Source organism: Alosa alosa, chromosome 12 (genome assembly GCF_017589495.1).
Source record: "Alosa alosa isolate M-15738 ecotype Scorff River chromosome 12, AALO_Geno_1.1, whole genome shotgun sequence".
Classification (NCBI taxonomy): Eukaryota; Metazoa; Chordata; class Actinopteri; order Clupeiformes; family Clupeidae; genus Alosa; species Alosa alosa.
The window spans coordinates 4,495,841-4,635,832 of record NC_063200.1 but is presented as its reverse complement, the minus strand read 5'-3'; the positions used below and the strand labels follow the sequence as shown (position 1 = coordinate 4,635,832).

The 139,992-nt window shown below is 43.5% G+C and overlaps 2 protein-coding genes and 1 long non-coding RNA gene across 3 annotated transcripts; 1 reads left to right on the top strand and 2 right to left on the bottom strand.

Annotated features, from left to right (window-relative positions):
* The first annotated feature begins 322 nt into the window (after positions 1 to 322).
* LOC125305055 lies at positions 323 to 19,214 on the top strand. The gene is made up of 3 exons (XR_007195327.1): positions 323 to 386; positions 1,213 to 1,274; positions 18,868 to 19,214. It is a non-coding gene; the product is annotated as an uncharacterized LOC125305055 (long non-coding RNA).
* Positions 19,215 to 25,081: 5,867 nt separating this feature from the next.
* Positions 25,082 to 46,382, bottom strand: fgf10a (fibroblast growth factor 10a). Its single transcript, XM_048259210.1, has 3 exons — positions 45,188 to 46,382; positions 27,447 to 27,550; positions 25,082 to 26,205 (listed from the first exon to the last, which is right to left on the bottom strand). Exons 1-3 carry the CDS (start codon positions 45,591 to 45,593, stop codon positions 26,002 to 26,004), a joined length of 714 nt encoding a protein of 237 aa, XP_048115167.1. The 5' UTR covers positions 45,594 to 46,382; the 3' UTR covers positions 25,082 to 26,001.
* Positions 46,383 to 75,638: 29,256 nt separating this feature from the next.
* Positions 75,639 to 131,700, bottom strand: rai14 (retinoic acid induced 14). The gene is given in 19 exon segments (XM_048258806.1): positions 75,639 to 76,916; positions 77,099 to 77,164; positions 77,505 to 77,663; positions 78,246 to 78,520; positions 78,523 to 79,750; positions 81,304 to 81,405; positions 82,204 to 82,332; positions 82,615 to 82,704; positions 84,308 to 84,394; positions 84,881 to 84,909; positions 85,254 to 85,441; positions 85,792 to 85,898; positions 91,006 to 91,076; positions 92,224 to 92,281; positions 97,916 to 97,980; positions 98,269 to 98,357; positions 111,061 to 111,191; positions 130,569 to 130,638; positions 131,372 to 131,700. Coding segments are annotated over 18 exon segments (2,988 nt in total). The 5' UTR covers positions 130,605 to 130,638; positions 131,372 to 131,700; the 3' UTR covers positions 75,639 to 76,838.
* Positions 131,701 to 139,992: the final 8,292 nt, after the last annotated feature.

Below are 139,992 nucleotides of genomic sequence, written 5' to 3'. Positions count from 1 at the left end.
TCCTTGAACTTTGAGTGACAGTTTTAATTGGCTAGAAGACTGCATGAGACATCAGTCTACATTTTCAAAGTTGTGTGAGTAGCCTAAAACATGTTTATGCTCAGTCTAATGGTGAAGCCAGGTGTGGCAGCATTTTAGTTAGCCAGCTAACGTGAGTGGTCAAGTCAAGTGTGAAAGTGAAATGGGTTATCCACTGTGAAAATTTAGGCTAAGGACTTGGCTAAATGTTTTCATAGAGAATAGTTTTCTGTTCGGCAGGCTAAGACGAACAAATTAGCTAGCTCGAAGGGAATGATATCCTAAGAATAAGATTCATGTGTGTGCAGGAGGTTGTTAGGCTATTTTACTCTACTTCAACTGCATGAGGGAACTGCAGCTGCAACAAGGTAGGCTAACGTCAATTGACATGCCATTTTTGTTTGCCTGCAGTGGGCCTTTAGGTTTGGACAGTTGAACTGAACTGGCTTTGCACTTGAAGTTTGTTGAGTGTAACATCTGCAAATGTGTACATTGAATCTCACATTTGTATTTTCCATTTGTATTACCAGTGCGAGGCTCACTCAAAGTAGGCTAATCTATTGTCAAGGGCCTTTCACATTGTACGGGAAAGAGGCAGCGTTGTGCAATGAAACCCATTATTGTCAATGGCTTGCGCGCGCAAGAACTGCCCTGCAGCTGCGCTGAGGAAAGCGCATTTTGCCGCTTTTGGTGCAATGTAAATCAAAAGTATTTTTCGCTGAGCCCAGCGGCAAGCACAACAAAAATCTTTGGGACATTACCTCAACCAAGAGCAACCTAGCTGCGAGCAAAGCGCATGCCACGTGTAATGTTACTGTAAGTCCCCTTCAAAGATGAAATAGGTAGGCTAATTTGTTGCACATGAACATTGTGTTGGGTGATAGGCCTACTTGTATCGTAAAGGGAAAATAAGAGATACTTTTATATATAAATATACATAGCTTACATATATTTTTTGGAACATTTAAGATTTGTTTTTTTCATTATAAAAGCCTACCTTTTAAAACCTAATAGATAGCCTACGATATCAAACTCAGAGCGCCCTAAATAGGCATAGAATTTGGTTAGAGTGCCATGCCCATTACTGTGGCATGGGGCGCTACATGTGTGGCGTGAGATATGGCATTGAGCCTTGGTGGAGGTCTACGCTGAGTGTCCATGTTGTAGCCTAATTGTTCTCATTGTTTTTTGCAGAACATATCCATCATGAAGAAGGAATAGGCAGTTTGAAGTGTCTGCTTCCTCAATGCAAGTCTGTGAGTCCCATCTTGTTTTTTGCAGGCTATAAAGGGCAACTGCAAGTTACTGTAGCTGCTCAGGTTCAGTAGCTACAATTTAAAGAGATGCACAGAAATCGAATGTCGGCTCAGCTGTAATAATTTAAGATTAGCTCAGAACATTTTTGGATTGAAAACAGTTCAGTCCTCTTCCAAATTCTTGTGTTGTTCAAATAGACTAGCTAGCATTATCACTATCAGAGGTGAGTTGACAGATAAAGCTTGAAGTGTTGCTAAATCATATGGCATTGTAATGTAATGTAATGTTGATTGATCTCGTCCAAATAATGCAAAGATAAGCTGGACTCCTCTCCAGTGGTGAAATGTATTAATATAATATTTTTTTAAAAGAAACAGTAACATTCCACTGGCAAACACGATCGACCTTCCTTTTTGAACAACTGGAATTTGCAGGTTCTGTATTTTATGACATTAGTCTCATAGACAGGAAAGGGAAAAATGTAGAGGTAAATTATGGCAAAGCTTTGGTTTACTTTTCCCAGCCTTGACGGAGACCAGAAATCAAAACAAGATTTGAATTAGTTTTGAAACGGCACCCCTCCTCCCTTTCCCTCCTACTTCAGGTACTGTAATTACTGAATGTGCCATGATGCTTCCATTACCCCTTCAAACTAGCTTTCCAACCCCCTACCCCCCACACACATTCCTAGCAAATTATGCCTCCCACATGAGTAGGTAATCAGTCCCCTAAACAAGGCTCTCAGGTTTGTAATAATATTCTAATAGCCAGTCACTTGCTCTTTGGAGTGTGCCCCAGCTCCTTCAACTCATTATAATTAAGCGCCCCTAAATGAGAGAACGCTAGACCACTTAACCAGGCCCCACATCGTGATTGAAAAACAAGAATCAGCTAACGGCCTTTAGACTAACCCAGTCTAAAATTACCTGTGTCTGACGTGGGATGGTCACATTTCATCTCATTTTGCTTGCTGTCTTTCTGTCTCTCAGATGCTCTCTGTCTCTGTCTGTATCCTTCTCTCTTTCTCATTTTATCTTCTCTCTCTCAATGTCTTTCGTCCTCTATCATAACAGTTGTGTCTTTTCTCTTGTCGTCTGTTAGTTGTTTTTGGGCTCCTGTTCCACAGTCAGTGTCATTCTTGAGGTTGCTGGAGTGAAAGTAACATACTGAGGATTCCAGGGCTGTGCGGTTTTGTGCTGGCTCGCTGCGTCTCTCAGTTGTGATTGTAACTCGATGGGATACCCCCACCACCACCACAACCCCCTCTGTATAAATACCAATATAAAATAACACATGCGTGGGGCAGAGGTATGAAGAAAGCCGCTTTGCCATTGTGTTTTACACAATATGTTGTTCATGCTGGCTGGGCTTGAAACAGCAACATTTCCCAGACAGGAAGAGTGCTAGAGAATGTGATGTTCAAGCACTCAGCTTCCCAGTTTCCAATGTGAGGTTTATAGAAAACAGCACATGTTTCAAATTGACTGGAACTTAATGTCAGATTGTATCAGGGCCCTTCTCATGTTTAATGACCCAAGATGGTGGTTTTCTAAAATCGTCAATCTATAATCTCACAATGCACTTCCAACACCACACTATCTTGTCTATTGTGTGAGCCCTTTGTGTAAAGAACACCTTCCAGCTCACACATGAAACTCCTGGCTTGTTTTCACAGTTCATTCTTTGGGTGGGTGGTGGTGGTGGTGGTGGGGGGGTGGGGGTAAAGAAGAGTGTTTTTTCTCTCCTTGTGTGAAAATGATTTCAGCACTCTCTGTGGAGACGTCCTGCTCTCTGTTTCGCTTTTTTCTCTCTCTCCGTCTCTCCTCTGTTAGTCATGCTGCTAATTTGTGGTGAAAAGGGTAGATCCAGCCATGTGGGAGGCCATTCCTCTCATTCCTGGCCGCTACGGCCATTCCAATACACAGAAAAGTTGCAAATTTGTCAAACCCTGAGTCGAACACGTGTTCGACATTGTGATCTGTTCTAAGTCCACACTCTCTCACACATGTTTATGCCATACAACCATACACACACACACACACGTGTATGTACACAGGTCTGCAACACATACACACTCCATTAATGTGCTCACTTCAATCTCAATTCAATTTATTTGCCTCCTAACATTAGCAAATGAGCATTCCCTAAAGACCATAGGGAAACAAGACCAGATGAGTTCATTGGTATTCTGAATCTACACACACCACAGTCTCGGCCATATCCTGACTCAAGCCGTTTTGCTTTGCTTTTGCTTTGCTTTGCTTTTGCAGAATAGAACGGAGTTATGAGATGAGGGAAGCCGAACAGGGTCTTAAAAGAGAAAGGCGACCCGTGTTTGTGGGCTGTAATTGCCTTGAAGTGGTGGTTATGGTGGTCTGTGTGTCAAGACTTCTCATGCGGGGGTCATGCTAACTGTCGAAAAGTGGAGCTGAGCAAGAATCAGTTGGAAAAAAATGTCTATAAGCCTGGAAAAGCCTTGGTTTGCCTTATAAGAGAAGTGTTTGATTTAATGCTGTTAAGCAGAGAGAGGACTTGATTGAATGCAACCTCCCCTCTTCCCCAAAGCGTTCTGGGCACTGGAACAAACAGACTTATGGGTAGAATATAGAGTGCAGTCCTGGGTGGGCTTTGACAAGGGGAACAGACATGAGTATGGGGGTTTGGTTGACTTCATTTCACTTAGGGGAGAGTGGGTGGGTGCCCTTACGTAATTGTGTTTGTTTGCTCTCTGTGTCTAGAGATCTATGATTGTAAAAAAAACAAGAAAACAAATGAAGGAAACAGGTGCTGCAGACACACATGGTGCCAGCTTTGAAAGCCCTCCATTGCCAGAGCTTTGTGCCCAAGTGTTCATTAGCACGTTGTTAGCTGTTTGTGCATTGTTATTTTAGCAACCCGTAACCAAGGGAGAGAGAAAAGCTGTGGGGTTAAGGACTGTTTGTTTTTCACTTCCTTCAACACATGTACTGTAGTGTGCTAGCTTGTAACTATGTGTTTAAAATGACACTTTTGTAATAGCCATTTTTCCACCGACAGCGAACCCATTCTTGAACCGGTTCCGTTCAGAATCCTTTGAACCGTGGTGCTATCTAATGAACCAGCCCGCATGTCCACCCGTTTTGAACTCAACCAAGGGTGCGTCATCATCAATGGGTGTTGCATGCAAAACAAAAGTTAATGAGATGCATGAACGGGAGAATGATATGACAGTTGTCCCGTAAAAACGGCAGAAATTAGCTGTGTCTAGTTACTAGTGCTATTTGACTAGTTTTGTTTACTCATGGCAACAGTTGACAAGGAGGGAAAACGCTTGGTTTAAAGCCTTCTCTCCTCTGAACGGTAAAGTGACACCCCCACTGCGGTTCGCAGGAAAAAACAACTATTTTCTGGTTTAAGCTCCGAACCAAAGTGCCAGGTTCTGAACCGTTTTTTGTTTGGTCGCAACACTCAAATGTTAGTTCCCGAACGGGAACGAAGCCGGTTCTCTGTTTGTGGAAAAGACCTAAATGAGATGTTTTTGTCCAAGACTACAAATTAGCTAATAATATAACCCAGTACCACATGTCTTTTATATATCCATGTAATGACATAAACTGGGAATGATAAAGGCTTGGATATTGCTGTGACAAAAGTTTTTTTTACAAACATATAAAACATATACAAAAAAACAATTTCTGTTTTGTAATTTTCTACAAACAAATAACTAAAAAGCCAACGCAAAACACATGTGTTTGCACAGAGGAGCTCCATGGAAAAGTTTTTTTTTTGTAACATCCATATCGCCAATAAAATGTGATGGTATGGTATGATGCGAATGATTACATGGAATTTGAGCATTTGCTATTTTTGGCTGCAAAAAATGCACAAAAAATGAATTATCATTCATATAATACAAATGCCAAGGCTTTTCACTGGCGTTATGGATGTGACAAAAAGTCCATTTTCCTTGGAATTGCCCTTTAAGTAAGTGCTTTTTTCGTGTGAGTCTTCCACCTGTCTGGCACCGGTAGACTGGAGAATAGCAAGGAAAAGGGTCAGATCACTCATCATCATCCTCATCAGGCCTCTCATCCTGTGTCATGGAACTGTTGCCACTCCCAGACTGGAAGTGGAGTTCGGTGTCTTTCATTTTCATTCATGCTCCGCAGTGTGGTTTTAATCACGTCCTTGTGTGTGGACTGGCCGGGGTGGGGCGCGGAGCAGCGCGGGGAGGGTGGCTGGGCCTGGCCAAGCTTGGCCTGGCTGACAGAAGAGTAGATGAGCAGGGCCTCAGTTGGTGTAGGAAGGCCCCTGGTGAACCTGCTCCAAACAGAGATGTCCTGCCTCTCTCTCTTTCACTGTCTCTCTCCTGGATCCTCCCAGGATAATGCGAAACATCTGTTGCAGTCCTCGCGTGATACACCGAGACACCAATTAATGGGGAGGGAGGACATGTTGACCTACAAAACAGCGAAGCACAATAAGCTCTCATAACTACTAACAGCTTTTGCGTGATTTTTTTTTCTTTTGTGAAGAACATCCATTTCATTCAGAAAAATGAATAAGAGGAGTAGATGTAGGAGAAAGCATATGAATTTCTTTTTATATGAAGAGTTCAGATGCAAAAACAGTTCAGTTCAAGTCCATCTTCACAAATGTGCAAAATACATGTTGTTTTTCAGGGCTTAAATTTCACTGCGGGATTGCGGGTATTGCGCATAATTTGTTCAAGTCCCGCAACTCTAGCCATCATAATGCGAGAAATTCCCGCATACACTTTTACAGCCTGTCTGATTACGTTAATATAGCCTAATCATTAAGTGGCGTGAATGCGGTGCTATTGACCGGACTGATCAACTACCGAGTTGAATTGAACATAGCCTCATGCAGACGCACACACACAGAGAGAGAGAGAGAGAGAGAAAGAAAGAGAACCACTTTGCGCTTACGCCAAATAGGGCTACGCTTACCATGGCAAACTTTACATCTGGAAAGAGCTCCTTGGTAACTATCCTGCTAGCTCAGTCAGGTCACGTCAACACTTGATCCCAGAAAGATTGTCTTCGACATGTTAGTTTTTTCAACATTTATTGTATCTAATGACATAGAAAACATAATGATTTGCATACACATACCGCACTGTGCACAACTTTTATTCACTAGCGACTATAGCCTAAAACCGTCCAGGTTGAAGGGGGCTAATTACTCCATAGAATTAATCTCATTATTTTCTTAAAGTGACAGGCACTCAATTACACCTACTCATCAGCAATGTGCACTCAATTGGACCTACACACCACATTAAAGATATGCCTAAGTGTTATAGGTTAAAGCGTCAATATGAGGCATTCAAATTACTAAATATGTTTAGCTACTAGTAATTACTAGTAAAATGCTATACTTTAAAAAAAAAAAAAAAAAAAAAATGCAGAATTAAATAAATGCACTCTATATGAATTCAAAAATATATGATAGAAACATATCACATAAGCTATCATTTTCAGTGTGTGTTTGTGTGTGTGGAGAGAGTCAAGCAGAATCTAGGATGTCCACTGTTGTGAATGATCCCACTACAGTATATATTACTGATGACGTCAGGGTGGTGGGGGCCCCAAAATCAAACACTTTTTAAAAAAAAGTATCGAAGTATTGAAATCGCAATTCTTGACTTGGTATCAGAATCGACCCCCCCTCCCCCCCAAATTGTGTAAATCCCCCTACATGAATAACCTAAGGGGGGAATTCCCCCCCATTTTGAAAAATGAATTTTAAGCCCTGTTTTTATTGTCAATTCCAGGTCATTTCTGTCAAACTGCCATTTGGTTGTTTTTTAGGTTTTTTAAGTAAAATAAATCAAATCAACACAGTTTGACTGATATCAAGTTTAACAAATATAAATGTATTTATATTTCTGTAAATTCATCAAAAATGGACTTAATTGGTTTTGCACCTGAACCCTTCATGCATATACAGCTCTAGAAAAAAATAAGAGACCACTGTACAGTGACATTCAAATGACTTGGCTGTCATATTCAAAATTAAGAGACCACTGCAAATTTCAATATGACCGTCAACTTATTCAGCAACCGTAGGATGACATCAGAAAAATGTGCAGTGGTCTCTTAATTATGACAGCTGCGCTAGCGGAGCGTATAGGATTAGTCTGAGTTTTTTATTCTTCAGTGAATTTCTGTCACTGATTCCCGGGGAATTCCGTTGGAAGTTCCCGGCAAGTTTTTATATATATATATATATATATATATATATATATATATATATATATATGTATATATATATATATATATATATATATATATATATATATATATATATATATATATATATATGATGTATGAAAAAATGTTATAGTGACCAAAATGATCACGGTTTTGGTATTATCACGGTATTTCTAAAAGTGTGTTCAATATGTTCAGAAAGCACTGATAGGCCTACACAAGATGAAATAGTTCAAAAAAAAGTCCGTTCACTTTTTTCTTCATGTTTAATTGGCTATGTGCTTATAGCTTAACTTACCCCACCATAACTTGGAGTTTGCTATTTCTGTTATTTGGATGCAATGAGTGAGACCAAAGTAAGCGTTCAAAATAAAACTTTAGGCTACTGTATTCTCCTGATAACGTGAGTGGAATGGATTTAATGTGGACGCGAACATCAAAAGACGCAGAGTGGCTACAGGATAATGTGTGTTTGTGTGTGTATCTGTGTGTTTATCTGTGTGTGTGTTTGTGTGCGTGCACCCAGACTACTATTGACATTTTTCTTATTCTTGTGCGAAAACGTCAGTCACTTACCTTTTTTTGGTTTTCTGGCTGTTCACCTAGTTGGCACTCTGGCTCTTTTCCTACCTGTAGAGTGGCTGACTTTCCCCCCCAGATGGGCAGCTGAAAGATTTCTTGCTGGATTCGTTTTTCAACCGCACGGTAATGACATGAAAGCATGCATGAAAGTCTAAAAATAAGTGAGCCATGTAAATTTGTAAGATTTCTCGGAGTGGGATCTATAGCCAATACATGCAGGTCAGAAAGTCTTTGAATCAGCAAATCTGTCGGGGGTTATTTCTGAAGGCGAAATGAAAATTTCCTTCCGTGTTTGATCTCAATTATAGTTGGAAGTGTTGGATAGCCTACTATGCCAGCCATCTAATTTAAGTTGATGCTGAGACAATGGAATGTGACAGACTCCTGAATTAATGTGCCGTAATACATTTATCCCCCATTTTTCCCCCTCTGAGACTGCAAGAACAGATTACCATTACAAGACTTAGACATGCCTATGTTTTACGAGATTACATTATGACTTTATAATCACATCGCGCTTGCATCTTTCAGAAAATAAAACTATCTGTTTGTATTATTGAGATAAACAAATTTCCATGCGCTCAAGATAACCGATGTTTGGGAACTTGTTTGGAATATCTACACTTACGAGCTCCATGACATTTTCGATTGGCTCAGTTTAGAAGATTTACAGCTTACAACCAAACTCACAGCTGCAAATACACCACCTGTGACCCAGGCTATGGTCAACACTGGCCAGACACCACCTTTCCCTCCCCAGCTACCCCGATTCTTTCTTGTGTTTCGGTCCAACCTTCAGACCCAGATTCCTTTGGTAATGTGGGCACTATGGGTGGGGGGACAGGGAGGTTTTGTGGGTAGATGTAGCAGTATCAGAGACTGTGATTTTGTTATTTTGTTATTAGTCTCAAGAGAAAAAAAACACTCTGGCTTGATCCAGTCACAGATGCTATAGCTGGGTGGGATGCCTGGAGCTGGCTGTGATATCTGGAGACACGTGTGCTATCTGCAGGAAATGTCTGACTTGTTAACGAACCTCTAGATCCCTCTGGCTTTGCATGCCTGTCTTTTTCTCATCTTCGTAGTATGAGGTCTGCATGGCGAGCACTCCAACTATTAGGCGGATCTTTAACAATGTTTGGATCATTCTCCAGGTTATTTTCCCTTTTCCTCCTTGGCTGTTTTTTTTTTTAGAGCTTCAGTCTTTACAGACAGGCCGAGGGCCTTTCCACTCTGCTTGCATGTCTGCTTTTGACAAGAAAATGCAGTAAAACTGTCAGGGGAGCAGTTTTTACTGTGCTTGCATGAACACAGGGATGCACCACGGCCAGAAATCTCCTACAGTACATTACCTTGGTCTTTCAAAAGCGGAGATTTCCCCACTCATTCATTTGTCTCGATAAATGGAAAAATAGTCTGACCTGCTGCTTATTTGGAGAATAACTTTTGGTCTGGACTTCCCCTCATCTTTCTCCGTCTTATTATGACCACTGCTTCAGATGTTTTTTTACTTTTGCGCTCTTTGGTTCTGCCAAGCAGTCGTCTTAATTTTCTCTGGAGTTATTAATGAAGTATTTAGGTGCTACGTCATTGTGTTAAAATATTACAGCTGAGACCTTTACAGTTTGTCTTTCAGGCAAGAGTAAGACTAGGTTTGCTGGCGCCCACCAGAAAGGGAGGTTTTGTATTGTATCGATCTATCACAATTTTTTTGCCTCTCAAAGCACATGTTGTAGAGCCCAATAAGGAATGCCATTAGAAACATAAAAGAACATCCGTGTCTCATCGAGCAGGCAAAATAGGATATGAAATGAGTACTCTGTGTAATCAAGTCTTACCTTTCTGGCGGGGTCTGGTTACGCCGCTAATGTCAGACCTGCCTGTGGGCTGCATATCTGACAACCGAGCAAAATCAGAGGAGAGAGGCTGCACGCCTCACAGGTAAAAATTCCCTAAACACCTTTGACCTTCAAACTATGTAAAAAATGCACCACCAACTATGTATCTATTTATATGGAATCAATAGAATATAGCTAAAACTTTACAGATAAAACTACAGAGTTCAGCAGCACAATTTGTGGAGGCTACATTAAAAATAAACTCACCTCTGGCAGGACACCGGAGGTAGCCTTCCAGCTCTCCCAGAGACTGTGGGAGAGGGGAGCTGCTGCGCGTCTGTGCTCAGGCCCTGCAGCAAATGGGCTCTGACAGGCCAAGCCTGCTCAGCTGCCATCGGCAGCGCAGGGCCCACAGGTTATGGCCAGGGCACCCCCGGAACACCGGTGGAAGCTAACCCCATTAACCACATGCCAGTCTTTGTCCGCGGAGGATATGCACTGCGGGAAATGTGGGGGTCTTTTTTTTTTGGCGAGCCTGGGGGCAATGAGCCACTCGTGTCCAGGGCAAGGAGATGCCATTAGAGGGTTCTGGACAGCCATCATCCATCAGCGAGTGTGCTGGCAGCCATTTGCATGTCACAGTGGTGAAAAATGGGGGAGGACATATTTCAAACTCAGGGCTTTGGATGGAGTATTTGCGGAAGTGTCTTATTGTTTTTCTTTGTTCAAGGGAAGGTACACATCATAGTCGATTTGTAAGTACACTGACTTGGGTTGGGAGCTGATTGTGCTCTTTTAACGCACGAGAGGCTGCATGGTGGGGACATATGAGTGCCTTTTGAAGAGGAAAGGATAAATGGCACCAAACAGAGTCTCAGGTTTGCCGAGGCCTCTTGCCTGCCCTTCCCTCCCCCAACCCCCCACTTCCGATTCGTTGCTTCTCTCTCTTTTGATGTCAGACCCTCCACGGTTATTTGGCTTGTTTGAAGCTGGGGTTGAGGACATTGGCTTTTAAAGCACCTTGGCCAAGGTAAACTTTAATTTGTATTGTGTACATACTGTATGGTTTAAAAGTGCCTTTCCTAGAGAGAGAGAGAGAGAGAGAGAGAGAGGCAGAGGCCATAGGGCCAGCACGAGGCTGAGTCAATTAAACAGGACGAGGCAGACGCTTGCGTGAGGAAGCGTCGCAGAGCCACAGCTGGAGGGCTCTTATCAAGGCCTAAATGAGTGGAGGTGAGAAAAGACAGAGCCGAGGAGCTAGCAGATCCACATTGCTCGAGGAGGGGGGAAGAGGAGTCTCAAGTGCCGGCTGCAAAATGAGGTTGTTAAAAAGAAGTTTCGGAAAAGAGAGGAAGTGTTTAACAGTGCAGAAAATATACTACCTTTGCTCAGTGCAGAAAATATACTACCTTTGCTCAGTGCAAAGGAAGGAGTGTCAAAGACAAACTGGTAACAAGTCTATTAACAGCTTTAGCTTCACTATGAAAAGATCCTAAGGAAGCTTTTATGTACAGAGACCTGACTCATGTGAGAGCAAAAACTTCTAATTCAGTGGTAATTTAGCCTATTGATCGTGATCCAAGCTTTGTACACAGATCACTTAAATGGTTTCTGGGGCTTACAGAGTTTAGTGCAAAACAAAAAAGGCCTGAGGGATGTATGGTAAGCAACACTAGCTTTGTAGGTATTTCATATGCTGGAATGACTCTGCCGTCCATCCGTGGAAGGAGCCCCCCTTTGAAAGCTTGCTTTTCACGGAGACCACGCAGATCGTTGTTATGAAAGACACATGCAGAAGGTGATTGGGCCAAATTGTCTGTGTTCACGTGAATCAGAGAGGAGGCAAAGGGGAATAGGGGGGTGGGGTGGTGTTTGGTTGGGGTCTCGGAGAGCTGGAACCAACCAAGTCCAATGAGTTGATCAATCTAATGCAAAAAAGGTACAGACCTATGAAGACATATGGAATATGTTACCCCAGGAGAGACAGTGAAAAAGCGTGCTAGCTTTTGAGTGCAGGGTGCCCAGACTGGAAGATGAAGGGGGGTTGTGTGTGTGTGTGTGTGATGGGGGTGGAGGGGAGCAGGGAAAGTGGAACGAGGATATTGGAAAGAAACCAGAGACCCGAAGAGATAAGGAAATTGAACGCAACGAGAGAGACCCAAGGAGGCTTAGAAGCCCTTTCCTCTGTCTCATTCTCTTATTTTCTCTCAAAACAAACCCGTCGCAATGCCGTCTTTAAGCAGGACTTGATGAAATACGCCTCGAACCCTTTTCTCAGCCTCGTCTGCTCATCAAAATATCTTCTCTGACCCCACCAACCGTAACAACCCACAGTGCACATTATGCATTCACTACTTGCCATAGTGAATGCAGTGTCAGCAATGCCTCAGACCCAGATGTGTGTTTATCTGTTCAAGTGTGTTGGGGACTGATCAAATCGAACAGCTTAACAACTCAACAGTTAAGATAAATAGCAGTCACTCTTTTTTGGGGGGTACTACAACAGATGCCACTGCAAATACGGCTCCGCTCCAAAGACCACACAGCAAACATGCCACTGATTAGGAAAAAGACATGACTGACATGTTGGTCAGCAGTTCTTTGTTTTATCCGTCTAGACCAGAGTCTTTGTCTTTTCTTGGAGTTAAATATGCAAAACTGTTTGTGGAAATCTCCTGGGCTTTTGTGGTTGCTTTCAGACAATCTAGCGCTACATCGTGGATTCTGGGGAACTCTGGGTTTGTTCACTCCTCATGTAGGCAAGTAAATAATAGCGCAACAATCCATCAAAAACTTAACAGGGTGTCTGAGGCGGCCAAAAAATGAAATCCGACGACACTTCTGAGACGAAACACGTTCAAGGTGGCAGCATATCTTTCCCCCGTTGTTTACATTAAAACATAGTGCTCCATTTTATGATACCTTGTGGCTGCTGGGTCAAAGAAACCAAATCTCTAATTACATATTACTGGTATTACGATAAATGTTTACACATGACTTTACTTAGAGCACAGTTGGTGTGATCTGACACAGTGACTTGTTTTTTTACATTTAACCTTGACTAAAAAATGCCCAGCTAAACAATTAAATGCAATAAATGTGTTTTTAGTCATCATTGTTATTATCTATGCTTGTGTTGTGTGACGGCTAAAATTGGGGACAAGGGGCCAGAAAATGTTCATTGCTTACATATGTGGAACGCATGTGTTTTATATTTGCTGAAAGAGGCTTTTAAAATGTGTACACTCTGGGTACTTTTACCATTGAAGTATCTCGGAGCAAGACAGTCAGTTTAATGGGAATTACACAAATATCCGTGGCCCTTTCAGCTATGGTGGGGAGTAGAAAATGTTTCACATTAAGGCATATATGGACCTGAGAGAATAATTAGCAAAATGTTCTTGCCATTGTGGAAGAAAGCCCACAAGTGAATGTCTAATTGCAGAGATACTTCCGAGTACTTATGCACGAGACCTCCAAATAAACAAACAAAAAAGGGCATCTGCCACCACAATTTATTTTATTAATGGAAAAGAGATAAAGAACCTTTTGCCATTACACTGTACATGTAAGAGAAAATGTTAATTTAGCCTCTTTTCCCATTTTTTAACTGAGGCACTTTCCAATAATGATGTATCACAAGCAAATAATAACTACTAATAAATAATAATTACTTTTCCCAGTGAAGTAATTTCATGTCACAATGTATTTCAAATGTTGGTTATTACCAATATTTTATGCTAGTATCAGACTTGGATAGTGGCATAATCCTTCACACCCTTTCTCCCTTATAAATGCAAACCATCTGTGTTGTCAGGCAGTATGATAGAATTTTGTAATTTATTTGGCAGGATTTAGGATGACAGTCCGCTTACTTTTCATTTGAAGCCACCCAGTCAGCATTATTGGATTCCCCTATTTCATCTATTGGAACCAATAGATTCCCCACTGAAATGTTTCCCTACGAATTCATGCAGTGAGATTACATGTTCACTTCAAAAGAGCCAGAGACTGCAGCTTTGTGTATAGTCTGAAAGGGGATGATAGGGAGAAAGAAGGTGTTGAAACTCTCTTTCATTTTACACCTTGAAACCTCTGCCTTCTTCACTTTGGAGGGAAAAAAAACGATTTTCTTCCACGCAGTAAGCAATTAGGCGAGTGGGCAGTGCATGTGTCTGTTTGAGAGGAACCAGACTTGTTTTTCCCCCACAATGAGCAGGTGATAAAAAGGAAATATCATGTCAAGGCCAGATGGCCACAATGGCGTTTGGTGATGACGCAATGTGGCCCTGAGGAGAAGAGAGCTCCCAGACCCCAGACTGAAAGAGCCCGTAAGCCAGCTCACACACATGCACACGCACACTAACACACACTCTGCATACATGTGCATGCAAACACGCGCAGATGCACCGGTGCCTAGACAGCATATGGCCACACACATGCACACACAGACACATGCACAAATACACAATACCCTGAAAGGAAGTGTTGGTAGACTCACCTAAAGGCATATTCATTCACAGGGACCTGTAAGCACACACTCATGCACAGATGGTCACGCACATACACTTAGGCACACACATGCAGATGATGAAACAAACAGCACACCCTCAGTTCAGATACATCCATCTGTACAAAAGAGCCTGGCAGTGTCCGGAATAAATACTAAAATTGTCTGCTGTGTTTAAAAGACTTTGATTAAAGAACACATTGCGCAGGTGTAGTGTCATTTGAACCATATGTCACTGAATACGCAAATCTCTGATTACAATTTATAAAAAGAATATTTTTGCAATTGAAGGGCAATTTTAAACAAACTATGTAAACAACAGATTTCATAGTTTATTGAACAAAATTTGACTGAACGGAACTCTTACATCTTCCTGATGATGAATGGAGTAATGTTGTAATATGTGAATAGTCAGTCATAATGTCATTAACATGTGGCCAGAAAATTGCAATCGGTGCATCTCTAATAATATAGACTCAATAGAAGATGTTGAGGGAACCCAAAGAAATTTTATGAAGACAGTGAAATGTGATGCTCTAGTTGGTACTTCTGACTCCATTGTAGCATCCATTTGAGGAACAGAGAGGCGAAAGGGTCTGCTGTAGCTCTCTATTACTGGTCAATTAGGTACCATAATAAATATGTATTAATTTTGCTTTAAAGGAATTATCCGGAGTAAAATGCACTTTAGATCAATTTACGGATGATTGGGAGTACATACGTTGAGTTGACATCAAAATCATGTCATGTGTTTTGAGAAAGTTCGATTTTATCGTTTTTAGTCAAAACTTGTTAGCCTGGAAGTGACCCGGGCATGTCATTTCGCTGCTACAAAACGCTATTTTTATACCTCTTCTACAGTTCCAAACAACATTACACTTACGTGGTAGTGAGTAGAGGGTCCCTAAAGCCAAACCGAAGTATCCCGAGGTCTTTATGTGGTCGGATAGAGAGTCCAGAATGAATTTCATCAAGCCAGTACCTTTCCAGAAATGTTGCTGCTGCAGCTGGTGTCTTTAGGGGAAAGTCCGTAGGAGTCGATTGCCGAGTGTGGAGTAACACGCTCTGGAAATTCACAATTTCGTCGCCGTTTAAAAAAAAAAAAAAAAAAAACATAGTCCAGTCCATACAACTCTCGCGGTTGCATCCATTACAAACAAACATGCAATGTGAACGTCTGGGATTGAGGAGAGCACTAAATGCTCTACTGAATAAGCACGAAGTCAAGCCTTTAAATGAAAAAAAACAATCAAAAAGTAAACGCTTAATGTGACCATCAAAAATCGTTTATCGCCTGTAACTCCTTGATAACAGGACGTAACAGGAAGGCATTTGGCTGAGCAACGGAGGTTAATATGCTCTATATTTTGTCCAAATGATGTCTGTCTATCATCGTTGCACTTTCGGAGAAAACCAGAATGTTTAATTTGTCCCATGCGTTTCTTCACGGCTGCAAACGGGATTCACTCGAAAGTTAACCAAATATTTCTTTATTAGGGCAGGGGAGTCATATTTCTGGCTATTAAATTATTTCTAAACCAGTCTGCTAAAGTCTGTAGTGAAGTCTGTGTAGGGTTTTCCAGGCTCCATTTCTTTTTACGAGACACCCTGCTCACTCGAGACATCTGCCGGTTGTTTGGGTTTTTGCAGCGCCGTTGCAGCCGCCACTGAAAAAATACAAATTAAAGTCGCAAGGATATCAAGGCGGATCCCGCGGGCGGACCGCGAGGGAAGCTGGCCAAGTCGAAGCACTGCCCACTGTAATAACAGCACTTGGCATTTTATTAATAGTTCAATGCATGCTTTGTTCATGTTCAATAACACATGAACTAATGCTAGTTAAACTTAATGCAAAGCATGAACATTACCAAGTGAGCCAAGACTAAACCCCTCAGTCTAGTTAGGTTGCACAATGCAGCTAATTAACTATTCAATACTGCTTGCTGATTGAATGAAAGCAATCAGCTATATGGCAGGCCCCATTGTAGATCATTAAGGCTGAGCTGTACGGAGTCCTCCATTTGTCTTTTGTCTTCATTTATAACAAAGCACTTAGATTAGTTTAGTACAGATTAGTTTTAGGCCCTTGCAGCCAATATGTCAGAAGCTGATGTATTTAATCGGTCACATGTGGCATGACATCGCAGAGCTGTCCATGGTACTGAAATAGCCATTAATCATGGAGGGAAAATCAAGTTCACCTCAGGTTCAGAGGTCACCAGACAAAAATATGGAAACTTTCCTTCTCAGGATACCTTCAGTTTCATCTCATGAATCACAGAAAACTAGCCGAGGACAAAATACTGTTGTGTCCCTGAGATTGGTTTGCATTTTGTGATGCCATTCCTTTCAATTCCTGGTGGCAGTACACCTGTACATAAACATCCAACAGGTGATAAAATCCATAGCCAGAGTAGGTGTGTGACAATGACATGCAGACAGATGTAGGGACATAAGCGCCATCAATAAATAGTCCTTTAACTATCATCTGACTGCTCCATGGAAATATGTATTGTATGTTAATGTTGACATGTGGAGAACAGTAAGCAGTTAGCTTGACAACTTTTCTGTTGAAAGATCCAATAGGAATAAGTGGGGTAAGTCTCCAATATCAGGCAGTCATGTTTGTTCTTTATATGAGCACAGTTACTGAGAACCCTCAGTCACAAACCGTCAGTCTGAATCAGGCCCGGTAATGAAGAGTTAAAAATGTGTGTTGTTTTATTGGACCTGACTTGGACCTACATCAAGCCAGCAAATAATGATCATTCCTTGGGAGTAATTAAGGCAGGACTCAGAGCCAAGAGGAGTTGTCTGAGGTCCATTTGAATTGGAGTTTCTTTCTCTAATCAAACACATTCACCGGTTTTAAAACAGGATTATGGCTGCAATGCTATTAATTTGGTTTACTGACACAATAAACACCAAATTTATTGGGAGACAACGTTTGCCATGCTTCATCTGCCCTTGCACTGCTTTTGCTTAAATGTGTGATATCAGGTATCTTTGTGTGCGTGTTCAAGGGGTGGACCACTGCTTGAACATGCGCACAAGAAGAACAAAGTGGTTGGTTCGCTCGAGAAGAACAAAGTGGAGAAGGGGCGTATGGCAGCATTTATCACATAAATTCTTCTTCAAGAGAGGCCTCTTAGATCATCTGAGTGCTTTATGAGTTTGAGGGATCTCTTCATTTGGATCATGTTTCCCCCACCCGGCTTCATGCTCGTGGAGCAATATCTTATAAACACTAGTGACACCAATAGATCAGTGCTGTGTGCCTTCGTGTTACTTTAAATAAACAATCCATTTCATAGGAAAAGATGAAACAGGTGTTTGCCAGAGATGAAACGCCCATTGCATCACTATGGTGAGGAATGAGCTGCATAGAAAAACCTTGGAGGGCACTAACATTCCAATATACTACCAGGTAGTGGAAGTAAGGATGTAAAAATTCAAGCCAAAATACTATACACACTGTCTCCAGATTCTTTACAGCTTATCTTAAATGCATGCGAGCATCACAAAGCATTAAATTCTCTCTGTCCACACACTGAATCTGTTAAATATGCTGTTCTATTGTGTCATGTTTCTTGCTAAATATAGCAGAACAGCGGAAGCAACAGAAAGAAATTGGTGTCTGACAAAAGTTCTGCGTCAAACCGTTGCACCGCATTGCGCTGCACAGCACTGCTTCGCTCACATCCAGTTTGACAAAAAAGTCATCAAACTGATTTTGTCACTAACACTTGTGTTGCATGCCGTAAGGACATGGTGTTGGGGTTAGAACACAAGACCTAACTTCAACCTCTGTCTCTAGAAAAGGCATTTTCATGTTATGCAGGCCCAAATTAAATAATTTTCTTCTTCAGCTCAATTACATGTGATTTGCTTATGCATATTGCACGTAACAAGTGTCTACCAAAATCATACATGTACACAAAATGGTCAGACTTAGCCATTGAGTCGTGTTGTCGAGAAGTATTTCACGGATGGATGGTAAAGCACATTGCATTCAGATGAAAACTCAGTGAGAGTGTTTCCAGCCCTCCCTTCTCTTGGATGCTGTTGTGTCTGGTGAGAGACTTGTTGGCAGGCTTTTTTTTCTTTCTCCGTCTCTCCCTCTCTCTCTCCCTCCCTCCCTCCCTCTCTCTCTCTCTCTCTCTCTCTCTCTCTCTCTCTCTTCTCACTCACTCTCTCAGTGAATTGATAAACACATGCCTCATCTTGGTCAAAGCCAAGGCAAATGTTTGACACACCTGCTGCGAAGAAACTGGAAACCTCTGGAGATCCTTGAGTTGATCCAAGACCTGTCTGGGTCAAACTGACTCAGTCCTTAATGCATGCAAGAACAAATCTGACTATATATAGCAATGATGGCTGAGTAATCAAAAAGCACCTTGTTTAAAAAAAAAAAAGAAAACAAAGCTTTTGTTTTCTCATGCTACAGAATCGGACATATTGACTGCTGATGTTCAGAACACACCTCCCTTCTTGGAAGCCGGTGGGCGCCATCCCAACTTCTCCTTTTGCGTTTGACCTCCAGAAACAAACCAGGGTCACTGTCCTTGGTCCTCTGGGGCTGTTCAGACTTTTGCCAAGTCCTCACTCAGAAGCTTCCATGGCTGCAATGTGAAATCCTCCCAGCTGCCACTGCGGTTTGGTCAACAAAGCCACATATTCTAAAGGGCAAAGAGTTTTAGAAGCTGAGAAGGCCTTGATGTATGTTTCAGTTTACATGAACACATGGCCACATTAACACAACAGATATCCATGCTGGTATTTGAACAGCACTCTGCATACAACCCCTGGTGTATAGTTTTTACTTGATGTTTATTGAGTGCATTACATTGCACATGGCTTATAAGAATATTACATGTAAGTGCTTCTACTATTAATGGTTTATTAATACATTAAAAAAGACTTGTTAACAACTTCTCTAATACTGCTTTCGACATAAGCCCTGAAAACCATTTTGTAAACATCTCGACATGTTGTGTTTTCCTGATTTTATTTGGCAATATGAGGCAAAATATCTTGTTTACATTTTAATTAATGCTGTATCAGTAAAGTTGCGAGTGAAGGTTGCAACGTCATAGCATGGAAAAAGCAGCTGTTGTATTGCAATCACAAAGGTTAGAGATCGCTGCTTACTTGGAAAAAGAACATTGTAGTGTCTTGAATCCATTTTAGAGTAATTGTACATGAAAGGTAGTTTATGGAACACTCACTAATGCAGATAAACAAAGCATAAATTCTCCCATCACTTGAAAGAGGAGGAAGTGTAGATTACTGTGATAAATCCAGACACAATGTAGTGGATTTTTTAATTCCATGGTAGATGACTGTCATATTTCTGAGCTTACACGCCTCTCTCTGTGGCCATGGACACACACATTCACACATATGCACACAGGAAGACAAATAGAGGCATACATGCACACACACACACACACACACACACACAAGCTGAAAAACAAAGAGTGGCATTACATAGCATGTGGTCAGTGTTAGACAGTGATTGATCGGGTTGTGAAAGCAGCCCAGGGGTGGCTGCCCATGGCTGCCTCTACTCCCCTGTCTGATCCTGCCTTTAGTCCCCTCTCTGATCCATGTTGCTAATGGCTGGAACTGATCTGGGGAATCAAGAGCAAAAAAAAACAGTAACCACATGACATCATACTTAATTAGAATCAGTCCATAAACAACATTCAGTATTTATGTTACAGCACATGTCCTTGCTTCATTACTGACACTTTACATGAGAGAAGAGAGGAGAAAAGGTGAGGGGGGGATGGTGGAGGAGTATAGACCCTTTCAAGAGAGTTCCATTATCAGCATCATAGTTGGGCCCACAAGACTTCCTTTTTAACATTCCATATGATATCTTGCAGAGGAAGTAGATTAGGAACCAAATAGAATGTTCAAGCATTGTTTTTGTTTTTATTGTTGAAAGGGCATTGTTTTTGTTTTTATTGTTCAACAATAAAAACAAAAACAATGCTTGAACGTTCTATTTGGGCCCCAATCTACTTCCTCTGCATTAAGATAGCATATGGAATGTTAAAAAGGAAGTCTTGTGGGGCCGACTATGATGCTGATAATGGAACTCTCTTGAAAGGGTCTATACCATGTGTTCAAGCTGTGTTCTGCCATGTTAGGGAAAGGTGGGATTACTTAACCTCCCGGTGCAGAGTGTGTTTTCATGCTCATGTACCTTATAAAGATGTTTAGCTGTTAATAGCAGGGGTGTTCAAAGTAACCAGTGCAGGCCGTAACCTGTCTTGTGTCAGACCTGTTTTATCAATGTTTCCACCTAACCAATGCTCTGCGTGACTCTACCAGAAACAATGATCATGTAATTACAACATAGTTTTTTATAAAACAAGTATTAAATCCCTAACCTTAAATGATGTGTCATACATAGGGATGTAACGGTATGAAAATTTAACCTCACGGTTATAGTGACCAAAATGATCACGGTTTTCGGTATTATCATGGTATTTCTAAAAGTGTGTTCAATATGTTCAGAAAACACTGATAGGCCTACACAAGCTGAAATAGTTTCAAAAAGTGTCCCGTTCACTTTTTTCTTCATGTTTAATTGGCTATGTGCTTATAGCTTAACTTACCCTAACAAGACTTGGAGTTTGCTATTTCTGTTATTTGGATGCAATGAGTGAGACCAAAGTAAGCGTCAAAATAAAACTTTAGGTTACTGTATTCTCCTGATAACGTGAGTGGAATGGATTTAATGCGGACGCGAACATAAAAAGACGCAGAGTGGCTACATGATACAGTGCACATTTTGCGGTGAAAAAGTTCCGCCTTTTAAAATCAGGTGTAGCCTAATCCGAATCGTAGTTAAAACCATCAATTAGACAGAATCAGAATCAGTAGGGTACCAGTTTTGTTCCATTGTACCAGGCCTACTGTATGTCAAAACCAGGCTTGGATGAAGCTGGGAAGGATTAAACACACGGTTTCCACACCGCGGTAATCAACAGTGATAATCATGATGTTTGAAATGAAAACGGTAATTATTATCGTCAACATTTTATCGCGGTTTACCATTATACCGGTAATCGTTACATCCCTAGTCATACAAATATAACACATAGAAATCATACTTTACAAGCTCTGGAAAAAATTAAGAGACCACTGCAAATTTTTCTGATGTCATCCTATGGTTGCTGAGTGACATTCAAAGAGTTGACGGTCATATTCTCTTTTGCAGTGGTCTCTTAGTTTTGAATATGACCGTCAACTCATTTGAGTCACTCAGCAATCGTAGGAGGACATCAGATGTGCAATGGTCTCTTAATGTTTTCCTGCATACTGCTCCCAAAATGAATAAATTAACCACCACATGTGACATTTTGGACCAAGCCCTTTCCTTTACGTATTAAGTACACAAGTATATAGTGCCTAAAATATGCCGAAATAAAATAGGGTTGTAGTAATTAAATTGCAATGTAATAGTCCTTGGTTTGAACTTAAACTGAGGCTTGTACGTACTGCTCCCTTTGCATCCCTTTAGCTGGAGAGGTTTGAACTTAAACTGAGGCTTGTACGTACTGCTCCCTTTGCATCCCTTTAGCTGGAGAGAGAATTGAGTTTGAATGCCATTGACAGTGGAAACGTTAACATTCAGCAGACCAACGAATGCTGATACTCCACTGGCATCCACAAGCTCTGGCTTAGATATTCTGCCATCGTCGCCCGCCTCCCCTTGCCGAGACAGCTGCCTGCACTCACATGTTTCCTTTCATTTCAAGCTGTCCTAGCTTTCGCCCTGCCTGCGCCGTCTGCCTGCCTGCTTAGCGCCTGGCTCCTGCAGTGAACCATCCCTGCATGTTTGTCTATCCTATTCATCCTCCAAACAGACTTGCCCCCGACCTAAGATGAATGAGTTCCCCTTGTCATCCAGTCCAGTCCGCCTTTTTGTTTCCAGGGTCATCCCTTGTCATCCGGGGAGTTGTTCGCGGCCACAGATGCCCCGGGCCTGTTCTTGGGTGCCTGAGCTGGGACCTCCACAGAGAAGCCTCATGACGGTGTCTGTCATGAAAGGCAGTACAGGATAACTTTAAAACAGATTTAGAATCGAAACTCAACTGAACTGTGTATTAATTTCTCGTACCCACCCACCCTGCACACACACACACACACACACGCCAAAATGCTATAGATGGTTCATATGAAACACACAATATATTTGAAGTGGCATTAGCATATTTTTTGCATTTCTTGTCGACATTTGCATATTTTGCAGTCTGTGAACTTTCCATGCACATGTGTTTTTAGTTGCTTAATTGTGTCGCTGTCTATATCCCTGTCATGGTGGGCATTTTACCATTCGCAGCCATTAAATGCTTGTGGTTGTAACTGTAGACGGCCTTGTCAAAAGTATTGTTGTGTTATTTGTACTCTTTGGTGGATTAGTTATCTTAACAGGCTTTTTGTAAGGTGCACTCAGGGTTCTGATTGCTTGCTGCTCAGTGTGTTCCACGATATTGAAACAACAATCAAGGACCACATTCAAAGTTTGTTTTTTCCCCCATGCACGTTTGTTCAATTTAGTCCTCTGTTCTTTAAAGGAAGTGGATTTCTAAATCTGTGTTGGACTACACCACATTTATCCAAATACAAACTTATTTGATTTATGTTTTGATAAAAGTCCATGATTTGTATAATCAGCTAAAATCATTTTTAATTCCTTTTTCCCTTTGCATGGTAATTTGTACTGGCTGCATTCTTTGATAGTCTGTACTGTTCATTATGGCCTTGCTGACTGGCTGTTGTGCCTGTTTATAGCATGTGTTTACATAGCTTCATTCAACATACATGTAAACTTTGGATCCTATCCCTACTCCTAGTCAACAACATTGAAGATGTCCAAACACAAAGAATGTGAAACAGGCAGGTGTGGTGTGTGTGTATATGTGTGCATGTGTGTGCCTACGTGCTTCAGAAAGACCATCAACTGTCAGCAACTGCATTTTAAATAGGTTTCTCACATATCAAATCCTCATTTTAAGAAAATACCGATACACTGACGCCAGGTATGTGGCAACAGAACCGTTTCTAGCCAACACGTCTGAATTTCATTCCCCATCCAATGTCAGATATCAAGAGCAACCCAGACTGCATGAAATCAAACCTTAACATGCCCCAATCCTGCCCATTTTACTCTGACGTGTGTTTAGAGAGTCAAGTCTGTGTCTCATACATAAAATTGTTTACTGACATTGGATTCCAGTTGAATGGCGGGTGAAACCTAGCACTATACTAACCCACGATGAGTGTGCTAGTACAAATCAAATAGCATGATATGAAGACCATAGGCAGTAGCTAACAGAGCACCTTTGGGATTCATCCCCATATGCTTTGTTAATGGCTAGCGTTCTCTGGGCAGGGTTTGCCTCAGCCAAGTGCAAACTGTGCTCCAGAAGAAAAATTATGCCACTAAAATATTTGCTTTTCGCCAAGGCGAGCCAAATGTTTTTGCAACTGTTCATGTGCCTGAGTTATGTGTACTGTAGCTTATGAAATGTAATCCAATTTACATATTACTGATTCCTCAGGGGCCAATAGGTGCTGTGTACAGTGGACGGCTTGCATGGAAATCCTCTTCCCCTCCGTAAATGAACTCTGCCACCACCTGCACCCTCTCGCTGGGCAGAGCGTCCACCCCTCCGTTAGAGCTGCTGTCCTGCGTCAAGTAGTTTTGTGTGTTCAGCTGAAGTCCACAAAAATATATTTCCTTCTGGTTATCCTTTCATGAAATTTATGAATCTCATTAGCATGTTATAATTGGTTCCCCTGGTGCTTGACTGGAAGGGTACTACACAACCAATGCCAAGGTCAGAGGTGCCACTGAGTGCAAACACTCATAATTATAAGTATATAGGCTATATAACTATCTTAAATGTAGTTTAGACATACAATATGTGCTAAATACATTGGTGTGGAGAGTGGTTTCTTAAAAGTATTATTACTGTGGAGAACACTGACTGGGTAGACATTCTTGTAATTGTTAAATAATTTTAGCAGATGCTTTGGTCTGAAGTACCTTAAAAAACATGAATAATAACATAGATGTAATCCATGACTTCACAGTACTTGGCCGAACTTAAAGACAATGTAATGATCGAGCTAACAATGTCACCTCTTCTCCGGCAGCTGTAAGCCAGTGGCCTCAGAGCTTTTCTTTGTCATATTGCTAGAGGGGTTACGCCTAACACTTCAAATCAGATGCCTCATCTAGCGTTGATTATGTTGATTCTATTTAAAATGACAAAATATAACTTTGAATGCACTAAATCATCATTAATGAATCATAACTGAATCATACATGATCTCAATCAGCTCCTGAGTCGTGAAACATCCCAATATTTATTCATCCCAATATTCAGGCACTGTTTGAATGTGACTACTAAAAGTATCCCACATGAACTGGCTAACAAGATGGAGTGGCATCATAAGATGTGTGTTATTGATGTGTGCTAGCAAAAGATGTCAACATGCTCCAGTATAATCACAGCAGCCCTCTATAATGTGTCACTATTATGCCCGAGGACACAACCAAACAGAACAGTTATTAGTAAAATTATAAGGTTCAAATGCATCTTGGGGTAAGTCAAATCAAAGACACAAAACCAGACTTTGCTTAATAAAGAGAAATATATTTATTTACTTATTCATTTATTTTTAATATTTATGTTTAACCAACAGAGTAAAGGAGGAACATACCGTAAATGATAAAAAATGTCCATTTTATGTTTTTTGCCTTTGTATTTCTTTAAATATTACATAAAATAAATAATTTATTTTCTTAAAAGCAGTCAGGTAAAGAAGTTGAGATATTGTTTTCTTAATACAGTGGCTTTGCTTGTTATGATAAAGGTTGTTAGGGTTCTTGTTTATGCTATGGCGCTAGTTTTACTAACCCACCCCGCCCCCCGCCCCCCTGTGCTGAATTCAGGCCTCTGTCTTGTGTCTAAAGCAAGCGCTTCCAGTCAGTGTTTGTAGAACTAGCTGTCCACTGCATCACAGAGCTGTAGTGTCAGTTGGAAAGGCTTCGTATGAGTTAGTAGAATATAAATAGAAAGTATCTGCAGACCAAACACGCACAAATGCAGGCAGGTGATGCACTCTCTGTCCATGGTCTCCGACTTAATGAAAGCCATAAGACGCCAGAGTTTCCCGTCATGATGTTTCTTCTTTTTTTTGAAAAAAAAAAAACGATTTTGCTTGTTCCTTGTCTTGGTCCAATAGTTTATCCGAACACGGCATTTGGCACAGAAAAAAAATGTGTCGTCGGTGATTTTTTTTTTTTCTCCTGTGCCAATAACTTAGTAACAACAAATATATGACATCAATCAAGACTCAACCTGTAAGAGTTCCTGCAGTCTCTTTCACATAGCTCCATCCATTTTTTAAAATTTCCCACAAAACAACAACAAAAACTTTCAGAACAAGTCTGTCGATATCACTATAATTCTTATGACTGTTGGTGATTCGAAGTCTTTTGTCTCAGTGCAGTTGGCCGTTTTTTTTTTCATGTGGACAGTGGGGGTCCGCCCTATGACTGGGGGTCCACAGGTATGGGGAGGAAGTGAGTGGCCGTGTTCTTCCTGCGGGTCTTCTTGCCCCGCATGGGCTTGCCGCTTACACTCAGGCCCACAAACATGAACTTCTTCTTGTTCTTGTGCTCAACAGACGCATACGTGTTGTACTTGTTCTCCTCGATCCGCTCTGTCCACATGCAATCCACACCAAACTCCTTCTGCAGAAAACAAATCAGAAAGAAGAGGGCAAATGTCAATGAACTAGCCAGTTAACTGCACTTTTTTCATTTGAGGTTTGGCCAGTGGCGTAAAACTGAGGCCAGATTCTAGAGATTTGGAAAACGTCTGTTGAATTCCCATGTAGTTTCAGACGAGAGTGTGCGATTACGAGGATAAATGCATGATTGGGTGCAGCAAAATTCTTTCATGATCTAACAGTGTTTGACACACTCTGGATAATATTTTGATGTGGCTCACTCGGTCGAGCATCCGCACGGAGCGGAGTATGAGGTTGAGAGAAATGGAATTGGTTATCACCCTATCATAGTTTCAAACCCCGACAGAGAGAGCCCCAAGAGCACTCGTCACATGAACCATTCCGAAACATCATCTCCTCTGCCAGACTCAGACTTCCCATATATATTTTTGTCCCATTTCAGGTAACGTCTATAGGGGGGTGGGGGTTGAGAGTCAGGGTGAGAAGGCTGGGGGTTTTGGGGGTGTAGCAGCACTGGGAACAATGGTGGTGTGGATTGTATTGCCTGCCTTTGAATAGAAGGAAGGTCCATGCAAAAGAAGCATTTCGGGGGAGACTTCTGTGTAAGTAAGAGGGTTGTCTCGGCTTACTTTTGAGAAGATGACAGGACTCTCTCTCTCTCTCTCTCTCTCTCTCTCTCTCTCTTTTTTTTTCTCTCTCTTTTTCTCTTTTTGGCTTTAACTGAGGCAAACTTCTGCTAGGGGCTTATTCAGTGGCAGTGAAGTGGAACTGTCCGCTGAAAAAAAAGCTGCAGGCATTTTCAAGGGGCTCGGTGACATGAGGAGCCATGCAACTCTACATCAACATCAAAGTCCCCGTGTGCAGCCAAGGAGCCCCCCACCCCCCCGCGGTCATTTCTCATTGTTTTCACTAAAACTCTTAATCCTAAGAAAATACACATTATGAAATTGTTTCTTCAAATATGGAAATTAGTGTGTTTGTTTTTTAGTCCTTGCAGAATAATGGCCGTTAAAAAAGAAAGCGCAGTGTCAGGCTTGTCCTCTTTACGTTCAATTCTGCCTTAGGATCACATTCTTCATTACCATTACTGCTTTTACCACAGGCGTTCTACCACGCTGTTTATATTTAGGTAAATTTTATCACTATTGACAGACTGAGATAGACAAGAGTTCCTCATTTTATCTCTCTAAGGGCATTTGGGACCTGAAACCAAATGTGAATTCTAAAGAAAAGTGCACTTACCGCGCCATACAGAGTGCCCTTCTTGGTGAGAGCCAGGTAGTTTGTGCTGTGGAGTCCTCGGATTGCCACAATACCAACCTCCACTGACTTGATTTCAAATATAGCTGTAAAGTAAAACACATAAGTTTAGAAAAGGAGAGGCACAAGGATTACATTTGCTGTGTTGTGATGGTTTCTGGTAGTGACCATAAATACACCCATCCTCATCAGCAGGATTCAAATTCATTGACAATTAATCCCATCACATTTAATCCCATCATCCAGTCATTAAAAAAACAAAGTAAGTAGGTGGAAAAGAAAAAGTGAATGAATGAATGAATGAGGAAAAGAGAGAAAGACTTGATAGGCAATGACTACTGTAAATGCCAAAACTGACAATGGTACAGTGGACAGTAGACAGTATTTTCAACTTTCCATCATTATTGGATTATTTCCATCATTATCCTTGATTATTGGAATATTTTTTAAAAACATAAATATATATAATATTCCAGCACTAAATCTGTTCTTCCTCAGGGCTAGATCCAGTGGTTTGGTGACAGTGTTTGGAAGTCTGGTTAGTTTACACTGGTCACTGCCAGTTTTCTGCTTCCCCTGTGGTCGCAGAAGATGCTCCCAACTCACGGTGCTTTTGAAACCCCTCGGCAGAGCTCTGTTTTTTCTTTACTCGTTGCAGTTGCGCCGTCCCAACATGATCCCTCCTCACGCAACCACAAAGCCCAGAGCGGCGCGGGCTCCCTGTTGCCTGGTTTGCGCTCACACAGAACATGAACGAACGAACAAATGAACACGCACACACACACACAACTGGTCCAGTTTATCACTGAACTGACACACATAAATCCCTCTGTGCCATATTTTGGCTGAGTTCTGTGTAAACACATGGTTACATACCAAGATGCATGCGTACACATACATATGCACAGACATGAATATGAAAAACATATATTGTACGCACAAATAGAAAGAGATGTACACACACACACACTCTGTACATGCACACAATGATGTTCTATTTTGTTTTTATTCTGAAGCAAAATGGCAGCCTGAAGTGCCATATCAGCTTGCAGGCTGCAGTTCCGCTCAGCCATTATACCAGTAGTGATTTGGGTTGTGGTAACCATTATGGTTTTCCCCCTCATAAAGTGAATTACATAAACCCATCAAGGTTATAGGGGATAAGCCAAAAAGCCCAACTGTGAAAGGAGGCGGTTTTCATTGTGGGCAGGTGGGGTGATCAGGGAAGCTGCCTGTACCGGAGCCCGAGTTCAGAGGTCACCAGATGACCTTTGACAAATCCAGGCATTTATCACACAGTGCTGAGATGTAACTCAGTGGCGTAGTCTAGTTAGCTGTAGTGGATATACTGTGATGTAGTAGTTAACAGTACGGTGATCAACCCCAAATGTTAATACATATCCTTGACTACTGCGTAGTCCTGCGGAAGACATCATATCTTCATATGTTGTGGGGCGCCCGACGCAGTGACCTCTGTTGCTTTTCTAGGTGCTCTGGGTTCAGTGGCAGGGACAGGAGACACTGGTGAATACTGAATACACTGAGTAAGATAATAACTGACTGCAAAGCAGCGTGTTCAGCAGGCCGAGACCAAAACTTCCTCTGGGATATTTGTACATTTTTCTGTTTCGACATCATTTGGCTATCCACTTTGCATATGATGTGAATACTGGGTGAATCCACAATGTTTTTTTATAATCATTCCCTATTTAATTTAGACTAATTTAATACTCATATGAAGGCCACTCTTTCTGAGCCTGTAACGGGAGCTCTCAGAATAAGCCACGCTGGACACTGGTAAATGCTATTTACTCAACTCACAGTGAGCCACATTATCAAACTGTGCTTGACATACTTAAAGCAACACCAAAGAACTTTCCCTCTGTCGCACGCACGCTATTTGTTTATCCAGCACCGGCTTTGCAAATAACAATGTCCACAGACATGGTAGAATATGTTGCATGATTTATGTAAGTACGATGTATTGTGACATCAAACGCAAGTCAAAGTTTGTTATGTCTCATTCCATCGAACTACAGATCCGCTACCCGATCTGGTAAACATAGTGCGGTTATAGCCGATAGAGGGCTGCGAAGCGAATGCAATAGTGCCGTTCACCCTGTTACAAGTTGATGAACCACTGAAACGATTTTGGAAACATTATTTTAAGGTACAAAAAACTCTTTGGTGTTGCTTTAAAGGTCAAAATAATTGAGATCTTTTCGCTTGATCTCTAATGGCATCAGTGCTCAGTCGGGTTAACCTGTAGGCTGCTGCTGTGTAATCTGCACCTGTGAAGCGGTGACACAGGCGCCGTAAATGCCGCACAACTGAGGGATTAGGCTAGATTTGGGAGCGCTCCCTCTACTCGGAATCAAGTTCCCGGCATTGAGCAGGAGGGTGTGTGTGTGTGTGTGTGTGTGGTGAGAGGGGTTAGAGTGGGGGGGTGGAGGTCGTAAGGGAATCTGGTCTGTTCCCCTCTCCCCTCCCTCGCCTCAGGTTCACAGAGCACCGAGAAGGAGAGAGATGGAGGGATGGAGAGAGAAAGAGAGAGGAGGAATGAGTGAAAAGAGGGTGGGCATGGAGGGGGGCAGAAACTGGATGACCAAATCAGTGGGATTAGAGGAGAATAATCCCTGATCAAAGAGCTGCAACCCTGGGCCCCAGCGCTGAACTGGCCAGATGATGAGAATGCATGTGGATGCTGACACACAAGAACAACAAGGCAGCAAACAGAGGTACAGATGTTCATTCAGACAAGCGACACACGCATGGGAAAGCACACACATACGCTCTCACACACACACACACACATAAATGAACAGACACACACATGCACACGTTTGCATCTCCCTCCAAACAAAAATATTCACCTTCATGCTTATTGTACACAAATATACACACACCCGCAACCAACAAACACACCTGTTGAACGGGGCAACGAAACATTGACATCCACCTTCTAGCGGATGGCAGGCCTTTGAAGGCAACCATGTCAAAGCAGCTATCTACGCCCTCCTCTGTCAAAGCACCTGTTTTAGACCTTTGCCTTGGCCCGTTTGATGTGGTTCAGCTGAATCAAAACACAGCAATTCTTTATGACCCCCTTGCCAGTCACCTGAACATCAACCCTGTCCGCAGCCGCCCGAGTTGAAAGGCAAGTTTTGCAACAAAAGGATAACATTGGGGAAGCAGAGAGGCAACACTGGGATCCTCTGTGGGATCCTGGCATGTTCAGACTGCAGTAGAAGAGCCTTGTACTACTTTTAGCTTATTTTTTTCTTCTCTTTGTCTGCCTTCTCTCTTTCCATCTGTGTGTGTGTGCGTGTGTGTCTGCTTGCCTTTGGCACAGAGCCAAACCCTTTACGTTTTGGTTATTTACTAAAAGCTGACTTTAAAGAAATAGTTCAAATGTTTTATGACCTTATACCTTAAGTGCACAAACCACAGTTTTCTTTTTCACAAGAAATAAAAAAAACTGGGTGCTTGCATTTTGGAGTCAACATTTTTCAGACATTACCTCGAACACCTGTATGAGTAACAGGTTTACAGTTTTATGTGCCATATTTACAAAAGCGCACCATGTGGCCATTTAGCAGTCAGCCGCAAATGTAACAGACACCCTGGAGAAGCATTGCAATGATTGAGATGACTATCCCTTTTTTTACCAGAAAGCTGATTAATTCAGAGGTGTATTCTTGGCAAAACAGGTGCATTGCAATGCTTACATGATGAATCATTCAATTCCAATGCCAAGTGCTTTCTATTCTTCTCCTTGCCACCCCCTCTAATCCAAGAATTTTATCGTGGCACATGACTGAAAGAATAAAAATGTGTACAAATGTGTTTTACGGTGCAGCACAATCCTAAAGCGTGTCCCTGTTTACTGTACGTCTGTCTTTCTTCTCTTCCATTCCATTCCTAGTGGCATCTCAGCTTACAGCTGCTAACAGTAAAGGAAGCCCAGTCCGTACATGTGTTCAACCTGCAGCTTTCTCCACTGCTACAGGCACCACATATGGGTTTTTCCTTGCCCCCCTCTTTGGGTTAGCATCCAGCAGACCTCATCCCCATGGTGGCTCGGTCTAGACCAGGTCCTTTGGTGGTCCACAGCGGACCGTCTGTGGTCTGGTATGTGAGCTCAAGCGCACCACTCTCTCTCTCTCTCTCTCTCTCTCTCTCTCTCTCTCTCTCTCTCTCTCTCTCTCTCTCTTTCTCTGCAGACCTGGCTTCTGCTCCAGGCTCTGTTGGTGGCCCCAGCTCTCTTGGCAGGGTGACAGGGCTCGCGTTATCGCATCTTGTGATAATTACGAAAACCCCGCAGCCTCGTAGCTGGAGCGCGGGGGCTTGCGCCTGCATGGTCTCCCTCCGCACACAGGCCTGAGATGCTTGAAGGTGGGCTGGGAGGGGTAGTAAGGAGACCCCTATAGGCCCCTCAGGTCCCACATGCGCTCATGTGTTTGGGGAAAGCTGAAACGATATCAGACGGGCGGGCACGCTTGGAGATCTGCTGTGCAGGCAAAGGCATTCATCTCATCTTTGGTGTGTTTGGGTGTGTGTATGATGGAGGAGGGAGGGATGGAGGGAGGGAGAGAGAGAGAGAGAGAGAAAAGAGAAAGAAGAAAACAACAGCATAGAACAGAAAACCAAAAGATACAACATATATCGAGAAAACGCAATGGAGTGAAAGAGGGATATAGACAAATAGGCCAAGAGACAGAACCAATGAGTAATATCAACCTAAACCCAGAAAAACGTTATTTACCGTTCACCTTTACGGCAACCCACCCCACCCTCTCTGTATGGCTAATAGTCCTGGGAACCCTGAGGTGTGTAGCCTGTGACAGACATGTCTTTTCAGTTAGCCCCCTACCACCCCCTGCTCCCCACAGTTCCTGGGCCATAAAGGCAACACAGAGGCTCCATTAAAAGTCGTGATTACCAGTGACCCCTGTGTTGCCTCCTGATGACAGTCACTTGCACCTTTGATCTGGCCTCAGCAGGCCCACGGCTCCTAGGGGCTCTGGGCCATCACTGGACGGCTCAACGTGGGCCAGGGGGACTAACCACACTCCCCCTCACACACACACACACACACACCTCCCCGCCTAAAGCTTTTCCTGCTTCAATGTGGTAAGGAGTGACTTTTTAGATGAATTTGAGTTCAGGGGGGGTTGAGGGTTGGGGATTGGTGGGGGTCTGTGAAAGTGTTTCCGCAGTTTATCTTTGAGTCTTTTGAAGATTTTTTTCACCTTTTTATGGCAATAGTTCGTTGTTCACTCTGGCAACGGTGTGTGAGAATGAAGCCGGGAGGGGGGCAAAAATGGCACAGGGTGGCTGTAAAATGCCTGTGTTGTTTCAGTAAAAAGAAAAATCTGCGGGCCACACATCATTTGACTTTGGACCTTAATGATGCATTTTTCGGGGAATGCTGTTCCCAATTGAGCTCTTGATATTTTCATATTGTCTGTGCTGATTCACTGCAAAACTAACAGAACCAGTCCACATTCCTTTGATGTTTGCCACAACAATTAATTCCTTTCCCCCCTGGTAAAGACCTCTAGCTGCCCAAGTCTGACCAATGTGTGAACCCCTGTACAGTTTAAATATATACAGTACAAGTAGTAAAATTAGATATATAAACCACTTGTAGTTATAGCATTCACAATGGTACATGCACAGAGTGTGAAATCATTTGATCTGCACAATGCAAAGCCTGTCAGCCCTGAAGATATTATCGTCAGTGTTTCATTATGTGATTCAAGAGAGAGAGAGAGAGCCAAGCCATTTAAGCAGGGTGAACTGTTTCTGTGCACAGCATCAGAAACACAAGTGTATATACATAGGGGAATTTTAAGGCGTGTTGGATCTATAAGTTAACCCTGAGGCAGGAAAAATGTCTTACTTAATGCAATTGTAGACTCACAGATCCAATTCCATTGAAGCGTTGTGAAACAACTGTGTACTACGGGATGTGCTTTATAAAAACATCTGTGAATGTAGCATGATGTGGTGTTGCATACTGCATACCATATGAGTATGGAGCAGCGATCCCCCTGCTTCGCATTGTCACGTGCCAATTTGTTGAGGGAGAGGTGAGGGAGACTGCTCAAAGCATGCTGTTTCCATCAAAACTGAGCACATATATATCTATCTTTAGTGTCTGCACCTCTACTGTGTAATATGTTACCTTTTCTTAGATGGCCTGTTGGTGTCCATGACATCAGAAACATTACATTGGAACCATACTATGCGGCTGGATGTAATTCTGAATCTGGCCATAAAACACACACGTTCTCTTCAGCGGGAGAATAAAAAAAAATGCTGCGTATTAAATTGGTTTTAAATGGCCAACCTTTTTTTTCTTCCACAAGATAGCATTAAATTTCTTTTGGGCAGAATGTCAACATTTTCATGGTTGGGTATTAGCTTACCAGCTGAATAATTTTACCACTATTTGTTTTGTCATTGCAGCTTTGGCTCGCGCAATTCTCTGGCGGTTTGAAGAAGAGAGTATCGTTATACTGAACTATAAAGAAAATAAAAATATCCCTTGTGACTAATTTTCAACATACTCCCCGTGCAGTGTTTAAGAAAGGATAACAGTAACAGTGATATTGCGGTTGCCTTAGATTTAAAACCTGTACTAAAATGTCAGAAAAGTGATGCTCCAAGAGGAAAATGGGGTCCTGGAGAAAATCCTTTATGACATGGTGTGTTAGCGGAATCTTAACAGTCCAAGAGCGAAAGCCACGATGACAAGCTAAACTCATAGCATCAGTAAGTAATCTCCTCATGTAAACAAACTTATACATTTCATCCCTATACCACTTGTGTCATATTGAGAAGATGCATCCCTTTCCACTCAGAAGTAGTTTCACCATAGCACAACAGCTTTGTTATGCTGTGCCTGCATATGACAAAGATTATGACCTCAAGTCAGCAAATCAGCCTGGTCTTGTGTAAAAATCCAAAACATACATGGGCGCACAAACACACTCTCACTCTCACACACACACACACACACTCACACACACACACTGGCGCACAGACGCAGATACACAGCCATGGTCACACATATACACACACTCACACACATACTCACGCAAATCCACAAACACATGCAATCACACAAACACACACACACACATTTGCATTTACACTCGCACATACATACACACTGTGTCGGTAAACAGACTCCAGCCTTCTCTTAAATGTCAGAGCAGGCACCCATCTGAATGGGCGCCGGAGCAAGCCAGTGTGGGAACGTGTTGCATTAGTGGCCTGTAAAGTTATGGTGGAGGGGCGGGTGTAGGGGGGCAGCAGGATCTGTGACGGATAAGATCCAGGGCTCCTGGTCCCACCACCAATTGCCTTAGGACAAGCAAGCCCCCCCACCCTCTTTCTCCCCACGCACACACTCCCCCAGACTCCCTGCCTCTTGCGCACGCAATGTATAATTAGCCAGCATTCCTGCCTACCTCTTTTAAAACAGGCCGACCAGATGCGTCCCTGGTCAGATCGCTGGTCTCACTTCGCTACCTTTGATGGTTCCATCTGACTAACCTCCTCCTCCCTTCTCCTTCCAAACCCACCCACCCACCCCCATCCCATTTCAGCCGCCTCCCCCTCCATCTCCCCTCACCAGTTACAGCTCCACTCCACTGGCTTGTACTGGCTCTGGAGGAAGTGAGAGAGATACTTGCTGGAGGTAAAAACTCACCCCTTCTTCTTTTCCACTACAGCCTGCATTTACCCCACGTCCCATTAAACAAGATGGATGTCCGGTGTGTGAGAGTGCGTGCGGCACACTTCGAGCAGACAGGCCCTCCTGCATGTTGGCCATGGGGAGTGTGGTGGTGGGAGTGTGATGGTGGGGCCTGTAATGAAGCGTGGGGTCACCGCGACCGGGGCTTGGGCCAAAGCTCAGGCTCACAGGATGCTGAAAGAGGGAATAGATGCTGGGGTGGTCCGTTTTACCCAATGGCCAAAGTGTTATGTGAAAATCTTATTGAGACCAAATGCTCATCCACCTTCCCTGACTACATAATCAGTTCTGCAGTGCACTGTTGGCTAGTGGCCTGTCTCTGGCATGTGGACTACCAGTTTATTGCACATTCACCAATGCAGGGTAGAGACTACAGCCCTTTGTCTTTGATGCAAGGTAACTCGGACATTAGTCTTATATAACATAAACACACCATATATAAACATGGTGCTTCCAGGCTGTCTCGTGCATGTTCTTGGTATGCTTCTCAACACATGAAGCACCACTTGAGGGCTATTTAGCTGGTCCATGTGCTCTGAGTAGGATAAATCTCTCTCTCTCTCCCCCTTGCTTTCTCTCCCCCTCTCTATTTCTCTCCCTCTCTCCTCTTTTATCACTGCATTTATATATCCCTGCAGTGTGCCTGGCAGGCGGCAGAGAGGCCTTAAAATGAAATATCCATGTTTGGATCCAAAAGGGAAACAGAGTTTGGATAGGTGGCTGGGATGGGCTCTTTCACGACTCTATGGACTCCTCCGAGGAGAGCTGAACTGTCTTGAGCCTCTCAACATCTTAAGATCAAGCATGTCTTCCAAACCTGACAGAACAACATGCATTATATTATGTGGTTTTGCCTAAATTGCGTTTCCATACAATTAACAGATTCTGCACCATGACCTCACTAATAATAAAATTAATACACAAGAAGCTCAAATGGACTCAAATGGATTCTTGAACCTGGATTCTATACAGCAAGGACAGCAATGAGGAAACCCTGTGTAAACCCTGTCTGAGGTTGTTATCAAAACCCCACAGAGAAGATATTGTCACCAGCAATAGAAATGAATATGACCAACTAAGACATGAATATGTCTGGAATAATCAATCTGCATACATAAATGATCACAAACATGAATCCTTCCACTGAGACATAAACCTCAACCTACCTCTCACACATGGAGATTCATGCATAACATTCAGAGACACTCAGGCATGTACGTGCATCCTCCCCTGCCCAAAGGCTTCACAGGGCCTCAGGCACTAAGCCCTGAGAGTAGGAAATGTTCTCTGGATGTGTTCTCGGTGTTCTGGAGAGAACAAGACCCAGCGCTGGACAAAAAGAGTTCGTTGACGACGACTATAGTTTACAGAGAGTTCAAAAGTTCCGGCTGAGTGACAGATGAATGAGACGGCCACTCGGTTCAGCGGAGTTATGTCAATGTGGTCCGCTCGATAAATCTGCGTTTTATTCAACCCAACCCATCCAGACAATCCTGCGATTGTGTGATTGACGGATGGGCGACTGTGACGGGCGAAAATCAGAGCTGGGCAACAAGCCCTGGGCTTTCAGCGGCTCAAAGCGAGCCGAGATGCATGAGACAGGGATTGGGGGGTGGGGTGGGTTAGGGAAGCGACTGTGACTCCGAGCGCGACGCCTCAACTTCCTGCGGCCCTCTTGAGTCTGGTCTAATAGAAACCGCATGGAAAAACACGTTCAACCTTCTTGCACTGCGTATTTGAATTTCTCAAACCGAAAAGCTATATCGGAACATAAGACCGCACAAAGCGAACCCAGTTTCCTATTGGGGTCTTGGAGTTATATAAATAAGAAGTTCAGGCGAGTTCAGTTTAGAGGAAATTCAAAGAGGATTCACCACCTCTTGCTCAAGACATGTCAAAGCTTATAAACCAAACAATAACGCCTTTGCCAATCAGGGGGCGGTGCACACACACACTCTTTTTCTGCCCCGTGTCTGTTAGCAATCATGGGAACCACGACGATAGTGGGGGGAGACAGTGGTGTTCCTTCCCAGTTCTCGCCATGGCAGAAATGGTCGTCACTGCTAAGTAATGAGGTCAGGGGTTACGTATACATCTGGTCCTTCATACCTCTGAGGTGAACTCTTGGCCGGGTAGAAAGAAGGCATTAAGTCGATAAGAAGATGCTGAGTGTCTGACCTAATTAGTATCCCCCATGATGAGAGTTTGTCTGTGCATGGGTGAAACTTCTGTTGTCCTCTGATTTGCTCTGGTCCTGCTTTTCCCTTGAAAGAAGGTACAGGACTGAGAGAGATTTTTTGGAGCACCTGGATTTAGAAGATAAACATGAACCTCATACACAGCAAATTCAATCAATCTCAGTCTTCTCTGATCTTCAAACTGCTCAGCCTCATCCACAGATCATTGAGATACTATATCTCAAATGGCATCAGATAGATTAAACCACAACATTGGAGAGAGAGACCCTGTGGCCAGGGATCACCATGAGATGCTCTCTCTTAGGGCTTTCAGATATAAGTATAACTTCCGGAGGATATGCGGAGGTTTGTCAAACGGAGGTCCTACCCTTCGGATGATTCAGACATGATGCTAACCTGCAGACCTTATACTGACCTTATACGGACCTATGTGTGAACGACATACACGCACATTACAGAATCTCTGTGTGGTTGTTGAGTGAGGGGTGGGGGTTTGTAGAGTTCACAAGAGGCGAGATATGACGCAGAATATATGCGGCTGCTGTCACAGCTGCTGTTTGTTTACAAAGTGTATGCATTATGTAGGCTAAAAAATAAAAATCTATTGTGCGTAGGCTAATACTTGAAGTAGTCACGTGAAATTGAAATTGACCTATTGTACAGTATTTGTATGTGTGCTTCGAATAAACACATCTGTTTTCAAAGTTTTATGTAGCAGAATTACTTGGCTATGAAACCCCAAATCTTCGTTCGAGAGAGCATGCATGAACTTTATGGTACCAGCCAATTCAGTAAGCTAACTCAAGACTTCAAGGCCATCATATACAACGTTTTTAGCAACAAACAAAATACTAACATAACAGTGAAGTGGTTCGTTTTTTCATGGTTTATTTTTCCAAAAGCATCCTCTCCCCATGTGTCTATTGCATTTACGTAAGGAGCTTGGAACAAAGTTGGGTTTTCTTCGTTTTCATTTTCTCTAGGCATATTTATGCTCAACAAATATCAGCGAGCTCAGCAGTGAGGTCATGAGAAGGCTATCAATGAACAGAAAACCGACCGTGTTGGCTAACAATTTATTAAATACTCCTGTTATTGTCGTCAACAACGTCGCTGTAGGCTACTGCCTTTTCAGCGCCTTCTGCTTATGATGATTCGGTCTTTTGAATTCGTTTGGCCTTGCGATGCAGTTGTAGGCTACTTGCCGTTCCCTTCATGTGTTCTACCACAATGCTGTCTGCCCTCATGGACAGTAGCTCCATGATGTCTGCATCTTTCCAGGTCGGAGATTTTCTGGACAGCACTATGCCACTCCATCATAACACTGGCATTTAAGTCAGATTTAACCACATGGACGTACGAAAGAAGCGTCACCCGACCGCCCTCTCACTAGGTGTGAATTTTAACGCATGTTCTACGCTTCGTTCAGACACAGCACATTCACATAATGTCTGGAGGAAATACTAGGGGGGGAGTAGTAGAACAACCGGCTAAATTCGGACTTCCATATGACCGGTTGTGATTCAGATATACGGCCTCACCGTTTAACATCCGCAGAACCTCCGGTCTTACACGTATGTCTGAAAGCGCTTTCTGACTTCTCGGCCACTGCGGCCTGGTTTTGATAACTTGAACTGCGAACAAACAGTTTTTTGTCCCTTTGAAGGGGTTGATTTAAAGATGGCCTGCTGGAACACTGTAAAACTTATTTTACTGGACATGATGTAACACACAACAAGAGTTCTGTGAAAGAATGGGGGACGAGGAAGACGCAAACACAATAGGACAGACAGAAACATTATGCAATGCTGTCTGCTTTGTGTTTGATATGTTGTCTGGAGGCATCTTTTTCCCCCTAAAGATCCAAACCAATGAGCTAATTCAGACCAAATGACTGCAGAACCACCTTGACCACCAGCGGCCAATGATATAAATTACGAGCTGTTAAAATGAATTGTTGAAATACCTGGAGTAAAACCACAGCAACGTCCTTCATATACCACCATCCTCACTGCACATCACTGAGGCTTCATAAAAAAATGTCCTGCATTTTGAAGATTCCTCTCACAGAAAATCTGTCAAGCTATTTATCAGAGTGAGAGAAAGTCTATGAAGATGCTGAGGTCAAATGGAATGAAAAGAAACATTGACACTAACCTTTTGTACATCAACCACTCCCCATAAGTCACTTTTATTGCTTGTGTGGTTGGGATTTCCCACGAGGGCCATAAATGGGCACTATAACCACTGAAAAAGGAAGAGAGAGAGAGAGAGAAGGATGGAGAGAGAGAGAAAAATAACAGGCACAAGAGAGTGCCATCCATGCAGCTGGGACGGGAGCCGTACTTATAAATTCACACGTTCGGAACACATGGCCTTTCCATGGCCAAAGTATGGTGTCAGTCATGCGCCGCTGATTATACACACTGTGGCTAGAAACTGCCTGAGCCGTCAGTTTTCAGAAGGCAGGAAATAAAGAAATGTTGTGGTGACCGAATACAAAAAAAAAAAACCTACAGAATTATTGTTTTTAATTTGCTCGCAATACATGATTTTAATTGCGTTTTGATATGTTGCACTGACGGGTAAAATAAACGGAGGGAACAGAGTTATTATGCCTCTGCAAATGTCATGAGTTGCAGTCCAAAGAGAAATTTACAGTGAAAAAACTTGGTTATTGCTCAAGGCAGGATCACAGCTTTGAACGGTGTTATTTTAGAATACTAGTGCGTCTACAAATCATAGACTTGCTTTTATAGAGGCAGACGATGGTCAAGTACGGTCTGTCGAGCATCAAACTAGACGACCGAGCCAAGATGTTCGCACTGATTTTCATCTTCTATGCTCTAATGTTTGCTTGCTGAATGGGGCTTGTTTAAATATGATGATTGATTCTCTCTTGAGGGTCTTCAGAACGTGTATGGTAGTTGATCCAGTGATTTCCACCACTGGTTTTCACATCTGCTCTGGTTGGCTCATTGCTTTACAGTGGTCTACATCTACCTCTCTAAATGGTGAACTGGATAATCAGTGTATTATGCTAGTGTTTCCTCTACAGAGACACTAATTTCCTCTACAAGACACTAATCTAATCTTATCTTACCATCTGACTTCAAGCATTTACATCTACTATTAGGAGTATCTCAGAAGTATCTCCTGTGGTGGCATTTATAATTATTTTCTTGTCCTCTCAGTAACACATTCCATGTATAAAGGACCAAAAGTGCTCTCCATAAAGTGCACCTATGCCCAAATTGCATTTCACTGCCTAATCATTATCGTACATCATACATTAGAGGAGGGATATGGCTATATTGCTGCAGTGTCACAGCAACATTCCCCTCTACAAAGTGAACCGTATCTGGGCACACTAAGCAGTGAGTAATGGAGTGCTTCGGCCTCAGATGTGTGATGCATGCAAATCTCCTGCCATTATTGAGCCCTCGCAGACTGCCCTCCACATCAGACTCACTCGCCTCTCCTGCAGCCTGACGGGAGCAATTGATTTTGGCTCTGAAACACCTAGCGCTAACAAGGATCATCTGTACCCGTGATTGACCAGCATTAGATTAGGGTGACCCCACAATGGGGTGGGATGGGGGAGAAATGGCTGTCGGCCTGATTCTCTCCGTTTGATGTGGGAGCCACAAAACGACAAAACTGATTGGGGAGAGGACCTGTGTGCTCCGGGCTTTTTTGTGATCCAACCGGGAGTTGAACCCTTGGCTGCAGTGCCCTCAATCAGAGCTGTCAAGCCGTTAATGATGCTCATTAGGCCCCTTCTCCTTCTGAGCAGCATTTAACTTTCATCTGCAGTTTTTAAAAAACTCTCACCATAATGATCAAACAGGTTCTGACTCATGTTTTCGATTTACCATTAAGTGCATGTTTTTTTTTTCAACTTTTTTTTACACAAATGAATACAAACAATCCTGAGATACAGGATGGAGTAGACCATGTTCATTTCTTTTGTTTTTGTCTTTTTTAAGACTTTCTTTCTCTATCTTATATTCCTTTCTCTTCTTTTTCTTTTTGTGAAAGGCCATGCAGAACAGAGGTGCACACCACCACCGGTGCCATGCTCATTCAGAGATATCTTAGGGGAGACGAGCTTCCGAGAGAAAGAAAAAACAACAATGTGATACTGAGCAGATGGGTTCTGAAAGGGAATCGAACAATATGGGTAGGATTGGATTTCAAACAGCACATAGGTCTTTTGTGGAAAGAGGGGGAGAGAGGCTAAGGGAGAGAAAGAGAAAGAGTGGAGGGCTAGGGTTGAAGTGAGCTTCGTCAGAATGTTTAAACAATACCTCTGATTCAGGAATTGCAACATCAAACCGCCAAGCCACCTTGTCACACCAAATCCATCAAATGCACACAAGTAGAGCACTCATCTGCACACTTGAACATTGATTTTTCTTGATGTGACTGACCAGGGCGCTAACACTTAAAAGACCAGACACCACTAACACCCCCTTTCCCCCCTACCTCCACCCCCACCCGAATCTAAGCCATCCGGCTTTGAACAGATATCACAGACTCGTTAAAGACCAGACACAGGGTCTAAATTGTCCTTGCGGTTTTGTCCGCGTAGACATTACATGGCTCTTTTAATTAGCACACGCTCTCATCTTCCTCCTCAGACCCCCTGAATGCGTAAACAGTGAGCCCCCGTACACACCGACATCAAAGTCCCAGTCGTCTGCGCGCTCACACAGCCTGCAATTTGGAAGGCAGGCGCTCTCCAGCCAAGCTGTATGATCCACCCCCCATCCCCCCACCCCAAGCGTAATGACATGGTATTAGGACAGGAGCTGCTGTACAAATTGTAATCCATAAAATGGATGGAGGGCCCCAATAATATGTTAACATGGAACATTACACAGTATGAGACGGCCTCTAATTGTAAATCATTTTTTCTGAGGTGTTGCTCAGCCTCTGTGGGACACACTTCTGGGTGAAAGGCGACCCAGTGAGCAGTTCATGGCAGTTGAATGGACTGTTCTTAAGTTTTGCTGAAAAGACTAAAAGTTATGAAGTTGAAAAGCAGGCTGGAGAGGATATAATGGGAGACTGTGTGAGGCAGCAACCACCTACAGTCCTCTGCCATCTCGTCTGCATAGCTCATTAAGCTTTGGCATCATTCTCAGGACTCCATCATCCGCGTTTATGACTGGACAAATACACAGAAAACACCACAAACACACATACTGTACACACACACACACACACACACACACTGATGACCTTGCAAAACGTACCGCACACACAGACACAGACATACGCACACACGCACACACACACACCTACAGTCATACAAACACTAACCACAAACGCAGACATGCTCATCCACCCATGCATGCACACAAACACACACACACACACACACTGACAGGACAGACACAACCAATGAATTACCAATTTAGTCTATACAGTCAAAACCTCTCACGTACTGTATATTTGACGATAAAAGCTCTTCAAAAATAATCTGATTATACCAACAGTATCTTACTCAGAGGTTTTCATACAGTTTATCTCCCACTGTGAGGGGGATTCACTAGGTGCAGATCGACATGCCAAGTTCTCTCCCTTCACTTAATTCCTCATTCCCTTATGGTTTACAGTGTTACTCTGCAAATATCGCTGTTCTGACAGACTCTGGTTCTGTGTGCGCGGCTAGATCGGCACGCATTCTTTTCACACGTTCCCTGTTTTGTTTTGGATGTTGGGGGCAGCAAAAAGGCAGCTCTCTCAGGCGCCTGCGATCCGGGCGTCTGATTTCTCGGCAAATACACAGAGGACGGCTTATCGTATCACTGTTGCGCCAGGAAAATTCAGGCCCAATCTGTTTCACTCTTTCCTTTTTATTTCCCGCACCTCTTTTTCCTTTTTTTTCCATTCACCCAAAATATCTTGATGGAACCAAGTACACCGAGAACGCTGCTGCTACCTTGTGGGCGCGAGGTCCTTTCGCCATCGGACAAGCGAACCTGCCCCGACCCAGTACAAATGAGCGGGAAAGAACGACAGGGATCTAATGTGTTTTGGAGAGATTACTCATTCACCACCATAAGCAGCTCCTCTCTCTCTCACCCTCTTGCTCTCCCTTTCTCTTTACCCCCCCACAGACATTCCAAGGCCCTAGCCACACTTAAGATGTTTAAAGTGGATGCAGCCGGCATGTGCATTCCCCCTCTGATACTTGCGGTGCATCAGGCGGGAACATTATTGCCAGTACGGCCTGTGCCTTCAGGTCACTGTGGGAGCTAATGACAACCGCATTATATTCACATGTGGTAAGTCACTGGCAAGGACCCCAAACATGAGGGTGAGGGGGCGAAGGGGGCTGGTACAGGATGGGGGGTGGGGTGGTGGTGGTTAGGTTGGGGGTTGCTTTTCCACCTCTGAAGTTGAGTCATATTGCGCAGTACAGAAATAAAAAGTGAACTTACTTACACTTACACTGTAACACATTTGGGCACACAACATGCATCAACACACTAACATGGGAATTGTGGAGAGACGAGCTGTTTGAATGAAATCTCCTGTAATGCCTTGTTCATCTTCTGTTGCCACTCTGTGCTTCAGTGGTACTGTACAAATTTGTGATTAGCAAACTTCACTTTTTGCAACTTGCAAAATTTGCAGCAATTAATATACACTATGTTTAATTGCCAGATGCATGTATTAGAGAGAGAGAGAGAGAGAGAGAGAGAGAGAGAGAAAGGAGGCTAATTGAAATACCTACAGCCATGTCGCACTTAAGCCCAATGTCTGAGTCTCTGCGTCTGAAATGCTGCCCCGTGCACATGGGCCCCATATGTCAAGCCTTTTTTATTAGGGCAATGTGCGCCCAACACACACTCATGGAAATGCACGTGGGGGGTGTGGTAGCCAGGTGCTGTGCTGAGCAAGCGAGAAGGGGTGAGGTGGGATGAGATGGGGTTGTTAGTGGACAGTTACCAATAACAGAAAAAAAGTGCACGGCACCCAGAGAAGTGTTGAGTTTACAATTAAATGACAGTGGAGGGAGAAGGGACATATTGTTTACATGTGGTGTAAGACTGAAGCAAGCAGGAACATGTGTGTGTGTCTCTCTGTGTTTGTGTGTGTGTGTGTGTGTGGCGTGCTTGTGTGTGTGTGTGTGTGTGCGGATACATGTTTCATTCTCTGGCACAAGCCAAGAATTTGTTCACTGAAGTACTTCACATATCTGAAGGCTGAAGTGGTAATGGTATAAAGTAAGCATCACAACCCAGTGATAACAATAACCATGGCATTTTGTCTCATCCCTGAGAAACTTTTTTGTTTGTTTGAGAGCAGAGGGCTCCTCTGGTAATATTTAATTGTTTCCAGCAGAATTGCTCCGAATGAGAACTTTGCTCTGAAACTTTAAGCACAAACATGCCGTGGTGCTTGGCTTTCCAAAGGCCCTGCACTGCACACGCAAAAGCAACTCCAAACAGTCCGCCTGGTGCCCACTGTAATACCAGGTAAGGTTCTTATTATCTGTGGATGTTTGGGAGTCAAAAGGGGGAAAAAGTAAAAGGAAGAAAACAAATCAAAGGAAATGGGAGGGAAAGCAGTGCCCATTCTAATACCCCCCCCTCTATAGAACCTATAACCTATAGCCTCTATAGAACCCACCTGTGGGTGAAAGTACACCACAATCAGTTACGATACATGCACATGAAAATTAGAAATGGGAGAGGGAGAGGATGAAAAAGAGAGTGAAGACAAAAAAAACTTTTACTCACTGAACGGGTCCTTGTCATTCTTGGTGCCATTGACCTTCCCGTTTTTATCAATCCTGAGAAAGAACTTCTGGTAGGAGAAGAGCTTTCTCTTGCGGACATCCCCCTGCAGATGGTCGTAGCTGCGCACATGCCGGCCCACCACCGCCGTCGCAGAGGACGCGCCGCTGCTGTTGTGGTTGTCAGGGCTCCGGGGCGAGCGCGTGGACCTGTGGCCATCGTGGCAGGAGGCGGCGGGCAATGCGCTCAGGGCAAGGAAGAGCAGCAGCAGCAGCAGGACGCAGGAGGACGAGGAGGAGGATGGGGAAGATGAGGACGACGACGACGAAGGAGATGATGAAGATGAGAAGAGGCAGGACAGCGGACCAGAGCAGGCGACGGCACCTTTAGTCACTTTCCATCTGCACATTGTACTGGAGAATGGACGAGGACTGGGAAGAGCCTCACAGAAAGGACCATGCTGGAGAGCTGGATGGGAGAAAGGTGTAGGTGGTGGTGGCCGCAGCAGCGGCGGCGGAGAGCGGAGACTGCGGCCGGCTGAGGCTTCGCTCGGGACGGACGTTGCGGCGGATGAAACTGACCCGGTGGCGGCGGCTTGTTACGCTGGCTCTGAAGTTGAAGCGGGTTCCCCTCGTGTCCGAAAGGAATGTGTCAACATCCATAACGTGGGGGTGCCTCCGATGGTGAGGGGGGGGAGAGTACCGTCACCTCTCACCCTGCTTGCTTACTCCTGTCCCCCCTCCAAGGAGTTGTTCTTGCTCACTCGTCTCTCTTGTGTAAAATCCACACAGGAACTTTTTTGCACCTCTCTGATGATGAAGTGGTGGTAAATGAGGAATAGATGGAGAAATGGAACACAAGGTAAAAAATGTCCTAAAGCAAATATTTTCTGAAAGAGACAACAAAAAGGAGAAAATCTAAAAAAAAAAAATCAAAAAAGATCAAATCTGTTCTAAATGAAAAACTTAGGACAATCCAGAGTTTGTGAACGAGGGAGAAGAGAAAAAGAAAGAAGGCTCCTTGCTCTGCTCTTGCTTTTCTTCAGCGGGCTCTCTCTGAAGTATCTGTAACTGAGCCACTGCGCCTCTCCGTGTGTCTCTGTCCGCTCTCCTTCTGTCCCACTGGGAGTGTACCTCTCTCTCTCTCACTCACTACCCTCCCTCTCTCTCTATCTCTGGCGGTGCGTCCCAGGCTGTGTGTGTGTGTGTGCAGCGGCGTGTGTGTGTGTGTACAGCCGATCTCTCCCCGTCGGTCTGTAAACTGACTGAGCCGTGCCACTCTTCTCACCTTATGTATCCCGCGCTGGCCCCCAGATGTAATCTCCCTCTGCTAATAGGCAGTCTATGAAAACCAGTCAGTTGCCTTTGATGGTCTAACATGTGCGTGTGCGTGTCTCTCTCTCTCTCTCTCTCTCTCTGAGTGTGTGTGTTTTGTTTGCTTGTGTGTGTCAGAATGAAGGGGTGGGGGGATAGAGAGGGGCATTTCTCTCTCTCTCTACGTCTCTCTCACTCCCTTTCCCCTACCACCTCTCTCTCTCTCTCTCTCTCTCTCTCTCTTCCAGCCCCTCCTACCAGTGTAAGTTCCATTCAGGCTGTACGCCTGTAGAGCGCTTTCCTCCACAGAACAGGTCTCCTGTCCACCCCTCTCTCTTTCCTTTACTCTCCCTCCCTCTCTCTCTTTCTCTCTCTCTCTCTTTCTGTTCTTTCTGGCCTCCTCTAATGCCCTGCTCCCTCTTGGCATGTGAGTTCTTATCTAAGACACCTGGAGCTGATTGCTGTTTATTTCCTCATTTGCACTGAGTCTTCCCTTGTACTTTTATCTTTTTGTTCTTGGTGCTTTTGAAGAAGTTGTTGTCTCTCTGGTGATCTTGTGTGTGTGTGTGTGTGTGTGTGTGTGTGTGTGTGTGTGTGTGTGTGTGTGTGTGTGTGTGTGTGTGTGTGTGTGTGTGTGGTTTTTCAAATCTGTTGTCTCTTAATTTTATGTACTTGAGGACATTTTCCATCAGAACAATAGCAGAAAAACATGATAAACTGTATGTCAGAATATCCATTAGAGTATGAGAAAAGCACTCAAAAGTCATCCCCCCCTTTTAAAAAGAAACATAAATCTACTGCTTCACTAGAAAGACCAAGAAAGACAGAGAGAGAGAAGGAGGAGAGCAGGCGTGTGTGAGGGGCTGAGAAAACGAGAGAAAGCTCCCTGTCGTCTCAGAGAAGCTCGTCCACCGGTGGAGTCTGGAGCATGGGTCTGCTGTGTTTGTTGTTTAATTTCCTTTTCACATTGTCAGACAAAACCATATCCCCCGGTCTTCTCCATTCCCCTGCCTACCTATTGAGCAGCTCCTGTTTTCAGTGGTTTTAACATGGCCAAGCTCTGCCACTTGCCAAGGAAATGTCATCCATATCATGCTCCGAGCGGTCTCCCATTTGCCGCTCTCTCTGTCTCAAAGGCTCAGGAACGTAAAGTATGGCATGAAAATTGTCATGGGATTGCCAAATGTATTTGTTTTCCTCATCTGACCACAGAATGCCCAAAAGCAGAGAGAAAGTGATGCTGACTAAACAAGCAAAACATTTGCCGATTGAATTACGACATCTTGCATAAGATTATTGAGTTCACTCAACTCATTGAGTGCTTTCAAACGTTTTCCTTTCTTTTTACTGTCTCCTGTTTACTAGTATCTCATTTATAACAAAGCAACAACCCACAGTTTCTTCTGATTCCATAACATTGTTACCTACACTACGCTGACTGGTCAGTTTTGTGCGTCACTGTGGTCCTCTGGAATCTTTATCATTCTGAGAAGGGAAGAGAACCTGAAAGAGCCAAAAGACACATGAACCCATGAAGAGTTGGGTGGGGTGTGTGTGTGTGTGTGTGTGTGTGTGTGGTGCTGAGGGAGTGTAGAGAGGGAACATCTGTTACCTCCCCAAAACACTGCCCGTTTCACTGATATACAGGGACCATAACAAACACTTTATGGCCCCTTGCGAGCAAATCACTTTGAAGGAGGAATGTGTAACTGTTTTTTTATATCCAGCTTATAGACGGCACGGGTATACTCACAGGGGCCATTCATGGCGAACTGCAAAAGAGATACAAAAACAAACACCGTGTCACATCCAATTCTGTGTCTCCATTGTTTTAACTTCCTTCAACAGCTGCAGGGCTCACAACACAAAAGTAAATATAGACATAGACGCAGAGAGACAGCAAGAGATTTACACAGACGCAAACGTCTGAAGTAGACATGGAGAGAGGAGAGGGAAAAGACGACAGGAACTTCACTGGGTCCCTCTAGTGAGGTAAATCCTAATGACAGCGTGGAGGAGAGGAGGCGTGTAACCCAAGCCTGACGGATGCCTTCAACAACTTATGCCTGAAAATGAATGGAGTTCCTCAGTCAGCAGGACTACTCTTCAGTCCCAACTCTGGGTGACCTGTTATCTCTTGCTAACCACCACTACCCTCAATACACACAAAACAACAACACACACACACACACACACTGTGTGCTGTCTGTCGACTCTGCGAGTGGCTCTCAGAAGTGTGGGCTCGGCACTTAATCTTGTGTCCCTGTAAACACCTCAATCTTATCATGCACTTCCTCTGTGAGATGTTTCCTGCCAACACAGGGACCTGGGGGGCTACACACCAAAAAAGCCCTGCTTAGTTGGAGGGGCTGCACAATCCTGTAAATCTGCTGAGCTATCTGTTGCACACACACCACTTCACATTGGCCCAGACAGCCAAATGTGACTAGTCACTTTGGTGCATGGATAATGGAAATGTGTTAAGTAGATAAGTACATGTGCATCATTATCTCACATTTAGATTTGTCATTCAGTCTTTTGTGTAATTAGCTTTCTTTTAAACAAAGACTAAAACTAATTATCAAACATTTCTTCCTTTTTGCCTCAATATACAAATAACCCCATATCTAGCAAACAAAACATCTACAATATGTGTATTGATAAGTTACATCGGTAGAGCGAATTACATTTCGAAGTATGCAAACCGGGTATTCAGTTTGAGGGTATGACTCAGTGTCTACAAAGTGCTTTTCAGGCAGAAAGCATATCTGTGGTGGGATTTGAGAGAGAAAGGGGGCAACATGAGAAAGCCGGCGGATTTCTTCCCAGCCAGCCTCTGCCACTGAATGTCCTGCAGTGTTCCTCATTGTTCGCCCGCCGCATTGGAGATAGCCAAGAGAGCCTGAGAAAACCATAAACCAGCACTATTTAACGGAATTCAATCTGCCCCAATAGAGTTGAATCGCTAACTTACATGTCTGAATGTAGATTCTATCAGGCTAATGAGAGGCCTGAATCCCCCTCTGTTACTTCAAAGAGGGGAGGGGGGGAGGCTGAAACTCAACCTTCTCGTCGGTGAGGTCCTCCGCCTCGGCCTTTTATCAGGTGTTTCACTGTTCCCCCGGCTGAAAGAAAGTGTCTCAGGCAGTGAATCGCCAGAAAAAGCTGCTTACTTTTTTGCAGGGATCTCTGTCTGAGGCAATCGACAGACGTTTTTAGAAAGCCACATTCATGCATCTCTCATGCTGAGGTACAGCAGGAAACAAGAATATTTTTTTTTACTGCTGATTATCTAACATGATGTCAGAGACACTGATACATACAGTACAGTGGCTTGGTGTGCAATGTGTCAATCGAACCGTGACATGATCCTAAGGATGTGTTTTAGATTTAGAACAGAGATATGGTGTTAATTTATGGAGAAAAAACAATGAGGGGTAAAAAAGACCCCAAAAAGTCCTTGAGCAATAATTATATAATTTTCTAGCTGTAGTGCAGTAATGGGGAAAGCGAGTGGTGAGCTGAAAGGCCATTGCGAGCCTCTCTTGTTAAGTATTTTTTTTATGTACATGTTTAATTCTTGTGAGGTGACAGATTTGTGTCCCACAGCTGCCACTGTGGTTGAGCGTCCAGCTGTGTTTGGCCAAGGCGAATATGTATAGTCATATCTGGGAATGGAGTTGGCAGAGTTGCTTGGGGAGAGAAGATACATTCAGGAAATCTCCTTTTCATTGCACGTCAGCCATGCAGAACCGGTGAGGAGAATAAAGGCTCCTTTCTGTGGAATTCTGATTCCATAAGCTGAGCTGATTCAGTTCAATTCCAGTGAATTCAGACGATCCAGCTGATCCAGCCTCACTCATGTCAGAGGGTCCTTAATAATTTGTTGGCTATCAGTTCAAAGTTGTGAGAAAAGTAAGAAGAGAAGAAGAAATGTGCTCCTTTACTGTATAATGCATAGTAAAAAGGCTGTGGAACATGTATGATAATACAAGTACTGAGGACAACATGGACACCAGAAATATGAAACATGATCAAAACTGCCTGAATGCAACTTCCAAACTATGTTTGCTGTCAAATTGGAGAATGTAGCCTTACTAGGGCTCACAAGGACTTGGATCACCTCTATTTGACTGGCACGGATGGAAGCAAAAGCTCCACTGATGTGGACCCCACCTGCCTACCCACAGTGAGCCCAGCCTAGGGCTATTAGTATCCACTAATTGGGTCCTCCCAGCCTTATGATTGAAATGACACTTCTTGGCTACCTCTTTGTTGCTTTTCCCCCCGTTGGGGCCCTATGAGGACTTCCTTCCTATGCCGTGGTAATCCTAAATCAGTGATGTTACACCAGAGCCTTTTTCCTCTGGTAATCCCTTTAGGGACTCCCAGTTTTTCGAGCCAGTGTACTCTGAGTGAGCCAACCACTTAGACCTGGACAGGATGGGAGTTCTGAGACATCAAATCACTCATTAGCCATGGCAAAGAGACGGGGCTATGGAGGTCACGCCGAGTGTTATGACTCAAAATGAAGTCATATAATGCTTCTAATTATACTTTTCAAGGAAAGTGTTACCGTATTTTCTCTTGACGCGAACACATCTGCGTAACAGATATGATCGGGAGACATCTGCAGTGCAGACACCCCTATCGCATAAAGTGTAGATACTGTAAATAATGCATACATATGCGACTAAAAATAAAAACAACCCAAGCAGGAAACCGGATGGTGCAATTCCGCTGTAAATAGGGCCCATCCATCATTTTTATTTTCATGACATGGTGACTGGAAGCCAGCTCACTGAAGTAAGTACTGACGCGTGTTTGTTTGTTTTACATCTGCCACTGGGAATAAACTGAACACAACGAACACGACGAAGACTGACAACACACTGTACTGATGTACACACGTGACCTGCATATGACTTACTGTTCAAAGCTGAGATGATTCATCACAATATGGACGTACAATGGCCACGGACAGATTAGCTTCACAAACAAATGTCAAGACATCCCTATACAATACAACGTACCACGATACCTTTAAGTCGTGCGGTATCTTTGTACCCCTGACCTTTTCACATTTGAACCTGTGCTCGACGGCCACTCCCGAGCCTGTTTAATAACACAAAGTGATCCAGACCTCCCTGACAAAACCTCTGCCAGCCTGAGCCCTGAAAAATTCATGGGGGCAAGTGTTCGCCGGCGGTAAATTATTCATCGTCCGGAACGCTTCTGGTTTCAGGGAAAGCACAAGCAGGGCAGATGAATAAATGAACTTGCATCCATCCATCCATCCAGGGCCTGTCACAGCGCCGTGGATGGGTGGCTTCAGGGTGTGAGGTGGACAAGGCTGAGGCACCATAGCACATGGGACTGTGTCGAGCAGACAAATGCAAATGATGGGATGGCGGAGACATTCTGTGAGGGTCATGGAAGGATAAGTGGAAGAATAACACTATAAAGGACATGCTACCTATAGTATACTGTATAAAAAAACATTACGAAAATTATTTTACACACAAAATCTTTGATATTTTAGCACAGAAACTGTTTTTTTCAACCCTTTTACTGAAAAAGTACTGTGGTGGAATGCTTGAGCATTAATTTAAAAACAAAAAAGTCCCAATCAAGACCCTTAAGTGTTTCCATACAATGGTGCTCTCATTAAAAGTTACTTATACACATAGAAGACTGAGTTGCTAAGTAATGCTATCAAAAATGTGAAAAGTCTGAATGACCGTAGAAAATCCCCTTGGCTGAAACCTAAAGCTTGTTTCGCTGTCTGACCGGTGGGGGGAATAATCACATTAAAAGGGTTATTTTCTCATCACCTAAATGTCATATGGCTTTAGTCAGGTGACATCTGTCCACTGGTCGTGTAAATTACGGTCTCTCGCTAATGGAGAATCCCTCTCAAGCTCTCGCCCCGGGATTAATCTCTTTGTGTCAGCAGCAGCATCGCATGTGGACCTTCCCGCCCCACAGAGGCCTTTTATCAGGTGTGTGGCCTGCCAATGTGTGTGTGTGAGAGAGAGAGAGAGAGATATGAGGTGCAGGAAGAGGAAGTGTGGAAATGAGAACCAGGTGGGCCCAAGAGGGAAGAGGCAATTGGGTTGAAAGACACCATGATCCTCGGCGTGAGGGAATGCCCTCAGAGTCACTTTCAATGGGGGTGATGTCAAAGAGGTTCATTGTGTGTGTATTGTGGTGTGGTTTTTGAGCATGGTCTCAACTATTTGGTAAATGCCACACATAATAATTCATACTCTTAGCATTAACACCATTTTTTAAATTGAAAGTCATTAAAGACTGGATCTCTAAACAAAGCTCCCTGGCATACATCATGGCTAAGCTCTGAAACCAGTACTGTGGGCTAAATAAATGTTGACGATGACAGAGCCTTTCATTAAAGACAATTATCCTAGGACTGTTTACTGTTTACTCACTGTTTAATCACTGATTAATCACTGTTTACTGGCACTGTTTACTCACTGTTTACTCACTGATTAATTAACACATAATTTGTGTGTCTTCATTGTTGCACAGTGAACAAAGTGTGATGTTTGTGCAGTCAGGTGTAGTGTTCTGATAAATGTGTATATTTAGCATATGACATTACCTTAATGATGACCCTCACAATATGCAGTAGTCTTCCTGACATTCAAATCAGCCAATTAGTTCTGATGAGGCTAAAGCTAGAGTGTTTTTTCATGCATAGCAGTTGAACAGTTGTAACCCTATGGTTGCCATTTCCAGACTACTACACTTCACTGCATGAGTTGGGTATGTATCTTATGTTTATGTCAGGTTCATCAACAAGATCTGTGGAGAAGAAGTTGACAAGCAAGAATCATACACCATAGCATAAACAAGGCAGCTCTAGTTTATGACACAGTATATACTATAGATATAAAAAAAATGCATATTAATTTATATACTGTGCAATTGCTACTGCATCTGTTCTTTGGATGTGAAAAGAGAGCTGCCTAAATGAAAAGTGTAATGGTGAGCTCAGGTGCCCAAAGGCATGATGGGTAGTGTCACCTCTCCGACTGTACCTTTGGCCTGGCCACATACCATCCAGGAGGACGGCAGGTGAGGTGTCCGGTTTCTATTCACTGACATCAAATACGCCACAAAAACTAGCAGCGAGTGTGGAAAAAAGCCTTTGTTATCAGGGCCCTCGGACTGTGATATTCAGTTTCAGATCTGTGCTCCTCTTAAACACGTCATTCACCACTATGAATTTTCCTTTTGATGCTGTCAGAAAAGCTGGAAACACACAGGTTCTTTTAAGGTAGGAGGAGTAGGGTTGTAGGAGAGGGAAAAATTGAAAAAAAAAAAAACCTTTGTAAAAACACTTCCAAAAGGTCTTTTCATCATGATCATGAACCTGCTTAAGCGCACCTTCTTTTATGCAACCTGTCTTTAAACTCGGGGCTGGTGGATAGACAGGGATGCAAAGAGGTATGTCTGGAAATCAGAATCATGGTGAACAACAAAAGACACGCCTGCCTCTGATGTGGTCAGTCGCGTTTCAGTGCCAGACAATGAGCCGTAAACCAACAACAAGGAGTTTGTCTGTCCCAGCAAGTCCAAAGAGGACGGGAGCACGGAGAGCTGCACTGAAAAGGGCCTCTGGATTGCTTCAATGTTAAAACGACTTACTGGCCCAAATATCTTTTTAATTATTCCATGCCTTTTGAAATGTGTAATTTCCTCTCAAGTCCAAGTCTGTCCAAAATACACCATGCACATTTCAAAGTTTGTGTTTGTTTTGAAATATGATTGACTTTATAAAACATACTTTTCGCACGACGTGCGATGACGACCCAGTCATGGCAAAATCTGACACCACCATTGAACTTTTTAAAAATGCCATTGTGTGATTGAGCAGGAATTGTTTCCCCCATCAGCTGAATGGTGGGGTTTGCCGATGATGACACCGCCCGATACAGTTACATGCGGCAGCTGCACTGCCCCTGACACCGGAGCATCACCCTCTCTTGACACCCTCTCCTCGCCTCGGCCTGATCTACCCTCCTTCCCTTCCCTTTGTTTACTTTCCTCGTGTGATGTAACGTTCGTGGATACTACTCGCCGCCGGGAAGCATGGAGTGCTGTGGGCTTGGAGTCAGTGTTGGTGACTTGGTGTTGATGTCTCTGCCCCGCGCCAGCGAGCCCTCGCATGTTTCCTCGAACAAAACACGGACGACCTGATGCCACCCCCCTCCCCTTTACTGTCAATGTGAGCAGCAGCTTTTAAAATGAAGCCAGCAGGGAGAGAGGAAGACTTCACAAGTCCCTGACAAACTGCCACAAACACTGTCAGCCAAGTCCTCCTTTGGCTGCTAATGTCAGTTGCCTCTGAGGTGCAATGTCAGAAAGAACAACTTCTTGTCCGAATCCCAAATCCCCCACCCAGTCCCCAAGTGATATGAAAAGAGTTGAGACCAGAAAAAAATTGACAACCAGTTGAGAGCTCCCATTCCACCCATCCACCCATTTTGTCCCCAAAAGAGTAGAGTAAACTACCTGCTCTTATACAATTTCATTCCCTGTTTCTTTAAAAAGCAGCAGGGGCCAGTTGGTTACAAGGCCATATACAGTCAGCTACTGGGCCAGTTCAGAGGTCAACAAGGACCCCCTACATGAATGGCAGAGCATATAGTGACATGGTGAGGAGTGTGGTGCTCTGTCTCATCTTAAACCCATGCTGTGTGTGGCGTTGAGGCACTTCTTCTCAACGAACAGTCCTTTTGGAGGGTTAGATGCATTTATTACATAGTCATTGGTGCAAGGGGGAACATAAGTCAGTCATTCGGCTGAGATGAAATGATTAATCTTATGGTGACCCCTCTACTCCTGGCAGGAGACTGTAATATACCGTAAATCTGTAATTAGTTTGAAATGAGGGGGCAAATTCTTCATATGGCCCCATACTGTCTTTGATGTTCATACGTGTGCCACATGTCATACTCTGGGGGTGCATACAAGCATTAGCAACCATGGCTGATTGGTGACGAGGAATGGAAAAACAAAGAGCATGAAGGCGTGAATGCTCCACACTAACATATGTTTCTCTCTCATTAGAAGGGGACAGGGCTTGTTTTATTGTCTTGGCCGTGTTCATCGGGCCACCAAAGGTGCAGTCTGTCGCTGAGGAGGAAAAGACAAGGCTCTATTATGTTCGGCAGAAATAATTATAAAAGGGTAAATATGTCTGAGGTCTGGAACTAATATAGTGTACGCTCATGATTAATCTCAACGTCTGTATCGGGCATAGCCACACTGTAGTACACAGATAAAATGACCCACACTCATGAATATAATAAGCCTGAGACATGTTTGCAGATGTTTACACAAATAAATACTCATCTATTTTATTCAAATGATTGCAAATAAGTTTCTGGTATGTGCAACAAAACAAAAGCTTAAAAGTTGGAAACATATGCAGACATCTTGTCCATTGTCTCATTGTTAACTATTAATAATGGCAATAGATTATCCAAGTAAGCATCCAGATATTACTTGTCAAGTTAATGATAAATTCTAAATGTTGACCCAAAGTAAGCACATCATAGGAGATACAAGACTGAGTCTACAACAAATATATACAAATCTTGCAGGGCAGAGCTACTGAAGTAACACAATATCTTACACAATAACCACACAACACCAGCATCTTACACACTATTTACAAAATCATCAAAGCATCATTCAAACACATAGTTCCACGATTTACTTGCTTCTCTGAAAACGATATCCATAAATCATCTATTTTTTCCACCAAAGTATAGCATGTAACCTGTCACACATAACATACTTGAACCTGAACAGAGCCCACTATAAAAGTCGGATTCTGTCACTATTTATGAAATCGACAATGCATCATTGAAAGATGTAGTTTCACAACGATTCACTTGCTTCTCAATCAATCAATCAATCAACAGTTTATTTATTCCACCAAAGTATAGCATGTAAGTTGTAACCTATCACACATAACACACTTCAACCTGAACTACACAAACAGAGCCCACTATAAAGGTCAGATTCTGTCAAACAACTTGCCAACTTCCTGAAACTTATCCTGGCACCAGGGATTTCAGATGATGCAACCATCTGGCACAAAGTGAAAGATTACATGACCAACACATACAACACGCACACACACCGTGGGCAAGACAAACAAGAGCCTCCTCCTTGTAACCGGAGCCCCTGAAACAACTGAATGCCAACAGATTCATCAAGTATTGATGCTGGATGACGGGCAATGAGAAGTCAGGAAGGAAGGGTTGAGTCAGCAAGTGTTCTTTGGTGATAAGTCCTTAACCTCTCCCAATTAGCACATCTCCTCTGATCTTCTTCAACTATCTTGCCCTGAATCGCTCTCTGTACAGATGTTTGACTAATTAAAACAAGCACTCAGGCTTGTTTCAACAGCCGTGACTAAGCAGAGTTGTGTGTGCACCACGATGTAAGTAATCCAAGTAATGACACAAGGCTTAGTAATGGCTAACAATCTTGTAACTGTGCAACTGCGGCAATCACTAAGTTTTTTTTGTTTCCTCCATAGACGAAACATTGTGTGACTGAACATAAAAGCAGTAATTAATTTTTATGACCCTTAGTCAGTGTGTGGTCACTTTCTGAGCCATGGACACTGGGAGGGCAGACTGACCTGTCCATTCTGATGATTTAATTGACATAGAGGGCCCATAAATGGAGATTTCGGATAGTTGGGCACTTTCAAGCGAGCTCTTGTCTCTTTGGGGGCATACATCTCTACTGTGTGAATTTGTGGCGCATACAGTAATATGTTCAAGTGACATCCAAACCAGACCATGTCAGGGCCTTTTAAGTTTTTCCCTTGTGACCTCTTTGTTTCCATTATGGCAGGCCAGTCTGAGATATATTTGACATATTAAACTAAGACCAGCCATGTTGCACTATTCAAAATCTGCCTGTTTCCATTATGTCCTGCCACAGTAGAAGATGTGGAAAGTCAAGAGGATGACACTGAGTGGGCGCAAGGGAAATAGAAGGAGAAGGGGGAAATACCCTTTTCGTGTGGAGAGTGGTGCCATAGATGAGACCCAGACCCAGCATGCTGTGGCACTAAATATTTCAGCAGCTAAAGAGAGATGGCATCTTTTCATGACAAATAAAATAGGATTCTAAATCGTATTTATATGGAAGTGGTGCCAATCAGCAACCTGGGGAGAAGGAATGCATAGGGGGAAGAAGAATGTAGGACAGTAGAGTTTCTGTCCTCGTCTGCTGTGGGGAATACATGTGTCCTCAACCAGATGACAGACCATATGAGGCCGAACCGCAATATCTGATCTGGTCCAAGTGCCAGGGCGCTTGAAAGGCCTTGCTCTTGGTGAGGACAGCGCTCAGCAATAAATTCACTTTTAGCCATGCGCTAATCTCGGGAAAAGAGAAAAGCCCTTTTGTTGTGTGCCATGGCAGCTGCCATCAGATCCCGGTTCCTTTACTCTCTGTTGTTGCGGGGTGGTGGTGGTGGTGGAGAAACAGACTGGTGAGGCTTAAGATAGGGGAGGCTGCTGGTTTGTCTCAGAGAGACAGGGCTGTTGCTCACTCTGACAGCTCCAGACCTCCTCGACCATAGAGCACATTTCTCCAGGGACCCTCCCTCAGACCCCTTGTCTCCCAGGTGCTGACACCCACTGCCAGGCACTGTCAGTGAGGCCTGCTGGATCCCCCACACCCCACCCCCCAACCACCCTTCACTTCCTAAAAAACAACTCCTCATCTCTATTCTCACTGCAGAGGTGGTGGGCCGCACACACACACATACAGCTGAGCATATGACTTATTCATGGGGGCATCGCCTGCTTGATGGACTGCAAACAGGTGGGAGAGGTAAGGAATCTTAGAACAGTGCCACCTTCGAGAGGTGGTAACCTGACAGGATCCTGCATGCTGCTCAGACCTCTCTTGGCACTTGTGTCCTGCCCTTTTAGAAATGCTCAGGAGTTTAGTTGTCCCCTGACCTGTATCTATCCCTTTTATAAATCATACATACACTCAGGGTGACTACAAAAGAGCACATAAATTGCACCACTGGCTTCAAGGTCTTTTCATTCTTTGCATCTGAGACCATGATGCTCCTGTATATTCTGTTGCAATTAGTGAAAGCAATGGTTTTCCCCTATGCTGTTCCTTTTTGTTATTGGAAAAAAACAATGTTGTAAAAGGCAGAGTATATTTTTAAACTCTGACATCTAGGGAAAAAATAGCCAAGAGAAAAAACATTCTGTGGGCATATCTTCGTTACATTTCAACAGTCTAGAGCCGATGAGCACAGACATGTTAGAATTTTAGACTGCCATGCCAGCAGCCTGAGCCTGCTGTGAGTAAAACAAACATGGACGCCAGCGACCTGGTGACCTCTGCAGAGCGAAGAAAAAAAAACAAGATTAGCATCCAGCCTCGGTAGGGCTTCACCAGACCTGATTACCATCTCTCTCATAGGAATTACAGCCCCCTTGGTAGACAACACAGAGTAATGTGATTAATATGACTTCCGATCCCCTGGACCGAGGTCCAGTTCAGAGAGGAAAAAAGAGCAAGCGCACCCACCAGGGAAGGATAAGATGACGGTTAAATTGTCTCATTATCTCTGAACACTGACAGGCTGCTAACCCAGGAAAAATAAAACAACACTAACTGGCCATGGCAAATTCGCCTTCTGGATGGACATCCAGTGTCAGCATGAATATTTCAGCGGCATGCACTTCAATTTCCTTGGTCAGGAGGCATAGTCAGTGAGCCTAAACAATGTTAACTCTGGAAGACAAATCAGTCAATTCAATTAGGGACTGCAAGTGAATTACTGAGATATTTCAAAAATAATGTGCTTTGATTTAATCGCCAACTTCTGGCTGTGCAATTCCCCCCCCACCCTAATTCTCTGTATTAGCATTGAATGCTGGCAAAGCCTTTGAGAAAGTCAGGAAGTATAATGACATTAATTGGTTATGAGCTATGTAGCACAATGAGTTACACTGACTATTGCATGCAATGCTGCATAATCATATAAACCTGTGCAGTTCTTTGTTCTGCTGCTGGCTTATGTCATATCATAGGATACTCTACCTCTTTGCAAGGAATACAGTATGGATACTTGTCCATGGTGGTTCTGTCTCATTCTGTTATCTTATTGCACCTATAACATGTCCACAGCTATAACAGTTTTCAAAAACAACAGTTCCGTATGTAATGACTAAACAGCTCTCTGAGGAAAAGTAAGAGGAATCCAACGAAATAAAAGGAGTGATGAGTGATAAGGTCAGCTATTCTCAAGGGCATGACATGACAGACAGTCAGCACACGAACCATTGAGTCGAAAGAGTAAACGATCCCCAGTCAAACCCCTGCTGTGTGCCTGGTGTGCTGTGGCCAGGCTTTGGGCTTTTATGCACTTCAGTGGACACACTGGTGGGATTGCACTCCTATATCAGTGTTATTTATCTCCAGACATGATCTTTTTTCCCCTTAGTGGTCTAGCGGTGTAGCCACTGCCTCTGCTGGCCTTGCACGGCTGGGCTTTGAGGATTAGCCAGATTACTCCAGATACACGTGTCCTCCAGAGCCATGCTAATTGTGGGGTAGAGGAATTTTGATTATGGGTTAATTGCCCGGCAAGCATCTGATTCGGGTCGGGCTGGGTCAAAGTGTAGCATCCAATGGGGGTGTGTTGTCTGAAACATCTGATAATCACTACATTGCCACCACCATGAAATCCAGAGGAGTCTATTTCATGTCAAGCCGCGGGGAAAAAGGTGTGAAATATGCAGAGGGTTACCGGAGTCACACGTTTCAGTTTTCTCTTGAGCAGAAAAGGGGGTGCATCCTGTGCAGTTTTCCTGGGCCAAGGTTCTTCCGGGAGTTTTTCACTTGCCCAGTGTCTATTATAAATGGTTTTACCGTGCAAATCAGAAACATATTGGGAGATGTTTCAGTAACACTCTGTTACAAATGCAAAGATAATGTAGCCTACAGTATATAATGTATACTAAATCCTACCTGTCTGCTATCTAGTCGTCTAGTATAGACTGCAGTTGCAACAGTGCAGGGCAATTGTGCTTGCCACTACTTTATTCTAATTTGATGCCATCAAAAAACCTGTCAAACTGTCCTGCTTGAGCACATGAAAGAACATTAAAACCAATGACATATAAAGACAAAACTAAAGAAAGAAACTAAAGTTTAGATTAGCACACTTTTCCAGCACTGTAACAGAAAAAGGACTACATGCATTTTTGCTGTTACTAGCTCAGTAGAACTTTGTAAAATTTTGTTGGAAACATTTCTTCCATAAGCTATGCTACAAGTTACTGTATAGCCTACAAGAACAACTATACAAGATAGTCATCAAATAATACCTTAAAAGAACAACTTTTATGTTTATTTGTCAAAAAAGATAGTCATCAAATAGAAATGGCACTGATTAGCTGATCAAAATGAGATAAATCCTATATCAGTGTTATTTTTCCAGACATGATCTTTTTTCCCCTTAGTGGTTTATTTGTCAAAAAATGATTCCAGAGCCATGCAATTATGGGTTAATTGCCCCTCATAGAAATAGAACACTGATTAGCTGATCACTAAGATGTGTCTGGCAATCAAAATCAGTTTTTCTATGCCACTGCAACAGATATGGTGAAGGCTCAGACTGAAGCTTCACCCAGACTGAAACATGATTGGATAAAATCAGTTTTCGCCCCACACTGTCTAAATGGGAGAAGGAAATTGTTGGATTTTGAGAAAGGTATTGTCACTCAAATAAGTTTATTTATTTGCCTTGGTTAAAACACAAACCTGTTTAAGGACATTGTGAACTCCCAAGTTTTTAATTCATCGTTTTTAAATAAAATTTCCTGGCAAAACACAGTAATTACCAGCTAGCGGAAATCCTTGTCTGGGCCACAACCACCAGACATTCACAAACACATGGGGAAGAACATTCTCAAACTAATCGAAGTCTATTCTCTTTCTTGCCATATGAGAATTTGGGCAAATCCCTTTGAATAAATAATACATTTGTCCTTTGTTTTTCAAATCCATCACTTTGAGAACAACCATTGCTGACGGAGCATTGATCTATTGAATTCTATATACTTGTGATGTTTTTCCTTAAAAATGTTTGTTTTGCATTACAAATAATATCACAGTGTAGTCATTTTCTTCATGCTTTTCTTGTTTGCATATTGCCGAAACAGCAGGCATCTATTTGACAGGATCTTTTTGGTCATAAACCACAAAACAGCATTTATTTCAGCATTTGAGAAATTGGTTGTTAGCAAATGGAACCCCCTGCTGTACTGGTTCTGCCCTGTGGGGTCCAGTTAGCTGCATGATGGATTCTGTGACAATTCCGATGGAATCTAGAATTTTCAGGAAATCACCACAGATGACATCAGCGGCATAGCTGGGCTGATTGATTATTCACTAACCAGGCCTGACTTGGCTTAATTCAATTTGTCCCAAGATGAAAAACAGGACTTGCCCATTAATCATGGTCTTCCAGTTTCTCTTTCGCCTGATTTTAAAAGAGGCCCCAAGGAAAAATAAATATTAGTGGCTGTCTTTGACACTCATGTAACACATAAAAAAGTATTACAAGGGTTTCCAAAGCCCTATTGTCAGCGATAGAATAAGTCAATGGGAGTAAATGGCAAATAAAGATAAATCATATTTTGTTTCGATAACCAACAATTTATTGTAATACTTAGTTTAATACTATAAGTAATATAATGACTGAAACATAAATGTAAAGACAGAGGAAGTCGTGCTGACTGAAGGGTCAGGGACTGGAGTGCAACAAACTCCACCTCTGTGAGGTGAGCATCAGGGCTGAGGAAGTGATGTGTGGATGTGAGAGAAACAAGAAGTGCCTAGGACAGGCAGGATATCCATACAGTGCTCTTATGTGCCGAGGCCAACCATGGACATGGCAGCTTGTTGGGTCTGCTCCCAGTGTTTCAAGTGGAAGCAGGTTGGGGTGCATTTAATAAAAGCTGAACTCACAGTGCTGCCCTTTAATCTCTGTAAAAGGCATATACATATCTCCCCCACTTAGAAAAGGATCTGGATTGGTGTCAAGATGGTTACTGGTAGAGAGTGGTGTGTGTGTGTGTGGGGGGTTGTGTTGTGATGGTGGTGTGTAAATATGTATGCGTGCACCAGGGAGGAGGTGTGTGACACAGCATAGATCAGAGGCTTAGTATCAGAAAGCATGTGTTAGCCATTCTTGGCTGTGGCGCGCTCAGCGTGTGTTTCTTTACCTTTGCCCCATGTGGATGCGGGATGTGGATTTGTTACAGGAGTCAACGGTCAGTCGTAAAAGACACCCGGCAGCATCTGTGGAGGAGAGCAGGGGAAGACACAGGGAGAGTTCAGTCCCCAGGATGCACACATCTAAGAGTGCAGCATGTACTCAGGAACATGAGTGGACACAGGATACAGCAGCCTTTATAGCCATAAAACACACACACATACTCCATGTAGTAAGTCATATTTATACATACAGTTCAGTACACTGTGCATCTTAGTGTCCTGTGTGATCATATTTCACAATACTTACTCAAGAGGCTGCACTGTGGAACCACAGACACATGTAGTATAATACATAATAGGACATTATGAGTGGAAACATATTTGAGGGTACTTGGGCAGCATTGAAAGGAAACTTGATAATCTGTATTACTGAGTGATGGCAAACTTCATACAGTGCAAACAGAGATCACTGTGCAGCACCCTGCTATAAAGTGTATTGTACACTTGTATTATGTAACACACAGTTAGGCTACCTGTTTACAGGGTTTGTTGTAAAACAAATATATAACAACATGTGCACAAAGCACTGCACATGACACTGAAGCAACTCAAAAGCAACACATGGTCAAGCATGTAGAGATTTCATTCTCTATTATCACACTGGATCCCATATGTACACGGTAGAATGAATGAAGTCCATGACTACATGAAAGACAGTTGCACCATCAGATTATTTGGATATTAATGACTCATCTAAAGACTGCTCTGCTTATCTAATCGTCCTCCAGTGTCAGTTACTGCTTTCAATGCAGTGATGTATGTTTGGCCTGAGAATAGTAAATCATAGGTGAATGAGTGGAATCAATGTATCTCGGTTTTGAAGTCGCAAACATCTCTCAGTCTCCATCATCAGAAACACATGGCTTTAGGTGTGGATAACAAGATTAATCCTCACATTGCAACAGTTGTTGCCTCTACAAGCATAGGTCAGCCCTCAAAAACCAAATAATCTTTGTAGGTTTAGCAGCTACAGTAAATCAAAGTAACAATTGAAACCTGAGATCTGTGACAAATTGATATTATCAGGGGCAGTTTATGTCACCACTGGTGAGCTTGCGCGTGGAGAACAATGATATTAGTGTCAGATGCAGCTTGAAGGTGTAGGCCTAATGATGACATAATATGCACAGCAGGAACAGTTGATGTCCCCCTTAGCTCCCAAATCATTACAGGAATTAGTTGTTTTAGTTTGCGATTAAGACACTTTTGAATTACAAAACAAAGCACACAAATGAGGATCAGGAAACCTCTGGGGTCACAGATGACTATTAATCTTCATTTAACTGTTTTCAGATTCCTGCTGAAATGTTCCTTCAAAGGACAGCATTAATAACAATAAAGAGAAAAGACAGTCGGCTGAGGAATTAGGATAATTCAAAAGTAAATAAAACAGTGTGTGGACTTTGCAGACAGAGCCAGGAGTAACATTAGACCTGATAATATGCTTCAGATGTGATGAAGTGATAATTGAACATTTGTATTGGAAAGGATCCCTGACTCTGAGGAGTTACCAGGCGTATAGAAAGTTCCAGAATGTTACATGAAAAGATATTTGAGATACACCAAATAAGACAAATTAGCACATATAAGACAGCTGCACCCGTTAACTGGATTTGTGCAGTGGTGAATACTTTCGAGCAGTATGTCAGATATTGGTAGCATGACAAGTATATTTACAACACCATACTTTTTTAGTCTCCCGGTCTCTCCTTGCGTGCACAAAGGCTTAACTGTAGGCAACCTACTGTAAAAACAAATGCAATCACATCAAAGAATAAGTTCACTTGCACATTCACCATGATGATATTTTTGTGTTGTTTTTTTTTGTTGAAGAAAAGGTGCATTCCTTTAGCCTAGAAATCTAGACGCACCCTAGCGGCAGAAAATTAATTTGCTCAGCCTGTACGTCTAGTACCAAACCATAGGGATTTCTATTGGCTGACGCCGTGGACGTCATCCAATCACAGCGCTCTATTTTGTTATAGAGTCTTAAGGCGGGCTTAACAGGATAACGACAGTCCTGCGACGGAGAACAACAAGGAAGGTGGCTATGGCGAACGAAGAGCGGTTGTTTGAATCGGCGTTGGCGTCAACTTTGGAGGAGTTGGACTTGTGCTTTTCTTTGAAAGTTGAGCAACACAATGCACTTAAGTCATTCCTTTCAAGAAGGATGTATTTGCCGCTTTGTCGACTGGATAACGGATATGGGTGAAGCGCTGGCCTATTGCATGCCTAGGCAGTTTGAAAGACAATTCTCTGCCCGCCCCTTGGATTAAGCAGGTGAATGGTTCGATTCCAGACTCTACATTTCAATGATATAGGATGGCCCGCCAGGCTAGCATTCCTTTTTTTTTCATTTATTTTTTTTCCATTTCAGAATTGAGTGCTGCAAAGTCAACTAGAAGAGATCCAAGCACCACAACATAATTCCTTTGAAAGTAGAGCAACACAATGCACTTAAGTCATTCCTTTCAAGAAGGATGTATTTGCCGCTTTGCCGACCGGATAATGGATATGGTCGTAGCTGGCCTATTGCATGCCTAGGCAGTTTGAAAGACAATTTCTGCCCGCCCCTTGGATTAAGCAGGTGAATGATTCGATTCCAGACTATACATTTCAATGATATAGGATGGCCCGCCAGGCTAGCATTCCTTTTTTTTTCATTTATTTTTTTTCCATTTCAGAATTGAGTGCTGCAAAGTCAACTAGAAGAGATCCAAGCACCACAACATAATTCCTGAATTGAGACATCTAGGATGGTAAAAGAAGCCTAAATGCATGGTACACACAGACTAACACACTCAGACAAATTGTAATAATCTTAATGTATAGCACGGTGATGTGTGATATACGTTGACTTTATTCTTGCACCTTTGCACTGTTGGACTTACTAAGCGCTTTCAGACATACGTGTAAGACCGGAGGTTCTGCCGATGTTAAACGGTGGGGCCGTATATCTGAACGTCATAACCGGTCATATGGAAGTCCGAATTTAGCCAGTTGTTCTACTACTCTCCCCCTAGTATTTCCTCCGGACATTATGTAAATGTGCTGTGTCTGAACGAGGCGTAGAACATGCGGTTAAAATTCACACCTAGTGAGAGTGCGTGTTGCTGACGTTTCTTTCGTGCGTCCATGTGGTTAGATCTGACTTAAATGCCAGTGTTATGATGGAGTGGCGTCCAGAAAATCTCCGACATGGACAGATGCAGACATCACGGAGCTACTGTCCATGAGGGCATACAACATTTTGATAGAACACATGAAGGGAACGGCACGTTGTAGCCTACAACTGCATGGCAAGGCCAAACGAATTCAAAAGACTGTGCGAGATAAGCAGAAGGCGCTGAAAAGGCAGTAGCCTAAAGCGACGTCGTTGACGACAATAACAGGAGTATTTAATAAATTGTTAGCCAACACGGTTTTCTGTTCATTGATAGCCTTCTCATGATGGCCTTGAAGTCTTGAGTTAGCCTGCTGAATTGGCTGGTAGCCTACCATAAAGTCTTTGCATGCTCTCTCTCTCCAACGCAAACCAGATTTGGGGTTCTATAGCCAAGTAATTCTGGTACATAACGTTGAAAACAGATAAATGTGTTTATTCGAAGCACACATATAAATACTGTAGGTCAATTTCAAGTGCGCACTTACGTGACTAGCCTACTCCAAGTATTAGCCTACGCAACAATATTTCTCTTCTTTAGCCTACATAATGCATAGGCTACAATTTGTAAACAAAAAGCAGCTGTGACAGGCAGCGTCGCGATATATTCTGCGCCATGTCTCGCATCTTGTGAACTCTACAAGCCCCCACCCCTCTTTGACAACCACACGGAGATTCTGTAATGTGCGTGTATGTTGTTCACACATACGTCCGTATAAGGTCAGTATATGGTCAGCAGGTTAGCATCATATCTGAATCATCCGAAGGGTAGGACCTCCATTTGACAAACCTCCGCATATACTCCGGAGGTTATATCTGAAAGCGCTTTCTTATTTGCACCATCACCATGACACTCACTCTCATAGAGCACCTTACCACGCATACAGAATCACAGGCTCAGTCCCTGCCCTGTCACTGCAAGCGCCTCATGCTTATTCATCCTTAAGCACACTATGTGGATATTTGATTTAGTATTTTTAGTATTTTTTATCTTCTACTGTCTTTACTGTACATTGTTCAGGTTTTTTTTATATATATTTATATACTTATATTACTTTTTCTGCTGTAAGTGCATGTTGTGTGTGATGTCTGTATGCTACTGAGTCCTTGAATTTCCCCTTGGGGATCAATAGTAAAAGTATCTATCTATCTATGTATCTATGAGTGCCACATAGTGGCAGAATTTTGGATACAGACGAATATTTGCGAGTTGCCAAAATGTTTTGTTTGTTATACTTTGTTGCTGCAAACTCATCTATCTATAAAGCAAGAAGCATCTGTATGTCTGTGTGTCCAGATGTCTGTGGCACACATATCTCGCTGATCGTTTGTCAGACTGATTTCAAACTTGGCAGGTGTCTTGCTACAGGTATAAGTGCTGTTGATTGAATGAGAAATGCAAAAGATATCGTTAAATACATGGATTTCTATGCAACGTCACGAAAACATGCGCGCGCAACCAAGAGGCAGAAAGCACCATAGAACAGCATAGAGCAATGCAAAAGAGCAAAAGAATAAAATGAGTTTTTGTGCTGAAAAATGCACCAATTCGAAATCAAGATGGTTAGAGAATGTTAAATATGTTCAATAACCCTAACGGAATGCATGTCTTCGCCAAAAATGACAAAATACGATGTTATATTAATAATGCAAATGAACGGCAAACTTTGAAATATAGTCTGAAATGAGATGTTATTATCATCGTATACAGGGGTATACAAAAAAAATCCGATTGTAGCTTACAGCAGCCGACTATTTAGGTTAAGTTTATAATGTTGTGGACGGCCACCAAGCGTCTTCTGCCCCAAGGCTGCGCGCGCATCTAGTTTTGTTGGTAAACGGGAAACCCGTGTATATATCGGTAAAAGAAGCACATTGGCTTTCACCGCTAGCCACTCCCCCTCCCACACAGCACTGTAAAGTAAGCTACCAGTGAGGATAGAAGCAGGGCTTTGGCAGAACTGGATCAGTGTAGGTTACACGGGTAAAAACTTAAGCGAGTGCAAGATGTGTTAACATGTCTGACCTCAACAATAAAGACCCCCTGTATGTAGTTTGCTTGCATAAAATGACTCCGCGGAAAATGACTCCGCGGTGTGAAATAAACGGACACTTTGAATAGCCCAGGCTACTTTGGACTGTCTTTAGACTTTGAATAAGCAAACGACAATTCCAACTGCAAGGTCCTAAATTGAAACGAGCGATAATGGTCCCGAATTAAAGAACGTCTCAGAATGCCACACATGCAAAGCAAGATGCGAGACATGACGCAGAATATATGCGGCCGCTGCCTGTCACAGCTGCTTTTTGTTTACAAATTGTAGCCTATGCATTATGTAGGCTAAAGAAGAGAAATCTATTGTGCGTAGGCTAATACTTGGAGTAGGCTAGTCACGTAAGTGCGCACTTGAAATTGACCTACAGTATTTATATGTGTGCTTCGAATAAACACATTTATCTGTTTTCAACGTTATGTACCAGAATTACTTGGCTATAGAACCCCAAATCTGGTTTGCGTTTGAAGAGAGAGAGCATGCACAAACTTTGCAGGGGACAAGCAACGAGTGGCAGACAGAGTGTGATGTCACTTATACTGTAGGCCACCAGAGACTGTTTTTGAGTCACACCAGTTGCAAATTCCATATGATGATGCATCATTCCACAAAATGGTTTGTTTTCTCTATCATCAAGTTATTCAATAGGCTAAGCATTATAGCCTTGACTCAAAACAGCTGTTAGGCTTATGTCATTTTGATTTGTAAAAAATGTCACATGCAGCCATGCTTAAATTCTGCTCACTTCACATTTATTATATTGTTATATTATCTGTATTAATTATTGAATGCTTACCTGGAATTATGTTTTTCCATATCATCCTACCTGCAGGCATGTAATTGGGCTACAGGAGCTAGCATGTTTGAACGGGCACTGCACTAGTCTTAATAAAGCACTGCACACTAGTCTATACACACACACAGACCATGCGGTGTTCATATTATGTACAGCTATGCGGTACATTTAGTTTTTAATAGCCTACAGTTGTAGCCAAAAAGGATCAGAGTTTCTGGATTTGTGATGTAATTGTATATTAATCGGTGCTCTTCATTATTATTGACTCAGTTAGAAGCCCTGGGATGTGCAGAGTCATTAATCTGTTCCACAGCTGCATGCCTACAGTAATTGGGCCTCACAGAGCTAATGTCTGATCAGACATGCACCATTACAACCCATTACACAACTCAGTGAGTTCAGATCCTGTACCACAGGCCTACCGTGGCTTTGACTGGGTCCTGTTCTTTAACTACTGGATACACCAATAGATGTCCAATGCTGCATGATATTTAGTTGTCTGTCTCTGGCTTGTGCTGACTGTATGAATAAGTAGAAGTAGAAGTATATATACTCTTTTGATCCCGTGAGGGAAATTTGGTCTCTGCATTTATCCCAATCCGTGAATTAGTGAAACACACTCAGCACACAGTGAAGACACAGTGAGGTGAAGCACACACTAATCCCAGCGCAGTGAGCTGCCTGCAACAACAGCGGCGCTCGGGGAGCAGTGAGGGGTTAGGTGCCTTGCTCAAGGGCACTTCAGCCATGCCTACTGGTCGGGGTTCGAACCGGCAACCCTCCGGTTACAAGTCCAAAGCGCTAACCAGTAGGCCACGGCTGCCCCAATACTACATTAGGAAATACTGTAAGGGATATCCCACAGCATGTGACTGGGACGAGTGTTGAAATGGCTGTTAGTGTCTTTCAGCAGCAGTAGGGGGGGAGCCATCGGGAGTGTTCATGCTTTAAATTGGAGGGAGTTTGCTGTCTACATCTCGGTGGTTTCTTCGCTAAAACGTAAGCATTGGTGTAGCCATTGTTATATCCTCTGCAGTGCAAGGGGGGGAAAAGCCTCTGTGATTCAAAACTGGTCCTCTGACTAAACCCATGAATGAACTTTGCAGGGAACAAGTAATCCCCACTGAGCACAGTTTCAATACCACAAAAAGAAAAGACCTGGTTATGTGCTAGTCTCTATGGAGAGCAGACCCCATAGGCATTTCTATCACAAAAAGGATGAAATATAAAGAAAAGATGCAGCAGGTCTTTTCTTCCTACTGCTGTCAGACTTAACAGCTCCTGCTGCTCCAAACAGACCAACACTGACAATTCACTTGAGCAAGATCACCGGACAATGTTTACCAGAGTGTGCACTGTTCAGGTCTCCATATTTATTCAGTTCCTTTCTTCCTTCTACTGTCAGGCTTTACACTGTACACAGCAAACCACATACACCGAAGACCAACAACTTCACTCATTTGCAATATTTATCATGTCCACTGACTGCTCCGTCTGTTTTTATGGATTGAATATTTATTATATCTAGTTGTGGATTTACTTAATTTGATTATTTTGTCTTTCTTTTACTGATACCTTCCTGCAATTGCACTATTTTCTCTGCTGCGGTAACATTGCAAGTTTCCCTGGTGTGGAGTTAACATCTGAATTATGATACACCAGAACAAATTAACCACTTGATATCAGTAAACAGCTGACAGGTTCAAGATAATACCAAACATCGCTGTGGTCTGTGGGTAAATAAGACAATAAATCCCATTTTATAGGTAGTCGAAATCCTGCACTGGAGAGGGAGGATTTAAAATGCTGCAACCTTTGGAGTTTCACTTATTGTGAAATAATCTAATGTCAATTCTTAGGGCATGTTGAAGATTTTCAATATTTCAAATGTATTGGCATATACTTTAGAGCAATAAAGGACACTTTGGCACTCTGCGTTTAACATTTCTTGTGTGCCAATGTGATGAAGTGTCTCAGGACCCATGGTTTCATTCCGTGCAGACAGTCTCTATCGGCCATGGGTCCCCTGCATTGTGCATACCGGTAGCACACACCACAGCGAGGGGGAGAATGATGTGAGGGGAGTAGATTGCGGTTTCAGATGCTCTCCATAAAGAGGCCAGCTCGGGGACATCTGGGCATATGGTGTCTGCATCGCCCCTTCACATTCAAGACGCAGTGATTTGATCCGCCACATGCACGAGAAAAAAAAAAAACAAGGGGTGGAGGCTAGCCCTGTAGCGAGGCCACTTCCTCGGCAAGCCTCATTCACGTGTCACTGATGGTTTTCCGTCGACACAAGTGGCCTTTTGAAGTCCCTTTTAAGAGCACAATTATCCGCCTACTCCAGACAGTATACTCACTTCTCACCTTTTTAATAAGCCACTCATAGACAAACGTGTTTGCCATGTTCTTTCTCTTTTTTTCTCCCTCTCTCTCCTTCTTTCTTACTTCCCCGTGAACACTAAGTGCACCCATAAATTCTCTGTCACTTAGCTGCAAGCAAGGCTACACCGACACCCCCACTTCTTTGACCCCCCTCCCACCTCTCCCAAGTTGCTGGTCTTTGCCTGTTTTTGAGTCACTGCGAATGTGGCTTCCGCCCCTTTGATTCCCAATGAATCAGGTGTGACTGAAGGTGAAAGAAACCATTAGCAAGATACGTACTAAATAGTTAAAACAACTACCACCCTGGGATCTTGAAAGGGCTTGTTTAGTATGGGGGTGGGGGTAGGTGTGTGTTGGAGTGATGGTGTGTGTGGGTGAGTGTGTGAAGGGGTTGAGTGGGACTTTTCCCTGGGAAACACATAGCCCAGCATGGTCCAAATGCTGCACTCCAAAGTAATTCCCCCAGTAACTCATCCAGCTGAGCTGTTTAAGCACCCCCCCTCCCCGATCCTTCTTTTCGAGTGTGGAGGAGTCCGAGATGAGGTGTGGGGGTGCTCCGGCCCCTAAAGTACTATGTCATGAATAATATGATCCCATCTGTTTTGAAATACGACGGTGGCATCTGGTTCGGTTTAGGCTCATAAAAACCTGATGTGGATGCTTCAATCGGGGGGAGAGGAGTGAGGGGATCTCGGAGGAGCGCACTGGTGGCGTGTCAGGCCCCAGGCGGCCTGCTGACACGACCTACGGAGCCGGCCGTCGACTCCGTGGCCCCGACCCAGTCTCCCCAGACGGACGGGACCTTGCAGGAGCAGTGCATGGTTATTCTCCTCAAGCTGCAATGTTTATCGTCGAGCCACAGACATATCTACTCTTGAACAACAGAACATGCAATGAGTTCCTTGAAATAAGCATTGTTCACCGTCACCTCTTAACCATACTCTATGTGCCCCCCCATTCCAATACCACCCCCCCCACCCCCACCCCCAGTGGCCTAGGTTCAGGGATCCCACAAGTTATGATTGCAAGCAAGTGCAACTTAATCCTGATGACCTCAACGACAGAGTAAATATTGCCACCCTGCTTTCAGCATGGTTAGCCAGTAGTCTGTACATCTTGCAACAATTTTCTAGCATGCTCCTGGGACAGTGCATACATTAATCAGATATGGGTTTTGGTGCCTGACTCTTTCTGTGTCAGAGTTAAGACTCTTGTGGTCTGGTTAAAGACATGGTGAACAGGAGGTCTGACATGTTGCAGACATGTCGAGCTTCTCAACAATCAAATATAGCTGTATTTTCAATTCAATCCATATTTTCAACAATCACATGTGGCCAGATTTTCGATGGTCGATATATTAGGGACTGGCAAATAAATAGTGTCTGGCACACACTGATGCAATTATTGTTTTTTTCTGTCCCAAAGTTGGATTTATTACATAGTGAAACACATTCAAATAATAAATCTTCTATTATAGTTTCATTGAATTATCAATTGCACTAATTATTCAGATATTTTGCTAAATCCATGTAATTAACTAATTTAATTAAATTTTTGTTTACGTCTCTCCAAAATAGTAGAAAGAGAGAAAAATATCACATTCATACTGGAAACATGTTACTTTGAAGGATTGATCAACTAAAACTGGTCCACAGTGCCACCTACCTTTGGCTGTGGTAAATGTCTTCAATTTACTTGTGAGGAGTACTTACATCAGTGCATATGATGGTGACCAAACAGCTAACAGTATGCCAGTACTGTAAATGTATTCAGCTTGATGTGCTAGGAATGAAAAAGAAAGAAATGTGACTAATTTGTATGGTTCAATTTAAGGACATAGTTGTAGAGTACATTAAATCATGTTCCAGGCAAAAAGCTCAATTGAGAACTAAAGATGTGTAACAGATAGCCATGTGAAATGCAAAATAATTATACAGGGCTCCCTCTGTGAGAATCTGTTAATAGCCTGTTAAATGCAAAGTCTGCTTTTCAAAAAACAAAACAAAGCTACTAATTGAACCTACAAAAACATTGCCAGAGTAACTTTTATTGAGGTGCAGAGCAGTGCCCGCTGTGACCCTACCCTAGGGCACTGTGTTTGGCATGGGTGGCACGATTGTGTGGCAGCCAGCAGAGGGTATTTTATTTGATGCCCGCGAGGCCCTGCGACTGGCTAGGAGTAGGAAACTACAAAGGCCCGTGCCATCAGCGAGAGAAAAGAAAGAGCAATGACATTACCCATGATTCATCTGGCAGCACATCTAAGAGCAGAGTGAAACTAGTGCAATCTGTTGATGCACGGTCATGCGCATACCAAGAGCTCTGGGTCAGAACAGGCCAGCGGGTATGGCCAACAACCCAGTTTCTCAAACCAGGGGCACAGTGTAAAAAAGAACCATCATGTCAAATATAAGATGAGTGTGTTTGAAGAGGATCAATGTTCACTAGTATGGAGGAAAAAGATGAAATAGATTTTTCTGCCAGTTGATATTTCAGTGGAGGATGAAGCACAAGGCTACAGTACATGCACACTGGTAACTGGATTTAAAGAGGCTCACCACCCTGCTTTGGGGCCTAATGCTCTGAATACATTCATGAAGCGTATTCTTTTTGCTTAAAGCAAGGAATCTATGAAGCGGTCCTTCAAAACTTTCAATCGCACAGGGAAACAAAGCTGTGAGCTATTCACATGTTTTTAAACTATTATTGATCGTATTAATAAATGTATCTATTTCAGTGTTTTTCAAAGTGTGGTCCGCAAGCTATCCCAAGTGGTCCGCGGGCAGGCGTGGTAAAATATAATATAGATGAGTTGTTTGCAATATTGAACCAACTTGTATGTAAATCCAAACCGTTCTGCAACACTGTCTATGTAAGATATGCCAGTTTAAATCATACAGTATGAATCCTCTGACACAATAAGAAAAGTGCAAAGACAATAAGCAAGGGGGTTCAGTGGTTAGGCCTATTGTATAGAGTAGACTAATATACTGTTGAAGTAGGTCTAATCTTTTTTTTTTTTTTTTTTTTTAGCTAGGGTTAGTTAAGTGGTCCTTCGTCTGAAAAAGTTTGAGAAACACTGATCTATTTGGAACAACTGAAAAATGCAATGGCTATGAGCATATTACTTAACTGAATTGTTATAGCTGTGTGTATGTGTGTGCGATAGATAATGTGTGACATGTGTGATGACCTTTATGGGTAGGAGTTATCATCTGACTTTTGTGTTGGTCAAATCAATAGCTATTGACTGGTTATTTCACCCAGAGGCAAATTATGTAGCTCACATGTAGGTCACTGCTTTTCCTGTACAGATTTGGAGATCTGGACAGAAGTACACATACAATTCAGTTTTACCCTTTAAAATAAAATATAAAATACCTTGACTAGTAAGAGCAAAAACACCAGGAGGCCAGGCAAAATAACAGTACAAAGCTTATCAAAAATTTAATGGGGGCAAAAAGCACATCACAAACATATCAAACCCTTCCCTATGACAAACGATGAAACAACAATAGAAAAAAACCCACAAGCCCTTCTCAAGTACATTTTTTATACAACCCACCTAGTTTTATTCAGAACATGTGGTGTGGTGTTGCAAGAGTGCCATCACAAACAATAGACGGTTTAAATGAAACAAACACAGACAGGAGCATATGGGGAGGATCTGTCAGCTACCAGGCATGCTGACAGCACACAAATTACCCAGAAGTAATGAAGTAAACATAATTATGGAGCTGTGAAATGATTTTCAACTAACCGCAGATGCTAATAACAGGTACTCCTCTTGTCAAACAGAATGCTGATTGGTACATGCACCAAATGAACGAACATGTACAGTAAGGAACGTTAAGTGGATTTTGATTTTTTTTTTCAGCAAAGTGCATTTTTAAAGTGAACAAATTTTGAGAAACAGGATTTTTTTTGACACAGCATAAAACTATGGCCGTTAATGTAAAAAAAGTCTGTGAGCATTTCCTGTGTCTGTGTCATCGTCATGGATAAAACGGTGTGTTGAGCAAGTTATTGCTTTCAAAAGAGTCAAATAGGTAGTGCTGTAAAACACCTCCCCTTCTATATGTAGTGCATGACTTAGTGTTCTGAGGAAGAGTAACCCACTCATCGCCTCAGGTGTATGGCAAGGGGTGGATGGCACAACGCACTCACACCCACAGTATATATAAAAAGTATGGCACATGGTCACGTAGCTAACCACAGACAGACTTAGTCATAACAATGCTAAAGCTTGAAGTGCACACACAGTGCAGCTGTGGGATTTCTGTGATGATCAAAACCACACTGATGTGATTAAGGAGATGAGTTCATCTGTGACGTGTGATTTTGGTAAGCAAAATGTTTCAAACCCCCCCCCCAGGGACAGTTAACACATTATAGGCTGGTGATCCTGTTCTCAGCAACAAAATCCTTCATTTTTCATTTCAATACATTTTCATCGGTATTACAAAAATGATATTCTTATCCCTGATTCTGGATTGGCTGAGGTGCTGAAGCCTCTTTGTTTGTACAGAGACTGATGGGGTCAGCCCTCTTGGGGGTTGTAATGTTTAACCATAACCATGCTATTGTCCCAACAACAACAACAACAACCCAACAACATCCGCTGGTTTGTGTAGAAATACAACTCAAGAGTAATCTATGTTACACCAAAACATGCACTACATAAACAAAAAAAAAACACTACCTAAAATTCAATAATGTGTATCCTTCCAACAGGAACTATGTCTTACAGGCACATGGACACAAAGTGCCCTGGATCTGGCTGGCAGGCTGAGTCTCTCTAACAGTACTGGAAAAAGTCACTGAGGAGGGTGGGAAAGTGGGAAAGTGCATCTGTAACGTGGATGGGTGTTTGAGTCCATAACGGTCTCACAAAATACCTAGAAAAGTCTACAAAAACGGCACTGAGTGTGAGTGGGTGGGTGGGGGCGATGAGTCCAAACACAACCACATCCATGGTCACAAGTGTTTCATATCAAGCAGATGAGAAAACAGAGCAAAATTCATCCACATATTCTTACAATTTTACGAAAATACAATAAGGTTGCTTCATCTCGATCAACTGCAGCAAGAAATTACCATTTTCTTTTTGAAGGTGCACATTCATTGGGAACAACATGTTTCATGTAAAGCATGCATTTTTGTTTTATGAGATCAAAAGAGAAGGACCATAACCAATTACCATTTGCATAGTAGTGGTTGCAAACATTCCATCTTTTATTTAACAAATAACACTGATAAACTCATTCCACTATCTGGTACATAGCCAGCACTGACCTTGTTTGATTGTCTTATATGCACTTGAAAGGTAACCTAACTTACAGTGAAACTGCGGATAGCATGCTGGATTGAACTATGATCTAATGTGAATAACGGTAAATGTGTCTTGTGAATGAATCTGTGATTTTGATGGACGGATGAACCACTTTTGAGAAAAGACGGACAGAGATGGCAAATTCTACTTGTGTCCTTTTATGCTTTTGGCAACAAATGGGTTGCGGAAAAAAAACAATTCCCGAAACAACAGCATTGATATCTTGCATGGCAGGCGTCACTTGGCTTCGGTTGACATTTTGCACATCATGAGGATCTGCTTCAGGGCCTTCTGCACATCTTCATCCATTTGACCCTGCAAAGGACACAGGACTTGAGCGAAATGCTAGCAGCCACTCTCCAAAGCTAATCAGATGTGCCTGCAGCATTCCAGCCCATCTCTGATAACCTGTCTTATCTACTGCCACAGCACTGGGCTATGGTAATTAACAGGGTGACATTTATGGTGAATTTCATTCCACCGATATGATCACAGACCTGGACAGCATAGAGGAGATGCATCCTGTAGACGGACACAATCTCATGGTGTTGCTTCTTAGATTCCTATTGTGGGGTGGGGGTGGGGTGGGGGTTGGGGGGATAAAGAGCGGCACAGGGAGAGATGAAAAAGAGCAGTTTTAGAGAGGCAGTGAGAAGAACAACTCTGAAACACTTGCTAGTTCTATTAAACCACACCCAAGTCCACAATCTTTAACAGAAATGTCATGGGTCACCTCTTCAGAATTCCAACTACTTCTCACACAGAGTTATAAACTGAAAGCTGAAAAGCTGTAATAATACACAGGTCCTCTTGAATCAACAACAACACACACACACACACACACACACAAACCCACACTCATTCAGCTGGTGGAGCCCACCCTTAGCCGTGTGAGGGACTCACCGTGAGCTGGTGCTGGAGCTGCTTGATCTGCTGCTGTAGGGCCTCCAGCTGCTGGCTCTGCTGCTGCCTCTTGGGGGCGCTGCTGCCACTGTAGGACAGCTGGGACAGGCTGTTCAGGGCCTCCTTCAGCTTCGCAACCTCTTTCGACAAATCGTCAATCTGGAGTAGAGGGTGAAGGGGGAAATAACAAAGGCGTGTGGGAATATATCTTTTAAGTTGGGTATAGTATTAGTAACTCAGGTAGGGAGACCTGGTGCTCCACCAATATTACTGTCAGGCGGGGATCACATTAGCCAGCGGCAGGTTTCCTATTGTTCTCTCTGGTTCGGCAGCGGAACGGTGGCAAGGCTGGGTAATGCTAGCGTTGAACAAGCTGAGCATTGCACTTGGTTCAACTTTCAAAGCGCAACGCAAGCTTATTCAATTGACAAACCGTTTCTGTTGCTTAGGAACGAGATAAAACTTATTATGGTGTGAGCGTTGCGTTACGTTTGCTGCTGCCGCTGGCTGATGTGATCCTCGCCTAAATCGTTTTACTAAAAGATTAATAAAATAGACACCTTCAGCACATTCACTGAGGTCACTTTAGAAGAATAGAGGATAATAAAAACATGTATTTTGGTAGTATTTCTTCAGGAGTTAAAATTCAAATCTATTTCTGAAAGTTGATGTCAATTATGGAAGTCTAGTATACTAATAGTCCAGTGGGCTTGACCTTAAGGAATGGGACAGATAGCAAACCTTCTTGTTCTTCTCCCTCTCCGACGCCACATGGTTCTCCACCTGCTTCTTCAGGTGTGCGATGAGATCCTGGGCCTCGCGGTGCTTGGCCCCCAGCGCGTTGTTCTCCTGCAGCCTGCCGGCGGCAGTCTCCTCCAGGGCCCGCTTCTCGGCATGGCCATCCCTGGCCTCCTGCCAGGCTGCGGCCACCTCCAGGGCCATCTCGTCCTGCTTACGCAGCGCATCCTGCAGCAGGCGGGTGACGCGCCGGCCTCCAGGCCTCAAAGAGGTGCGTGGGTCAGCTGGGACTGGCGGCCGCCGGCGCGGCGCTCCTGCTCCACCGCGAGCCGGTTCTGCAGCGCGTCCACCTGCAGGCTCTTCTGGCCGAGCTGCTGCTCGAGCGCCGCCGCCCGGGCCTCCAGGTCCTTGATGGCGCTGCCCAGGGAGGACACCACCTGCGTGTGGTCAGCCAGCGACACCGTGGCCTGGGCCTGGGCCTCCATCTCCTCTCTTAGCTGAGCGATCTCTTTGAGCGCCTTGGCGTGCTTCGCTTCGCTCTCCTCCACCTTACGGACGGCGGCTTGCAGCTCCTGCGTCTCCTTGACGGAGCCGGTCGGGGAGTCGCCCTTCCCCCCCGCCGGCTCGGGCGACTGGCTGGTCTTGAGCTGGCTGCGTGCGGCGCTCAGCTCGCTCTTGGTCTCGCTGTAGGACTTGGAAAGCTCGCGCAGGCGCCTCTGCAGCCCCTCGATCACCTCGCCCGTCTCCGCCTTCATGGCCTCGAAGTCCTTGGCGGCGGCCTCGACCGGCACCATGCCCTTGATCGCCACCTGCAGGATCCTCACCTCCTCCTGCGCCTGCTTGCACTTCTCGGCCAGCTGCGCCTTCTCCCGCTTGAGCGCCTCCTGCTGGACGCCGTGGCTCTCGCGCTCGTGCGCCTCCTGATTGGCGGCGATCTCCAGACGGCACTCCAGCTCTTGGATGCGGCCGGCGTCCCGCTCGCCTTGCTTCTCAGCGCCGGCCAGCTTGGCCCTCAGCTCCTGCACCTCCTGCTCTAGGCAGCCTTTCAGCTTCTGCACCTTCTGCATGACCGCGTCGTCCACCTCGGTCCCAGGTCGACCCGCACCTCCACCGCCACCACCCTGGAGCACCTCGGCCCGGAGCGTCTGCACCTCCTGGGTGGCCCGCAGGTACCTCTCCTGGGTGGCGGCCAGCTTGGCCTGAAGCTCCGCCACGCTCTCCAGCATGGCCATCTCGCCCAGCGGCACAGGGCTCAGGCGGGCCTGCAGCGAGCGGTTCTCCTGCTGGCTCTCCTGAAGTTTGGACTGGACGCTGTGCAGCGTCTCCCTGAGGAGCAGGATCTCATCCCCGCCACCGCCGCCACTCGGGTCCTCCTCGACGGCAGACGCGTCTTCGGCCTCCGAGAGCGACGGGTGCTCAAAGTCGGCCCGCGTGGAGTGGTAGGAGGCGTTGGAATCGATGCTGTTGGGCCGCGAGTCCTCGTCCTCTCCTTGTGGCGCTGGCCGTTTCTAGGAGACAAAGAGACGAAGCAAGAGAAAGAGCGAGAAAGAAGAATGAGAGCTGAGAACAGAACAATGTGAGAAGAGTGACCATTTTGTCAACTGTCTGAAAAAAAAAACTAAAATGTGACTTTAAACCAACTGCAAACTGAATAAATAATTCTTAATTAACATTGTGAGAGAAAACAACAAACAAACTCACACACTAAAACACGCATATTTTCCATAACTTTCAGGCTTTTGCCATTAATTCAACAGAAAGATAAACAGAAACACTGAGCTAAAGATACGTTTTTCCCAGACTCTAAGCCTTTTGAACTCGCCAGCAGAGAGAGCACTCTGCCATTAGTCCTGCAAACATGAAGGACCTAATTTACGGTTTCACTGTGAAAACAAACTGATAATCCTCATTACTTATTTAAATCCTTTTTGAATGTGGATGCAGACACTCGGGTGCATATACGAATGCTAATGAACAGACAGAATAAACAGATTCTTTCAGTCACACATATAATTTCCTGAAGTGCATCTCAGCTTTGGATCTGGCAGCTTATACAGTAGCAATGCCACCTTCATATCTAAAATTCTTAAGGATAAGCATATTTGGACCATTAGGATACTTCTCGACATGTGTTGTATCATTCTAATAATAGTTCCATAACTAGGTAGAGAAACTAGGCTACAGGATTTCCAAGTTGGCACAGTTGTTATGCATAAGTAATAACAAATAATAGTAATGAGAAGAGGAAATAAAATTTCAAAACATTTATGTTTGTAGGGCAGTGGCCCAGTGGTTAGCACTCTGGACTTGTAACCGGAAGGTTGCCGGTTCGAGCCCCGACCAGTGGGCCGCGGCTGAAGTGCCCTTGATCAAGGCACCTAACCCCTCACTGCTCCCCAAGCGCCGCCGTTGTAGCAGGCAGCTCACTGCGCCGGGATTAGTGTGTGCTTCACCTCACTGTGTGTACACTGTGTGCTGTTTGTGTTTCACTAATTCACATTTCACACTAATTCACTAATTGCAGAGACCAAATTTCCCTCACGGGATCAAAAAAGTATTTATACTTAGTAGGGCAATATATTTGTATACGTTGCATGTTTTCATCTTTTAACAACCATAGCATTGAGATAATCTTTGAAATACTTTGAACTATTAGGTGTGTGCTGTACATGTTTTCTGTAAAGATATGCTAAACACAAAGCTGTTCTTCATGTGTTAAATATCATCTATGGAAATTATTTATGGAAACGTGAGCCTTGCATTTTCCCCCTCATATTGGACTTAATACACTGTTTTTTATTCTGGAATGGCAAACAAAATTGGACTTGAATTGAAGGGCAAATCTTTTTGATGTTTGAGGGTCAGGAGATGACAACCCAGAGGAGATCGCTTTTTTTAAACACATCAATATGACCAAAGTTATGTCATTAAGAATTTATGATCAGAATTAATATATCACCAGTGAGAGAGATTCAGATCAGTGGACACTGGTGTCGCACCAGGACCAGGCGATCATCTCACAGTAGAGCCTTCCCTTGGGTTCTGACATTCTGGAACTCACCTTGATGATCTGCGAGAGCTGCTGGTTCTCCAGCGAGAGCGCGGCCACCTTGGCCTGCAGCGTGGCGACCAGGGCCACATCAGCATTCCCCCTGTGCTCTGCCTGCACAACAAAACCAACAGCCCAGCATGACCACCATGGCAGACGGCACATCCCTGGCCCTTTGTGCTGCCGCCCAAACAAGAGAGAAGACAAAAGCCCTCCGTTGCCGTCATGGCTCAGGAAGCCGCTGAGCCTGCGGTGTGTGTGCCGTTTGGTGTGTGTGTGTGTGTGCTGTGGTGGTGCCGTTTTGTGTGTGTGTGCTCCCGCTCAGGTCTGAGCCAAATTGAGTGCCAGACTGCGGCAGTGGCATCACACACACACACACACACACACGCACATACAGTACACTACAGATCCGCTACACTGCTTCTATGTCTGAAGGACTTTGAGAAAATCACCTGCCGTGACCTCAGACATTGTATTTAATCAAGCAAACAGGAAGTCTTTTTTCTGAGTTAGTAACTTGCATAAGACTTTCAGAAACACATGCAAATGAATCATGCTGGAGTTCAGGGCTGTTCATTTAGTGCACTTTAATTGCCTGTCAGCTTTGAATTGGAGTGTGCCTTGTGGCAGTGGAGGTAGTGTGTGTGTGTGTGTGTGTGTGTGTTTGCGTGTGTGACAGAGTTGGAGAGTTAAAGTATATTTGAGAGTGAGACAGAGAGAGAGAGAGAGAAAGAGAAAGAGAGATTGAGGTCTGCCTTTCCCTGAAGGCTAACCTTTACCTGAACAGGTCCAATAAAAAAAAAAAAAAAACTACAGCTGGTGAAATGGCTTCCAGAGAGTACAAGTGGTTGTGGATCAAAGTCTGGACCACATCAGAGAATATTAAAGGGACTGTAGTAAACACACACACACCACACTAGCCTTGGGCTCAGTCTGCTCCACAATCTGCTTCAGATCTTCAATGGTCTCCAGCAGCATGCTCTTCTCCTCCTGGAGTTTCTCAATCTCCTCTTTCAGCGCCATGCTACGGATCTCATCCTCCTGTACACACACCGCATGCAGACACACACAATTTTTGCATGCTCACTCAAACATAACACACATACAGTATGCACACACACACACACACACGCATACACACAGCCATGTTGACATTTGCACACACCAGACCCAAGCTGTTATCTGTAATTGAGTCATTCCACATAATGTCAGACTGTTAGGCGTTAGGTTGTTGTTAACTCCACAAATGCGTGTTAGATGGACCCCAAACACAGGCCGGCACTGGACTGTCTCGGGGGCTGTTTCTGGTGCTCTGGTTCTCACCTTGTAATTAAACCTCTTCGGTGTGTCACTCTTGGCGGAGGACGGCGTTCCCGTCGGGGTCAGGTAGGGAGGGGAAACGATGCCTGCCAACTGAGAGCCGTAAAAGTTATTCAGCGCACGCGTGAGTCAGGGAGTGTTTACACTGCGGGCGCAGGAGAGGGGGAAATACCTGGGATGGCTTTAGATGATCACAAACACACAAACAAAGCCTAACGTGCCATGGGCCTTGACTGTAAAACCCCAAAAAAGACTGGCATTTTTCGGAAAGATCTGAGTCACAAAGAGAAACTCGACCAAAATGGTAGAGCTCATTGGCTCCTTCATAGATCCTCTGCCAAGAAGGCTATGGTTTAACCCATGACGCTTTGTTGCTTTGTTTGTCTGGTTATTTGACTGACACTCATGGGTGACAAGTTGGTTTTGAATTCTAACATGATGGTGGAGAAATTGTTAATTAGCTGATTCTGTATTACCAAAACTGGACTTTGTTCATCTTTGCAATAAAGGACGTATCCGCCAAGTTCATGACCAAGGACTTGCAGTTGGTCACTTTTTCGTAACCGATGTACTACGACAGTTTGTTGCTGTAAAGTGTTTAAATAAATCTCAAATTGCTTTTGTCATATATGTGTAGTTAACTACAAAAACAAATATACATTTTGGACAACAAAAGAAAAAGAGTAAATTGGTATTTTTATTTTACTATTGCTTCTGAGTCTGACCAACTGATCTCTAAAGAGCTCTAAAGAGGATATGTGCAGGCTACAGTCAATCGCACCCATCACACTTGGGAAAGAGAACAGTTCCGTAGCATATATAGGTCTAGAATATGCATAATAAACTATAGACTATACCTGAGATCACTTAAAAAGCCTCTTTGACTAAAAAGACTAGGGACATGGCTGGGGAACACAACAAAGGAAGTCAACACCTTACAGCATCCTATACTTGCTCAGATGTTCACCATCACTGGCAAAATAACAATGCATTGTAGGCTATGTTCAAAAGTAAGAGGCTTTGGATACATCTGGCCCTCAATAAAATCTTTCATAGAAAACATTGTTGAGAAAAGATTTTGATGATTTTTGCCATCTTTACACATCCTTGCCTGGATGAGTGAGCCTGACATAATCCATGCGCCAATATTTTCCAAGATTGTAGGCAAAGGGCAGTGTTTATAAAGAGCAACATTGAGCTAAACACAAACATAACCTGTTCAGAGCAGCTTTGAGACGCAGCATAAGTTATACCCTATGTCACAAAGTTACTCCTGAAGTTACCTAGATAAGCTAGTAACCTCACTCACCAACCTCACAACCTTCAGGATTTCGCTAAACGTAGGCCTGAAACCTCATTGGGCATCTGCATGAATTTAGTTTCACTTTCCAAAGCAGAATGGGTTCTTCTTTGACCCATTACTACACCTTTCGGACACGTTTCATGAAAATCAGACCAGTGTTTTTTGAAATACTGCTAAAAAAAACAACCAACCAACAAACAGATATGGTTTAAAGCACAACAGCAAAAAAGAAAACATACATATATTTCAATCTATTACATCATCTTAGCTCCAAAAGAGAGTTGATGAAAGAGGCTAAATATGACACATCCAGCAGCCGAACCACACAGTCAACTGACAGACAGACACACAGACATAAGGAAAGGGGCAGGCAGACAGGGGGTGGGTTTTTACCTGTGTCGGACTAATAGGAGGTGGAGGCGCTTTTCGTTTTTTAGGGGTTGAGTTCCTGTCATCATTTACCCAAGCAGCCATATCATGCTGAAGGGGAGTGAGAGGTAAAGAGAGGGAGAGAGGGAGGGAGGGAGGGAGGGAGGTGGGGGAAAAAGACAGAAGGAGCAAAGGGATAGAGAAAGAGGAGAGAAAAGAGCCAGAAGTGTGTTTTTTTAGTTGTGTTAGTAAAGAGAGGTGGGGTTTTGATCTACAGAGGATGCTGAAGTCAAATTAGGTCATCACATGCTCATCTACAGAGGATGCTGAAGTCAAATTAGGTCATCACATGCTCATCGTGCTTTCATTTGAAGTGTATCACATGAGTCTCGTTGAGAAGAAAAGGAGTTTTCACACAATTTGTTCAAATACCTCCAGTGCAACAAGAGGTTCAGGCACAAATAGAGATGGCAGCTACAGTATTGGCTGTAAATGCACACTTAAGCCTGCGCTCTGTGGCAATCTTTCTGAATTCTGAGCAGCAGAGTCTGGATAACCTGAGTGGCTATTTCAAAGTGGAAGGAGACAAATGCCTACCTGTGGAGTTTTTTGTGGAGTCTTATTATCTGCAAGGACAAAAGAGAATGTTGCTTCTCAATAACATGTATAACCATTTCCACAAAACAAAAGACTTTGATGTGAGACTTAATCACCAGAAGATGGCAATGTTTGCCTGGGGAGGAAGCAACAGGCTGCATTGGTGTCATATCATTTTTCACCACTAGGTGAAAAAGGGGAACATGTATTTATGAGATTGGGTAACAAACCCATTTCACAGTCTGAAGGAAAACCTACCTTTGGTGCAGACAATATTACATAAAATATAAACCAGTGTAATTCAGTCCAAAGTCCAACATTAATATTTACACTTTCTAAGGGCCGTGTTGAGAGGTACAAAACCTCATCATACCTGAGTCGGCTTGCTGTCTCTGGAGAACCGAGTTGAGAACATTCCGGACTTCGGCGCTGCCAGAGAGCTTGGCATAGTGCAGCACGTCGCAGCCCAGGGAGTCTGCGGCCCTGAGGTCGGCTCCACACTGCACCAGGACCTGTACCGCTGCAACGCAGCGGCCCTCACAGGCCAGCATCACGGCCGTCCTGGGGGGGGGGGGGGGGGGGTCAGGCACCAGTTAGACAGAGATGCAGTGCCAGTGACTATGGCTTGACCAGTCCAAGCAACATCAAAGTGAGCGCAAAGGCTCTGGGTATCAGGGGACGATGGCTAATGAAGCTCAAGGGATAACTAACATGTTGTCCTTTTGATGTGGTCTGGTGTTAGTCAGACCACAATTAGGGTTGAATATTTTGTGTGTTTAAATGTGGACACATGATGTGTACCTGCAGCACACTCAAAAATGCTAAAATAACAAAAATGTTCAACAAGAACAAAATATGTTAAAAAGTGTGGGCAAGCGTTTCAAACTTGCATTGGGGAGCTGAGAGCGTACCTGCCGTTCTTGTCACGAGCGTTGACATCGGCCCCCCACTTCAGCAGGGTGCTGCACACGTCAGCATGTGAATGCCTGGCTGACAACAGCAAGGGTGTGAAGCCCTCCTGGAAATATAGCACAACACCCACACACAAACAAACAAACAAACAAACAAAACACACACACACACACACACACACACACACACACACACACACACACACACACACACACACACACACAGTGTCATCATGACAAAACCAAAAGAAGTTTGTCCATTTCCTCTTTTTGTTCTGAGAAAGTCTTATCTCTATACTTTGCAAATCAGTGTTCAAACATAGCGTTTGCATCATTGTGCTGCTGGTTGTTGTGGGTATTCCCCGCTGTATTGCATCATTGATCCAAAGCTCTTTTACTTGTCAGACTATTTAACTTTCTATTGTGGAACAGCTGTATAATTACACAAGCCATACTCGGAGCGGTCAGACATAATTAGTAGATGCCTTTTCGTGTCAGACTCCATTTATGGGGAGAGGGAGCTTGTCAAAAGACAACATCACTAGGTCAGCGAAGGGATGCAACAATGCCTGCACTCTAATTAACGCTGGGAAAGGCCTGACACTGTGGTCTGCATTTCACAGACAGACACACAAAAGGGGGTTGCTTTAAAAAGCCTTTGGCTAGCGATCCCGTCTTTCCATGGTGCTCTGACAGAATTGGATCTCATCTCCTATCTGCTGTCCTACCCCACACACACACACACACACACACACACACACACAAAGGTCACTGGGTGCTAGCTAATTATCCAGGTCCAAGAAATTGACACAGCATCAAAATCAGATTTAAGAGCTTTGACATAACTCAAACCATAACCTGTGCACTCCTCTTCTCCCAACGCTGTAGCCTGGGCCATGACTCAAGGCAGCAATTAGGGGCTTTTTCACACCTCCTTCCTTCCTTCCTTCCTTTCTGTGTACGTCAATTATGCCTTAAAAAAAGAGACCCCTGTCTAGGGGTCGATGTTCATATGCGTCACTGCTGAAGCCCGTCATCAAGACAGTCAAGTGCACAGACTTATACAACCACAAATTCCACTGACCACTTATAAACCGAGCACATACTGCATTCTACAGCTGGCCTTTTCTATGACACATTTTTAAATGCTGACCACCCCCACCAGCACCAGCACCTTTGACAACATGGTGCGGATTGTATCGGTGCACTGTGAGTAGAGCCAGCGCCGGCTGAGGTGGATTTATCTAGCCCACTTGGCGTCATAAGTGAGTTGTGTGACCTGTGCGCTTAAGTGCCTGCTAACGGTAGTATCAGTAATTTAGCGTGCGACCGGGAGAAAAAAAACCTCGGCGAGGTGACACATTCTTTGTGCGTCCACATGGTTTCACAACACACTCTCAACACATACTGGCGGTGGTAAATAGGACGATAGGCATGCACCCAACGTCTTTTCCATCAAACTTTGCATACAAACAAAACAGGACGTGACTGGTCACTCTACACCAGCCTACCACCAAGAATTTTCCAATGTAATGGAATAAACAGACAAACCATAAACAAATGAATAAGAGAGCAGTGAAAAGAGAAAGAAGAGCACAGAGACTATATGGAGTAAAGGCCTATTCACACCAAGAACGATAACAATAACTATAAATAAATATCGTTCTCGTTAATATGAATGACAACGTTCACACATAAACTATAACGATAACGACATGAAGAACGATATCGTTGGGGATCACTTTCAGAGCGATTTTCAGAATGATAAAAAATGAATAGCCAATCAGAACCCATAGAATTTTAACCGTCACATTCATTAACACAAGGAGAGACTTTGTTTATCGTTGTTCAGTGTAAACGCTTTTATCGTTATGGTTATAGTTATCATTCTTGGTGTGAATAGGCCTTAACACCACACCTGCATGTGTGTGGCCTCATGTACAGAGGCCATGCAGGCGGAGAATCTAGGGCCAGGGTGACTAATTTAACAATCTTACTTTAGACATCTGGAACATTAGCAGTGGGTAGGAGGTGCCAGGGAATTTTATGGTTACTGTTTAAACCAACAGAGCGGGAGGGTGAGTGAGTGCTTGGACAAGTTATTTTCAGAGGCCTGGAACTGTGTGTGTGTGTGTGACACTGTAGGGCACGTTCTCAATTTTCAACCACTCCACTGACCTTGCTCAACTGTTTTTTTTTTTTCATTTGCAGTGGACCATACTCTGTTTGACTAGTGAAATAAGAGGCCTCTAACTACATGGCCCTACAACAGAGGTTCTCCTTAAGCATGATCCAACAGTAATGTTTAAATATTCTATACATAACTTTGACCAGCACCATTCAGGTGCCTCAGTTCATTTTAAACTGGACAGCTTCCAAATAAAAGATCCAACCACAGAAATGAGTTTCTGAACTATACTGTACACAGTTTTGAAGACCACCGCTTTTTCAAAGAGACAGCTATAGCCAAGTCCATTGCAGGGCCAATCTCTTTTAGGTCAAGCCAAGAGATTGAAACTTGGAATAGACTGTGCTCCCTTGTTTGAAAGCTGGCTAACTTTGCTACACAAGTCATTTTGTTTGAGATCATGATTTATGAAAGCAATAAATTGAATGTTTTAGGTATTTGGTTTTATTATATGTCAAGATTAATTTGCAAGTAATGAATGTGAGATTGCAGAGTTGGATCAGAACGTTTGGAGCTTTAAAGAGGTCAGCTAATACACGTTTACATTAGTATGCGAAGGAGAACACATGGCAACTGATAACTGTACTGTAAACATTCAGTTCACTGACCATGGGGATTTTATAACGAGCCAGTCTCTTCTAACATACATTTATTTCAAGATGCAGGCATATAGGCATATAACAAGTGGGCATACCAGACAACCCTTGAAGAATAAGTTCCAGATGCACTCTCACTCTCAGATCCTGGAGCAGCCCAGCGGCTTCAGAGCGAGGCTTTTTGGACTGTCCACTGCTCACCCCCTTAATATGGCCGCCAAGAACTTCCCACAATGAGATGCAGAGAACCGCGTCGGCCTGGCAGGGCAGCCGGCACTTATCAGTGCTAATGTCTGCTGCCAGTGCTGTTTGATCACCAGGTGCCTCCCCGCACACACAGAGCAAATGAAGATTAAGGGTCTCTTTTATCTTTTATCCGCAGAGAATCAAAGCGTCATTCTTCTTACGTCGCGTGTGCAGATCCCTGATGTCTGCTAGTAATGTGTGTGTGTGTGTGTGTGTGTATCTGTGTGTCTGTGTGTGTGTGTGTGTGTGTGTGTCTGGGGACTATTAGGGACATCGAGAATAGTCCTAGGGGAGGGGAAAATGGGGCGTTTGTCCGGGAGCAGCTCCTCGATCAGATGGGTGATGAGGCGGGCTGAAGGAAAAGGCATGGTAGCCTTTACACAGGCCTCGAGAGGGCCAATTTATAGAGCAATGTTGCCCGATGCCTGTGATCCATGAACCATGCTTCTATTGCCATGGTGCCATAAGAGGCCTTCACATCCTTTACACATTGAACATAGTGAGTGTGCTGAAATGTTCCGATCTTTACTACTGATTGAACTTGAAGCTCCTATTTACAGGGGTGGTTTTCTGCATGCACATCCCTAGACTCATGGCACTAAGAAATGTCTATATGTCTGAAAGTCCCCATCATCCTATGATTTCAATCTCTGTTCTATATTAAATATACAACTACACATTCATCATAAAAGATTTGTTGGAGAAAAAGTCATTGCATTAATTAAAGCACAAAGTATTGCCTCTTTGTATGAAATGTGTAATATAAATATTACATAAACTTGCCTTGCCTTTGTGAAATGTATGGCGGAAATACACATTACAAGTGATACAACATCATACTTGACTAGAAAACCTTGTCAAAGTGAGACATATGGGTTGCTCCTGTGGGAAAGACTTCATGTCACTATGCTGTGCTTCTTAGCAGTGACAGTCAGCATCTGCTGAGCAAAGTCTCAGACCCCTGACTGACTGACTCAGAGCTCTCATTTGTCTCTCATGTCTTTCAATTCCTTTTCCCCAGCCCACATTCTCTCTCTCCCTTTCAATGTCGTCCCTGCTCTAAGCGAGACCATCTGGGTATTATGTGGGTAGAGAAAGCCATTCTCCCTTCCTGCTCTCAGCCTCTCTCAGAGAAGAGCTCAGACGAGGGGAGCTAATTAGGAAGACCTCAAGCATACCAACGTTTCCACCAGACTTTGTTGGAGCTCACAAAAAGCCGACAACTGTGAATTCACTCCAAAATTACTCTCCTCCATAAAGATAAAAGATGAATCATATCAGAGTGGGGATGTAATATAATAGCAATGCAGCAGCCCAACAGATTCATCAACACAGCAGCACGAAAGATTCATCTTAACAAAGATAAAGAGAAAATTACCCCAAATGTAGAAGCTTCTACGTTACGAAAAAGAAAGAACAAGGAATTGGACGTGGTGAAATGGTGCAAGACACTGGTAGACAGAAGTATTTAAATATCAAAGGCCTATACAAATATGACAAAGTGCATATGCAATTAAAGTACAAAAACACTATGCAGAAAGGGGGTTATGTTTTGTCAAATTGCAGAGGGGAAGAAACTGTTTTTGAATTCCACCAGTCATTGCCTGATGCATAGACGGGGTTTGTGTATGCCCACTTGTGGCACTCAGAGAGTGAGGAGACGCTTAAAAGCCTCCGTACGGCCCCAAACAGCCGCAGGGCTGCCAAGGCTAATTGAAGTAAACAGGCGTGTTTCAACTGGGCGCGTTGTTGCCACCATCGAGGTCGCCTCTAGCAATCTTAACGAGAGCTTTAAAGCGCAAAGCCTCCAGGGAGACACAAAGAAAACATACACCATTAAAGCAGAGGGAGTGGAAGCAAAGCAAAACAAAGCAAAGCAGAACAGAATAATGATTGGCCCTTCACAGAGACCTCAAGTCTACCTAAGTGACTTTAATCACTGCAACCTCAACATACAGCCCTAGTTGGATATGCTGGTAAGGTGTGATGTTTAATGCACGTCACCGTTGGATACCAGAGCAGTTGGATACCAGAGCAGTTGGATACCAGAGCAGTTGGATACCAGAGCAGTTGGGTACCAGCTGTAGTGGACTTTTATGGCAACAGATAGAGACATCCGACTGAGAGAATTTTGTTATAAAAAATGAAGGCGCTAAAGGAGCTACCACAGCATGGAGCACTTACCGCATCCTTGAGGTTCACTAAACACTTGGTTTCACACAGGAGCTGAACCATCGCAACGGTTCCACACGCAGCTGGAGAAGGGAGACAAAGCAGAATAAAATAAAACAACCTAGAACCGAACAATACTCTAGTCTAGACCCGAGACCTAGAACCGAACAATACTCTAGTCTAGACCCGAGACCTAGAACCGAACATACTCTAGTCTAGACCCGAGACCTAGAACCGAGCAATACTCTAGTCTAGAACCGAGACCTAGAACCTAGACTCTAGTCTAGAACCGAGACCTAGAACCGAACAATAATCTAGTCCAGACCCGAGACCTGGAACCGAACAATACTCTAGTCCAGACCCGAGACCTAGAACCGAACAATACTCTAGTCCAGACCCGAGACCTAGAACAATCAGCCCAGAAAATGACTCTGCAGCATCACCCTCAAGTCCCAAAATACTACTCAACAGCATTCATTCTCAATCAGCACAGATGGGGGAAAGAGCATACTCCCTGTTAGAGAGACTCCACTTCTGCTGATAATGAGGCCATCATTCATCATGTCATCATCCCAGCCTCCTTATGCCCTTTCATTCTAAACAGACCCTACTAGAATTGCTTTCAACTGACTAGAATCCTACCATCGCCTTCAAACTGAACTATTCTGATTGGGACCAGCGTGGTATTCTATAAGGTTAATCATAGTGGGAAGCCTATATGATTAGCTTTGACTGACCTTTGAATGTCACTGTATTCTCAAAAAAGAAGCCAAATGGGGAGGCTTTTTTTGCCTAATGACAACTTTTATGACTGCCCTAGGAGGCCTGGGGCAATTAAAACTATTAACTGTAGCTTAACTGGAAATAATTTGAAAAGTTGTTTGGGGACAAGGCTAACCTGAAATGAAGGTACATTCGATCACTTAACAACAAGGTACTGGTATACTGAATTCAGAACCTTCTAAAAAATAAACAGAGCAAACAAAAACATTGCATGATATCATAAAAGATTTTGATTTTTACATAAAACTGACACAATGCAATAATGTAAACATGAAAAGCCATCACAGCAAAATAGCAAGAATCATCCATTTATATGCAGAAACAAAATAGCCAGCTAGCTCAATCAAAAATGAAATAATAGCTAGAGTACTGAATAAATAAAATAATTGAATCATGAGACATATACGCAAACACATTAAGACTGAGCAAGCCAAGCTTTTTTTCTACCTGCGTGATGCAGAGCGGTCTTCCCTGAGCCATCAAGAGAATCCACCACACTCTTATTCTGAAAAAGGAAAGGAGGTGACAGGACAGTTATGATGCAGTTGCATACAATCTTTACTGACTTTCACCACCATTTTGGTTAGGTTAACTACATACAGCAGACCTATTCATTCCAATGTGACACCTATGTTTAGCATTAGCGATGGAACTTATTTAAGCAATATCACACGAGAGGGTGTGGGGTTGGTAAAAGGATATTGGGAAGGCCCATTTAAGTCAATGAAACTTCCTGCAGCATTCTGAAGAACCGTATGATAAAATAATATAACCCAATATAGGATAATAAAATAATCAAATAATACCTGTTAGATGTTAATGTCAAATCAATGCAAATAATTATGGGCATGTGTTCCATACATGGATAAAGCCAAGTCGTAGACAAAACCATAGTGAAAATGTCCACTAAAAGAGTTTCAGTGTATGGACAACCATCCCACAAGTTTAGCATTAACCTTCATTTAAAATGTCCAACACCTATCATACACCACCTCATTGTGTGGAGACATATACAATGAACATAGCACATCCTTTGTGTTCAAGCCTTTTGTTGGCACACAGCTAGTAGAAGTGATGTGTCCTAGCTTTTGAACAGCGTGTCAAACCAGTGTTCATGCGTGAATCGGCACAAGGCATTAATTTGAAGGCATGATCAGAGAGAATAGAAGGAGGATGTATTAAACCTGACAGCGAAGGCCAATGGAAATGATGGCCTATGAGCAAGTCATTGCAAAGGCGTCGCACTGGGTGTCATGGAAATGGACGTCTACACAAGAAAGTGGGCTTTGCCACACTGACTCTTCGCCTGAAAATGCACACACTCAAGTCAGGTCGTTTTAATCTGAAATCTGGGTCAACCCTGAAGTTTGGTTTTCGACTTTTGCAAACTTGGATAATTATCTGACTAGCTGATAGACTGTAATTAGCTTATTATCAGATGTTTCTGTAGGCTGGAAAATACACCTCATAATTATAGCAAACAAGAAAAGTCCCCTCAATCACACGGAAGGGCCCTAAAGACAGCTCAGATGCTCAATATTATCTTACCCAACACAACCTTTAGTCCTTGCCAGTACTACTCATTACCACTACTGCAGAGACTCATCAGACTTTCTGCATTCTCTCTAAATGTACACTGCCAGGCCGAAACCAAGAAAATGTTGCATGTGGTAATATTTCGTTGGACAACCTATAGCATTTGCTGTAGCATTGCATTTTAACCTATGCCTCTACACGTACACAGAGGGCATTTTAACCTATGCCTCTGGGTCGACTCTGCGCTGTAACTGTGGGCTCCGCTAACATGACCGCCCCAGATATGTAACGTCAGGGGTTCGGGGAGTGGATGCTAACTATTTGGTCTTGGGTCACTTCTTTTGGGCTCCCCTCCCCTTACACCCCTCACCATTACAACAGATCAAGTGACAGTCCAACTCCTCTCCCCTCCCCTTACACCCCTCACCATTACAACAGATCAAGTGACAGTCCAACTAAAGAAATTGCGCAGCAATAAAGCAGCGGGGCCTGACAGACTGTGTCCAAGGCTACTCAAGGCCTGTGCTGCTGAACTGGGGGAGCCACTGAAGCACATCTTCAATTTGAGCCTACGCCTTGGACAAGTTCAAACACTGTGGAAGACATCATGTCTTACCCCTGTCCCCAAGAAGCCACACCCTAGTGAGCTTAATGACTACAGACCTGTCGCTCTTACATCACATGTGATGAAGACAATGGAGCGATTGGTCTTAGGTATGCTCAGACCCCAGGTACGCCATGCACTAGACCCGTTACAGTTTGCATACCAGGAGAAAGTGGGCGTAGACGATGCCATCACTAATCTTCTACACAGGACACATTCCCACCTAGACAAGGGGGAAAGTGCTGTGAGAATCATGTTCTTTGATTTCTCAAGTGCTTTTAACACCGTCCAGCCCCTCAGATTTGGAGACAAGCTCTTGCAGATGGGTGTGGACGCTCACCTGGTAACCTGGATTACAGATTACCTGACCGAGCGACCACAGTTCGTCAGACTGAAGAACTGTCTTTCTGACACTGTGATCTGCAGCACCGGAGCGCCACCGGGAACTGTGCTCTCTCCAGTCCTGTTCACCCTGTACACATCTGACTTCTGCTACAACACCGAGTCATGCCACATGCAGAAGTTTTCTGATGATACTGCAATTGTGGGGTGTATCAGGAACGGGTAGGAGGAGGAGTACAGGAGCCTGGTGGGGAACTTTGTGCAATGGTGCAAACTCAATCATCTTCAACTTAACACTTTAAAGACCAAGGAGATGATGGTGGATTTCCGAAGGTCTAAGCCCACTCTGCTACCAGTCCACATTGATGGGGTCAATGTGGAGGTGGTTAGCACCTACAAGTATCTGGGTCTCCACCTGGACAATAAACTGGACTGGTCAGCCAACACTGATGCACTCTACAAGAAAGGGCAGAGCAGGCTGTACTTCCTGAGGAGGCTGCGGCCCTTCAATGTGTGCAGTAAGCTCCTCAGGATGTTCTACCAGTCTGTTGTTGCCAGCGTCCTCTTCTATGCAGTAGTATGTTGGGGAGGAAGCACAAGGAAGAGGGATGCGGGGCGAATTGACAGGCTGGTAAGGAAAGCTGGCTCTGTAGTGGGAGCTGAACTGGAGTGCATCACTTCACTATCTGACAAAAGGACCCTGAACAAACTGATCAACATCTTGGACAATGAGTGTCACCCACTCCACAGCACTATTGTTAAGCAGAAGAGCCTGATCAGCTGGAGACTTCGCTCACTGCCTTGCACAACTGACAGACTGAGAAAGTAATTTGTCCCCAGGGCCATTGAACTGTTCAATGCCTCACTTAAGGGAAGAGGAGAGATAGACTTCTCTGCATAGTCTGTCTGCCTCTTCACCCCCTCCATGTTTGGATACTGTCTGTCCACTAGCCACTTTTACCACTGTCTTTATGCCTCACTGTTTGCGTGCTATATTAGCAATTAGCGTGCTATATTATGTAAAGGGGGAAATAATAAGTTAAACCTAAAAACTTTAAATTAAAAGAAACAATAAAAAAACAAAACAATTACCATTGAAACTGTATGGCAAAGGGAAAGGTTATGGCCATATAGCACATATGCATAACCCCCCCTCCATGCCACAGCCGAACTGTGGCCACACTTATACATTTTCTTTAAATAGTTAAATATATAGATATATAGACTTTACTTTACTATATTTCTGCATTGTTGCACTGTTGGACTTACTCATTTGCACTATCACCATGACCACCATCACCATTGCACTACCACCATGACACTCATTCACACAAGAGCACCTTAGAGCACCTTACCATACCTTACTATGCACAGAGAATCACAGGCTCAGTCCTAAGTCATTGCAAGCGCCTCTGATTGATTAATCACCACTATGTGGATACTGTTTTTAGAATTGATTTAGAGTGTTAGTTAGTATAATTTGTATTTTAGTATTCTTAGCATATTCTTTATCTTCTACTGTCCTTATTGCTTAGTTGTGTTTTTATATTATATACTTTAATTACTCTTTCTGCTGTTAAAGAATGTGTTTGTGTTGTCTGTATGCTGCTGAGACCTTGAATTTCCCCTGGGGATCAATAAAGTATCTATCTATCTATCTATCTATCTATCTTATTTTTAGAGACCTGCTGCTTGGTTTTCCTCAAGTGATTGGGGAAGGGGTGGGGAAGGCTTTAAAGATCCCAATGAGCACAGTGGCTTCCATCATCCGTAAATGGAAAAAGTTTGGAACCACCGGGACTCTTCCTAGAGCTAGCAGTCACTCTTAACTGAGTGATCAGGGAGAAGGGCTTTAGTTAGGGAGGTGACCAATAACCCGATGGTCACTCTGACAGAGCTCCAGGGTTCCTCTGTGGAGAGAGAAGAACCCTCGACCATCGCTGCAGCACTCCACCAAAGACCCTTAATATACATACTTAATATACATAATATGCTTTATCAACCGTCTCTGACTCCACCAATCAGGCCTGTATGGTAGAGTGGCCAGACAGAAGCCACTCCTTAGTAAAAGGCACATGGCAGCACGCCTGGAGTTTGCCAAAAGGCACCTGAAAGATTCTGAGACAAAGATTGAACTCTTTGGCGTGAATGCCAAGAATTATGTTTGGAGGACACCAGGCACCGCTCATCACCTGGCCAATACCATCCCTACAGTGAAGCATGTGGGAAGAAAACCTGCTCTAGAGCTCTTGACCTCAGACTAGGGCGACTGTTCATCTTTCAACAGGACATAAGCACACAGCCAAGATATCGAAGTAGTGGCTTCAGGACAACACTGAATGTCCTAGAGTGGCCCAGCCAGAGCCCAGACTTGAATCCCATTGAACATCTCTGGAGGGATCTGAAAATGGCTGTGCACCGACGCTCCTCATCCAACCTGATGGAGCTCGAGAGGTTCTGTAAAGAGGAATGGGCGAAACTGGCCAAAGATAAGTGTGCCAAGCTTGTGGCTTCATATATTCCAAAAGACTTATGTACATATTATATTTTCGTTCTTTATTTCTTTAAAATACATTTGCAAACATTAAAAAAAAAAATCATGTTTTCATTATGGGGTCTTGTGTGTAGAATTGTGGCAAAAAATGAATTGAATTCATTTTAGAATAAGGCCGTAACATTAAAAATCTGATGGATGGTAGGTCAATATGGGACCACTGCTCTACATAGACCAGCCAATCGGAGCGGCCCCTCGCGTGTGCTCCATACTGTGAGAGGGGGAAGTATCAGTCATGTGCATAGCCTGCTGCTGCTGCTGCTGCGCTGTGGTGAGGTCAGCAGATACAGAGGTGACAAAATGCTACTCATCAACTCCGATCACAAGCACTGCCACAAGCACGAGGAAAGCAGCTGATGGACCAGTGGACACAGCAAAGACGATCCTCTCCTCACAACAGCACCAAGAGACTTTCACAGTTATTCAATTGAGTTTTAGTCATTTCATTGTGTTTTAAAAGGCATATTATGCAGATTTTAATTATATAAATTAAGAGAAACACTGTAGTTGTAAATAGTTCTCTACGATAATTGACCCTTTGACCATGATGTTCCTAAAGGCGTATGATACTCATGTGCTTACAGTTGATGCCTTCAGCCCAAGCACACTTCTGGGTTTAAAGGGTAACACAAACACACATTTTACATAGAAACCCTGGGGTAACGTTAGCTTGTGCGTCTTCAAAAGAAAACCGCAGTGGCAAAAAATATATTACATTGGTACCGAAAGTTTGCACCTTTGCTCCAACTGATTTAATGTTAATTGGTATCCAGTAGTACCATTAAAGTAGGAACTTTGCTACCCTTTAATTTAACTTTAATTTTGAGGCGCTGACATACAGCGGCAACACTGACATTTCTGTAAATAGGGGTAAGGCACCCCAGAAGCTGATGTAGTCAGATTAGCATAACCCTGCTGTGAGTGTGTTTACAGCTCGGGCATAGAATCTCTATTTTCAGTTTTCCTTTCATCTTTCTGGGAAATTCACAGGCAGCACATTAGAAGAGGACACTTTTGAAGGATTTCAAAACTCAACATGCATAATCACTGAAGTGAAAGCACACATTGTACATGGTAGCTAAGGCATATCAATCTTGAAATACCTGTATCAATTTTTTGGCACAGTCCTGGTGATTGTTTTTGGCAGCGAGGTGTAAAGCTGTAAAACCTGAAAGGTAGAAAAAAAGGGGGGGCAAAAGAAAGTCATGGGTAATTTCAAGTCATGAAGAGTTTCAATCTTATGTTCTATCGGGAGAAGCACTTCTGAAAATAACTTAATCGACAAGGAATTTGTTTTCCCTCCACAGACCCCAACAGAGAGGGGGATGAGTGTTTGAGAAAAAGCAGACTGAAACAGACCCACAGGGACAGCAGACAGACAGATAGACAGACAGAATGAGCAAGCGAGAGTGAGCAGAAAGAAAAAGAGGTAAAGAGATCGAGATTTCTGACTGACCTGAAGCATCAATTACTGAGACGTCTGCTCCGTGGGACAGAATCACAGCCAGACACTCCGCCTGGCCCTTCATGGCAGCCACATGCAAACTGAATGAGGGAAGAACAAGGGTCTCAGTGGGCACAAAAAACAGATCATCAAAGCACAAACCATCTGAATAACATTTAAAGCCTTAATGTATTCACTGTGGAACATATGGAGAGAGTACGAGAGAAACTACTGTGGACCTAAGCATTGATTCCTCAATGCATGTTTTGGCTATGCCAATACAAGTGCAACCTCCTGGTCAGTTTTCCACCTTTGTGGTGTGGCTCTGATTCATGAATCCTGAATGGAATACACATACAACAACAACAACAACAACAACAACAACAAGACACATCACACAGCAATGGCCAAAACCTGCATGAGGCACATGAGCCATGGATCAGTGGTAATGCAACACTAAAGGACATCAAAGCTGATGAGCTGTCTGAGGGCTTCAGTTACTTAGGTACACACCTTATTATGGAACCTCTAAAAATAGCATATTATTATAATATAATATTATACTGAGATAATATATTAACCCATTCGCGCTGGATGCTGCATGACGCAACATTGAATCTCCCACTGGATGCTGCGTAGCGCAGCATGCTTTTTATTTCATGTTTCTAGGTGCTACAGAGGCTTAGATATTACATTTTGGAGACGTTGACAATTTTTAGTATGTTTTCAGAAAACCCTCAGGAAATAAGGTTATTTAGTCTAGAATGCCATAGGATTCTATAGGCGTTTTTAGCAGGCATTTAGGAGTAAATGGGTTAATATAATTATAATATAATATTATACTGATAAGCTGCAATTAATGTGTAGAATAAACTGTGGGGATGGAATAAGCAGACACCAGCTGAGCTGTCCATTATTCCATTAAAAGACCAGTCATCAATCTTCTGATTTTATCGCAATTGATCGTTACTGTTCAGCCAAAATATCAGCTCGAATAGGGCATGACCGATAGCATTGTTACAAATTCATGCCCATCTCTGACACCTTTCCATTCTTATTATCTCTCATCTTTTCCCCAAACACTCAGAACACGCGGCAGCGAGCAATAACAGCTGAGCTTTGGATGCCATCTCGTCCTCCTCAGCCAAATCAATCTGAGGAACAAAGCCAACCCATCTCCACACTAGCCGTTCTGCTTCTGAGATGATCATCAACTCCCCGCTAGAGCAATCAATGGAGCACCGCATACCGATGCCAATCATTTTCACACCAAAAGCGAAAGAGGCGGCTCTGAGCTGTACTGACGTCAATATAAAATAATGACTTCAAAACAATCTATTATTTCACAAGGACACATTGATGTGAATAACAAATATTATGTATGCGTTGCTCTCAATGTCTCATCTTTGGGAAAGTGTCACTGGCGGACTGGGACAAAAAAATCGGCCCTGGCATATTTGGCCCAAGCGGCCCTCAAATCGGTCGGGCACACCTAATTAAATACAAAATCTTTGCATTACCCTTAAATATGCATACATTTTCAACTGTCATGGAGCACTGAAAGTGATCATTGGCCATCACTCTGACTGATCAGAGGTAGCCATGGAGCACATACTCTCCATATTCAAGTAGGCTATACAAGCAATTATTAAAGAAGAGTTTCTGCTTGAATTCAAAGTATCATTTGAAATTATTCAATAGGCTACAGTTAAACTATAAAAGGCTCAACTGACTAAATTACCTAGATTGTCGTAGACATTAATCACTGTAGGACAACTGAAACAACACAAAACTAGATGTACCGCAGAGCGGTAAAAAAATATGACCGCCGCCCAGTCCAGCACATGTTTTCCACAAAAATAAGTCACGCTGAAAGGCATATATGATTCTAACTATCTCACTGAATTGCATTATGCACACTCAATTCTCACTGGTATCTGCTAGACAACAAGTACCAAAACATGATTAGTTCATAGATTTCACATGTAATATACATTTTATACAATCCCACCCCCATCTTGCCCGTCATGTACATATTTATGTTTATGTGTGTGTGGGTGTGTGTGTGTGCGTGCATGTGCTTGTGTGTTTGCCTGTTTATGTGCCTGTGTGTGTGCATGTGCATGCATGCGTATATATGTCTACTGTGTGAGTATGTGTCATATGTAGGATTACTATGAATGTTTGTGTGTGCGTGTGTATCTGTTTATGCACATGTGTGCATATGGAATGGGTTAACATGACCCCTGGAGGCAAACATACGCAAAAAATTGGTCATCCTAGGCCCTACGGTTCTCAAGATATTCACAGAAAATTGTGTCTGCCCTACCCTCCTTTCGGGGGGTCCAGTCCAGCGGGGGGGCTACAGATCAAAACGAAAACAGGAGGTTCCATGCTATCCATGTGGGGTTACATGCCCACCAAGTTTCGTGTACCCCGGTCTTACAGTGTCCCGGGAATCCTTGACGGAAATTTGGACATGCAAAAAAAAAAAAAAAAGAAAGAAAAAAAAATCTGACTAAACCTATATGACCGCCGCTTCGCTGCGCGGCGGTCATAATAAACAGGGCTGATGCTGGAAATATTTTATTCCTGTAGGCTATACTACCGTAAAGGCACACTATGCAGGTTTTTTAGCTTAATATGCAAGTTTTTTTGCTTAATTTACCATCATTTAACAGCTTCAGAGTCATTGGAATGGTTATATGGCTTTTTTTCGGGTTGAATGGTGGCCGTCTCGCTTCCCCCTAGCGCCTGTGAGCGGAAAAACCACCCTTGCGACTGTGGGCCGGCGGGCCGACGGCCTCAGTGTCAGGAAGTATAACAAGTGTAACAAATTGCTTTACTGCATTCAAATACACACACACGCCAGGCACCGGCTAGAAAAAGGTAGCGATGGAGTTTCTCAGACATTGGTCATGACAAAGCCAGCGAAAAAGAAGCAAAAACCGATAACAGTCAGGAAATTGCCAATACTGCATAGTTTACCTTTAACATGACTCTCGCCAGATAAATTTCGTCATCTGGCGAGAGTCAGGTTAATACTACCTACCTACATTGCTGGTAGCCTACATTTTGGAACAGCAAAGCTACATTAACTAATTATCTTTAATGTCTTCCAGTAGCATATCGTATAGGTTGTGTATATAGCTTAGTTGGCTTGTGCATGATGAATATGACTTGATGTTTTGTAGCCTACATTTCCATCAGTCTACAGTCTTTTAGCCCATCTTTACCATGATAACCCTTCCAAGATAGAACCTTTTCGACGCTCTACTTTGAGAGACCAACCACCACTCATGCCATCTATGTTGAATTTTGGGCGTCTGACGGAAACTGATCAATATCTGACCAAGAATTAACATCAATTTGACACTCTTTTGCTGTCGGGTTTGCAAATCATTCATTTAGAACATTTAAGTTGCGCTATTTGTTATTATAATCACAGCATGGCCTTACTATGTTATCATTACCGTATCATTACAATATTGCAATTAATAAGTCATCATAATCATCATCGTCAGCATGGCAGGTCACACATAGCCTACCTGCTCCACCACTGAGTTCTTATCATGTAGCCTCAAATAGGCTCCACCACCTGCTCACTGTCCCTCTGCTCTATTGCTTACATCCTCGTTCAAACTCAACGAACTTCAACATGTTGCTGACATATGCTAGCCTACTTGTAATATTGTATTTTTGAAGCCTCTACATTGGTGTTACTTTTGCACTATTGTCACTACCGGCACCCGCCGAAATTTAGGCAACTTCGATTAACTTTTGAAGCGCTCACAGAATCCTGGCTCTGCGCCAAAATGCGAGGGGTGCCTGACGTGAGCTGTTATTGGATCAGTCAAGTGTCAATATGGAAATGTAACCAATGGGCCACTGATTGCCCTTCCTTTGGGCCGATCGTTGGCCAAAATGATTCAATTATATATAGCCCATAGCCTATTCTATCGGCCCACCGGGAAAATGCCCGGTATGCCAGATGGCCAGTCCGCCCATGGAAAGTGTGATATGGTTTTAATATTAGTCAAATGTCTAGACTGGCTGCTGCTTACACATGGCTATGTTTTCAGTGAGGACTATGGCAACGCATCACCACAAACGTCCTCCTCCAGTTTTACTTGGAAAGAGACATTTCTAATTCTTAAAAAGTCTTTAAACCAGCTCTCTGTGTACAGGGTTTTTAGGAAGGACTGAATCAATCAAGTCAGGCAGTCAATTTGTGCACCATGGATTTGACAGATTATCATGATTTAAAGGAGAATTCCGGTGTGATATTGACCTAAAGTGTATTGAAACATGATACCGAGTGTGAACGTATGTCTCATAGCCCATCTCGGCTTGTCCCCTGCACTCCAAAATCTGGCTTAGTTAGCCGATGCTACCAACAGCTTTTTTCAATAGTGGTGCTTTCGCATCGGGCTAGCCATGCAAATAAATCACTGTTTTACACCCATTTACGAGGCTCAATGTATCTCCACACTTCATTGGTAGACTTCCGAGGGCCCTGACATTTAAAACGAGACATTGAGAACTTTGAAAAGCACTGGAGATTTATACAGACAGTATCTTCAATGGGTTTAGCGTTTGCAGCCATCTTGAATTTAGTCGCGATAAGTCGAAAGCAACGGTAAGAATGAACTGGTATGATAAGGGATCAGATTCCAAAAATAATTCAGTGGAAATGCATGGATTCCAGTTTCTTCCAGTAGCAGCAACTATTGAAAAAGCTGTTGGTAGCATCGGCTAACTAGCGCCAGATTTTGGAGTGCAGGGGACAAGCCGAGATGGGCTATGAGACATACGTTCACACTCGGTATCATGTTTCAATACACTTTAGGTCAATATCACACCGGAATTCTCCTTTAATCAGGTCTTTTTCTTCCCCCCTCACTGGTCCTGTCCATTTTGGGATTGGGACAGAGATGTAAATAGATAAAATGCATGTTATTAGCTTCCATTTTTATCAGAATGATAGAGGTGTGTGTGTGTGTGTGTGTGTGTGTGATGACAGCCTGTTGTCACCAAGGACTTTGCAACTTTTCCAATGTCAAACTTCTGATATTAAATGCAAAGTGATGCTGATGAGACATCAACAGAGAGCATCAACTCCTGCCCAGGGACCACAGATGTAGATGAACCTCTATGCTATAAACTGGCTCAGTTATACACTGTCCCTGTTAAATAAATGCATACATACAGTGGGCAGTGCTTCGATTTGGCCAGCTTCACTCGCGGTCCGCTGGGGGATCACGACGTATCACGCGACTTTAATTTGTATTTTCCCAGTGTGACGCTTTCTGCAACAACCCAAACAACCGGTAGATGGCTCAAAGTGAGCAGGGTGTCTCGTGAAAAGAAATGGAGCCTGGAAAACCCTACACAGACTTCACTACAAACTTTAGCAGACTGGTTTAGAAATAATTTAATAGCCATAAATATGCCTGCCCTGCCCTAATAAAGAAATATTTGGTTAACTGCGAGTGAATCCCGATTGCAGCTGTAGAAGAAACGCGAGGACAAATTAAACATTCTGGTGCAACCGATGATAGACAGACATCATTTGGACAAAATGTAGAGCATATTAACCTCTGTTGCTCAGCCAAATGCCTTCCTGTTACGTCCTGTTATCACGGACTTACAGGCGATAAACGATTTTTAATGGTCACAAGTTTACTTCATTAGCGGTTTATTTTTTTGATTATTAAAGAGTGTTTTTCATTTAAAGGTTTGACTGGTGCTTATTCAGTAGAGCATTTAGTGCTCTTCCCAGTCCCAGACGCTCACATTGCATGTTTGTTTGTAATGGATGCAACCACAGATACGTTTGTCATAGGCGCCTATACCGTGGATGCTCCGTCTCTCGGCACCCACTGAAAACATCGAAAGCACCCACGTGTGACAGCTTACAGTCCCGCTAAATTTACATTCATTTAAAATCAAACATCGCAGTTTATGTTAAATTCAGCATCTCTCATAATGTGATTGGATATGTTGCTGTCAATTCCTACTTCATATAGGCTACTAACCACCAATGAGAGCCGCCTCTCGTGATGAAAATTCCTGACACTTCCCACCTGAAGAATTAACTCAAGGTTTTGTCGGGTCTTCAGCTCCAATGTTTAAAATGTATATAGCCCTGAATATCATTTTAAAAGTAGTCTGACAAAGCTTATTGTTTTGTGACACAACTAAACACTGGTACCTCATAGAACGTCTATAACATAGCCTAGGTGGTCGCAACTCACAAAAGTAAGCAGATAGAAAGAACTCACGCAAATCTAGCCTACAACACTAGACAGCTTTATGCGGGAGGGGAGAGAGCATGCCAAGACTGTGCTTTATGATTGTTGCCTTCTGATGGTATCTTGCTAATTCACTGAACTGCATTAGGTGACACAAATGGTATTGCCTTTATCTTATAACTCCTTGTCTGAGCTTAATTACCAGGCCTATGGTTTTTAAAAGTCAGATGTTCCCTGACAAAGACATGCTAAAAATTAAGAATGTTTATTGACTTGAAAAAATACACTAATTTTTGCAAACTCCCTTCATTCAACCCTTGAAGACATCAGGTCTGGTGCGCTTATGTAGATCGTTTCTGCACCATTTAATTTCTCAGAATTTAGGTCTACTAGGCCTACAATAACGCCATCACCAAATACATCTTTTATTTTTAGTTGATCAACCACAAAGACTAGCATAGGCCTACTGTGCACAGTGCACTGATGACTGTAGCAGCCCATCATACAGTTGTTGTAGATGAGAGGCAACCCCTTGTTTCAGATAGCCTGGACAACATGTTACCTGGGTGTTGCCTACATTATTAATTAATGGTAGGCTACAATAGTTAATTGATTCGCGAACATATTAGTTGGCTCAAAGAGTAGGGAATCAGGATGGAGAGTCACGCGCGGTGTTGCTTTTGGCGGGATCGAATCCAGTTTAATGCTAGTTTTCAAAACATATATTTTACATGTCTTTTGTCCGAAAGTGGCTGTAATGTAGCCGAAAGCCATGGCGATGAAAAGCGACTTCAAACCGCCTAAAACAACTTGTTTGTGAATGTCTGACAACTGCTGCAGCGCATGCACGCCGCAAAGGAAACCAGTAGGTGGAGAAACCAGAAGGCACACAACACCGAACGATTTTAAGGCTATTTCAAGATAGGCTACTCAATGGTGCTATTTCACGCATTATAGCGACCCCCACTCACGGGGTTAGGTGGAAGGTGTTAATAGACGACATGAGCCTCACAGTGGACTAGGGCTGTCAAAATTGCTCAAAAATGACGTTCAATATCCCTCTAAAATAAACACATGTATTCGAATATATTGGAATATCTAGGCTATATTATTTTTGCGATTATGTCAGTGATGATCATGTCATCTGTTTTAACTTTTTGTATGGTTATTGCTTGACAGGGGATCCCAAGCAGCTTTCAGCCATAAGGCATTTCCTAAATCACCTGACACTGATATTCAAAATGTTGAAACTATTTCGGCATAGCCTATAAGCAGTTTAATTAAATGTAATGTTAGTTGTAAACAAACGGGCTACTTGGTGAGGCTTACCACAGATGCTTCGTGCCTTAAATGGCAATACAAATCTTCACGATAGGGCCTATTAACTGGTCGCCGATTCACGCTGGCTGGGGGCAGGGGGCCATCAGACATTTGTTCCCAAGGGGTCTATGAATTGTTAACCCGGCCCTGCCCCCAACAAACGCAACTTTCCACCTCTGAAAAGAAGTCTAGAGGACTCCTAACTCACTAGACCTACTTACTGTAGGCTGCGCAAACCACAAGCCTGCATTCGAGGCAGGCCTTCTGTTGAAGAATTTTATATAAATCCTGCGCTAACAGTAATCCTCCTACCCCACAGCTGTGGATAGTGTGGCATGCTCACGCTTTATGTCTCCTTCTTGCAAACTAGGCCTATAGCCCAACCATTTACGTCTTCAAAAAATAACAACTTGCCAGATATGCCTTCATAAATTTGGCATATCTGACAGCCGCCGTTGCACAGCAGTTACCAGTCCCCTGTCCAAGAGTTCGAATCTGGGTTAAGACGTTGACAACAATATTGACATCGTTGTTTACCTAAGTTTATCTTTTGTGCGGATCATATTATCAAAATCAGAATCAGCCTTCTTGGCTTGGTTTGCGTAAACTAACAAGGACCCTCCCCCCCCCTCCATGAAAATCAAAGGCTACATATTCTCAGCTGACTCGTCAAAAAGTGCGCATTCACCTTATTATTATCTGCAAGTGTGTGACTTTTACTTACGTGCACATGGCTGCATTGGGCATTTTAAAATATGGATGTATGGTGGTTAGAAGTGTAAATATCAATTAGAAACCTAAATATATTTATAATTATTAATTTGCAAACAAATAACTGGCGCCAGTGACGCCTTTGACATGAAGATCCCTGAACTATGCTTCTAGCATTCTACCACAGGTCGAGAGGTGTAGTTGTAACTACACAACTTTACGATATAGTGGTTGCGAACGCTCAAGGCTACTATGGTTTTGGGAAACACTAACGAGTGGAACGATGCATTGACTATGTAAGTTCAAATATGAATGTAATTCTGCGCCATAAAGCAGATGTATTTGTTTATTGTACAGAAAATAAAATGACATGTCAAGCAGTCAATTGACTACATTGCAGTCAAGAAGTAGGGCAAATTCATTTACTTAAACCAAAACGTGGGTCATAGTTGTCTAAGCCTCTATTGGCGTGAAGCCTGTTAAAAACGCCGCCAGATAGTATTAAATCGGCAACAACATTGTTTTCTGCAGAAGCCTACCCAAGGCTACAGATTAATTCTGAACAGTTATTTCTCTACTGGCTCAATTATCACACCACTGTTTTGATTTATGAGTTCGCTTAACCCCAACACTGACAATAATGTAGACAGCAAATTTCGATTTCGATTTTCATTACCACCGCAGTAGTCAAGCCTTTAAGCCATACCCAAGTAGCCTAAATCGAGGTAATGTTTAATTATGCATGATTTATTTTGTTATTGAATTCGTAGGCTGGGATTACTCTCGGCAACAATTATGTTTAATGGTAGATCCTGCTTTTTCACAAGGGACCGCAGGCAGAGCGCATGTACAGTGGTAGAGCCGACGCACAGTGGCTGAAAGTGGTACTAAAGCTTCACGCAGCTTCACGCCGCGTAATGCGCGAATGAAGTGGTCATTTGAAAGCGATGCCCACTGTAAAAATAAAGCAACAGGGTGATATGGAACACTGAGGTCACACATCTGTATGCAGATTATGTGGAAGACCAGCTGTGAGGTCCACCCCCTAAAGATCAGTAGGAGCAGACAGGGACATTACACTTGGACAGAGATGACTGTGTTTATCACCAGACCTCTGGCCTTTCAACACAGCTGGTGAGAAAAATTTTTTAGTTTCCGATGCAGATGCATCACTCTGGTACAACATGTATACTGACCTTGACTGGGTATTTCACCATCAATCTCTGACACATCAAAGATTTTACAGCAGAGATTGAACACTGTTTTATTTTTCTGTGTCACAGGCAAGTCTCTCTTTGTTCTGATTCTATTTGAAGGTGTTAAGATGAAGGGGCTTTAAAAGTATAATAATTGATAAATTACAATTTGAGTAATATATTAACAGAATGCTCAAATACTTATGCTCATTTGCAAAGGGATGAGTGTGGGTAAGCTTCACTTCACACAAGAGTGCCTCGCTTGTCATCAACACTTATTTGTCATGTCATTTACACATATTGCGCAGATTGCTGCTTGTTTGGCAATTAATATGATTAAGAAAGTAATCAGAAACCTTTCCAAGGTAGAGGACACAGCCACTGGAGCATATGATTACCGTCATAACCGAAGGAGGTCTCATACTGTCATTCCTTGTAAGTTAGAGATCTCCATGGTGATGACTGCGATGAAAAAAAACTGCTCAGCAACGAGTGTACTGTATGTAGCAACACCGCAAGTTTTGAGCCACTTTTGGGTCGATCTGAACAAACAATGGAACGTTTCTCTCTGGGAGAGATAAAGAGCGAATTGTGTGCCCGTGCGCGCGTCTCTCTCGGCTTGCTGCTCGGAGTCAATCTCACTGAGCGGCTCGCTGGCTTGGAACACATCGAGGTCAGTGGTGTTCTCTCTCATTGAGATCGTCTCTCCCACTTCATTTATGGGAGCAGGAGTATGAAGCATCCCCCTGTTCCAACCTCTCCCGCCTACATCCCAAAGTACAGAACACATTGATCATTCAGGTATATTATAATCTTTGTGCACATCTGTGAGCATGACGTACACTGATCTATTATCGTTGGTTAAGCCTCATTTGGACTTTCTGAGATTTGATTTCAGTAGCCTATTTTGTTGAACTTAGAGTGTCTTTTCAGCAATTACCATTATGATCCCTGCTCTGCAAAAATTCTGCATGCCGTTTTAAACTTATAGACAGCGTTGATTCTGACATAAGCTGGTCAATTTATATGCTAGTTGTAAGAGTGGAGTGTACAAAAGGTAAGGCACTTCAGGTAAAATGCATAAAGAAGCAAATAAAACAGCAGACAATTTTGAGTTGAGTTTGAGTTGAACTGTGTTATACTGATTTGAGTCAGTAAAAGATTGTAATATTGCTGCATGCTCTGAGTTTACAATATAATGAGGTTGTAAAATTGCTGCCCACTCTGGAAGCAGTTATACAAAGGAACAAACTGTAGTAATTCTTTTGCCGATCAAAACAGTTACATTTATTTACATATACAGTAATTGTAGCTTGTCAGACATACTTTAAAATGTATGAAAAAAGTGTGATATCCAATGCAAAACCAAACATCAGGAGTAGAGTGATGTTTATGAGACATCAGATAGAAAGTTGTCTGAGAAGCAACAGGGTGATGTGGAACACTGAGGTCACACATCTGTATGCAGTTTATGTGGAAGACCGGCTGTGACGTCCACCCCAAATGTCAGTAGGAGCAGACAGGGGCATCACATTTGGACAGAGATGATAATGTTTATCACCAGACCTCTGGCACATTCAACACAGCTGGCGAGAACATTTTTCATTTTCCGATGCAGATGTATCACTCTAGGGCAGCATACTGACTTTGACTGGGTATTTCACCATCAATCTCTGAGACATCAAATAATTATGACAGAGAACAATCCGGAAAACTATTTCCTCCTCAGAAATGAAGAGGAATGACTGAAGAATTTATGATATTGCTTGGTAGGTTGACATGTTGCCGATAAATGGCCACAGCAACAAAGAGGAATGACTGAAGAATTTGTAGGTATTTGTTGATATTTATGGGTGCCCACATCAAGGGCTTATGGTTTGTCTGGTTATGCTGATCGGATCATAAATTACCACAGCAACAAAGAGGAACGACCAAAAAAATTGCTAATACTTGTTGGTGCCCTCATCAAAGGTTTTTTGGTATTTGAGAATTTCAGTATTTGTTGGCAGAGAACCCATCATGAATGTGCAGGCTTGGTTGTTGATTGGCCGCCGTGTGAAATCCCGTACGTAAAGCACTAAGAATTTAACATCTCTCCTGTGAATGTCTGAAATTGTTTTGTTGTGCCACAGAGCTTTCTTTATTCTGATTCTATTTGAATGTCTAAAGTTGAAGGGTTTTTAAGTTTGATAAATCACAGTTCCGGTAATAAATGAATAGCAAGTTCAATTGAGGGTACGCTTCACTTCACATAAGACCTGTGTTTCACCTGTCATTTAAACTTTTCTTTTAACCATATTTCTAGCACGCCTTCTGCTTGTTTGGTAATTCATGTGATTAAGAGTAATCATACCCCTTTTCAAGGTAGATGACATGATCACTGGAGCATGTGATTAGGCTACTGTCATAACTGAGGGAGGTCTCATGTTTCAGCAGACAGTCACTTATTATGTTGCAACATGTGGGAGCAGGCAGTAAAGGTCTAAATTTAAAATAAAACATTTTCAAAGGGACAGACACCTGTAGGCCATCTGGAAACCTGTCATTATCTTCAGCTTTTACACCATCATATTAGGGTTATCTCCGGTAACTATGGTAGTCATCATTAATCAGATCGATAATTCTTTAAATGGCTTATTCACATACAATTATTCTGGGAACAAACTGTACACTAGCTGGTGCCTATGATTTATCCAGAAACCAGCAGAACTGAACAGGCCAGTAAAAGTCTGTTTAGATGAGTACTGGATCAATGAGAGCAAGTGGATATATAAAAGTATCCATTTGTCAAACATGATGCTACTGATCACGGTTTGTGTAGATGTATTGATGATATGGGATTCCTAGAGACAGGGAAAGAACCTGATGCTTAAAACACAAACCCAGCAGTGATCAGTAGCCTACATGAATGGGAAAAGCTCAGGTTATGGGAGGTTGCAAGCTCCGTATGTTTATACAAATGATTTTGAACACCTGAATGCAACCTCTTTCTATAGCCAAGAAAAGTGATATTTTGTGGATAATGCACGAGTACAGCAGAGTATATATTTTTCTCATTTTCAGATTTGGGCAGCCCAGTGTGTGTTTGTGGTTGGCACTTGTGAATAATCTCTGTGGGGTAAAAAGTTTTTGCCAGCCACTTTCATTGCCAAAGCAGGCCCCATGATGCTTCATTTCCAAACAACATTTCTTTAGTTGCTGTTTGATTATCTCTGAAAGAGAAAACAAATTCTACATGCAAATCAGTCTTCCCCATTGATGATACCCCTTCAGGTCCATGTCCCCTCCCACATTTTACACATGACATGACCATGCCTACTCACGCTGATTTGCCCTCAGCGTCCAGCTTAACGGCACTGGCCCCCTTCTTAGCCAGGAGCGACGTGACCTTGTCCACCTCCCCATGCTCCACCGCGGAGAGGAGACGCTCGTCATTCTTACTCCATTCATGGGCCTGCAGGAAGACACACACACACACACACACACAGACAGACAGACAGAGACACAGACACACACACACACAGTAAGCATAAATACAGTGAATTACATGTCCAGCAGACCAGTGGCTTTCCACATAAATGTAAACTGTACTATCTGATCCTTACTGTGAGAGAATGAAGGGACCGGAGGCATGGGAGATGGGTGTGCTAGCACAGCGGCTAACGCTCATGGGAGATGGGTGTGTTAGCACAGCGGCTAACGCTCATGGGAGATGGGTGTGTTAGCACAGCGGCTAAAGCTCATGGGAGATGGGTGTGCTAGCACAGCGGCTAACGCTCATGGGAGATGGGTGTGTTAGCACAGCGGCTAACGCTCATGGGAGATGGGTGTGTTAGCACAGCGGCTAAAGCTCATGGGTCCATGTGGCAAATATGTTTAAAAAAAATGTTTAACTCTCACCCCCTAAATGTGTTAGGATATCAATAAAAACACACTGTGCAAATTTTTGAATTGTTCCTACAATATCTAGAGGTTGCTCAAGGCCTTTGAATATTTCCGGAATCGCTAATTTTTGCAGAAATTGTGCCATTTAAGAACACACAAAAAATAAAATGCAATATTATGCTTAATAACACAGGCACTGTGGTAAACAACATACAACATCAAAATCATAGAAAGAAAGAAACAAACAAACAAACATCACTTGTCATGCTTGTATGACGTAATGACAGAATGTTGAACTCAGAACGATAGTATAGTATCATCATAATGTACAGTTGTACACCTGAGATGTCCATTTTCACTCTGGGCCAGAAGAAAGTCTCTATCTTATGGATTCTTGAGATGAACGAGTGCATCCTGAAATGCAATGAAAAGGTCTCCTAACTGGTCTATGAAGGCCTCTACATTGGACTGCTGAGTCTTGGAAGTTCTCTTGGGATTTTTATTGGCTTCTGCCATTTGTCCTGAAGTGTTTCCAGTTGTTTTATGGCATGATGTTGGGGACGAACGGGAATTCTAGCCTTGTCCTAGAATACAAAGACTTCTTTGATCACAGCTGTTGCACTTTCATGAATAGTTTTTTTTCAGTGTTTTCTGTGATACCCTTGGGTCTGGCCCTTGAGTCGTGGATCTGCTTGAGGTTTCTTCCTATATGCATCTCCAATTCAAAAATCGAAAACAGGTGGTGAGAATGAGCTCCATCACATCCTCCTCCTTGACCATCAGCACGGGACCTCCGCAAGGTTGTGTTCTGAGCCCTCTCCTCTACTCCTTGTATACGCATGACTGTGTGGCTATACACAACACCATCACCATCATCAAGTTTGCAGATGACACCACTGTAATCGGTTTAATCACAAACAATGACGAAACAGCCTACAGAAACTAAATAAACAACCTTATGAATTGGTGTAAAGGAAACAACTTGTCTCTGAATGTGTCCAAGACGAAGGAATTGATAGTTAACTTTAGGCGGAAAGAACAACAGTTTGAAGCTATTAACATCAATGGTGAGACAGTGGAGAGGGTGAGAGACTTTAAGTTCCTGGGCGTTACCATCTCAAAAGACCTCACTTGGGACAGTCACACTCAGAACACTGTAAAAAAAGGCCAACAACGTCTGTACCACCTCAGACGATTGAGAAAGTTTGGTATGCGACCCAAGATCCTAAGGTCTTTTTACAGAGGCACCATTGAGAGCATCTTGACTGGGACCATAACTGCATGGTATGGGAACTGCTCTCAATACAATAGAAAAGCACTTCAGAGAGTTGTGCGTACAGCACAGACCATATGCGGCTGTGACCTACCCTCCATACTGGAGTTATTTGAGGGAAGATGCATTAGGAAGGCAAAAAAAAAATCTTGAATGATCCTAGTCATCCCAACCATGAACTATTTGAGCTATTACCATCTGGCAAACGATATAGAAGCTTGAAAGCTCGTACCACCAGACTCCAAAGTAGTTTCTTTTACCAAGCAATTAGATTGCTGAACTCATGCTGAAGACAACAAGGCACTTTTTTTTTTTTTTTTCTATATACACACACCCTTTCATTTATTTATTTTTTGAGGAGAAAAAAAAACACAACGAATTTTACTCTATTATAAACCTATAATGAGATGTAATAAAAGAAATCTTGAATCTTGAATTCTAGGGAGTTTTTCCTCGCCCCTGTTACTCATGGGTTCTCTTTAAATGTTTAACACTCTGTAAAGCGTCATGACACATGAGTAATGTTTTGCCGCTCTATAAGTGAAATTAAATATCAATTGAAATTGATATTACAACACACATGAAACCTGTTTCTTGGAGGGTAACTTCCAGTTATTTCAGTCTCTTCTGATCCGAGTAACCATATAGCGGACTTGCTTCGTGTTGCTTCAGCCATCGTCTCAGTGTATATTGTCTACTGTGCTTCATTCACATTGAAGTGTTCTTGCTTTGAAAGACACATCACAACTAAAACAGGAGTTGCTATGAAAATTGCTCCCAACAGCATATTATTGGGAAATACCAGAATCAGCAGATGAGATCAGCAAATAATCATTGTAAATTTGCATGGACAATATGGAATTGCCATTTTAAGATTCATTAGGTGATGTAGGTAAAACCACCACATGTGGTCACCAATAATCAATACACATTGTCATTGACTGCATGGTCAAATAAGTCCATTGCTGTCTTAAGTATATATTATTAAACAAATATACATGCTAGCACAATGTATCACATAATACGCGAAAAATCCCAAAATATGCACATTGCACAGTATGTGTTAAACTTCAAAGGTCTTGAGCAACCTCTAAATATTGATTAATATTGATAAAATTTTGCCCAATTGTTTTTTTATTCAAATATATTTGTGGGGTGAGAGCATGAACTTTTAAAAGTTGAAAAATAAGGACCACCCTAATGTTTGTGTTTGGGATAAAGACAGACAATCTATTCGGTGTGGGAGGAGAATTCCAAATCATTGCTCATGCCAAGAAGCTATGTAGTGAGATAAATGTCAGCTGCCATGGAAGTAACAGGCCTATTAAAAAGGAGAGGTTGTCACTGCTACCCTTTCAGAATGAGCTGATGTTTTATTTCTGTAGGGCACCATGCTTCACGCTCTAAGAATGAACAAGATCAACAAACAGGCCGAAGTTGTTTTTCTACTCAACTGCGGATCATTTTCTCAAATAATAGCCACATTAATAACCCCTCGCTGACTGCCAAAAGGCAAAAGGGTTTGACCTCAACTTTCCTGACATAAAGGTCAACCTCAATAGGTACCTCATGCATGCTCCTCTACCAGAAACACGCTGTCCACAGACATGTCATGAAATGACAAGATGAAGGAGTTTTCTTCATTTATTTCTTGCCATTCAGACACCCCACCCCTCTCGAATCTGTACACACCTTCAGTCATGGGTGAGAAGCTACAAGGTGATTATTGGATGTTGAGTAGGAGAGGGAGAACACCAGCAGAGACACAATTAATCTGCAGGGGAGCGAGTGGGTCTCTCAGTGGGGGAGGAACAGCACAGCACGACATGTCCCACTCAGGGTTGATTTAGTGTCATTTCTTTGTCCCCCTCCCCAGAGCCACCAAACCAGGACAAATGATGCTTGTTTTTCTTGTTTCACGCTAGCAGCTACTAGCTTTGGGGTGTTAGCTGTATACTAGTTGAGCTTACTGATGTGTTGGACGAGACCGAAGGCAAAGCAACTTCTTTGATTGCAACAACACAACACAACACAACACAACGCAATGTGGCTACACATGTAGAGGTCGGTATACCACCTACAAACAATCTAGCTAGTACATACAGCAACACAAGCATACACGTACCAACACACCAAACACGTCAACATTTTTTTCAGTAAGTATACTTCCAGTGAGGCTATTCGCATGACATTTTCACCGGACATTAGTATTAACTTAGGTAATCCACACATATATAAAAATCCAAACATTAATGTCTAAAAGTAGTGTTATGAGTAAAAAAGTGGAATGGCACAGGGAAAAAGTATTGAACACGCTAAGAAAAAGCAGTACACAAAGGCGAGGAATGACAAGGAACAAACTGGAATCTATAAGTAGTTAGAGAAATTGTCCCCCCTGTCTGTGCAAATTGATATAAGATGGGTTAGTATTGTTTTTTATTACCAAGGTGTCACACAAGAAACATTTCATGATGGGTAAAGAGCTCTCCCAAGACCTTTGCAACCTTATTGTTGCAAAACATAGCAATGGAACTGGTTACAGATGCACATCAAAACTTCAGAATCATCCAGCAAGCAGTATTGGAGCCATTATCTGCAAGTGGAAGAAACATCACTGCATCATCAACTGGCCATGCACAGGATCTCCTTGCAAGATTTCTGACCAGGAAGAGAAGGATAGTCAGAAGAGCCAAGGACCACTCTGAGAAAGCTCCAGAAAGATTTGGAGGCAGCAGGTACAATTGTTACAGAGAAAATCATAGGTAATGCACTCCACCGCCATGGCCTCTATGCAAGCTCATCCCGCATGACTCTATTGCTGAAGAAAAACATGTCAAAGCTTGTTGAAAGTTTGCTACACAACATTTGAACAATCCTATGAAATACTGAGAGAATGTATTCTGGTCAGGCAAGAGCAAAATGGAACTTTCCAGATGTCATACTACACACCATATTTGGAGGAGAAATGGCACTGTGCATCACCCTAAAAATACCATACCAACAGTGAGGTTTGGAGGTGGTGGCATCATGGTGTGGGCTGTTTTGCATCTCATGGCACTAGCAGACTTCATACAGTTGAAGGAATGATGAATGGAGTCATTTTGTTCTGGGAGAATCTTTACTTCCACCAGGATGATGAGGATGAGACATGGCTAGACCTTCCAGCAGGACAATGATCCAAACCATTCAGCAAAGGAAGCTCTCAATTGGTTTCAGAGAAAGGAAATCAAGGCCCTGACTTCAATTCAATTGAACAGTTTTGGAAGTTAACTAAAGATTAGGATTCACAAGAGGGACCCCTGAAATATTCAATATTAAAGGACTATCTGTTTCAAAGAATGGGCCAAACTCACACCAGAATACTGTGACTGATTAGTTTCGTCATACGGGAAATGCCTTAAAGCGGTCATTACGAATAAAGGCTTTTCCACAAAGTATTTAAGAAATTTCAGCAGGCGTGTTCAATAGTTCAAAAGTCATTCCACTTTATTACACATAACTCTACCTATGGACATTAATGTTTGGATTTTTTTATATGAGTGGATTATCTGAGTTAATACTAATGTCTGGTGAAAATTTCATGCAAATAGCCTCATTGGAAAAAATGTTGACGTGTCCAATACTTATTTACCCCGCTGTATGTGTATGTGTATGTATGTATGTATGTATGTGTGTGTATATATATATATATATATATATATATATATATATATATATATATATATATATATATAAAACCTACTCACACAGCCAGTCGTGTTTAAGTGCAGAGTATTAGGGGGAGGAATCGAGCCTAATGGTTGAGTGCCTGGAGAGGAGAGCAGATTGTTTACCTCACACTGGCATGCACGAGGGTTGAGCCAAAAGCAGACCGCAGAGGTCAGCCGATGAAAGGGGTCACAGCTGAAGTCCGTCACCATTGGGAATGTACTGCAACTGGAGACGGCATCAGGGACCCACCTTGGAAAACCTCGTGCTATTCCTGTGCATCCCGGCCTACTATCCTTAAGAGCCGAACGCCAGGAAAACTCCAAAGCTACCGAGCACTAGGACTCAAGAGGGCTATTCCTTTTAGTGTCCCTGTGGAACTACAGACCCTGTATGCTTAAGGTATATCCCTATACTGATATAAAGCCTTCGTCATGCACAACCGAGTCGGTGAGCTAATCAAGAGCTTTACAATCGTCCAACAAGAGCAGGAGCTCAAACATACAGCTCAGTCACTATCCACAAGATACACTTGGGCTACAGAGAGCATCAGGCAATGACAACAAAGTTCAATCAGTGTAGAATTCATATCATAAAAAAGGGGGAGAAGATACTGTACACCGAAGGAGGCAAATAATGTACAAAGTGAAACTGAGACCATCTGTGGGTGGGGAGTGGGAGGACGAAGAGAGAGACATCCGCAGTTAACAGGCTTACTCGAGTGGCCAACAATGACTCAATCAGCTTAAGAGGTGGGAGTAAATCACACATGTGCAAGATACAAGCAAGTCTTAAGTAATTCCCAAGTCACAGTGGTGAAATATATTACTATAAATTTATATTTACAGTGGTTAAATATAGAACTATATTAATTATCTACACAGTTTCTAAAACAGAACAGATTCACACGTCACCCACAGAACAGAGAAAACAGAATCACACTGTGTACACACAGTTTTCTTTTGTTTCTACTTCAGCACACACTATTAAGGTATGAGAGGTAGCAGGGTTAAATTATGAATGTAGATTGTCTTTGAACTAGTTCAGTGCATGCCATTCTTGTAGGAAATGGTAGGCCTGCTTTAAAAATAGGATGATAGGTGGCCCACGCAACTGACTGGGGCACCTGCACCGTACGCTGGGCGACCCGGGTTCGATTCCCGCCCCGTGGTCCTTTCCGGATCCCACCCCGACTCTCTCTCCCACTCACTTCCAGTCATTCTCCACTGTCCTATCGAATTAAAGGCATAAAAAGCCCAAAAAAATATACTGAAAAAGAAAAATAGGATGATCGAGAAAAACATCATTCCAGCTAAGCATTCAATAATGAAAACTGAATATTATATTATAGCCTATAATTAATGTACAGTAAGCAGAATGTAGGCATGGCTGCATGTTTCTGCAGATCAAAATGACATAAGCCTAACAGCTGTTTTGAGTTAGGCTATATGTTTATTGTTAAGCTTATTAAATAACTTCCTGATAGAGAAGACAAACCATTTTGTGGAATGATGCATCTAGTCAGGTAGAACCCCAGGATAGGTGTGACATAAGGTACGAATGCAATTTTATTTTTGCATGAATTGATAGTTTAGGGGGTGTAGACTCAGAATCTGACGGTTGCCACTCTGGCACCCTTGAGCATTTTTTTAATGACATAATCTGCCATGCCCCCTTTTTTTGACCATAAAACAATAGATGCACATTACTGAATAGATGCACATTACTGTATAAACCCATCATGTATGGTGTCAAATGAAAGCTCTTCTCAAACAAATATCAACAATGTCAATATAAAATGCAAAAAATGATTTCAAGTCCCTCCAGAGAACATAATATCTGTAAAGTCCGGTAAGGTGAAATGGTAGGCTGAGCAACAAACTGTCTCAACCCTCAACAATTAAATGGACAGTTTACAAGGAACAAAGCAGTACTCTAATTCTAAAAGCAGCTATATACAGAACATGTTGCCAGGCTGGCCTTGTATACATCACAAACATCAAATGTCTCCAAACAATATTCATTCAATCAGACATTTCTCCCTTGCGGTCATCAGTATCCTCCACTGAAAGTGTAACCATCTTCAAATTTTTATTTGCACACTGTGCATCACCTTTGCAGTGGCAGTAGGTGGTGCATGGTAGTCCATCTGACTGACAGTTGCAAGAGACCCTGGAGCATGCTGGCACTGCTTTGCATCCTCAAGCAACAAGCTGTAGACCTGTTTTCAGGGGGCAATGTCAGTGTTGCCATGAACAGGCACAGGAATTCCATCCTCTATTTTCCAACCAAACAGGGATGGATCATCAGTACACACGGGAGGTGTTTTTTTTGTTAGCAGCTCTCCGCAGCAGGACGTGCAGCCGTGCACGCTTGATGTGTTCCGCTGCACATTCTCTTGTCTCTTTTTTTGGTGAATAGCATGTATCTCAAGTTACTGAGGCGTTCAACAGTCTTTCCCTAGTAGAGGCAAGAAAGGAAATCCATTCTTGCCTTCATGCTCATCAGCTTCTACATCTGTAAAATCCTTCAAATCAAGATTCCTCTTGAGCATCAAATTGATTGCTGAGGTTTTCCCTTTGCCATATGGACACATTGTCACAACCAGACAATGCACTGTGTGTGTGTGTGTGTGTCTGTGTCTGTGTCTGTGTCTGTGTGTGTGTGTGTATGATACTACCCCCGGATGGGTAAAATGCAAAGCTTTCACAAATTCCTTGTATACAAGTATACTTGGCCAATAAACCTGATATGGCAGCCGTGGCCTACTGGCTTCGGGCTTGAAAATGAAGGGTTGCCGGTTCGATCTCCGACCAGTAGGAAAAATGTGGGTGGGGGAAGTGGTTGAGCACTGCTCTCCCATGCCCACATCCACAGCTGAAGTGCCCTTGAGCAAGGCACCTCTCTTCTCATGAGGGTCAACATCCTAACTGACCTTGGTGACCAAGCAGTGTAGTGTGGAAAAAGTAACTTCACATTTGCACTGGGTGGCAAAGGTTAGCACCTTTTGCAGCATTGCAAAGTGCATTTCTCCAAACTTCTGGCTGGCTCATACATAATTCAGGCAACGTCTGAGAAACCAAAAAAAAAGAGGGAATAAAATGAACCCAACCTCTTGGCCCTACACTCTCATTCACCAAGGTGGATCGCCTAGAAGGTTTCAAAGGAGAGAGAGCATGGTGGGAAACTTGCAAATTCAAATAAATGCAGATCCCTACTGTTTGTTTTGCTTAACCCTGTTTGGTCTGATTAGGCTTTGTTTGAAGAACGAGCTGGGATTTCTTTATTAACCCTCTCTTGTACAGTTATTTTAATATTGCTCAAACCAAGCTCCCAGTTTCACAACACATTTTCTGCTATTTACAAGCCTTCATTCAGCATTTATGTTGCGGCTCAGTGGTCCATGCCCCAGGTATGGAGGTCAGACGCTGCGTGTGTTCTTCTCTCTGGCTAGAGGGAACGATTGAGCACAACCACAGGGGCCCGAGAGTCTGACTGCATATAAATGACGCTCCAATTTTGCAGCTGCATGCGAGCAAGCAATTCATTGCGTTCACAAAATTAAGACATACAGAGCACATCGGGCATCCACTGAGTTGATTGCCTCTGGATAGTTCAATTATCCTCCCTTAAAGACAAAGAGCCTATAAAAAAAAAAAAAAAAAAAAACGTCTACAAGCCTCCTGTGGATAAACATAGTCTGTAAAAAGTCCATAATTCTCTCAGTGTGATACATTAAGATTTTGATTTATGCATTGTGAGGAAAATCGTTGAAAACACGTTTGCTGTCTGGATCCTCATACAGAATAGTCACACTGAGAGCTGCAAATGTGAGATGGCCTGGGGCCCGCAGCCACCTTCCTGCTACAACACACTGATTGGCACTCAATAAAAATGTGGAGCAACAGCTAATCCTGTGCTTATGAGATGACCTCGTCAAATGCATCAGCATCATATGAATTGGATCAGAGAGGTCAATCCAAATCTGCGTAATGGCTGCACTTTCAACAGGACAGCTGTGGCAGATTGTGTGGCACAACATTGGATGAAGCAACTGTCAAATTCAGTTTAGGCTTTGTGGAGGATCAAGCGTGCAAAATTGCAAAATGCCACAAAGATAAGTGGAGGCGTAAACAAATAAATGCCTGACAGAACAAGCACCAACGTCTCCTTGTCGAAGCGTGTTCAACAACAAAAAAACGTTGCTGTTCAGCGTATATACGGTGCAATCCATTTCCTTCTGCTGGTGAGAGTTTCAGTAGTAAGGATATCCGGTTTCATTTCTTCTGTTGGAAAAACATTTATTAATCATTGCCAGTGTGCATACATCAGCCACTGGTGCAAATGAAACCCACACAGATTGAAGACAAGAGATCTCTGTTGTTTCACATCTAGCACCCCCCCTACCCCTGGAAAAACAGGAAACACTTAACATTATCTGGGGGGCTCTGTGTGTGACTGAGTAAATGTTTCTGGCGGTTGCGGTGGTGGTGGTGGCGGTAGAGGGAGGGTACATAGGCAGACGCACACCAAACACAACCAACACCCACTCTTCAGTGTAAACACCTCACTCTTATCAGATCCAGGTCTTCCTCAACATGGCAGTAATGGAGTGGATGGAAGCAGGGAGGGGGAGAGAGGGACAGCAGAGATGAAAATACTTTGAGCAGACCATTAAACGGGTCCTTTTCCATAAACCCCTTTTATGCTTCATGGGAATTTGAGGGTGGGGGTGGGGAGGGGGCAGCAAGTCTCTGCTCTGTGCATGCACTATGGGAAGAGAGTGATTTCACTGGCCAAACCGCAGTACATTACGCTTTCCAGAGCAAAGGGACAACGTCCAATATAAATGATCTTTGTGCACAGGCTCTTTACTAGCATACCAAAAACAGCAATTCGTGTACACTTTCGGAGGCACATCTTGGAAATAATCAGCAACTACACTGACCACGGTCTGCCCCCTTCAAGCTTCTCTGGATATCATGTTCAGTTAGGCGCTCAGCCAATAGGCCAGCTGATAGGCTGCCTAAGCCTGGTGCTAACAGCATCTCACTTTGAGCAGCTCAAGCTGGGAAAGTTGGGCGAGGGATGTATGTGCTTTGACCTGCCAACCCAGAAGAGTCAGGTTAAGATGCTGGGACACCCATGACACGGAGCAATGAATCAGAGTTTCCAAAAAGGTGGTGTCCATGATCACAGGGTGGAGGGTGTGAGTATTTCCTTTTAAAATCGCCTGCAGAAGAGTGTGTTAGTCTGCAAGAGACCCCCAACAGAGCTCCCCTATCCCCAGGGCGAAAGTACACCAAAGCCATAAGCTCCTCTAATCTTATTAAGACTTGAAAACCACACAGCATAATGATAAAACGTAACCCATGATGAGAAATACAGAAATAAAGCATCTTCAAAAGTACTTGGCTTTAACTGAAGGGAACTCTGCACAATCGTTCAAACCCATGGGCCGTTGCAAAATACCTCACTCTGTAGTCAAGGAGCAAAAAAAAAAAAATCTTAAAAGACCTGGCAAAAAACCTTTAGTCTGGATTTATAGTCCATCCAGACGAACAGCAGCTGCTAAAGCCACTTCTGCCTGCATCTCCAAGCCTTAGCTCTTGTGTCTGGGGTTCACCCACACCCACATCCCTTGGCTGATCTTATAAATCTGATTCTCCACCCTCCCCACTGCCACTGCCCCTCCCCCTCTCTCTCCAGTCCTCCTCCATGCCCTACCCTCAACCCTCAGCCCCCCTCAATCAGCAGCAGCCCTATGATTATGCTGGGTAAGCACTGTGTGGAGACACATCCTAAGCAAGCTGGAGAGCTCGTCTCGATGCGTTGAGCAAACCTGCAAGCCATAGTCAAGACGTTTCAGACAGCGTTTCCAATGAATGGGACCAGCTGTCTGAAAAGGTGCCATGTCTTGTCTGGCCAGGAAGACAGAGTTGTGTGTGGCACTGAGGCTCTGTGCCCCCACCCCCAAAAAAAACAGATGCATGTTGGGAGTTGCGAGGGTGGCAGGGACTCGAGAACCCTGGTCCATTCCAGAACAGAGCATATTTCATTCCCAGGGTTTATAATGCAGAACATCTGAATAGGGTTCCGAAATAAACACAATGCTCCTTTTCTGCTGTGTAACAGCTGAAACCGCTTAAACTGTTCAAAATGGCTTCTGCAAGTTTACATTACTCCGAAGCTCAAACCAAACTATAAGATACTTCAGTCCTCGGAAGAAAGAAGGGTCAACAAACAAACGCTACATGTTTGCTCTTGGACAGCCATCTACATCCACTTGAGAAAAGCTGCCCCGTCACCAAATCTTCTTGCTTTACGGGATGTGATCTTTTATGCATTGCCAAAACAATCTCTCTCCACATTCACAAAAGCTGAATGTTTCCCTAACAGAAATCACAAACCAGCCATGCCAAACCAGACTGTTTGAAATAAGTTAATGTCATGTTAAGTTCCTTAAGGCGATGCCTGAAGCTTGAGCCTTCTGTAGGTTTCTTTCAAACTCACATTAGTTCACGTACGGGCAGGGGAAAAAAAACACAGAGACCCATTGCTGGGAATCGTTGTAAATCACAGCAGTTAGGAGGAAAGGATTGGTGCTGGCGTTCCTTGTATAGCCTCTCAGATGAGGTCAGAGTCTGGGAAGACATTTATCAAGCCTGTGCTGAGGTACGGTTAGTGAAAGGACAACACAAGCAGGGCCATCATTTCTTTGTCACTCACTCTGTCTTTCTTTTTTTGTTGCTGCTTACAAGGAATGTTGAGTACTTCGTCATATTTCATTCTGCTCTGAGGCCAGCAAAGACTTAACCCTTCAGCACTGTAAAAATAGCATTTGCGCTATACTTCCTGAAGCACAAATAGCCTTTCCTGTTCTATTAATACATGATTGAACTTGGAATGCTTAAGCTTACACTTTCCAGACTGTTTCACTTTGGTCTGGGGGCTACAATTACTGCAGTGCATTTAAATGAATAATGTAACAATAACCCAAGATATCATTCCAAGATATCATAAATAAATCATTTAACATAAATGGACATTGTTTAATGAGCAATAAAACCAGTCTGAAGTGATGGAAAGAAATATCAGACAAAAACTTTACAAAAAAAAATCTAAAACCCGCCACAGAGACTTCTGTAATGAACAATAAGTAAAAACAAGAAGCCCCAAAAGTTCTAAATTTAAAGTTAATGCGGATTTTGAGAAATGTATCTGTTGTTTGCCATCTCTACGTTGACTCTCAAGGCCTCTGTATTCCCCATCTTATCTTCCATCTGCCGACTGCATCATTACTTCATGCTGGGAGGAAAGCATGTGTACGTTATCGGGAGCTTCACCCTTTTGAACCTTCTGACAATAGTAACTAAATTCCAGACAGGCCTTACAACTAGATGTACCGCAGAGCGGTACAGAATATGACCGCCGCCCAATCCAGCACATTTTTTCCCACAAAAATAAATCACGCTGAAAGGCCTATATGATTCTAACTGTCTCACTAAATTGCATTATCCACACTCAATTCTCACTGGTATCTGCTAGACAACAAGTACCAAAACATGATTAGTTCATGGATTTCACATGTAAAATTCATTTTATACAACCCCACCCTCATCTTGCCTGTTCATAATTCTGAGAAATTCTTGAATTGTGTGCATGTACATGTTTATGTTATGTGTGAGTGTGTGTGTGTGCATGCTTTGTGTGTGCCTGCGTATGTGCCTCTGCATGCATGCGTACATATGTCTACTGTGTGAGTATGTGTCATACGTATGATTACTGTGAATGTATGTGTGTGCGTGTGTATCTGTTTGTGCATGTGTGCACATGAAATGGGTTAACATGGCCCCTTGAGATCAACATACGGAAAAAAATGGTCATCCTAGGCCCTACAGTTCTCAAGATATTCACAGAAAACTGTGTCTGCCCTACCCTCCTTTCGGGGGGTCCAGTCCAGTGGGGGGGCTACAGATCAAAACAAAAAATGATGGTTCCATACTATCCATGTGGGGTTACATGCCCACCAAGTTTCGTGTACCCCGGTCTTTCAGTGTCCCGGAAACCCTTGACGGAAATTTGGGCATGCGAAAAAAAAAAAAAAAAAAAAAAAAAAATCTGACTAAACCTATATGACCGCCGCTTCGCTGCGGTCATAATTAGACATACAGTAAGCAAAAATCCATCTAAAAAGATGGTTAAAGACTCCAAAAAAGAGTGTTGTCTAGACAACACAACACAGAATATGTAACAAATAAGCATTTCAGACAGCTGTGTTGACAGAGTTGATGCACAGTACTGCATAATCCAAGGCAGACACATGAATTAGGCCTCGAGACTGAGACATAAAGGGGGTTTGCCATGCTGAGACTAGCCTCTGTTAATCCCTCAGGGTGAGACAGCTGGGAGCAGGCTAATAGAGGATAATGCTCAAGGCAAGCGCCTGTTGTTCCCATTCTCTTTTGCTTTCTTGCATCGCTGCCAGACCTACTGCTATTAGTCACCTGAAACGTTTCTTTTTTTGTCAACAAATACTACCAGTCTCAAAACTGGTCTAAGTTGGGAGAGCTGATTGTTCAATGGCAATGTTTGGAAATGTAATGGCGATGTTGAATCTTACACAGTCAAATAAAAGTAAATTTATTTACAGCTGTCCCTGTCAATGCAGCCAGCTATTTCTGACCGTGCCCCGGCTGCCCCCATGTAGAGTGCACTAACAAGTATATAAATGGTCCCAGCATGCGCAAGGACAGTTCCCTTTCAGGCATGGCACTGTGGAAGAGCTGGGTTCTGCTCAAGTGTCAATCACGGATAGGGGGATAGAGAGAGAATTAAATACAGTATAGTCTGTCTGCTGTGCAGCCAGATGAACTTAGTTAGAAGGCTGCCATGGGAATGAGTCAGAGAGCTGTGAAGGAAACCAAGAGAGAGTGCATGCTAGAACAGAGCGGAGGCTCGCGGTTTTTGCTAGGAGGCTGAGAAGTGGAGCGTTTTCCCCTTTTCCCTCTTGCTGGTGGAGATACAAGGATACAAGGATACAAGGAAGTTTATTGTCACATGCATATAGTTACTGGAAGTAAGAAATGCAGTGAAATTATGTCTGGTGTCAGCCTATTTGTGCATTAATGGGGGTAAAAGTGCAGTAGAAGAGGGGTTTAGTAGATTAAGTGGCAAGGGCTGCATAAAAAGGTTGGGGGAGGATTGGGATTGGGTGGGGGGCACCAACAAGGAGCACCCAAGAGCAACAGGGGCAAGGAAAAACTCCCTTACCAAGAGAGAGGTATCCTTACTGGAGAGACTATCTATCTACTCGCATCACCCTTCACCCATGTCTGACTGATGAGGTAACTGTGCCAAGCCTTCAAAGCGCACGCTACATTCACAATTACTTATCGCCCTCGAGACAACACTGCCGCCTTCCTCACTCCCAGGCTGGCCTCCCATGCTACCCTAAAAGGTCTACGATGATCTCATCCTCTTTATTTGGCCAGCTATTGCCTGAGTTGAGTTAAAGGGCAATTCCTCCCATACCGACAGTGTGAAGTTTATCAAAAAACATAGACATTACTGCAAGTATGTGTCCCTTTTGTAAAGAACAATAGGGAGTGAGCCCAACTGTCACCGCATAAAAGTATTCTCTGGACGTAACAGATGTCAGTGGCTCCACACAGCTCTTAAGCCCTGTTCAAAATCCTTCAAAAGTGATGATGGAATTTGACACAGAAAAGGCCAAAGTAGATGAAAAAAGGCTGGCATGTGGTTGGCATGGTCACCACGGCTGGGTTTAGGAGATTCCTGGTGGTGCCGCATTACTTTCTTACCAACACATTGCCCGTGGTTCACACTGTCAAAACATTACAAGGTCTGAGAGACTGCTCTCTGAAAACTTTAAGTAAGCTTCAAACTTCAAGAACTTTCACCAAAACCCCTCTTTGTCTTGAAATATTCAAAAACCATTCCACTGTACAATACATCCTCATGTCAAATCTAAAGCAAATATATCTGCTTAAAATACATGCTTAAAATGAATGTTTGCCTGTGATAATGAAAAGAATTAGAATCAGCGTTAAGAAATTAGAAAAAGACAAAGGCAAGGACAAAGATATGGAAGGGAGAGAACGTCCTGCATTGTAAACTGGCTGCTGAAATGTCTCTGCTGTCTCTGTGAACTGGCTGCTGAAATGTCGGTGCTCCAAACCAAATGCTGTCATGCTAATAAACAGCGTAATTACATCATACTGAATAAGATGTTTTGTGTGGGATGTAGGTGTGTGTGTGCCTGTGTGTTTGTGTGTCTCAGTGCTTTCACAAATAATGAATCACAGATGAAAGAAAGAACAAAAACAGATAGAGAGAGAGAAAGAGGAGGAAAACAACTTCAAAACAATTCACAGAGTAAACTTGGACCAAAGGAGAGAGAGGGACAAGGACCTATAAATATTTAATATATGTGTAGCACGGTTTAATGGGGCACTGCTTCATCACACAGAAGGTTCCCCAGTCTAAACAGGGTGCAGACCAGGGGGTCCTGGACTGATAACGCTGGCCACATTACAAGCATTCTGTGGGGAACACACACACACACAGCTCCAAATTGTTCCTGCAATCTCCTACTTTATATGCATAATTTTTTTTCCTTTCAATCTAGGCCAGCATCTACTGGCTGGCAAGGCCTGTGGAATTGTACGTGAGACTGAACAAAGGTCTGCTTAAATATTTTCAAGGGAGGGGATGAACTGGTGTGACTACACAATGAGAAACAGAAAAAGGTCTCGTAACAAAAACGTTTTTGACAATCTACAAGACCCCTGAGCTAGTGGTATGCACATATTATACTCATGCTTCTCCGATACATTTCATCTGGGAATTGTTTGGCCATTAGACTACTTCTCCTCTAAAAAGTGAAATGTTTTGCCATTCCAGAACCCATGTTTCACTGAAGAGTGAAACGCTGACCCTTAACCCTTAGAACCCTAAGCTGTTTTTAGGGCATTTTCACTACCTTTATTCATAAGGATTATTTTTATTTATTCTGGTCATTGTAAGTGCCACACAGACATATTATGTATTGTTTTTTTCAGCAGAGTCTAGGCATTTCATGTATTAGTAATCATTTCATGTATTAGTACTAGCATTGATTTTATTTAGATTTTTAAAGAATTAAAATATAAAAAGCGTATTATAAAAATCTTATATTTCGACATGTATCTCACCACAGCAAGTTCATAGCTCTACATGCATTTCATGTGTGTGTAGGGCAGACTGTCCTGAATCGGGGCAATACAATTGCCATGTTGGAGGGATACTCTGGGGCTGAGCAATTAACAGAAATATGGTGTGTGATTTACGGAAATAAATGCCATTTTTTATTTAGTGATGAAAAATGACCTTTCTGCGCTCCATATCTGTGACAAGAACTGATCTGACCTGACTTGACCCGAGGTTGCGTGTTAGCCTGCGTGCCTATGGTGTATGCACTCATAATGATTCTCAACTTTTTACTGCATTGCCATGAACAAAGTAAAGGCAAAAAAGGTGTTTCTTTGTTGAACAAATTGGGATGCTATGTGAGCCTTGAATTGGATGACATGCAGGAATTTGCTAGGATCTCAAAACCGGATTATGAACATGCTTTGCAATAGAGAAACACACGATAGCGTTGGATTATAAACATGCTTTGCCACAAAAACAGAAAAAACGTGGGGTAAGTCCAGCTATATGAAGTTATTATTTTGCTGTCACTTCGTCTGTTTTATAACCCATGATGTACTTGGTATCAAATGATAGCTCTGAGTCTCTGGGTCTCCTCTTTCATCTGATATGCCACATATCTATCAGATCACGGGTCCTCAAGTAATTCAAACCAGAGTAATGGGTGTGCAGCGTTGGTTTGTGTACATAACGTTATTATTTTGCAGTCACTTCGTCTGTTTTTATAAGCCAGGAGGATCGATATACATGGTATCAATGGATAGCCCTGTGTCTCCTCTTTCATCTGATATGCTTGCCATGCGATCACGGGTTTGCGAGTAATTCAAACGAGAGTGGGTGCGCAGGTGAACGCAGAGAAGTATAGACTGTAAATATGATGCAATTTGATTTAATTTCATGATTTTTTTTAATTTTCATACTTGATCGTACAGACAAGTGTGTAGTCTCGTTGGAAAGCCCCACTTCTGCTCTGTCACGCAATAAAGGTTTCATCTCGTTGCGATGAACAGTTCCGGAGCAATGTAACAGAGAAGAAAGGGTGTGTTTTTGCCTTTTCGTCAATCAATCGGTTCTAAGGGTTAAAGAGATTCCAGTGCAATTAGGGCCAGGGATAAAAAAGTGATGGGCCTGCGAGATGCAGTATTCTCATCATCAACACTAGAAGCGGTTGTATAGCTCCAGTACGTGACTGAACATGAGCATGCAAGGCCAGCTTTATTCACAACCCTGGGTCTGAATTCTGTGGTCTGCACTCCAGTAACACCACAGAATTCAGAATAGTGCCCGCATAGTATTTGGGTAAGGTTTCGTTCAGAACGCAATCTTTTGTGTACGCAAACTTTTGGTCAAAAAGCACCCGAGGCCTAAGGCTGACACACAGAGCCTTAAATAGTAAGGATACCTTTTTCTCCCCCCTCTCTGATGGTGCTGTTAAAACGCAGCTGGCAACACACAGTATACTTGGCCCATGTCTTTGGTCTTACTGGCAAGCACTTTAGCCAAACCGAATGCATGACATTTATTGGCGAAAAACTGAACTATCAGACCAGAGGCATGGAATTCACTACACCAACACAGTTGTTGTACAGTTAACACAAGAGGGTGTTAAGCATCTACAAGGTCCTTAGACATCTGATATTTACAGTATATCTAACGGAGTTATAACAATTTCAATGCTCTGTTAGTTATTCTGTAATCAGCCCAATGTATTATCCTTCTGTAACAATTCACGGCAAAAGCCAGAGACCAGACTCAGAGCTACGTGGGTGGAAGTACTTTGAATCTACTGTACTGACTAAAATGGTTTCCAAGCAACCGTTACTCTGAAATAAGCCCACTATTACATTATGGCCGAAAAACAGCAAACGGACTATACTGCCTAAAAAAACACTGATTACCATTTTCTGTTACAATTTTCAGTGATAATAATGCCCCGACCACCATCTTTCAGATGGAAAAATAATTATTGGCAACAACAGTGGTGGCGTATTAGTTTGGGGAACACTTCAAACCATGTACGTAGAACATTCATATCTATGCTTGAAACATTCAGCAACTTCAAGAGCAACACACTCCCTAACATTTACCAATTGAAAATCAAGGGATGACAGTAAGTGGATGACAGGAGGTGCTTTCATATTTTGTACACTGGTCACTCGAATTAAGGTTTGAGTAGGATGTCTATAGGCTATAACAGATCATTACCTTTTAAGAACATTCCTAACACACAATTAAGATTTTTAGTGTCTCATCATATAAAAACCACATTCTCCTCCTCAAGATTGCTGGTGTTCCATTATGGTCATAGTCTGATGAGTCAAACTCCAAGGAATCCAGCCACTAGCCCTGGAATTTTCTTGCTGGTGACAGCTACTAAGAACAAATGGGAAGACACTCCGTCTCACAGGAAACCAACAGCAGGGTTTCCCGTTCACTTTCATCTTGAATACAAGGACAGGGAGTTTTTTTTGTTTTGTTTAAATGACTTGCTACCAGAGCAAGACTTTGCTCTATCCATTTGAAGATCAGGTTCACTGGATGTACAGCAGAAATGACTCACAGGATGTAGTCCATGAGCTGGGTGGAGGATTTTTCCTGACTTATGAATCACACTGAATCATGGCGAATTTAAATTCACTGTAACTCCTTGCTGAACACTGTGTGTCTCTGTGAGGTGACTGCCACTGAGACTTAAAGCAAGGGTCAGATCATAAACTCATAAACTATATAGGAAAGAGAACAGTTACTCACATCAGTTTTCCTGAACTTTGCTTTCAGGCTCTTCATGTTAGTCCATTCAGTTTGAGGCAGTCCAGACGGTCTATGGCAAAAAATATCATATAATCAACATTGTGTCCCTTGGGAAATCTCTACACCATTCACTGTCTTGTTACAAGTGAAGATTGTTCACCACCAGATATAGTTACTGAATACAGAACTAGAAGAAGGCACTGCAACTTTACCGGGGCGGTTTAGAAACGGCATAAGCAGCATTGTATTTAAACAGGCACCCTGGGACTATTCGTCATTTGTGGCAAGCGAGCCTGGGGCCAAGTAGCCAGTTTACAAACTCATTTAATATTCTTGGTCTCAGTGTGAAAGCGCTGCAGAGAGTTCTTTAAAAAGTGGTGGGAAGTAATATGGTCGCCGGCGGTGCACAAATCATTTCTTGAATCTAATAAAGCATGAGAAACATATTCAAAAGGCGCACAGTCCACTGTGAATAAATGCAATGGGAGCGCCCAAAGTTTTTAAATGAATTAACGTTAGAGAGTGATGCAGTGATGCGAGCGAATAACTGTATATAATCTATAGCCTACTCATAGTTCGGGTAAGGACCAGCGATTCAGTAACCAAGTAGCATACAAAGCATCTATAATAACACAAGAGAACTACTGAAGGAACAAATGTAACAGGCTCACATTCCTTCACGTATCCTGAGCACAATGAACTGAACTTTGTTACAGCTACCGGAAGCTTTCCCACTAGTCATACAAAAGTGGTAGCCTAACAATCATGCTGGGAAAAGTGTTTTCCAGATTCTGTACACTTACCCACTTAACAAAAGTTCAGCGACAAAGAGTTGTGCGATTTGGTGCAGATGATAGTTTTCAGCCCTTGCTGACTAGTCTACGCGACATTTAATTCAGCTCAAATGTTTACATGCATAGGGAAACGGTAAATTATGAACAGCGCTGGACGAAACAGGCAGGTCCGTGAGGCTGGACTATGCTAGCTAAACGCATTAGCCATCAGTGAGTCCATTGAGGTGGCCTGCCTGCAGCCTGCTCAGTGGCGCTCTCTCCCTCCGATTGTTCCCCTAGTAAGTCATGACGTCATCTCCCCTGTGTCCTCGTGACTGGATGAAATGTTACACCGTTCCCGGACGGTGTACAGTAGCTTGTACGGATTCGGACCATCGTGATTTTATCCTTTCCCCTACTGATATAATGTTTTGTTCATCAAGTCCGGTGGACTAGACGCTATTATGCGAGCATACAAGGGCTGTGCAGTGAAGTAGGATAGACAACCGAAAACACATGATCATTCAGGTTTAATAGGTTTCTTCCTCACCAGTAGCCTACGCAGCTTGGGAAATCCAATGGACCCAAGATGGTTGCGCGGCCGAGGAGGTGAACTACATAGAATATTGACACATTTGGTAGCCTACGGGAAACAATTTGGTGCATGCCCATAACAAGAGCCCTGGTAGCCTACTGATGTAATAGAATGAAATTGTATTTTTCTGGTCTGTAGGCCCAGTGCCAAGCCAAGACACAGGGTATCGTTAATAATTATGAATAATTATGCAGTGTCAATATCCAATGCCCCCAACCTATTTTTTTTTTTTCACGCATTTGTCCAACTAAAATGTTGCCTATGTGAATGTGGTGAGGAATATAATGTGTTTGCAAATTCTTGAATTTCCCCTGGGGATCAATAAAGTATCTATCTATCTAAATTCAAGATCCAGTTATCCTCAATACTGTAGGCCTACCCCTTTGACCTGTAGAAGAGTAGTGCAGACAGGCTAAACCATAGGCTACTGTACATAGCATGCCATAGCATTTTTTAATGAAGTATACTAATTGGAACTTGTTCTAACTGAATCCAAATGAACTGTGTGTACGGTCTGCCCAGTAGATGGTAGTACTGCTCTATTGATTTGACACAGATCACTTTAGATACATACAGCGCTTTCCAAAGTAAAGCGCACCACGGGCACTAAGAAGATAGCCGTCTCACCTGGCGGATAAAGCAGATGGTCCGGAAAATACTGTCTGTGAAGAGGCTGTAGTCTATTTCCTGAGAGATCTGGAAATGTAATCAAATTGATAACAAACATTTCTACTTCAAAGAGCAATTTTGTGCAATTTTGAGAGACATTGCTTTCATGAAAGAATCTGCTTTTTCCCCAATTGCAGCAATTACAGCCCTGCCTATTTTTGACATTTCATTTGTCAGATGGCATCAAGCTTTCCCCCACCATCTTTTCATTTTGGGATCAAAACAGGAACACCAGGACTGGAACACCTGTAGTCCTGAGTTGTCTCTGCACGATTGAACATGACACTGGTGTTTTTGAAGGTCTATTTTGTGGAGCTGCCAGCTGAGAACCTTTAAGACAGTTCTTTCAGAGAGTAAATGGCCTTCCACTCCTCATAGCCTTAAATTGCACACCCAGTTTGCACTATGAACACCATTGTAGCGTCTTCTTCATGGAATTGTTTTGTGAAATAGCCTTGATGTCTCAGTCTGGACAACAGCAGACCAGTGTGTTTCATGAAAAAGTTATTTATTTCTGGCTGCTTACACCATGCAAACTCACAAATCCAAATGCTTCAGACACTGAAGTAGCCCAAACAGCATAGGGCAACAGTTTTCAGCTGAGCAACTACAAACAGAATTGCAAATTGGTGATAAACAAACCGTTTATCTTGATAATGTAGAACTGGCTAAAACTGGAATTGGGGAAATTATTTTTTGTTGCAGGTATAGGTTCTATATTATACATTATATAGGCCTCTTTTCTGAAAATGTTTCTGTTATTTTAATTCTAAACTAGATTAACCGCATAATGCTATATGGTACGCATGGTGTTGTGAACTCTTTGTAAATTCTTTGTAAACATTAAGTCTTACATCTTCTGTGTGTGTGTGTGTGTGTGTGTGCGCATGAAGGTGAATGCACACCTAGCAACTTCAAAGCACACGCTTCGATGCGGACTTCTTTGAGTCATGTTGTGTAGCTTTGTGTTGCCCACTTTCCACTCTGTAACATAACACTATATGGTGTACATTAACAATGTTTACTAGTGTGCAAATGTGTATATAGTAAAAATAAAACAGAAAGTCCTCACACCGGAGTTTAATTTAAAGAAAAGCAACGTTTAAACCCAGCAGGGTCTTCTTAAGGCAATAAAGCATGCATATGTTTCTGTGTATATGTGTGTATGTCTGCATATTAACCTGTGTGCATGTAGCATGTGTGCATATGTGTAAATGTGTATGTGTCTGTACAAGTTGTATGCACGGCCAAAGTGTGTGTGTGTGTGTGTGTGTGTGCCTGTACAAAACGATAAGCTGTGCACTGCCAGTTGTATGTTTGGGTGCATATGTGTGTGTATGTTTGTACAGTATGTACATATATGCCTGTGAGTATTTATGTGTGTGTCTGCACAAACTTGTCTGTTCGTCTGTCCAAAAAATTGCCTGTGTGTGTGTGTGTATGCGTGCGTGCGTGCATGCGTGCGCAGTGGTGTAGTCTACGTAGAACGCAGGTATACGCCGTATACCCACCTCAAAATTTTGGTTATTTCAGTATACCCACCTAAAATATTCAGTATACCCACTTAAAATAAATTTTTCAATATTTAGAATAGCACAGCCACGTTTCATCAACGGCCACTTCTCATGGAAGCCTTGTAATTTAACAACACAACGATATTACACTTTACAATATTCATTCGGAGAATTGCGGCAGTCAATCTCCCATGGATTCTCCGTCAGTTGTTTCCAGATATGAAACCATGCAGCGTTGACCACTGGCACTGCTTTCTATGGGGACAAATCGGACGAATGGCTGAATGTCAGATCACCGCCATGTTTAACCGATATCACATATAGAGAGCCGAAGTCACGCCCTTCTACTTCCGGTCCATGGGACCTATCTTTCAAAAAAATATGAACAGGAGTTAATGGAGATAACAATTCTTTTTTGGTCCAGTTTGAATTGTGCAACGAATTTCACATATGATGTGTGTGAATTTAAAAGATAATTTTTCACGTCAAGAAAGTACTGTTTTTCGATAGACTTCAAAAGTTATGTTGGTTTTGTGCGAATCCGCTCAGTGGACTACATCTCTCGTCTCGAGCGATGTACGTCACCAACGTAATGAAACGTAAGTTACGCATGTAACTATGGATCTGTGAGACCGAGGGATGACCATCACTACGGTCTAAAAAAGGAATGATCACCTTCGTTCTGCCTATCACCGAGACCATATGTCAACAAAGTCATGCCCATGACCTCCGGAAGCAGAACGACTCGAGCTTGTAAATAGCGGAGATTGCTCCCGGTTCAGTCTCCTACCTTGAGCACCTCAGGATGGTCTGAGCGACAAGGATAGTGACGGTCATCCCTCAGTCTCACAGATCCATAGTTACATGCGTAACTACGATCTGTTCGACCTCACTCTGACCATCACTACGGTCTAAAAGGGATGACACATACCAAAAAGTCGCGAGGAGCTCTAAGCTAACCATTAAAACCTCGCCGACCCACGGACATGAGGGCAGCGTCGCCAACCGGAGCTGGGCGAGTGGCGCCCACCCTATAAAACCTGGTAAAAGTGCAAGTAAGCCCATGAAGCCGCTGCACAGATATCGCTTGCTGGTACCCCTGGCAGCCCAAGGCGTAGCCATACTCCTGGTGGAGTGAGCCCTTGTACCGAAGGGACTGGCATTCCCGAGCCCGGTAGGCATGGGAAATAACCTCAACCAGCCAATGTGACAGCCGCTGTTTGGAAAGCGGTAGCCCCTGCTTCGCCGCTCCATAACAGACAAAAAGTTGAGTGTGTTCCCTCTTTAACGACTGCGTACGGGCCAGATCTCTCAAAGCCCTGACTGGGCACAGAGTGAGCAACTTGTTGCGCTCTGCCTGTGAGGCAGCAGACGGCTGGAATTGGGTCAGCTCCAGAACCTGGTTGATAGACTGCTGACTTAGAACCTTAGGCAGGAAGGCTGGATTAGGCCAAAGTGACACGCCAGTGGCCCCTGCCTGCCACCTCAGGCAGTCTTCGCTGACGGAGAGGGCGCACAGCTCCCGACGCTTGGCCGAACAAAGAGCCAGGAGAAAGCAAGTTTTAAGAGACAAAGATCGCAGATCTGCATCTAAAATGGGCTCATACGGGCCTTCAGTAAGTGACATCAAAACAGTGTGCAAATCCCAGTTTGGTGCCCGCAAAGTGCAAACTAGACGCAACCGGCGGGCCCCTTTTAAAAACTGACCAATCAGTGGATGCCTACCCAAGGGTCTGTTATTTGCACCCTGGTGAAAGGCTGAAATGGCCGAGGCATAAACCTTCACAGTACTGACCGCCTTGCCTTGATCCAAATAGGACTTCAAGAAGCGCAAAACTTGTGGCACAGGGCAAACTGCTGGCTCAAGACCCAAGCTGGCACACCAATCCGAAAAGATCCTCCACCTGAGTGCATAGCAAGCTCTAGTAGAAGGAGCCCTGGCATTGTTCAGAGTCTCCTGCACAGACTCAGCTAGCTGTTCAATGACGGACTCTGCAGGGGCCAAACCCACAGGCGCAGGGCACCTGGGTTCGGATGCCAGATCTGCCCGTCTGCTTGGGACAGAAGATCCGCCTGGCAGGGTAACTGCCATGGCTGACCCTGCAGGAGCCGGAGAAGGTCGCGGAACCAAGGCCTCGCCGGCCACCGTGGAGCAACCAGCAGAACTGTGTGTCGGCCCTCCCTGATCCTCCGCAGGACCTGAGCCAGACGTGGCCATGCCCATGACAGCAACTCCTCCGCCACCTGGAGGCACCGCCGGGACCTCGTGCCGCGTTGGTGATTGACATGATACACCGCCGAGGTGCTGTCTAACCTCACCAGAACATGTTGGCTTCGCAACCCTGGCAGGAACCTCCGCAGGGAGATGGATGGCCTTCAGCTCGAGAACGTTGATGTGCTCTGACGTCCAGGAGGGAGGCCACACACCCCTCGCTGACAGCCCTTCCCAGACAGCTCCCCAGCCTGTCAGAGAAGCATCTGTCATGATGACTTGCCTCTTGTGAGGAAGGCCCCCCAGTGGAACCCCTTGGAGTAAGAACCTCCTGTCCCTCCAAGGACACAGGGCTCGGATGCAAGCAGGAGACACCCGCAACTTCACATGCCTGTCGTCTCTCGGGTGGAGCTGAAAGGCAATGAACCAACACTGCAGGGGCGTGCCTTCAGCAGGCCCAATGGCAGTACCGCAGCTGCCGCGGCCATTAAGCCCAACAGCCGCTAGACTTTGTGGGCGGTGACCAGTCTGCCCAGCCGAAAGCCTGTCAGAGCCTCGGTCAAGCTGTCTGCCCTCCGTGGAGTGAGAGACGCCGTCATGCTGACCAAGTCGAGGAGGACACCAAGGAAATCCGCCTGCTGGCGGGGCTGCAAATTGCTTTTTTTCCAGTTGACTGTAAAAACCCAGGGCTTGGATATGGGTCAGAACTGCTTCGGTGTCGTGCACCACCTGCACCTGAAATGGGGCACAAATTAGACAGTCGTCTAGTTACGGTAGGATCTTTAGGCCCCGGGCCTGAAGGGGGGCTAGCGCGGCTGCCACCACGCAAGTAAAAATTCTGGGGGCCAGTGAAAGGCCAAATGGGAGGACCTAAAACTGGAACACCCTGCCTTGGAAGGCAAAGCGGAGGAAGGACATGTGTGCTGGGCAGATAGGGACGTGGAAGTACGCGTCTTTTAGATCCAGATACGTAAACCACTCCCCTTCCTGGATGGACCGAATCACTATTCCAGTGTGGACCATTCTGAATGACAGCACCTTGAGGTATTGGTTCAAGGGCCTGAGGTCGAGGACCGGCCGGTAACCTCTGTCTTTTTTGGGAACAATAAAATATTTGGAATAAAACCCAGTGTGCTGTGCGTGCGGCGGTACTTCTGAGATGGCCCCTTTCAGAAGCAACTCCTGGACCTCCTTGACAAGCACGGAATTTAAAAGGGGGTCTTTCACAGACGTCATCTTGACCCCTGAAAACGTAGGGGGCCGCCGTCGAAACTGTAGGCGGTAACCGTGAGTCACCGTCGCCACAACCCAAGAGTCTGGCACAATCCCTTCCCAGGAGGTCCTGGACAGCTGGGAAGGGCAAGCGACTGGCAGCCCGGATCCCCTAGGCAGGACCGCCACCTGGGCCGAGGTCTTCGCTGTCCTCTGGGCCAGGGAGTTCGGCTGAGCTCTGGTCTGGTGCAGAAGCGCCCGGCCAGCGGGGGCAGCATAGTTGATACTCACCTGTGGTGTTGGGCGGCTGCCACCGCCCATACTTACCTGATGCTGCCCTGTGGGGAAGCGGAGCCCGCCTGTGGCACACACGCTGACCAGTTTCTCTAGAAGCGCCAGCCTGTTCCCTCTGTCCAGCACCCCTGGGAGTCTGGATGGAACACATGCCCAGGCACCACGGGGAGACCTAACAGGTCTTTCCTGATGGCATCAGGGAGAGAGGTTTGGGCAAGCCACACCTGTCACTGCACAGCACCGCAGAGGCCATAGCACTCCCACATCACTTGGCGTCAGCTGGGAGTGGGCTGACAGTCACGGCATCCACCAGGGCCCTTGCATCATGGTCCTCGGGCTCATCGTTTTTAGCAGAGCCGCCAGAGTGATAGCCAGGCGTTGCCCATCGGGCTGCCCGTGCTGATGCGTCAAAGCAGTGAGTGATGAGACGGTCCGTCTTGGCACACTCCTTACGCGGGCAGCGTGGATTGGGAGATGCATTGGCAGGCCCCAGGGAAGTCCAGGCGGCAGCCCTGAGTCGGCCGGATAGGCAGCCTTTGCCAGCTGACGGCAACCTGGATTGAATTAGGGGCGCTGTAGCGACTTACCCCATGCTGTCCGCAGCACCTTCGTGTAATCCTCTGCCACGGGTATACAGGGTGGTGGGCTATTGTGCGAGACGCCTTCCCAGACGCCCCCAAGGGAAGCCATGTCTGGCATAGGGGCCTGAAGACCCAGGATCTTGGAGGCACTCAACACCCATGACATCAAGGAGCCGACAGGGACCTCCCCCGGCACCGTGGATTCATCCGTTGGCTCCACCATGTCTGAATGTAGCTCCTCCAGGAGGCCGTCCCCGCTTACGTCATCAATCATAGAGCAAGGGGCATGGAGTGACAGCACATCTACATCACCCAGATCAACATCCGCACCATGGCTCTCAGGCCTGGATGAGGAGAGACCGTCCTGGCCAGGGGGCAGAGAAGAGGGTGACGTGCCCTGGAGACCCTTCAGCCAGTCCCATTTACGCTTGTGCGTATGCTTACGGCCATGCCTATGAGAGTGGGACGGTCGGTCGGGTGAGCGCCGCCTGTCCCATCTGCCCTCACACACGTGTCCACATGCCTGGTCAGCCCCGCGGAACCGTTCCTCCCTAGGAAGGTCACAGGCTGCGCTGCAGGGGCTGTCGACATCCTCCAGGAGGTGGGGCGCCCCAAGGCAAGTGGGACACTCTCTATGCCATCATTGGGGGCCATCATTGGCCCTGCAGACTCTGCAGTAGTGTGCGCCATAGCCTATCACAGAAAACACAATGCAATACAATACAATACAATAAGGCACTTACCTTGGCGTTCAGCACTGGGTCTGCAAGCAGCAGCCCGTAAAGAGATACACCAGTGGTGTAATACCAGTACGGGTGGCCTGAAGCAGCGTCGCGGACGGACGCAACTTAGGCTCACACTGGCCCAGCTAGCTGCGGACAGCGGCGCGGGGTATAAACAGATGTACAAAGAAGGCGGCCACCAGTGCATGAGCGCCGCAGCGCCCGGCGTACACTAGTGGACAACTGGCAAAGAGACACAGCAGCCCGCACCTCGTGCAAGACTGCACCTAGCAGGCACAAACAGCTAAACTTACCTTTTCAAGTAGCCTAGCACACAACAACAAAACTATCAAGAAGCACACAGTAACAGTAGCGCCCTAAGCGGCCGAGCACATATCGTGATCAGGCCCACACAGGTTCTGGGTGCCAGAGTAGTAAACAGAAATAATACGGTGGTTCATTGCGCGGTCTGTGAGCAGCACACAGCAGGCTCACACCAAGCCCCACTAGCCCTTGAACAGCCAGGTACACAGTAGTTAACAAAAACAACCGAAGCCTGGCACACACAAAGGGAAATAACACTGAAGCGACAGCCTGCAGCAGTCTTGTGACGCAGGCAGCAGGCTCACACTAGCCCCTCCGCCCGTGCGGTATGGGAATTGAACTCAGGAAAGCGTCAACAAGTTAAACAAAGTTTCCTGAAAAAACACAGGTTACTGCCACATGCAGACTAACAAGCGCAGTCAAAAGCAAGAAAGTAGTGAAGTATCGCATTACTCCACGTCTCACAGGTCTCAGATGAGGCGATCAAGGTGAGAGACTGAACCGGGAGCAATCTCCGCTATTTACAAG

What these genes read in the sequence shown, in the direction of transcription:
- fgf10a (XM_048259210.1), bottom strand. Translation starts at nt 45,593, where the DNA reads ATGTGCAGATGGAAAGTGACTAAAGGTGCCGTCGCCTGCTCTGGTCCG. An exon ending in GAATGACAAGGACCCGTTCA is followed by an intron (nt 27,551 to 45,187) that starts GTGAGTAAAAGT and finishes TTTACTTTACAG; the next exon opens with CTATATTTGAAATCAAGTCA. An exon ending in AGGGCACTCTGTATGGCGCG is followed by an intron (nt 26,206 to 27,446) that starts GTAAGTGCACTT and finishes TGTTTTCTGCAG; the next exon opens with AAGGAGTTTGGTGTGGATTG.